The following is a 144,179-nucleotide window of genomic DNA, read 5'->3' on the forward strand; positions in this document are numbered from 1 at the left end:
AGATCATACTGTAGTTGGATGATCGGTCACCCTATTTTTGACCAAGAGATTGTATTAGCATTATCAGCTTTAGGTTTAAGAGTTGACATTGGAATTCAAAACTGGTAATAGCTAGAAGCCCTATAATGCTGTATTATTTCTGATAGAAAATGCCTCCAAACCCATCTGGGCAAATTAAAAACAAGTCCTTTCTCAACATTAGTCTGTTCATTCGTTGGCAAAGGTTCTCAACATTTTTGTTTTCACTCATTATCTGTTATCAATAATAAAAATTGAACAAAATGAGTTAAAATATATATTTTTATTTTCAGTCCACTGAAAGATACTAAGTAAAACAAGCAACAATCACTGGTTAGTACAGTCTGTGGGTTTGAAGGAGACTCTTTTCTTTTCTAGGTCATAGCCAACCAAAAGGTTTATCTGAGCCAAGTTCCCAAAGATGGCAAGTTTACTTGACATGAAAGCCAAGCACACTACCCTTTCTTCGATTTCAACAAACGTGTTGACAGCATTTAACTTCACATCTGCGCCTCTAAAATGTGCCACGATCACTGGTGCTTTCAGATCATGAAAACTGCTTTCAAAGCAAAGGCTCAACTGCTTAGATGGATCCTTAACACGTTTTAACTTAACTTCATGTACCACTGCTGATTCCAGCTTTGAGTAAACATCATCTGGCAAAAGAGTGAGTGGTGTACCTGAGTCAATTATTATATTTCTCCCTCCATCAGACTCAGACGAGGAGCTTCCAAACTTTATTCTCTTGTTTCCAACACTGAATGCTTCCAATGTTAGGTAGTAAAATACTGGTCCAAGTGAGAGCATTGGAGTTGATACGGTCCCTTTCCCAGAAACCACAGCAGCATCTCCAAAATTGAGTCTGCTAGAAGTATTAGACGTTGATGCCAAACAATAGGAAAATTTTCCACCAATTGAAGAACCCAATTGAGATATCAATGACACAGGTCCTCTTCCAAGGCCAACTACACCAGAACCCTTCCCGTCAAAGGACACAGTGTTGTTTCGTCCACATCCTATGACAGTTCTTGGAAATTGGATTGAAGAGCCATTGGTGGAGTCTAACGTGAGGATCTCCTCACTAAGATCTCCTTGTGACTGTGACCCATCACCATAGGAAATGGTATATTCACAATTGTCTCCATCTTTAGTGGTACCTTTCACTGATTTACATATTCTAGAAGAGTAAGAAAGGGTTCTATATGTGCTGGATTTTGAAGGGTCAAACATTGGAGTGGTTTGGTTGTAACATGTTTTACAAGGTTTACACTGCAACCAAGTTATGTCACTTCCTGTATCAGCAATACCATAAACTTGAAATGGTGGGGTTCCAACTGAATAGCTCAAAAGGTATTCAACATCATTTTGTGTTAAATTGGCCCTAGGTGTGTTTTGGTTGAAATGATTGGCACGATTAATGGAACGACGCACTGCATTAGAAACTCGTTGGAATTGAGTTTCTGTGGGACGATGCAACGGTGATTTTGATGAGTCACGGTGGATGATTTCTACACTGAACCCACCTTTGTGAGCCTCTAAAGAAGAGATGCTGTGAAGAGACAGCAGAATAAGAATTAGGATTGAGGAACGTGACATTGTTGTCATCAAAGTCTTCAAATTTGTAATATTAGCACATTCCTAGTCACAATTTATAAGGTCTTAGTGATACATTCACGTTTGTTGAAGCGTGTGTGAGAACAAATTTGACAACCACTGAAGACGCGGATTGAAAGGTCGTGTTTCATACTAACCTCATTGGTGTTTTAGTTCTGAAAAATGATTCACACCTACATTCTTTTAATTTTATTTGAGACCATTTTTGTTTATTTTTTACTTTCTTCTTTCTTAAAAAAAATACACACATAAATTTTTACATTCATTTGTCTTTATTCCTTTTTTATCTTTTTTTTCTTAAAAAAATATAAAAGTTTACACTTTTATAACTATTTTATCTTTGGATCGCGATATTCTAACAATGCAATTTTGACAAAAAATTGACAACGTTACGTGTCAAAAGGCTATTGGATTATTTAAAATATTTTTTTTTTCGTTAAAGTTGACAATGAATTTGGCTTCCGAAAATGTCCCTCTCATTTTTGTTTTCATTCTTCTCCACTGTTGCATTTTGGTTTTCATTTTGTGTGTGTTTTCTCTCCTTTCTCTTTTTCTCTCTCATGAAGGAAGCTTCATCTTCTCCGGCGAGACTCCGGTGAAGCAATGGAAAGCTCCGGTAACAAGGTATTTTCTTTTCCCTTTCCATTTTTCGTTTCCCATTTTCCATTTCCCCTTTTTTCCTTTTCACTTACTCCATTTTCATCCTCTCTTTAACCTCTGTCATCGTTCCCTCTCCTTTCTCTCTCCAAGCTTTCTCCTTTCTCTCTTCAAGCTTTCTCCTTTCTCTCTTAAAGCTCACTCCTTTCTCTCTTCAAGCCTTCTCCTTTCTCTCTTCAAGCTCTCTCCTTTCTCCCTTCAAGCTTTCTTTTTTCTCTTTCGTTTCTATTTATTTTAGCTTCATCTTCTTCGGCGAGGCAACCCAGCGAGAAACATGTTCTCCTTTATATTGATTTTGTTGTGGAAAATGGAAAACTCCGGTGACTTCGGTGATGAGAGCAAGATATCTCCACTATTCCTTTTCCCCTTTCGCGTTTTCCCTTTCCCCTTTTCCACTTCCTCTTTCCCATTTTCCATTTAGCCTTTCCCCTTTCCTCTTTGCCAATTTGTGTTTCTTGTTTTGTTAATTATTTTTTGGATTGTTCTAACATGAATTTTTTTTATGCAGTTGTGTGTGCAACATTCTTTCAAAACCAAGTTTGTTGATGTTTTGAATGGAAGATTGACTCATGAGGAGAGGAATGTCTACTTGATAAAATTATGGAATGTCCACTTTCCAATCATGCTGACGTTAATATTTTAAAAAATTATTATAATAGATTGTATTGAACATTTCCAATTCACAACATATTTTTTCAATGTTAATATTCATGGATTGAACCAAAATATGTTCTCATCATAGAATGTTAATGGATTTGATACACATGACTATTAAACTCACTCAACCATCTCAAAAATTTGAAAAAAGTCACCAAAAACACAGGCAAAACCATCATGGGGAGTCCAGTTGAACTACCTTGGTTTAAACACCTATAAAAGCCCCTGTCAATCAATTACAGTGACAAAAATAGAAAAAAATCACCCATAGGGACAGAAAAATGACCTTGGGGAGTGCTGTTCATCCAGGTGGGGAGTATAGTTGAAGTTTCTGTACAAATGACAATTTTTTCTCTGGTAATCGATTACAGGGGTCTTGTAATCGATTACCAGAGAAAAAATTGTCATTTGTACAGAAACTTCAACTGTACTCCCCACCTGGATGAACAATACTCCCCATGCTCTAAGAGGGAAAGATATACGTATAAGATAACATGCTGTCAACTTTGACCTTTGTTGACAATTTTAATCATAAATTTTTCCACAGACCTCCAAATGATGTGATTCTTTTTTTATTAGATAGTAGACTCAAAAAAATTTCCAATGACTACTAATTTATAACTTTTGGACATCTGAGTAGGTGTAGTTAATTCCTTAAAGTTAACGTTTTATATATTTCTACCACCTCTGACTTTTGCTGGTTGTTTTCCTCAAAACTTTCTCCACCGAACTCCAAATGAGTTGATTCTTGTTTTGTTGGAAAGCTCTTTGAGTCTAGATTCCAACAAAACAAGAATCAAGTCATTTGGAGTTCGGTGGAGAAATTTAAGAACAAAACAAGTAGCAAAGGTCAGAAAAACAGAGTTGGGGAGCAGTGTTCATCTAGCTCGGGAGTACAGTTGAAGTTTCTGTACAAATTACCCTTTTTCCTCTGGTAATCGATTACAAGACCCCTGTAATCGATTACCAAAGGAAAATGGGTATTTTGTACAGAAACTTCAACTGTACTCCCTAGCTATATGAACATTACTCCCCATTCTCTATTTTTGTTGAATTTTTCATTTTTTGAGATGGGTGAGTGAGTTAAATGTTATTGGGTGTGCTCCCTGCACCAATAATGAGGTTAGGTCATTGATTTCTTCACAAAAAGTGTCCATTTAGGTGGTTTTCTCCAACTGAGGTGAGGTGCATGATCATTGTTTGTTCGTCATCATTAACACAGGACTGATGTTGTGGTAATCGATTACAGGGAGCTGGTAATCAATTACCAGTGGAAAAATCCCCTTGTGTACCAAAAGTTGAGGAGTGCTACCCAAACATGGCCGAAGCACTCCCCAACAGTCATGACGACTGTGTTTTCAAGGTTTTGTGGATTGATCCCCCCTGTTGGTCATGGTGTAAGGCGTCCACAACAAGCAATTTCAACTTTGGTGAGTCCTATGTAGATGGAAGACCCACGAAGGGTGTTTATAGGTTGAGAGGTAAGGTTCTGCACCATTGACACAGGAATGATGCACTTGTAATCGATTACAGGGACCCTATAATCGATTACCAGTGGAAAAATCACCTTTTGTACCAAAAGTTAAGGAGTGCTACCCAGACATGGCTGAAGCACTCCCCAGCAGTCCTGACGACTGTGTTTTCAAGTTTTTATGGATTGATCCCCCCTGTTGGCCATGGTTTAAGGTGTCCATAACAAGAAATTTCAAGTTTGGTCAATCCTATGTGGATGGAAGACCAAGTAAAGGTGTTTCTAGGTCGAGAGGTGAGGTCATGTACCCTTCAAACAGGAATGATGCACTTGTAACCAAAGAGGAAGGAACAATGCACCTAAGCGACGAAGGAGCAACGATGCCAGCGGAAAAACGAGAGCTTTGGAGAAATGGCGCACAGAAAGCACTTCAATGGCGCAGAGAGAGAGAGACGACTTCCTCCAAAGACACTGGTGGACCCAAGCGACGGACGAACAACGGTGGACAGAGACACCACTTCAATGACGGAGAGAGTTTCAAAGGAAGGAACTTCAATGACGGAGATAGAGTTTTGAAGGATCTTTCGGTGAAGGGGGAGAGAAAGTTTCGAAAAGGGGGAGAGAGAGTTTCGAAAAGGGGGAAAGAGAGTTTCGAAAAGGAGGAAAGAGACTTTCGCAGGGTTAGGTTTCAGAAATTAAAAAGCGCCAAAAAGTTTCTAAAAATTATTCCAAAAATGTCCTCCAAAACAAAATGAATCTCTAAAGAAAATTTAATAAAAATAACCAATGACAGTGAGACACGTGTTGTTGTCAAATTGTTGTCAAAAATCTGTTGTTGAAGAAACGTTTTCCTTTATCTTTATACTGCCGGTCAAATGAATGTAAAATTATGTCATAGTACCATTACTTTTCTTGAAAAAATACAAAAGTTTACACTTTTATGTCCTTTCTATCATTTTACTTTGTGTCAAATGAATGTAAATTGTGTTATGATACCATTACTCTTTAGTTTTATGTATAAAATTTAAAAGTGACAATAAAATTATTAAATTTTAAAGTTTATTTTTATTTCTATATTATTATATAAAGATAATTATTCTTTTTTATATATATATATATATTAGTTTTATCCTTATTGTTTTTGTTTTTAAATTATAATTGCTTTATGAATTTGATTTTTTAGAATGGCTAGTTTTTACAGTTTTTTTATTTTATATTTTTAAAATTTAACCATATTTTAAAACAAAAATAATTATTTAAAATAAAAATATACCAACAAGATAAATAAAAATCACTTTTAATAAAATTTTAAACACTATCTGTATTTATTTTTATAATTAAAATAATAATAATTTCATTATTTATTTTTATCATCATAAAAGGAAAATAAAATTTGCTTAAAACTTTAATTTAAAATTTAAATTTTTTTATATTCGAAATTTCAATATATTTTGATTCTTAAATTTAAAAATAATGAATATGATTTTTTAATTAAATGAACTTAAATTTTTTTATAATTAAAACATATTAATATTTGAGTTATTTATATTATTTTAATAAAATTTTACTTTAATATTTACTGAAAAATACTTTTAACATATAAAAACAATTTAACGTAATTGACTTAAATATATATATTTATTATTTTTAAAATTTAGAAACTAAAATATGTTAAAATTTTAGAATCAAATTTTAATTTGTTATAACAATTTAAATAATAATAGCATACTTAACTCTTCTTTATATAAAGCACTTAGAACATAAGACAGTTGTGAGAATTATTCAACATATAATTTAATTTAAATAAACATATCTATTAATTAATACCATTTCTATTCATCTTCTCAATTGAAAACAGCTCATTTGCTTAGCTATATATAAATATATTACATTTATTGAAAATAATCTTGTTTAATTTGACTTTTTATTACGTTTAATAAAATTTTAAATAATAATTAAGAAAAGCAGTTGTTTTTTATAAAACTATAAAAAAATGTTAATAAAGTTTAACGAATAAAAAATTAATATTTAATTACGTAGTCAACTTAAGTATATATCATGTTTCATAAATACAATAAATAGTTGGTCCATTTAATATAGAATATATTTATTATTTTATTTAATAAATACATTACAAAAAAGAAATAAATTAGATGTATGCTGTAACATCCCAATTATATACGTCATGCATATATAATAAAGACGTCATCATGCATAATATAGGAAAGCAGTCAAGAGTTAATTAAGGATTACAGTCATCCTTAGAATAATGCGGAATTTCCGACTAGAGTATTAGAATTTCTCCCTAGAAATTTCGGAGAATTTAAAACTTTAAATACACAAAAGTTCTTCGAACATAATACGAAGTCAGGGAATAAGAACGAGCAATTCTAAGTTGCAGCACTGTCGTCTCCATCAAGAGCTGTTCCCAAAGTATCTTCCCCGCCATCTGCTCCCATCCAAGTGGATGATCATCGCCAAAGAAACATACACAAGCAATACAAATAAGCAAGGGTGAGCTAGATATAAAAAGCATGTTATACAACTTCACACGACATGCAAAATTCATCCAAACATGGTAACCTGACATCACAAGACTTGTTACTTTATACCCTGACTTGTTGCTTTATAGACCGACTCGTCCAGACTAGAATGATTACCGAGCTATGGCAGGTCTTGCACTCGTGGTGGCTTTATGAAACTTGGGCACTACCGCCCTGGCACTACCGCCTTGTGAAACTTGGGCACTACCGCCCGGTGGAACTTTGGGCACTACCGCCCGGCCACAGTCACGAGGTTAATCCGTTATCACTCACCTTGGATCATATGGAAGCACCCAAGACTAGGACCTCCTGCGACTCCTCACCACATGGTTCAATCCTCTCTACATGAGAAGAAAGACCATTGGAGTTTCAGGATGACCCCCAAAACTGAGCTACCATGTAATCATTCTATACAACCCCAAAACACCACCATGTATCCTCTCCTTGAGGATCATGGAATTACGTCCATGAATCATACTGTTACTTTGAACCTTAACCCAAGTCATGAATAACTAGATACCACCATATTATCACAGCAAATCCAACATATCTCATACATTCACATATTTTCACATAAATCACGTCACAGCATATATTCCAAACATTGGTACACATAATTCAACCCAAGAGCAAAGGAACTTAGAACCCATCACCATTTGCAGACCATTAGATGGACGAACACTATTCATCGAGCGTTATATGTCGAACGCCACTATGCCAATTGGACGGACGCTAAGATTTTTAACACAATCAGACCGAACGCTAAAACCGAACACCTGGATTGAACACAATTAGGCCGAACACTAAAACCGAACATCATATTGGATTCAACACTATTTGGCCGAACGCTAAAACCGAACACCATATTCAATTAAACACTATTGGGCCGAACGCTATGATCGAGTACTTAGGCCGAACACTAAACCATCGAACACCATATTGAATTAAACATTGTTTGAACGAGCGCTCCAATATTAAACTTCATCAAGACTGAACGCTGTGTAAGACGAGTAAACATCATCAAGAACGACCGTTCCATGTGAACGATCATTAACCAGAAAACATCACCAAGATCGAACGCTCACTATTGACGATCACTAACTGAAACTTTATCAAGACCGAACGTTCACTAACACATCCAACCCTTTAGATTGAAGCCTGAGACTAACTGGTCAAGATCTACACCAAAACCGAATGCTTACAATCTAAACCTCAGAATACCTGATCCAGGTCGAACGCTATAAATCACTAATAAGACCGAACGCTCAAGATTCCAAACTTAGAATATCAAATGAAGACCGAACGCTTGCTAATACGTCAAAACCGAGCGTTCAAGATTTGAACCTAAGAATTCAATTTAAGACCTAACGCTACAAGCTAAACCTGAGAATACCTTATCAAAACCGAACGCTTACAATTACTAATACAGAATCAATACCTAACGCTAAAGATCACTCTCTGCGAATACCACTTTAAAGACGAACGCCTACGGTCACTATTTCACAAGATCAAACGTTCAAGATTGAAACCTAAGTATATCAATTTAACAACGAACGCTCAAAATCAATAATACACCCAGACGAACGCTCTAGATTACCATTAGAGACTACCGAATTAAAACTGAACGCTATTATCACTAGTACATCAAAACCGACCGTTTAAGATCCAAACCTAAGAATATCAGATTGATACCAAACACCCATGATTGAAACCTAAGAATACCACATGAAAACCGATCGTTTAGGATTGAAACCACAGACTATCAATTTAAGAACGAACACTCAAGATTGAAACCTACAATACCAAATTGAGAACGAACGCTCATAATCATTAATCTACCAAGACCGAACGCTACAGATTTGCATCATGAGAATGCTAATTAAGGACGAACGCCTAACATTACTAATTCACTGGATACTGTTTGGACGAACGTCTAGTATATTACTAACTTTGCCTAAGGACGAACGCTCGTTACCTTAGAACACAAAACCGAACGCTCATGCTATTTTGGCCGACCACTAATTGGTCGAGCCATTTGGACAAACACGCGTTCTGCAGAATCGCACCAGATTTTCCAGAAACCCAGAAACTCCCAATTTTCATCCCCAAATTCCCAGATTTGCATTAATACAGTATGATTCAACAATCAAACAAAAGATCTAACTCCCCTTACCTCTTGAAGACTTCCTTAGCAACTATTGAATCTATCTCCCCCAAGACTTTCACTACCAAAGCCTCCTTGCAGCTCCAGAAGATCTCCACTTCACCTCTCCCAGATCTTGCAGCAAAGCTTTCCACTCCTCCAGAAATTCAGAACCCAGCACCCACTTGAATCCACGGGTCTTACCTTTAAGAGGAAAACTCTGCATTCTCAACCACTCCTTTCCATTCTTAGTTCCAAGCACACTAATTGATGGAGATGATGGTGTTTCTTGGTGGCTGGACACTTCAAAGTGGAAAGACCCACCACCCACGAGCTGCTGCTACCATTCATTTGCTGGACGTGGAGCCCTCTCCTCTTTCTGAACATGCAGCCGCCCCCTTCCCATCTCCTTTTCTTTTAAAAAGAATATAAGGAACGTGCGGTTCCATACAACTTACATAATCTCAAAATACTAATCGTGGTACCAAAGTTACGTTCGGTCATCTATTGGGCGTAGATAAAAATTTTCAACTACCTCAAACAAAATTATAACTCCATTCTACTATACTTTAAAAATATTTTCTCAACTCATGGCTACTACTAATCAAACATCACCAATTCCATTCTTAAGAAATAGAAATTGGACTGAAAATTTACTTAAGTACAAGATTAATCGATTACATAAGTTATCTAATTGATTAAATCAGTTTACTTTGTTTAATCACTACAAGAAAAAATCCATTTACATACGGATTAATCCAGTTCATTTAATAGCCTGATCTGTTATAATTGTCAATTGAATCAATATCTAGCTTATGTGATTAAATAATCGATTACATGCTCAGGATAATATGTAAAACAGAAGCAAAAGGTTAACAGACTACATAAATATCTTAATTGATTATAATGTGTCACTACATAAATATCTTAATTGATTATAATCTGTCACGATTCAAAAAATCCTATATATATGTCAACACCCAAATTCGTCCGGGTAAGTAAATAAATAAAAAAAATAAGAGAATAATAATTAATGGTGGGTAAAAAGAATAAAATAATAACTTTAATACCAGACACAATATTTTTGAAATGTTAGTTTAATATGGTAATAATTTGAATCAATATTATGCTAATAATTGTAAACAATAATTAAAATAGTATATTAATATAATTTGTTGTGTCAGTTGCTTTTTAAAGAGGAAAATATGATTTTTAAAAATCGACAGATTGTTAGACAATAATGATAATCAATGTTTTGAATATTATTTAATTTGTTTTCTGGCAACCAAGACCATTTCTTTTCCTAGTGTGTATATAAATACGCACTCTAGAAAAAAGGGGATGAAAAAAAGAGAGAAGCATAAACAGGCAGAAATAATAGAGAAAAATAGATTCTCACCTATAAGGGTTCTGTCAACGGCAATCACCAAAGAAGAAATAGAAAAGTACTCAAAGCTAAAAATGTATGTCACCTCTACACCATTCTTTTTCTCTCTTTATTGTACTTTGAAGTTTTTACTAAAGGTATTATTTTTCCTACACACAAATAATGTTTTTTTTTTTAAATCATAATTTTTTTTATAAGTATGTCGCCCTATGGCTGGTTTCTTTCTTTTTCCCACCATTCTTGAATAAAAAAAATACAAGATCTTTAAAACCAAAAAAAAATTTAATCTTGTTAAACCAAATCTTTGTCGGGTTCGCTTTTCAAAAATTTAAATCAATCTATAATAATTTTTAAAACAAACTCACAAACATTTTTCTACATAAAGCAACAAAAGAATATTTTTTGTTTTATGAACCCGACAAGGATTGACCTTGTTCCTACGTATATCCATTTATGAGGAACAATCAGGGATCGCGTAGTTCTTTATGTACTGAAGAGTCACCTTATTATTCTCTTATTCTTTTTACCCACCATTAATATACTATTTTATTTATTGTGTCTGAGTTTTGATTACAAGGGCGTTCAATAAGTGAACTTGGAGAATCAAGGCTTCATTGGGTTTTTATTCATCAAGTTTCTTTCAAGAAAAGTGTGCTAAAGCTGTTTTGATTTAATCTACACTAGAGCCCGAGAGTGCTTGCCCTTCTCCCCGACCGTCAGACCCTACTCTAGTGACGGTTGCTCCTCCAACATCCAATGTCAAGGGGAAGAGAAAATCTTCCAAAGAGAACTTTGTCTCCTCGCATAAGAGGAGTAAAGGAAGTTCACCCGAGGGGCCTCTTCTGATCGGTACGCTCGACCCGAACGTACAGGTGGCTAACTGCACTCAATTTAATCTTTCCCCAAAAGAGAAGACTTTCTTCAAGGGGATGACCGCAAAAGTGGCTACAGACATGGATTACGAGTTGAGAATCCGATCGAACATTTGCATGGCCTACACCATCGGGACTCCCAAGGGCATTGTCTCGACAGAGGAACTTCAGGTCGTCCAACAGGATTTAGAGGCAGCCTTGAAAGCAAACGAGGAGCTCGATCAGTACTTGGAGGAAACACAAAAAACTAATGAAGAGAATAGGAAGAAGGCCATGACCGCCCTCACTGAAGCCCGTTAAGCAAATCGTCAACTTCAACGGGCTATTGATGATCTAAAGTTAGATGTTTAGGAAACGGGCGACCTGTACAAAGACCTGTAGGGTAAACGAGATGGTCTTTTGGTTGAGTAGGCCAAATTGATTTAAGAAAATAAGTATTTTGGGGGTGAGGTGTTCAATGAGCACGTTAATGGCTTCTACAAAGGAATTGTGCAGTGCAGTTACTTCTTTAATGTGTTGATCGACCACGAGGGGTATGACGTTATGAAGATGGTGGTCGACGGTCAGCTCATTGATCTTCCTCTTCCCCCTGTCGAGGCCGACGAAGATCTACCAACCGTTCCGGAAGAACCTCAACGTATTGAGGTTGTTGTGGAAGATGTTGAGGAGGAAGGGGATGACGAAGATGAATGAGGGGCCTCCTGGGGTATTGGGGTTTTTCGATTTTAATTTTTACAACTAACATTGTAAATGAGCCGCTTAGTAAACATGGTTTTTAGTAATAGATCACCGTGTTTACCAATCAGCCTTTTTCTGTATGCCCTTATACATATCTAATGAAACTATTATTTTATCGCCTTCAATTCATGGTTTTAAATCTTCGTTTGGTTATAATAGTGATTATCGTTATCGAATCCTCGCTTTTTCTACTTTGCTCGATCGTTGGGCTCTAGGAGTTCACTTGGAACATTCCCTAGGCCGTATGAATGACGATGCAATGAGAGTTCACTTTGGAACGTTCCTCACCGATCGATGAGCTCTAGGAGTTTACTAGGAACGTTACCTAAGCTGCATAATGACGATGCAATGAGAGTTTGCTTTGGGACGTTCCTCACCGATCGATGAGATCTAGGAGTTCACTAGGAACATTCCCTAGGATGCATAACTGCTGATGCGATGAAAGTTCGCTTTGGAATGTTCCTCACCAATCGGTGACCTCTAGGAGTTCACTACGAACGTTCCCTAGGTTGTGCGTGTTCTTGTTGTCGAAATAGGTAAATTGCACGAATCTTTGGTTCTAAACCCTCTTGAATTTCAACTGAAGTAAAACTTAAGTAGTGATTCATTCAATGTGTTGGGTACCGCCTTCCCGTTCAGTTGTTTAAGTTAGTTTGCTCCATTCTTTAAATCTTCTACAACTCTGAACGAGCCTTCCCAATTTGATGCAAGTTTACCGTGGGCTTGGTTCCTTCGGGCCTCGCAAGTCTTTTGCCACACTAAGTCTCCCTCAAGGAAGTTCATCGGCTTCACCTTGGTGTTGTACCTCTAGGCTATCATTCTTTTTTGGGCTCCAACCCGTACAGCCACCGCCTCTCATCTTTTTAGCAAGGTATCCAATTCTATCCAAAGCTTTTCTTCATTAAGGTTCATATCGTTGAGTTGTCTCTAGATGGACGGTTCGCCCACCTTAAAAGGTAGCATGGCGTTAGTTCCATGTGTATAATTAAAGGGGCTTTCCTTAGTGGAACTGTGAGGTGAACATCAATATCCCCAAAGAACCTTTGACAGTTCATCCTCCCATTCGTCCCTTACGTCTCCCAATTGCCATCTAAGCTCGGCCACAATGGTCTTGTTCATGGCTTCCGCATGGTCGTTCGTTTGAGGGTGCTCCATGGAACTGGTGATGTGCTTGATGCCTAAGTTCTTGTAAAATTTGGTTAGTTTTTTATCAACGAACTGTCTCCCATTGTCCGTTACAACCGTGCGTAGTATGTCAAAATGACATATAATCTTCTAGACAAATTTTTGGATTTGTTGGGTTGTAATGATGGTAAGGAGCTCAGCTTCTACCCACTTAGTAAAATAATCAATGGCTACAAGAACAAACTTCTTTTGTGATTGTCTGATCGGGAATGGACCAACAATGTTCATCCCTCATTGTACGAATGGCCAGAAGGAGACAATATTGTGCAACTCGGTGGGAGGTTGGTTGATATTATTACCATGCTCTTGCCAACTCTTGTAGTTTTGGACGAATACAACATAGTTTTGCTCCATCGTTGGCTAAAAATATATCGCCCACAAGGTACGACCTTTAAGGGCTCGTCGTTCGGTATGCATATCGCATACTCCATCGCGTAACTCCCTTAAGACGTATTCCACCTCATCGTGGGAAAGACACTTTAGAAGAGGTGTGGAGAAACCTCGCCAATATAGCTCATTACATATGAAGACGTACCGAGCGATCCTTTTAGCATATGCCGAACTAACCACCTCACCATCCTCCTGCTTCTTCATCAAAGCTCGCACCTCCTTATGTTAATCGGTTTGTCTATAAGAAATGAACACCAATAAGAATTCGGTGGACGATTTGATTAACACTTGTTTTATCACTGAGGATAGTTGGCATTTTAATTTTTTGTTTGCTAGCTTTGATAAGGTGTTGGCCCGAGCGTTCTCCTCTCTAGGTATATGCTTTATATCAAGAGTTTTAAAGTTTTCTTATAATTCTTTGGCTTTTTGAAAGTATTGTAGCAAGTGATCATCCTTTATTTGGAAGCTACTGTTCATTTGCCTTACCCACAATTAATAATCCATTTGGCACTCCAAACAAGTAGCTCCCAGGTCTTTGGCGAGCGTGAGCCCGATGATTAAAGCTTCATATTCGACCATATTATTGTTGATTTTGAATCGAAAAACTAGAGACTGCCCTACTATCAAATCGTTCGGTCTTTCTAGGACCACTCCTGCTTCTCCTCCTCGCTTATTGGACAATATATCCACAAAAAAGTACCCATGATTAAGAGGTGTCTGAGGTTTCCGTTGGTAACTCTGCTGAAAAATCTGCCAAGTGTTGGCCGCGCACTAAGCCGTGCGATTCGGAAAGCCAAATTCAGACAACTCTAATGACCACCCCATTATCCTTCCTACCAGGTCTGGTTTCCTTAGGATTTTTGCCACGAGGTGATCAGTTCGAACAATGACCTGATTGCTTTGAAAATAAGGTCTTAGTAGCCGATCGACTGTTAATAATGACAAAGCCACTTTTCTATCTAATGGTCCGCCACATTTATCTGCACTATTCTTTTTCATGACCTTCAATATCGGCCTAATATGCTCGGCTAAGTTAGGAATGAATCAGGACAATAACGTTAGGCGTCCTATCAACTGTTATACCTCCTTCAAACATTGTAGGATTCTCATCTCTAGCACTGCCCTACACTTATCTGGGTTGGTCTCGATGCCCCAAGCAGTCAACATGAAACCTAAGAATTTTAACGCTGCCACTCCGAAAGTGCACTTGGTCGAGTTCAGGTGCATCATGTACTTGCGGACTTGCTAGAGTACTTCTGTCAAGTCCTTCACATGATCTTCAACCAAGTGGCTCTAGAAAACCATATCGTTAACATATACGTCCATGCATTTCCCAATTTGATGGTGGAATACTTTGTCCATCAACAGTTGGTACGTGATACCCGTGTTCTTAAGCTCAAGGGGCATGACCTCGTAGAAGTAGTTTGCACGTTCGATTATAAAGGTCGTTTTCACACAATTGGGCGGGAACATGGGGATTTGATTATAACCATAATATACATCCAAAAAACTAATCACTTTTTGGCTTGAGGCCCCATCAATTAGGCCGTCTATACTTGGGAGATGGTAAGCGTCTTTGGGACATGCCTTGTTTAGGTCATTGAAATATGTGCACATCCTACATTGGTCGTTTGCCTTTTTTACCATCACTATGTTAGCTAGACACATAGAATAAGTAACTTCTCGAAGGACAGCTTCTAAGAATTTTTTAACCTCCACATCCATCGTTCGCCTTTTCTCTTCACCTAACCTCCTCTTGTTTTGTGCTACCTGATGTGCCTCTTTAAACAAAGCGAGCTTATGCGACATCACATAGAGATGTATCCCAAGCATGACAACAACGGTCCATGCAAACAAATTAGCATTTTGTTTCAGAACTTTGCCCAAATCGCTCTCTTGTTCTCCCGTTAAGTCGCTTCCTACATACATGGTTTGTTCTTTCGTCTTCCCCAGGATGAATGACTTCACCTCTCCTGAAGGCTCCATTTAGCCTTCGGTATTAGTTGGAGGGTCTAGGTTTGTCATTGCTGCCTCTAAACGACTGCTCCACCACTAAGGGATGAAAGGCTCAACCTTCAGCCCTGTCATGTAACATTCTCGAGCTGTTTTCTGGTCAGCCCTGTACGGTAGATATTTTTCCCTGTTTATTAGTGTTGTTTATTCGTTTTCCTGTTTATTTGTTTGTTTTATCTGTTGTTTAAATTTATATTGTCACTTATCATCTTTACCTTTATACACAATATTGTTTTTCGAGTGTGTGTCCACTAACAGTATACAAATGATAAAAACAATAAAAGATGTAAAACACACAACGAACCAAATCACACAAGACTTAAAACTAAATGATGAGGTAAGAAAGATTATATCATTTAAATGTGTATTTGTTAAACATAAAAAAGGGGAAGAATCGTGTATACGCCTAAACGCTCTCATGTTTTGAAGTTTAATCAAATAACATTAAAATGGGATAATAATCAAAAAATAACTTAGGGTGAAAAAACAAGACTTAAAGCCTGAACCCCACACACATAAAACATAGAACCAAAATCCCCAACATAGAAAAACTTAGGAAAACACTTAGGTTCTTAAGAAATAGAAAAGCATCTAGGTCAAAACACCTAGACACATGGCTAAACATTATTGTGCCTAAAGCGTCTAAGGGAGTTGAAGCTAAACGCTTGATGCTTACCATACTTGAAAAAGGAATTCAACGTAGCTCTCGAAAACAAAACAGGTCGAGATAATGTCTTTGCCAAAACTTTTTAAAAGACATAAAATTCAAAATACAAGAGAAAGCTTAAAAAAGCTAAACATTATCTGTCTCAAAAGAGACAAAAACAAAAGAAGCGTTTACTTCACTAAACGATATCATGAGCTTAACAAGTACCTCGTCTAGCGATGAAGTATCTATCTACGCTTGGTATCTCCAGAAAAGAGCTTAATCGTAAAATGCTACCTAACAGTAGAAAATCGAAAAGAACTTTGTTGTTCTAAGCAAACATTAAATGACATTAAGTACTCAACGTTCAAAAAAAACAAAAGTGATAAGAAAAGACATATTTGCACAATTTACTCTATCCTTGCAGATAAACTATTTTATACGCATCCACATATCAAATATCAAAAAGTGTACGTTAGAGACAAAGGAGATATTCACAAAATCTTTATCACTTGAAGCAAAGCCTAAAAAAATCGTACAACCTACTTCAAGCAAAGTACTAAAAAAGCATGTATGCTTTGACAAGTTGACTTACCCACAACTATTGTCCGAAGAAGAAAGGGAAAGCACAAGTATCAAGGCTAAACTTAGTCTAACGGACAAATATCCATGAAGCTTTTAAATAAAAGAACTCTTGAAAATAAAATCAAGAGGATAACTTAAAAAGATAGTCAAGTGAAGCTTCTAATGAAATATTCATCCCGAGAGGCAAATAAGAAAGAGCTCAAGAAAAAGAATACATCTGAGCTGAAGAAAAGAGAAGAGAAGAAAAGAGAAGAGAAGAGAAAAAGATAAAGAAATACTCTCAAGTTTCATTGTCATATTGCTTACTGTGTAAGAGAAAAGAGAGAAACACCTACGAGTGTTTAGACTGCTTTGTATTGTATTCACATACTCTTAACGAGAGTTATAGTTTGAATAACTTGTAAGAAATCATTGATTGTAATTCTGAAGAGAATTAAAATACTTATAACTAAACTCTGTTTGAGTTGAGAAATCTTAGTAAGGTTGCTAAGTACCAGGAGTGGTTCAAATACTGAAAGGAAATCGCAGCTAAGGTTGTTAAGTACCAAGAGTGGTGCTAATACTCATTTGTAATCGTGTGAAGAATATAGTGAAACCCTCTGCGAAGGAGACTGGACATAACTCAGTTGGAGAGAACAAGTATAAAATCTTTTGTGCAATTATCTTTTCTCTTGTTGATCCTCTTGTTAAAACCTATAGTATATTTTCTGAACATAAGAATCTTCCAAGCTAAACGATCGTTTTTCATAAAGGAAGTTCTTATATTCTAAATAGCACGTCAAAAACTATTATCATACATATTTATCAAGTCAAGCGTCTAAGGATTTAGAATAAAATTTCAAGAGTTCGATACGTGCTATATCAAAAGGGTTGCGAAAAATTTTTCTATTCAACCTACTACCCTTTCTAGTGTTTTTAAGGTACTTTAGGAGAGACGATCGGGGCTTCTTCTTCGAAGGGGGCTTCTCTCCACCCGTTGGGTTTTCTCATACTTGCGGAGATGACCCGCTCGGATCAACTGTTCTATTTTGTCTCGAAGTCGTGCATACTCCTTAGTTGTGTGCCCAAGATTTTGATGGTACCGACAATGTTTCTTATCGTCGGCATTTCTCGGTGTTGGCTTCTTCTTCAGAGGAGGAAGGAGGTCGACACTTAACGCTTCCTCTAGAATTCTATCTCTTGTAGCATTTAAAGGTGTGTATTGGTTAAATTTGGACCCGGGAAGGTCCTTTGGTTTCAGGCCACCCCTTTTGTCTCCGCCACCGTCATTCCCCTCCTACCGATGAAGTTGTAGCCTTCTCCCACTGCCTTTTCCGAAATGCGTTATGCGCATAAATTCAGCTGCCTTCTCCTACAGCTCGTCCATGGTCCTCGGCGGCCTAGCACACATGTTATCCACAAATGTGCCGACCTTCAACGTCGTGGATAGGTTGTTGAGTATGAACTCCTGGCTCACATCATTCTCCTGTCGAGAGGTCTCGTTGTAACGATCCATAAAATTTTTCAATGTCTCATCCTTCCCTTGCTTAGTGCTCTAATTAGCGCCAGGTGGTTAAGACTTTGAGCCCGACTTGAGGCATATTGCCTACCAAACAAAGTACGGATGGTGGTGAAGCACATTACCGAGTTTGTGGGTAGAGTGTTGAACCATGTCAACGTTTCCCCTTTAAGTGACAAAGAAAATGCTCTTCATCACACCGGGTCACTTGAGGAGTAGAAAGCCATGGTGTTTACAAAGGAGCAAAGGTGCTCGTCCAGGTCAGTTGATTCGTCATATTTCTCGAACGTTAGGGTCATCTTCTTCTCTGGCATCGATGCCTTCATTACAACAGTAGTGAACAACAACAATCCCTTTGCCCGAACGGTTTGGACACAATGGGTTGTCCTAGTCGCTGCGGTACTTGCTTCCTACTCGGTCCTGCTCAGTTCTCCCGCCTCGTTGTTTTCCCTCGAATGAGTGGGAGTGAGCGATACCGATTGTTGGACAGATTGCTCCCTTCGCTTGGTAGAATGTTCGGCCATTAAATTCGTTATCTCAACATCATGTCTTCTCTGCATTTCTTGCATATGTCGCTGCATCTCTCGAATTAGCTCCATCGAATCTGATTGTTCTTCCATGTTCCTTGTGGTCACCACTCGGTTTCGTCTATCGTCCTCGGGCCCCACGATGGGCGGCAAAATGTTTTGGTTTAGGGGGTCGATGCTACCTCCTTGTATAAACGATCCTATGCTCCAAACTTCGATTTCCAAATAACCTTTGAATCCTCGTCGTTCGGTATGTCTAGGAGTTACAAGCAAGAAGTACTCTAACGCTTAAGTCGGTTACCCTGCTTAATAATGTTGGGATAAAATGAGTTGTGGAAAAAATATCCTACCTCAAAGTCAAACCTACATTTATAGACCTTGTGATGAGCCTCCAATCGGGTCTGACCCATTAATTACTAATAAATGATTTTTGTTATTTTCATTAATTACTCATTAATGACTTTAACTGCTATAATACCCATTAATGACTTTAATTGCTTTGATACCCATTAATCACTTAAATTACTCTGATTAATTATTGATTAATTAACACTCCTGACCGATTGGTCATACTATAGTTAGATGATCGGCCACCCGGTTTATGGCTGACCGGCGATTATACAGTACAAATATAATTCTAGTAATGGTACACTATCAAGCCTATCAGCCAAGATTTTGGAAATGATTTAAAAAATAATAATTAGCCAAGCTAATACATCTTAAACAAGAGATTGTATTCACTAGTAAAAACATCATATAATGTTGATGGATTGACAAGTGTACCAAATCGCACAAGTAATATAAAATGGTAAGACCAAGTATCGTATCCCAGAGGACTCTCGGCACTAAACAATTGTGTGATAACTCGATTAATTAAGACTTAAAAGAAACGAGATCATTGGTTAAATGTGAAGATCAAGAGCTTAGGACGACCAAGACTCACACCCTCATCCTTGAGAAATATTAATCTTTGGAGAATTCAACAAGAACCTGAATTGTAAGGAACCTCTCGACACTCATGCAATTCATAGATCATGCGATGAATGAGTTAAACAAGGCATGTAATAAGCATAGATGAATTACTCTAACAATTAATGAAAAAGCATATATGATTAAGAATCAATTCAAATACATGAGAGTTCACAAGGTTACATCATTCCCACACAACAAATAGAGTTTAGTTCCCCATAGACATGAAGAAACTAGATGAATAATGGAAAAGCATGAGATAGTGAAACCCTAAAAGTAGAGGAGGAAGTTCCTGCCTCCAGATCCGCCTTCAGAGAGTAGAAGAATGTGCTGTTGTGTTGCTCCAGCCAGAGATACAAAACCTAAACCGTTTGGGTCCTTTAAATAGAGTCGGAATAGAGTAGAAATAGGGCCTGGTCCAAAAAAGTCAAAACAGAGCAAAAACTAGGCCTAATCCACGACGCACAATGCTCAGGCACCCCATTTAGGGTGCCCGGGCGGTGGACGGTTGATAATGCTAAATTTTACCATTATTTAAGCATCATTTTAGTAGCAAAATCAACTCCTTTCTAACTTATAACTTGTTAAATCATCTTCTTTTGTCTTGTTTTCTAAATAATTGTGTTTTTGGCTACTTTGATGTACTTTTATCTATAATCCCTTCTTTTGTAGCTAATAATGAGCTTGGAAGAGTCTCCAACTATGTATAGAGCTGAACCAAAGGAAGCACATGCAGAAACGCTCGTCAGCAGCGCAAGAACGCTCGTCGTAGAATGGTCCGCGCCCGGGCGCGACAGAGAGGCGCCGGGCGCGATTTTCCAGAGAGTTTCACGCCCGGGCGTGAGAAATGGGGCGCCCGAGCATTACTTTCCAGAGAGTTTCACGCCCGGGCGCGACTGAGAGTGCGCCGGGCGCGACTTTTGCTGATGTGTCTGACAGAGCTTATTTAACCCTAAAACGCAAAGGGGTTTGGGTATTTGGTTCTTTGAAGGCGCGATTTCACTCAGAGGAGAGCTTGGAGGGCTGCTAGGGCTCGTGGGAACATTCCCTTCTTCCTCTTGGGTTCTTCATCTTCTTCCATGGCCATTTTGTAAGCTTAAAGGCTCTCCATGGAAATGGAGAGCCAAACCCATCCTGTTGGGATTAGTTGTAGCCTCTGAATTCTTGTGTAATTGTTGAATGATTTGATTATATATATGCCTGTTCTATCAATTGCTAGTATTCTTGTTTCCGATCTTAAAGCTTGCATGTAATGGGGACGTTCATGACTTGATTTTGGTGTTTCATGGATTATGGGGACGTAAGATGAAATCTTGAACTGAAATAAGAGTCCTTGTGGTCATTGATTCTAGGGATGGAAGATGATTCACATGTTGTCTTAAGATCCTAGCTCTTTAATGCGGGTTTGCTTGCTAGATTGTCCAAGGGATTGGAGTTTGATAAGGAAAACCTAGGCTCTTTCACCTAAGGGATTAGGGCTAGAGTGTTTTAGTGGATTGACTTTAGTAAATTGATAGAGAGGAGATAAAATTGGTTATACACAAGAGTGCATTGGTGAAAACTAACCTTAACAATGTCATTTCATACCATTTCTAGTCTTCTCCATTTCCAAGTGCCTTCAATACCAAAGTCCAACCTTGTAATTACTTGTGAATTTATGTTTCTGCACTTGTTTGTAAATTGTTGTTATGTTCTTGAGTCTATATGAGTTGTTAATCGCGCAATTCTCTAGTATTACGAGTCTCTTGGGAAAATGATACCTGGTCTTACCGGTTTATTACTTGAAACGATTCGGTACGCTTGCCGAAATCGCCCAACAACGGTCCTCATTTAGGGCTTGAGCCTTCAATTGGACGCCCGGGCTTCGGGGTCCAACGCCTAGGCGGCCTAGGAGGGCGCTCGGACGGTGGACATCGTTTTTCCGACGCTCAAGCCTCAAGATAGGGCGCCCAAGCTTCGTGCAGTCCCTCCTTTTGGTGCTTTTCCAGGCCTTTCTGAGCTCTAACTCCTTAGCACTTCATCTCTGCTTTCCGCATTCTCTCATTACCTATCAAAACAATGGAAATTAGTCATAAAATCATCAAATTCAACCTCAACTCTCTTATTCACACAATTTAATGAAAAAGCATGAGTCCAAGCAAGTTTCTAAGTAAAAAATGGGTATTTAGTATCAAAATTACATCACAAATAATGGTATTTTAAACCGTTATCATATAACATCGTTGTTTTTCGGCCTTTCACGTTGAATTCAAGATCGACATCATTTCGGGAGACGTTAAATTGACGTCGAAAATAGAACAATTTGACGTTAATCAAATTAACATCGAATTTTGTCAATATTCAACGTTAATCAATTTTTTTTGTTTTTTTAATTAATTGTGATCCTTTTTTACAACTCTACGAGATCTGAAAAGTAGGAAAACAACAAATTTCAGTTTTTGATATTTTATAAAACATGAACTATGAACGTGTAGTGTAATATCAACAACAAACAGTAATAACAAACAACAAATAAGTTCAATCAAACAACAACAACAAACATGTTCAACCAAACAAAAACAACAAACAAGTTAAAAAAAAACAAACAAGTTCAACAAATATGTTTTTCAAAACGAAAACAAAAACTAACTTTCAAAAGTGGGTTCGTCGAAATAAAGTATTGTCACTAGTGAGAGAGAAAGCGGAATGCGCCTGTAAAGGACAAGAACACGAAAATAATCGGTCAAAACAAATGAAAAATATAACCTTAAGTACTTAATTAACATGCATTTGTAACAAACAAAAGAAAGATTACATGTGATGGTTGTCAAACTTCGTTTCAGAAAAGTTTGAGTAGAGAAGAGGGTATCGCGCGCTAAAATAAAGTGAATGAATTTTCAATCTCCTGCTCAAATTTTTATTGAATTCACTAATCTTTTAACGTCTAACGCGGGGGCATTCGACGTTTTATATCATTTTGACGTCTAATTCTAGGGAATTCGACTCGCCATACGTAAATACATTTTCACCTTTGCGCCAAACATTTTCGCAAAATTTACCTAATATATATAATAAATTGACATCGAATTACAATTCTAAACAACGTATAATAAAATTACATTTATTTTCAAAAATGTCACCAATCATTTTTTAATGTTGATTATTCAGTGGTTGGATGTTGACCGCGTGATGTTATATGCTATTTTTGCACTAGTGATTAACATTATCAGTTTTAGGTTTAAGAGTATGACATTGGAATTCAAACCTGGTAATAGCTATACACATATAAGCCCCTATAATGCTGTATTATTTTTGATAGAAAATGCCTCTAAGCAAATTAAAAACAACTCCTTTAGTCTGTTCATACGTTGGCAAAGGTTCTCAACATTTTTGTTTTCTCTCATCTTCTGTTATCAATAATAAAATGGAACTAAAATAGTTAAAATATATATTTTTATTCCACTCACAGATACTAAGTAAAACAAGCAACAATCACAGGTTAGTACAGTCTGTGGGTTTGAAGGAGACTCTTTTCTTTTCTAGGTCATAGCCAACCAAAAGGTTTATCTGAGCCAAGTTCCCAAAGAAGGCAAGTTTACTTGACATGAAAGCCAAGCACACTACCCTTTCTTCCACTTCAACAAATGTGTTGACAGCATTTAACTTCACATCTGCACCTCTAAAATGTGCCACGATAACTGGTGCATTCAGATCATCAAAACTGCTTTCATAGCAAAGGCTCAACTGCTTAGATGGATCCTTAACACGTTTTAACTTAACTTCATGTGCCACTGCTGATTCCAGCTTTGAGTAAACATCATCTGGCAAAAGAGTGAGCGTTGAACCTGAGCCAATTATGATATTTCCGTCTACATCAGATTCAGACGAGGAGCTTCCAAACTTTATTCTCTTGTTTCCAACACTGAATGCTTCCAATGTTAGGAAGTAAACCACAGCAGCATCTCCAATTGAGAGAATTGGAGTTGATACAGTCCCTTCCCCAGAAACCACAGCAGCATCTCCAAAATTGAGTCTGCTAGAAGTATTAGACATCGGTGCCAAACAATAGGAAAATTTTCCACCAATTGAACCCAATTGCGATATTAAGGACGCAGGTCCTCTTCCAAGGCCAACTACACCAGAGCCCTTCTCTTCGGAGGACATAGTGTTGTTTCGTCCACATCCTATGACAGTTCTTGGAAATTTGATTGAAGAGCCATTGGTGGAGTCTAAAGTGAGGATGTCCACACTAAGATCTCCATGTGACTGTGACCCCTCACCATAGTAAGTGGTATATTCACAATTGTCTCCATCTTTAGAGGTATCTTCCACTGATTGACATGTTGTAGAAGTGGAAGAAAGGGTTCTGTATGTGCTGGATTTTGAAGGGTCAAACATTGGAGTGGTTTGGTTGTAACAGGATTCACAAGGTTTACACTGCAACCAAATTATGTCACTTCCTGTATCAGCAATACCATAAACATGAAATGGTGGGGTTCCAACTGAATAGCTCAAAAGGTATTCACCATCATCTCGTGTTATATTGGCCTTAGGTGTGTTTTGGTTGAAATGATTGGCACGATTAATGGAACGACGCACTGCATTAGCAACTCGTTGGTATTGAGTTTCTGTGGGACGATGCAACGGTGATTTTGATGAGTCACGGTGGATGATTTCCACACTGAACCCACCTTTGTGAGCATCTAAGGAAGAGATGCTGTGAAGAAACAGCAGAATAAGAACTAGGACTGAGGAACATGACATTGTTGTCATCAAAGTCTTCAAATTTGTAATATTAGCACATTCCTAGTCACAATTTATAAGATTCTAGTGATACATTCAAAGTTTGTTAAAGTGTGTGTGAGAACAAATTTGACAACCACCGAAATTCATGCACGCGAATTGAAATGTCGTGTTTCAGAGTAACCTCATTGGTGTTTTAGTTTTATGTATAAAAGTTAAAGTCACATTAATACTATTAAATTTTAAAGTTTATTTTTATTTCTACATTCTTTATATATATATATATATATATATATATATATATATATATATATATATATATATATATATATTACCCTTAAGTTTTTAAAATTATAATTACTTTATCAATTTTAACTTTTAAAATGATTATTTTATATAAGTTTTTTATTTTATATTTTTAAAATTTAACCATATTTTAATAAATTTAAAAAATATTTATATTTATTTTTATAATTAAAATAATAATAATTTTATTTTTTTTTATCACCATAAAAGGAAAATGAGCTTACGTTCACTAGTTTAGTATAAAAAAATATAAGTAAAATATCTTTCAAATAAATCATCAAACATGTAGACAAGTATTGTGTTATATGAGTTGGGTTATGAGTTTGAGGTGTATTGGGTTAAATATTTAGAGAAAGAATTTTGTGATAGGTTAGAGTATATTTTTAGTATTTGAAATAAGAACTTGAAATTCATTCATTGTGAAATTTTGATATATTTTAATTATTAAACATAAAAATTGAATGAATGTGAACTTTTTAATTTAATAAAATTAATTTTTTTTCTGAGATAAATGTTTTTCAGTATTTGAATTGTTTATATATTTAACAAGTTTTAGCTCCAATTGAATGAAAAATCACTTAACACATAAAAATAATTTAATATAATTGAATTAAAAAGACAATTTTTATTTATTTTTAAAATTTAAAGACTAAATTGTTTCAAAAAGTTTCAAAATTGAAATTTAATTTCGTATCAAAATTCAAATAATAAATGCATACTTAACCCTTATACTTATTTATATAATAAAGCCTTATACTTAATATAATAAAAGCACTTTGAACATAATTGTCTGATGTGGAAGATAGTTGTGGGAATTATTGAACATTTAAATAAATGAACATTTCTATTAATTAATATTATCTCTATTCATCTTCTCATTGATCACAGTTACATTTACTGAGCTATCTATAAATATATTACGTTTAATAAAATGATATTTTAAATAATAATTAAAAAAAACCAGTTTTTTTTAATAAAACTATAAAAAAATGTTAATAAAGATAGAATGTTTGACGAATAAAAAACTAATATTTAATTACGTAGTTAACTTAACTATATATCATCTTCCCACACAAGAAAAACAATATTCTACAAAAAGACTTCTTGTTGGAGAGGAAAAGAAATAAAAATAAAGAAAAAGAAGAGAACATAGATTGGAGAAGAAGAAAAAGTGGATGTTAATTTAATGAAACTGACCACATTTATTCATTTTAATAAATATTGAAATCACATTAAATCTAAAAAATTAGAGAAAAGGTTATAAATATTTAATATAATTTAAAAATAAATAAATAATTTTACTGCTAGTCATATTTTTTATAGACTACTGATTTTATGGTAAATCCTTTTTATATATTTATGGTTAAACAATTTTTAACTTTATTATATTTTTTTTTAATCAGAATTATTATATTTCACTCCTATATCTCACTTTTTTACCTATAAATACAACTTAATTGACATGAGAAAAATACACCACAAACACATCAATTTATAAAAAGTGTTTTCAATCTTTTTATCTATATTATTTTTTAAGACATTAAGGTTAATAAGGTTTAGAGATCCTTTGTTATACTCAATCAATTTAATAAGTTGTTTTATATGAAAAGAAAAGTGATAAAATTTTGTTTTGCCCGTAAAAATATTTTCCTCATTGCTATGCATGCTTTAACTCAAATTATTTCTACTTTTTTTCTTCATTTACTTTATTCTTAATTTACTATTTATTATAAGTTTGGTCTTATTTACTAGTTATTATTATTTATTTTAATTATTTTTATAATGGAAAATATTAAACAATTGCACAAATAAACTAAAAATATGAATGCAAATTCGAAAAATTTGACTAATTAAATGTTATACAAATGTCTTTCTAAAGTTATTCGTGTACTGTTACTTTGTTATTGCTTTTCTTTAGGTAGAGAGAATGATTTAAATTTTATTCATTTGCTCATTTTATAGACCTGCAAAGTAACTACATAAACTATGATATCTCATACTTTTATGCATGAATATTGGTAAATCATGACTAAAATCTCTAATATTGGCCAAACAACTGAAAAAAAAAATTAAATAAAAAATATGTATGTTGATAATTTTTAAAGCATATATATATATAGAGGTTGATAATTTTTGCTCTAAGAAAAAACTATTTAAAATATTTTGGAATTGTCAAATACTTCAAGGCCGACTTGAAGATTTTTATCAATAAACTAGATTTTTGAAAAATTATTAAATAAGTTGAAAATATATGACATCCATTTATCGACTGAGGAGATTGTTGAGGTGGATATATTTTTTAGTTAAATTACACGTTGGTATAGCAATGCAAAATGTTATACAATTAGAATTTTTTTAATTTTGTTTTGTTTTGCTGGAGAAAAATGATATAAAAATATAGTAAATATAAAAAAAAATGTATAAAAATATATGAATAGAAAATCACAGAATGGATTTCATTTTTCAATTTTAATTTTATCATAGAGAAGGGATTGACTTTGGAACTGGTTTAAGAAAAGGAATTGGCTTAACAATGGGAAATAGTTTTGGTTTAAGGGATTGGCTTAACAAGGGGAATTGGTTTATAGAAGTCAAAAGTGTTTAACACCGTTGTTGTTGCTGCTGTCATAATGCATGGATGCTTCCTCCATTAAATGAGCCTCCCAAATTAGTTGTTTCTTTTCTTTTTTATTGTTTCGAGAACAAAAATGCTGAATGGTAGAAAACTTTATAGCAAGAAAAATACTGTTTGTGTAAAAATGATAGAATTTCTAAACTCTTATATTTCATATTTATAAGCTGATAGCCTGCATCCATCATTAATTAACACACCAAAAACAAAGGTGTTAAAGACTATTGACCTCTCTAAACAAACATCAAAGCTGCAACCACCCACATTATCATCCTAATTAATATAATCTAAAATTTCAAACCATGTAATGACTACTCACAAATCAACTCAAAGCTTTTGTAGGTGCTGTTAAGAAAAATCCTGAAAGCTAGACATTATAAATAATGTGATTATGCATAAACTTGTGACTCAAGCCTTCAGACATTTCTCCTTTTAGCTTCCATTAGTTCTTTTAACAATGAGAAAACTCTTGTGCTTCTTCTTTCCCTTGTTGCTCCTTCTCAACTTAGCTTCTGTTCTTTCCACAACTCAAATTTCAGGTTTGTGCTTATTATTCTTTTTTAGTAAGTTTTCAAAATATATTAAACTAGAGACTAATCCATCATGAACTTCACTCGTTTTCTATATTGTGTTTGTTTTGTTATTTAATAACTGCATTTTTTTTATGCAGGGAATGAAGTGAGCAAGAATGGGATGATTGTGAATGAAGATTTAGAAAAGGTAAATGCAGAAAGACATGATGATGAAGAAGCAAAGTTCAAAGGATTGTTTCCTAAACCAATTCCATTTGCTAAACCTATTCCAAAGCCAGTTCCTCTCATTAAACCTATTCCAATTCCATTGTATAAGAAACCAACACCAAAACCGATTCCCAGTGAAGAAGCAAAATTCAAAGGTATTTTCCCAAAACCTATTCCCAAAGTTAAGCCAATACCAAAGATAATTCCTGTTGTTAAGCCTATTCCCATTCTTAAACCTATTCCAAAGCCATTTGTTAAGCCTATTCCTATTCTTAAACCCGTTCCTAAACCCTTTGTTAAGCCAATTCCTATTCTTAAACCTGTTCCAAAGCCATTTGTTAAGCCAATTCCTATCCTAAAACCCGTTCCAAAGCCATTTGTTAAGCCAATTCCTGTCCTTAAACCTGTTCCAGAACCATTTGTTAAGCCAATTCCTAAGCCTATCCCTAACATTGAGTCAGAGGAATTCTTAAAACCAAAGCCTTTCTTGAAGAAGTCTATTCCTAAACTACCATTTGATCCCAAATTCAAGAAACCATTTCTACCACCATTGTCTTTTAAGAAGCCAATTCCAGCTCCTTAAAATCATAACACTCTTCAAAATATAAGGATAATGGTTTTATATATGTGGCACCATCTTTAATTCAACCGCAATCATAATTTGGATAATCCTTTGGTACCCGGCTTGTGTACTCCATTCCAAATATATATGTACTTGATGTTTTTCATTAATGAAGTTCTGAATATTATGTTAATTAAAATAACAAATGTTACTGAGTTTGCATTTTTATTTAATTAGTATTTCCATTTGACATATTGAAGAGGTGGGCTATTTAAAATGTAATTTTGTGTGAAAGTGATATAACTATTTTTACACAAGACTTCAATTCTACAAATTGAATTTATAAACTTTATTTTTTATGACTTACTTTTTTAAAATGTATTTAAACAAAATTAAGAATGATATTTATACCGTACTTGTCTTACTTGAACCCATTAAAAATATATATTTAGTATAAATTTACCCACAGAATATATACATTACATCCGTGTATATAACTATATTGGTTAGCGTCTGCGCATAAGAATCTGATTGACCGACTAGCATATATATTTAAGAAATAAATATAAGTAAGACTTAATTGAAAAAAAAAAGTCATAGAAAAACTATTTAAAATTTAATCCAAAAATGCATTAATAGATGTAATTACTAAGTAACTTAAAAAGCAATTAAAGATAGTTAAAAACATATGACTTAAGTTAACAATGCATTTCCATTAGGTTTACAAAAGACAATAACGTTTTATTATGCTTAGAGTTCGGAATAAATTCAATGAATTGTTTAATTAAGTGATATATATATATATATATATATATATATATATATATATATTTAATTAATTTTTAAATTACTCAGTAAACACTTGTTGTATTTGACAACCTTCAATTAGATCGTTTAATAATTCTTTCAATTCTTTAACTTTATACTATTTTCTACTAACTTCTGCCCTTTGATCAATGTACAATCTCCATGGGACATCATTAATTTATGATCAACCGGTTGGGAAATAAACCAGAATTTTTTTTATGACTACCAGTGTTTATATTATTGCTGAGACACGGAATACTATAAGTGTGCAGTTTCTAACATCTATCAATGATCAAAACCAGTTTATATGGGAAGTTTGTGATGTATAACTGTGTAGAGGCAATGTATTGCTGGGATGATACAGTATCAATTATGTCAATATTTATATGGGAAGTTTGTGACACAATTGATAAGAACCTCGTATTGAAAACGAGTGAGAATAAATGTTCCAACCTCGAATAACCTGTCTTTATTTTTTTTATACATACTTATTTTATTTATTCCAAAAATTGACTTAATGTTTTTTTAATGTGAGTTTAATGTTTATACATACTTATTAAAAAGTCAATTATTTCCCAATACAACAATTTAATGAAAATATTATTAAAACTTTATGCTATCAGAATATTCCAATAAAAAGTCAATTATTTACACCAATACAACAATTTAATGAAAATATTATTAAAACTTTATGCTATCAGAATATTCCAATAAAATTGTTTTTTTTGAGACACAATTCAACAATATAATTGTCACAAGGAGTGTGGCAGTAATTATTTGGGAGATTGTTTAATCAATTTCTGTAGTTCTTAGTGATGACATCAATCTCACATTCCTCTCACACTCTTTTTTTACTATGTCTTTATTTCTTCTCTTTCATACAGGCTTGCAATGGTGGTTTCACTGTGGAGATCATCCACCGTGACTCACCAAAATCACCGTTCTATCGTCCCACAGAAACTCAACTCCGACGAGTTGCCAAAGCTGTTCATCGCTCCCTTCGTCGTGCTAACCATTTCAACCAAACTTTTGTCTCGAAAAACACAGCTGAGTCCACTGTGACACCAGGTATAGGTGACTACGTGATGAGCTATTCAGTTGGAACCCCAGAATTCCAAGTTTTTGGCATCGTTGACACAGGCAGTGATATTGTTTGGATGCAGTGTCAACCTTGTAAAACATGTTTCGACCAAACCACTCCAATCTTCAATCCTTCAAACTCCACCACCTACGAAACCCTTCCTTGTTCTTCTACTTCATGTAAATCAGTGTCAGATAACTCTTGCAATTCACACAAAAAGAAAAACTGTGAATACAGTATTTTCTATCAGGATGGCAGATACTCGCAGGGAGATCTTAGTTTGGAGACACTCACTTTAGGCTCCACCATTGGCTCTTCTGTCAAATTTCCTAGAACTGTGATAGGATGTGGACGTAACAATAGTTTTTTCTCTGAAGAGAAAAGTTCTGGCATAGTTGGTTTAGGTCAAGGATCTTTGTCGCTGATATCTCAGTTGAGTTCTTCAGTAGGTGGAAAGTTTTCTTATTGTCTTGCACCAATAGATAACATAGCTAGCAAACTCAGTTTTGGAGATGCTGCTGTGGTTTCTGGGAATGGCACTGTTTCCACCCCAATAACCTATCATGGTCATTACTACCTGACCCTGGAAGCACTCAGTGTTGGAGAAAACAGAATAAGGTTGGGAAAATCTAATAATGGAGAGGGAAATATCATAATTGACTCAGGCACAACACTCACTCTTTTGCCAGATGATGTTTACTCAAAGCTGGAATCAGCAGTGGCACATGAAGTTAAGTTAAAACGTGTTAAGGATCCATCTAACCAGTTGAGCCTTTGCTATAAAGGTGCATTTCATGAACTGCATGCACCAGTGATAACATTGCATTTCAGTGGCGATGCAGATGTGAAGTTAACTGTTGGCAACTCCTTCATTGATGGAGGTGATGGGGTAGTTTGCTTTGCTTTCATGGCTAGTAAAACCTTTTCCATCTTTGGAAACTTTGCTCAGAAAAACATCTTGGTTGGCTATGATCTGCAGAAGAAAACAGTCTCCTTTAAGCCCACGGATTGTGTTCAACAGTGATTTGTTTGTTTGATTTGGTCTATGATTGATGCTTGTAATAATAAAACCAATTAATCAACATTCCTTGAAAATGTTTTTCAAACTCAATACAATGTTATAATTTATGCGTGCATATAGTTGATTCAGTTGAGTAATCACTGCTCACTTGAAGTATAACAGGTGAACTTTATGTAACCATAGCCACCGACAAATTCAGATTAAGAATTACTCCACTTTCTTCGTAGTAAGGAATTATTTTATTTTATTTTATATTTTTTTTCCTCTAAAATTAATGCTTCTATTTTTTTTATATTTTTTTTTCTGTTTCTTTCCGAATTCTTAATCTCAATCTCCATATATGGCTCCGCTTTCTTCATTAACAATTAATCCAAAACCGCGTCTTTTTTACAAAGTAGCATAAAGTGACATTCCTTATTAATTGTGGGATTTGTAACCAATACAAATTAGCTGTTTCTTGTTGTTTTTGTTTGTTAAAGAATATTGTTTTGGGATTGGCGGCATGTAAAAATTGAGATGAGATTTAAGGAAAACAAATGGAAGCCCTATCATTAGCAATAACAAAGTATTAAATAAATATAATAGGACATTTGGGATGTCCTAATCCTTTTACAAATTAAAAAACACTACATAATTGGGTATTATTATGTTGTACCTAACGTAGAAGACTAAAATCATAAATAAGTAAGATTATTGGCAGAAGCATTATATCATAATACCACTTGAAGTTTAATTACAGTTTAGTAAATTACCTCACACATATTTAAAGAACTTATATATATGTAATTATTGGAAGTCCACATCGACAATAAAATAAAGTCAATTCATAGTTTATAACTGTGTGCAAACTTCATCTTACAAACTGATTTTGTGGGGTTGAGTTAAGTCAAAACTCAATTTTTAATAATAACGACCCAAAAAAATAGTTTTCAACATTTATTTTCATATTTGTTTTAACTTTTTAGATTTGCAGAATATTTTAAAGCAGTCAGGAGTTGTTGTAAAGGGACTTTGTGGACATTTTATTTAAGCTTCTTAATCCTGTTTGGCTTAATGTTTAATCTTAATCTTTTTGGCTTTTATTCTCTTGTCATACGTTCCCTCTGCTGTTACTTCTCAACGTATCCTTGCACAACACTTTATCTTTTTAGGAATAAGAGCAAGTATATTTTATGCATCTACTTTTAGCAGTCCACAAAATTCTATACTATATCATTTTCCTTACTCTCACCTTTCCCTTTGGGCTTGTATTGGACTCCTCTATCGAGAGAACTACTCAATTCCTCTTTGGTGACAATAAAATGTTCGTAGCACATGAATGTAAGGCATGTGATCGGAGGACTAAAACATCAATCTGAATATAGAAATGATGCTTTTGAATGCTTACTTAAAAGTATTAATTTAATACCCATCACAAATTTTACCTCGGAAATATATGTGGATACGAATTTTTTTTATTATCTTACTTGTCATATGGAAGAAAAAGTAATTTGAATTGTTAATTTATTATATCAATTACACCAATATTATTATATTAACATTATTAATATAAAAAACACTCACTAGTATAAAAACAGCGTAACGCATTCAACATCCAATAATTGAATAGCCAACATTAACAATGACAGGTGACATTGTTGTAAATAAATATAATATTGTAAATAAATACAATATGTTCAAAGTAGTTCCATCTGTCTAGGTCAATTTTTAAAGTAATGGTTTGTCAATACTTGTATGGTGAAACACAACTTCGATATCTGAGTTAGCCATCTCAATTAATTTAAAAATTCTTGTGAGACTACATTTACTTTACCCAAGTAACATAAAACTATTATTTTCACTATGGTTATAAAGTACACAAAATACTATGTTAATCTATGCTTAAATGTTATGTTAATCTATCTACAGTAACAAAATATAATCCCTAGTATTATGGGGGACCATAAACAGACCATAAATAACTAAAACAACTTTATATGGAACCATAAACATAACATAAATAAATAATTCCACACAACATAACGGGGACCACAACGAAAATGAGGCACTAAAAACAAAGGAACAACAGACATGATGAGGGACAATAAAGAAACAAACCAAACATAAATCAAACTTTATGGGGGACCACAACGAAAACAACTATACACAAAACGAAAGGTACCATAAACACACATTCGAACGGAACGAACTTTGCTTTTCGAAATACTCCACCAACACCAACACTACCAAATGTGTGTCGAAATCCCCAAATGTGGTTCTGTGAACGAAACCCCCAATTTTGTGCGATTCTATGTTCATAATGTAGATGAACAAATGTGTGCGATCACCAACTCAACAACGCTCTATCACAAATGCCCTAATTTCCTCTCCTTCGCAAAACCCCTAACTTCCTCTCCTTTAGAAAACCCCTAATTTTAGTAACATTTAATTTTTCCCCAATTCTATTATGTCATTATTTACTTTCCACGTCAACCTCTAATTCACTCACCCGTCACAACCTATATCCCCATAAAATAACATGTTAGCATTATGCTATATCATCAAACACTTAATTCCATTTGTTTCTATTTAACAAAAATGACTTGATTAAGGCAAAGTTTACCAAGTGTGGACGCAATTAAATTTTTTTTAAAAAGTAAGACCAACTTGACACACTGTAACAAAACTAAAGACAAAGAAAGAAAGCAATTAAACTTTTATTATATAACAAAACATAAATTTAGTTTTTATTATTAGCATAATTGACTCACCACTCTAAGATAACATAAAAGAATATTTAAAAAAAAAGTGTAAACGTATTTTTACTTTTCTTAGTAAATAAATATTTTTTAGTAATGTCTGAAATATGTTTAGACGATATTAATTTTCATAAAAAAGAATCAAAAAATAAAAGTTTTTTTATTAAATATAAATGTGTGTTATAGTTGACTTAATACACTTTAAATAAATTAATATTAAAAGTAAATAAGATTAGTAGACGTTAATTAAAAATAAATAAAATTAACATCGAATGCTAAAAAAATAAATATTAAAAATAAATAATATTGGAATAGACTTAACACACATAAACTAAAATAAATAAGACTAGTTTAAAATAAATCTTAAAAATAAAGAAGTTAGAGTTGTTTAAACAAACATTAACCAAAACAAGTATTAAAAATAAATAAGTTAATTATAACAATTACGATGACACAACCACCATCACAAGGGGGAGATAATTGCGTGAGGAAAAAAAGAACTTCAAAAACTTATTTGATTGACACATTCTAGATATGGTATTTGATAGTATTGGTCAATAAAACTAAATAAAATGTCAAAGTTCAACACACATTTTGTATACGGTAATTAAATGATTGTACTTGAACTTGTATTTAGTTTAATCTAAACAACCTTAACTACAATTTTATTAATTCTTGAAAAAAGTTTGATTACAAAAAGTTTCTACATAACTACACCAAAAATAAAACAAATTCCTCTTGAATTCTAATTTTTGTTAAAAATGAATTCTAAATTTTGAAAAAGGAATCAATTATGTCTTTTTCGTTAACCAAATGACGAAACAAGTAATTAATCCTAAATTTTACAATAAACAACCTATGACTTTGAACAATTCTCCCTTGATCCATCCATGTCTGGGTTCTATATATTTGTGTGAGATGTTAGGGTTCAAGAGAAGATGAAACCGGCGACCTCGTATGTGATGCCTTCTATTCATGGGTGAAGTTTTGTGTGTGTGACTCTTTTTTCTTTATCCATAAATCTGAAATTATTTAGAATACTAAATATATATAACATGACAAAATTAAATATTCATATATTAATGTATACATATAACAAAATTTGGGGGTCGAAACCCTATCATGTACAACCAACATTCTACATTCACATCACCATTTTACTACTTGTGATTATGAATATAAATAAACTTATAGCATCATGTCACTAGTTTTTTTTTCCTTAAAAGTGATAAATATAAATGTTCTATCAATCAAAATATTTGGATATTACACATGGATTGTGACTGGCACAGTTCAAGATAAATGTCTTCTTAACCCATTCTATAACTAACATGAAGATTTCAATTTATACAATAATAAGAAACGGATTCATATTTCTTGGATAAATATGGCAGCCATGCAACTTTAGTATTACAATTTATCAGTGTTTTCTAAACTTTCAAATTGAAAGTGTTAACGAACACTAATGAATTTGGTAGTTGCCATTTGTATTCAAGAAGGAAGAATCGATTTCTGTCATTATTGTATAACTTTTGAACCTTGCATGTTTGTTATAGGATGAACGAGGAGGACATTTATCTTGATCTGTTACCGTCACAATCAATATACAATATTCAAATATTTTGAATAATAAAACATTTATATTTTTAATTTTTAAAGAAAAAGAAAAAAAAAATGCCTAGTGACTTGCTATAAATTTGTTTATTTTCTTAATCACGTGTAGAATGGTGATGCGTTATATCGATTATTACAAGCAGCTGCAAATGTTGTGCATTTTCGATTTCAACTGAGTTCATCAGCTATTTCTAGCAGGTAAAACTGGTATGCACTGATGTACTGGTTTCGTCTCATATAGCAGAACCCCTTTCTGACTGTGTTTTGCTGTCAAGAAATAAAAATGAAATGATTTAATATACAGAAATTTATCTATCAACTATCAGATAATTGCATTATTAAATTCATTTCAACCTTAATTTATGATTCCATTTTTTTTTTACCAGCGAACCTTATCATTCCATTAAAATGATGTGAATGTGTATGCAAAACAAAACATTAGTTGAAAGATACATTACGATGGAATTGTATGCTGCATTTTCATTACGATGTTTTTTGTGTCCACCTAAAAAATGTTAATGAAGAATATTACACAAGTTTGGTTGCAGAACAATAGACATTTTAATTATATGTGGTTGATGGTTGGTTTAATTAGTAAAACAAAAATATTATTAATTAGGATATAACAAACATATCTTGAAATTGAAGAACAAACATACATTAGAAATTTTAAAAAAAAAAATCATAGACTTACTCGATATTTAATGAATCACCTAGCTGTTTTTCCAAGTGCTCCCAAATGACATCAGCAGATGTTTCGATGTATTCTCGGATGAATGCCATGACCTCAAGCTGTACGTGAGGTTCGTATTTTTTGGCATAACCAATCACGAATCTTACATCGTCGTCATCCTCAATCATCACAGTACGATAAGAAATCTTTAACTGATCATTTGCTTTCACGGGACAACGGTAACACAAATCAACGGTGTATGATTTTCCATTGGAAGCAATGAACAAATTAAGAATTGTTTGTTTGAGAGCCTTTACTGCCATGAAGTTATTCACTTCAAGATATCGTGAAACTTCGCTCACAAATCGTGATGACAGAAGCTCGTCATTGATGACGCGACCGTTGTAGTGCACCAGAGCTATTATGGTTTGAAAACACATTCTCTAACGAAAAGGATACAAAGAACAAAATGTGTATATGCAAGATGTGTTTTCTTGAGAGAAACTATGAATAACGATGAAAAATTCTAAGTGCTTTGATTGTGTTACGTAAAAGTTATATGTATTTATAGTGCATCCAGGCACCAAGTTGTCTAAGAGAGAAAGCTTTTCATCAGTATGCGACTTTTGTAGTAGTGTGACTTTTGCTGTCAGAAAATTCAATGGAAATTTTGCATTCCAAGGTCTGCGTTTTGGAGGCTGTCAGAGTAAATTTTCGGCCTTCTTGGCATTTGGGATTCCATCCACCGAGACATAATTGCATTAATCCAGTTAAAAAGCAAAACAAGAAATAATATTCCATGAAATTCAAATTATTTACAGCTGTAAAATGTTATTACAAGTTACTGTTAATAATAAAAATAAAAACTGTAACCTCAACAATGTCTGAATGTGATTGTAAGATTGTAATTCTCATTTAAAATAACTAAGCTCAGGATTGGAAGCTTAACATAATATCTGTGATTGAGGCTCTTCACTCTAATAATACATCTCAGCTGCATTTACTGTGTTGCACAACAGAAGCCTTGATGAATTTGAATCTCACCCTTTTGCATGGCTGCCATTTGTACATACACTCAGATCAAACTCAAATATTATATTTCCATGTGTATTCAAGCAGCATGAATCAGTTTCTGTCATTTCTTCATTCGTTTCAACCTTGCACCTCTGTCTTTATCTGTTCAGCCATTAATTCATTAAGTAATAATATTAAATATGACAGCTATTAAAGATAATATGCAGTAAAATTAACCTGTGTATAAGTTCGGAGATACCATAAGTCCCAAGAAGAACCTGTCAATATAATCACAAAATAAATAGTTTCTAGTTTTTCCTGTTATTTTTAAGCAAAATTTATTCATTTTATTTGTTACTTTAAAGTTTTCAAATAACAGACAAACAATATAAAATGATAAATGTAATTGTAGAATGATATTCTCTTTTTTCTCTGTGGTTGCTTGAGGATTTCCTTTGGTGCATCACAGCTGTAACTGGAATACTTTTCGAAACAATAATTCTTTGAAACCAGAAAATGACAAATTTTCTTTTTAATTATTTCCTGAAAAGGCAGAGAATGCATCTCAGACAGCCATGCATTGGTCTTTTGCATGCCAATTTTGTTTTGACAGATCAGAAGAAGACAAAGAACAGTGTTCAGAGGTTAAAATTCTCTTAAATGATGTTTAAGTAAAATTAGTGTGAAAATTTACATTCTAACATTAACTTATATATGAGGGCTCACATTGTTAGGTATGAATTGAATTAATTATTGGGTTATTAGTGTACTAAAAGTACATTCATATATTGGTTAAACTGAACCACATTATATCATAATTTCAAGTCTTATTGTTCATGGATGGTTATATGCATTGGTGAGATTCAATGTTCATTTTAATCTATACATCACATTTTTTTTATATTCAATAATGCACTATGTTGTTAACTATGTATACAGTCACATGTTTTAAATAAATATCATGATGGATTAACTCTAATTATGTAATATTTTTATAACTAATTGGGGCGAAACATGTTACTAATGGTTTGTAATTTCAATTTTGTAAATCATATAATGAAAGAATTATCTTTTAACCTTTTAGATTAAGATTTTATCCTTTCATAATATGGTTTCAAAACTACAACTACAATTCATTAGGACCCAATTGATTGTAAAAATTTACATTCAAATCAACAATGATATATAACCAAATGCATGTAACAATATATATGATCCTAAATCATAATTTGGCTAACAACAACACAATGCAGAAATCAATATGAAAAAAAAAATTGTTAAACTGATTAAAATGGATATAAAATCTCACCAATATTTATAGACATAACTCAGAATGGGTTCCAACAACAACTAAACATAAAATAAAGATATATATTCTCAAATTAACCAAAACATATGCATGTAAATTAATAAGCTAATTACACAAAGCAATTTTTTGGTTCACAATAAAGAACAAGATGAGTAGTAGTATAAGAGTCTATGCAAGAAAACAATTTTGAGGTGGATAATGCCATTAATGTTGCTATCTCCTCCACAATGATGTTTCTCTTCTTACTTGTCTGCAAAATGGCATGGTTTAGAAGATGGACTAATATGAAATATTATTTGTAAATAAAATATTTTTATCGCTTTAACAAAATTTTCTTGTTATATAAACATACTTTCATCTAGAATGTCTGATAATTTAGTGCTGAATTTCTGAGATAAATTAGCTATTTTAAATTTCTTTCTTTTATGATATATATAAAATAAACATTTTCTTAAAAGAAAGAAAAAACTTTAAGCTGCTATTATATATAAAATAGTTGTCCATAATATACAGGACAAGTACATAGAGCAGATATCATGTACTTTAAAAAGTATGTTTTTTAAACAGACATGGGTGTAACCTACAATGTTTTTTTTTTTATATTTATAAACTGAACAAAAAATAAATAAATAAGAATAATTAGCTATTAAGAAAAAAATTAAAAACTGAAACAAATTGATAACATTTAAAAAAAAATTGAAGTACACTCATTTTTTTTTCAATAATTTAACATAAAATATAAAAAGCTATTAGTGGAGAACTCACTCACCTCAGACAGTGGCTACCGGAGCAACAAAACTACGATGATGTGAAAGAAAAGAATCCCGAGAGACAAGAATTTCGAGAGACGCCGATGTTGTGAGTTTTGAGTGTTTTCGATTACATTTATATAGCACTTAGTCAGTCACGTGACGGTACAAGTTGCCTTATTATTTAATTATTTTTATTAAATAATACTATTAAGTGAATTGCTTGAAATATGAAAACAGAAATAATAATTTTTTAGAATATAGATATATTTATGAACAGCTTTATAAATTTAATATAAAATAAATAAAAATTACTCAGTAAAAAGAACTTATCAATTTTGTCAAATAATTTTTTTTTGTACTAAAGTGAATGTTCATTAATATAATAAGGTATATGCAATACAATGATAGTATTTTTTGTAAAATGATATATGATTTTAAAAATTTGGTAACAGAAGAGTTTATTATAATTATTGTTAGTTAAATTAATAAATACTAATATTATATTCTTGATTTATATTAAATAGGGATAAGCCTGTTATATTTTATAATCATTCAAACTAAATATATATTAAGCTTTTACATATGTATGTTTTTTTTATATTAACTTAATAATATTTTTGTTTTTGTTACAGGAAGTCATTCAAGATTATTATTATTTTTATTTAAGAGAAGTTCATAAGAATGTAAAAGTGTAAGTGAAGAAAATATTAACACTCTCATATCTGAACAAAATCAACAAAGAAAAGTATTTAAGTTGTCTGAGAAGATTCGGAATATTTTAGTGCTAAATAAATTGAGTCGTTAAAGCATTAAAAGTTAAATTATATATTTTTAATTTTGTGACAATAAAAAATCAAATCACAGTTTATAATATTTAGAGTTTTAGAAATATATGTTATAAAAATTGTGTGAATTGAAATAGAAAAGTTATAGTTAATTTAGACTTGACTTGCATCTTAAGGACAAGAAGATGTCTAACAGGTTATTTCAAATTCAACTTTTTGGTCTCTTAGAACGTTTATTGTTTTTTTTTTCTTTTTTATCTTGCATCTTTTTGGAAAAATAAGAAGATGTCTAATCGGCTATGTCAGATTCAATTTCTAGGTTCCCTAAAATGTTTATTGTTTCTTTTTTTTCTCTTGCATCTTTCTGGAAGGATAAGAAGATGTATAACCGGCTATACCAGATTCAACTTCTTGGTTCTCTAGAACGTGTATATTAAGGTTATTTTTTTATGGTAGGATAGAGAAATCTTAAAAACCAGAGTTGGTACATCCCTGATCATAGAGCAGCCCTCGTTTGATCTAACCAGTCGTATGTACTTGCGTTTATGGTGAGTTTGATTCGCCAAAATTTGATTCTTCTCTGGTGACCATTTATAGTGATATTTTTTATTATTGTTAATTTATTTTGTGATATATTCATTTTGTATTATTTTTGTGATGAATGTATTTTATGATGTTGGATATGAAATTATGCATTTGAATATAGTATGAGTCTCAGGGACAAACTCTATAATGGCATGGTATTAGTGTATGTGTTGATGTTGAGGGTCCTGTTGTTGGTGGTTATCCTAAAACTCTAATAGTGATCCAGTCTCAAATAGAGAAGGATGTGTTATGTGGTGAGAGTGGTAGGAGATCCTAGTCTATGTTCAATTATGGTTATAGATGTTAACGGACTAACCTTGTCGGTGATATGATAGATTGTATTTGGCCAAGATTATGTTGTGAGAGGAGTAGAGGTCACCACAAATGCATGACCATCCGAGACTTCCATCAACATTATATCCGAAAAATAGAGTCTAGTATAATAGTTGCATCTTACATGAATTTATGGTGAATGCATTATGCATTATAATAGTGTTATGCCTCCTTTTAGAATTTTGCATGGTAGCTCACCCTTACTTGTTTATTTGTGCCGAAAAAATCATATTTTGCGATGATCGTATAACGTATATGTTATAGGGAGCAGATGAAGGAACAACGTCTGAACCAATACAAGTGAAGCAGGAGGCAACAGATCAATAGAGAATAATTTTAGAAAAAACATTATGAGTGTTTTATGTGAGGTTTGGAAGAATAATGTATTTCAGTGTGAATTCTTTTATTATCCTTAATGGATGATTGTAAAATTGTATGATATTTATATTATTTATGAAATGCCTAGTGTGTGAGAATTTGAGGTGTTACAATTAAAGGTCAAATGAGGGCATAAATATGCATTCATAAGCCCTCCACGAGTTAGGGTTGCAAAAATCTGCAAAGAGTAGGACTTTGGTCGTGAGAAGCTTGTGATGCATAAGAGAAAGGGGGGGAGAAAGGGAATCTCCGCGAAATATGGTAGAATCCATAACTTGCGAGACTTACACATAACAAAATGCAGTTTCCTTATGGTGATTGAGGATCAAGAAGGGAGGGAGAGTAGTGGTATGAGAAAGGGAATTAGGGGAAAGGTTGTGAAGCAAACCCTTTTAGGATTTTAGGGTCACGAGGTTTGGTTTTGGTGAGTGGAACACACCAAGGGATTGAGGGGTTGGCAGTGAAAGAATGAATGCGGGAGTGGAGAGAGAGAGACATGAAGTTTTTTTTGTTTGGTGATTGTGTAATATGTGTCGATCTATTAATGTTGAAGTCTATGTTATTTCATTTGTTTCTTTGGATATTGAGTATTGAAGTTGTGAAGGAACATAAGCATATTGTAATGCATTTTGGATGAATGAACCTTATGGGTGTTGTGTTGTTGTGTACAGGGATAATGGTCAACATAAGTTACTAATATACTTTTGATAGCTTCGTCCAGATGCAGAAACCAACAAAGACCAACGTTCAATTGGATCAGTGGAACTAAAGTGGAAGTTGACAGCAGAAATGGTGTGATTTAGTGGCTGTTTGGAATGGATGAAGTGCTTAGGTGAGGAGGCTACAACTCAGACGACATTTCATTCAAGAAAAGAAGCTATAGGGGTGAGTGAAGAAGCAATTGAATGACTCTTGGTGTAGAGAAAGTGGCTGGAAAATTACATCAGCAGAATTTCTCTAATATATTCCAAAAGTAAGTTTTACAAGGAAAGCAAAGGTGACTTTATAATAGATTCACCCAGCTTTGTGCGGTGCAGATGTTTGCCACTAAATATGGATCTCAAGCCACATAGCAAGGCATGAGAAATGTGATGAAATTCTAGAAGCAGCACTTATACACGTGCTTTTTTTAAAAAAAAAAAGATGGCAAGCTCGTTGGCGCTGATCCTTATTCTTCACCACTTGGATTTCTTCTATCCTTCCCCTTGTGCTGGTTTGGACCATTCTAGATCATCTGGTTGGGCTCCTAGCTTCCACTCAAAGCATGCAAAGAGCACTTGACCTTTTATAGGGGAATCTTCATGATCTTGTTGAAGTTTCTTAGCCATTCCCCGAGTGATGGGTCCTTGTTGTGTCATGGTTCTTGATCCCCGTCTATCAACTTTAGTTGTTTAATTGTTCATAACAGAGGTTAAAACCTTAATTGTTAAAACCCCAAAATTTAACCTAAAACCTTCTAAAACCACCACACTAACTCATACCTATTTTCTTACAAATTTTTATCAACTTAAGTTGTTAACAAGTCTTAAATAACATATAACCAAACCTGAAATCCCGATTTCTTCAATCCAAATCCTATATTCCAAACTTGCCTATTAAAACCTTCATTTTTAACCACAAAAACCTATTTCTTTCACAACTCAATATTCCTTAAACCTTGCAGCCAATTTCAGACATCAAAACAACTTTATAACATGCAATTCATGACGTCAATGGCATCCAAATTACATTACATCAGAGATCAATCCTAAAATAACCAAACATACTCATTTAAATAAACTAACACTATCATAAATATTGAAATTATAACTCAACTAGTTTAACATGTATACAAGCAGAAAACTTACACGACAAAATAATTTAAGGTTAGACATCTAGCTTCCCTTACCTTATACCGAAGCTACAGAGCTCTAAAAACATTGACACTCTTGCTTCTAACTCAAAAAATCTTAAAAATGCCTAACAACCGCGAAATTGAAAACAAAGTGAATGTTTAGGACCGCTAATCAACAAAGAACAAGAAAGGAAAAGGGAAAAAGACATGTGTCACCCCTAACTAGAGAATTTAGAAATAGCCAGCGGAAGAAAAGGAGTAGAAACTTACTCGTTGTCATAGTCGTTTGGACATCTCTTGATCGTTAAAGAAATGACTCGAAAGTTTGAAAAGGTAGAGAGAAGTGAAAAAGAACTCAAAGACAAAATTTTAGGAAGATAGCGAGTGTTTTAAATAGTAAAACGAGTTTAAGAAATTCTATTTATTTTATTGAAATATTTTAAAATAAAATACTCAGTCACATTATTTTAAAACATCTATCAACTCTAATACTCTATTTTTTTTAGGTTCTTACATATATCATATTATCACATTCTTATCAATCTCTTAAATATTAGAGTTATATTATATATATATATATATATATAATTAACAATTAATTAAAGATAATATTTCTTCTCAGTAAAAATGATAATAATTAACTAACAAATAATATTATACTTAATATATATAGAGAGAAAAAGATTAAAAGTCTTGATAACTCAACTCACTAAAATGTGGAGTGAAAATTGTGAAATGTTATGTTTGTTTTGATTTGAACTACTTTTTAGTTCACTTTAGATTTAGAAAAATTATTTTTTTGGGTTAATAACAAGTTTTAACCCAGTTTAATTAATTTTGTCTACCTAACATGGGAGAGTTAATTAATAATATTAACTAACATTTAATATTTTGATAAGTGTTATATTCTATAAAAAATATTAATTAATTTATTAATATTGATAATAAAAGAATTCGAGTTAAAAGACTGTTTTTCCAGTAGAAAAGAATTAAAATATAAGAAATATATGGGATACTTCAGTCTATTTACAAAGTAAAAAGAATTAATTTGAATTAACTACACAGCTGATGTTTTTACCTAATACAGTGATGCATGGAAGAAAAAGTCACACATTTTTTTAAGGTGGTCCTCGTCTTAGCCGTGATGAATCATCGATGAATGCCTTCTACATTGTCAGATGAAAGACATGCATTGGTTTTCATTGATGAAAACATCGTAGACAGTGACGGTAACAGAATCTCAAGGCAGAGGGTATTAATGCAAACGAAAAGAAAAAAGTTGACGAAAAGTGTGCCCAGTGTAATTCTCTTCCATTTGACAGATACTGTTTGGCTTTTTATTTTCAGAAAATTTTTCAGAATTTAGCTTATTCTAACGATGTTTTCTGAATGACAATATTGAGAAGATTCGAGAATATATAAATATATATAGATATATATAAACATCAAGAACAAAAAATATTAAGTATATGTTTCTCTAAATTAAAACAGAATTATTCATACCTAAATTATTCAACAATTTTTTTACAAAATTTACTTCGGAAACAATAATTCCTATTATTACAAGTGATTAAGTTCATTTCTAGAGTTTAAAGTCTTATAACTTAATATGAAGTCTAAGACAAAATTAACTTCCTTGTTTTAAATTTACTTGAAATTACGCGTTATGTTTTTTTAGAAACTACCACCTTTTAATAAAAACAAAATTAACCCATAAAAGTTACACACGCGCCTTAAATACAAAATTCATTAAATTAAAGATTAATTGTAAATTAAATTTAATTATCATTTTTAATTTAGTTCACACATTTATTTAGTTATATAACATTCTATTAGAAATATGAACTGTGTTCAAGCGAGATGAATTGAAATTTAAAGAAAGTTTTTAAAAAATTCATACTAATGAGTTATTTGTTTTAATCAATTTACTCTTTTAAAACAAATTAACTTTAAGAAAAGTCGATATCATTTTTTACACTTTCATCATACAATTAAGGTACAATTCAAATTAAGATAAGATATTTATATTTAAATTGTCTAATAACTCTTATTAAATCAATCAACTATTTATAAGACTCAAAAATCAAATAAAACATTTATCATTTAAATTTATGTTTTCTATGGAATCTAAATACTATAATGGTCAAGATACCAGGAGAGTTTAAAGATAATTCGATTGTAGTTTATGTTATCTTAATATAAATAGTCCTTGATGAAAAAAAGTTAGGTGGTTTGGATGTTCATTAAAAGAACTCAAATATCTACCATGTACTCTTTTATTATATTGATTTAGATATATCATCTATGTTTCGATGTATTTATTTTAATGGCTAAATATATGATATACATTGATTGGATATACATATATGACTTTTGTTTGCAACATAACATGTATTTTTTTTCTGTATTTATATGAATAGCAAGAAAATTGTAAATGTAAATATTTGATCTCATACAATAATTAAAATAGTTATTTTTCATGAAATTTTTAATAGTTAATGTAATTAGTGAATCCAAATATTGTTACATTTTAACCTCTGAACACTGTTTTCTGTCTTCTGATCTGACAAAACAAAATTGGCATGCAAAGTACCAATGCATGGCTGTCTGATATGCACTCTCTGCCCTTTTCTGGAAATAATTAAAAAGAAAATTTGTCAGAGAATTCTTGTTTCGCAAATGATTCCAGTCACAACTATGATGTATCAAAGAAAATCTTCGAGGCAAAACAAAGAAAGCTTTTACAACGGAATTAAAAAAAATCATTTAAAAAATAAAATAAATAAATTTTCCTTACAAATAACAAAGAAGAATCTAAAAACTGTTTATTTTGTGATTATTATTGATAGGTTCTTCTTCAGCTTCACCTCTTCAAACTTACTGAAACTGTTTTCAAGAAGTTGACTAGCAAAATATAAATGGAGCATTGGTAATCTCAACAAAATTTATAAACCCATATAGCTAATGAGACAAATACATAGCTGTTTTCTGGTATCTCCCAACTTATACACAGACATGCAAGGTTCAAACAAATGCAGAAATGGCAGAAACTGTATTCATGCTGCTTCAATACACATGGAAATATAATATTTGAGCTTGATCTGAATGTGTGTACAAATGGCAGCCATGCAAAAGGGTATGAGTCTGTCACCTTTTAAATAGCTGGCTAGATGAAATTTCTTCAGAAATCGAAAAATTTTCTGAAATAAAAAGCCAAACAGTATCTGTCAGATGGAAGAGAATTACACTGGGCACACTTTTCGTCAACTTTTTTCTTTTCGTTTGCATTAATACCCTCTGCCTTGAGATTCTCTTACCGTCACTGTCTACGATGTTTTCATTAATCAAAACCAATGCATGTCTTTCATCTGACATGCATCACTGTATTAGGTAAAACGATCAGCTCTGTAATTAATTCTGTGATGCAAAACGATGAGGCTGCAGTAACACCACATATTGTTTTGCAGCAGTTGGGTTAATTAACCTAGTATGATATATATTTTCTTAACCTCGTATTATATATATTTTCAAAAAGATAATGGTAGACTATTTAATTGAAAGCACCCAATGATTAATGTATATTAAATTTATCATTAATAAAATACTGTAAGATAATTATAGAAATAATGATGAGAACCTTTCATTTAATTAATTGAGGATCATCCATTGTGCTTGTGCGGGCTTTAGTTGAAAGGATTTAGCCAATATGACATACTAATAACTAGTTTGTTTTATAATCAATTGAGCTCTAGATAAATACGTATTTTTTTTTTCTTTCACTTTTTATTTTCTTTTCTTCACATAACATTGATAGTTATAGTTTTTTACTCCATAAAGTGATAAAAGTAGACATGGAACTAGACAAACAATTGATAGACACACAAATGGGCTAGAAATAAGCTTGTGTCTAAAAAGTTGGTGGACAATGTAACTCTAATTTATTTTCTATGTTTTCTCTTCGATTACGTTATATTATTATTTCTACTATTTTGAAACAAACTGTGAGATCCCGGTAAACTAGAAACGTAATTAGGTGTCAAATCAGTATTAATTTAGCTGATGAATCACCTAGTTGCTTCCATAAATGAGCCGCGCCACACGTCCCAGGCATTAATTTCGCGCTGAACGCTGCCTGCATGAACGCCACTTGTCACGATGGAAGTTTTGGAAGTCTGAGTGGAGGTGCAGGTGTCCGAAAGTGAGACGCTCGTTCGTCTGGAATTGGAAGGAACCAAAAATGATTTTTCGAAAACCCTTCCGCTCACCTGCATCACTCGTCTTCTTCCTCAGAACCAAACCTTCCATTTTCTCTGATCTCTCTCTAAAACCAGTTGCCCTTCTCTCTTCTGTAACTCATCTTCTTCTTCTCCGATTCACTTTCCAGAACCATAGGAACGTTCGTCCAGCTGTGATCTTTCATTTGGACCGAACAGAACTTGGATCGGAACTGGTAAGTTTTCCTTTCTAAGCGTCGTCTCCTCTGGTTTCATGCGAACCCTAGTTTTGGTTGCATGCATGAGTTCTAGGTCTGAATTATGTTGATTTTTGGTGTCTTAGATTTACGTGGGAACTGTTGAGCGAAACCTGGGTGTAAGACGTGGTTAGAGGAAACCCTAAAATCTTGTTGTTGGAAGTACACTGCTATCCAGGTAAGGGAAGCTTACATATATTTAAATTTATACGTGTATGAGTGTATGAAAGCATGATGTGGGTTGTCTGTATGAAATTTCTGTATACGTGTTTTTCTGGATCTGCATGAACGAACCCTGTTGTGCTGTTATGGATGTTTGCTGATATGATTTCCGGGTTGTTGAACTGCATGCTGGTTGAAACGTATGAGTGATGGATGAATACTATAATGTATGAATTGTTAATATGTTGATTATTGAATATGAATTAATCTGGAAGTGAAAGTATAAAGTTCATCAATTTGAGATTCATTTGAAGTATAAAGTATAAGTTAAATTGTTGAAATCTGGAATTTGTTAAGGTTGAGAAATCTGCACTTAAATCATGCCTTTGATAAATGACACTCGTCACTGTACGGTCTTAAACCGTTCGGTTTCCTCTTAAAATAACTTAGAATGGGATTCCTTCATTTGGAAAGAATTCTGCTCGTGAACGAGCGTCCCTATTTAAATCTTTGAGAGCGTTCGACCTTATGTCGAGCGTTCGTCTGTGAGAACGTCCGACCTCATGTCGAGCGTTCGTCTGTGAGAGCGTTCGACCTCATGTCGAGCGTTCGTCTTTGAGAGCGTCCGACCTTATGTCGAGCGTTCGTCTGTAAGAGCGTTCGACCTCATGTCGAGCGTTCGTCTTTGATAACGTTCGACCTCATGTCAAGCGTTCGTCTATGATAGCGTTTGGCCTTATGTCGAGCGTTCGTTTTTTTTATATCGTTCGGCCTTATATCGAACGATCGTTCTAAAATCGCGCAAAGTCTTCTATCAAGCGCTCGTACAATTGAATAAGTAGTTGATTTTTAATAACGTTCGTCCATACAGTTAATTAACGTTCGTCCATACAGTTAATTAACGTTCGTCTTTTTATGAAAGTGGAACCTAGAATGAAAATGTGAATTAATGAAAGAGTTAAGGTGTGCGAACGATTTAAGAAATGAAGTTATGATATTGACATTTGAACGAGCGTTCCAAGGAGGAACGACTCTGACTTTTATATGGAATATTGAAATTTGGTAAAGTATGACTGTGGATAAGTTAAGACTCGCTGTCCATCCTGATGTTCCGTGATACGCCTCTTCAAGTAGAAGGGGGTATTCATGTGTGGGAACGGCAGAAGGTCCTTAGTCCATAAGTTAACATGGGCGACGTAAGAACGGACTTACCTCGAGTGGCAGCAGTTTGGTGTATCCCAGTTACTACATCACTCGGGTGCAAGGACGCTTGTAACTACACAGATTCATACAGTCCGGACGGTCGGTCTAGCATTAGTATATTTATGCTTGATTGATGTTATGCGTATATGAGTTGATTGTATGATGGTTTGAATAAAAATGTTGAAGTATGAATTTAAATTACGTAAGCTTACCCTTTCGTTTTTCCATTGTGTTGTCTGCTGTCCATGTACGTTCGTCCTGTCTTGCAATGATCATCCGTTGTGGATGTGAGCAGATGGTGGTGCATCCCTTGAAGAAATGCTGGAAGAAGAAAATTTGGACGATGCCAATCTGGTGGAAGTTGAAGTAAAGGCCGAGCCTTAGAAGCGCTCGTAGATGTTAGGTTGTAGACCTTAGCTCATTTTTGGACGTTCGGTTACTTCTTTTGTAAAACCGTTCGTTCTGATTTATTTTCCTGTTTCTCTGAAACGCTCGTTGTTTTGTACTGTAGCCGTTCGGCTTTGGCCCTTGAGCTCTGTTAAATCTTAAAGACTGTAGTTTAAGATTTATACTATATAAATAATATTTAGTGCTTAATAATTTATGTAAAATCAGAACGGACGGCTACAGTCTTTAAGATTTAACAGAGCTCAAGGGCCAAAGCCGAACGGCTACAGTACAAAACAACGAGCGTTTCAGAGAAACAGGAAAATAAATCAGAACGAACGGTTTTACAAAAGAAGTAACCGAACGTCCAAAAATGAGCTAAGGTCTACAACCTAACATCTACGAGCGCTTCTAAGGCTCGGCCTTTACTTCAACTTCCACCAGATTGGCATCGTCCAAATTTTCTTCTTCCAGCATTTCTTCAAGGGATGCACCACCATCTGCTCACATCCACAACGGATGATCATTGCAAGACAGGACGAACGTACATGGACAGCAGACAACACAATGGAAAAACGAAAGGGTAAGCTTACGTAATTTAAATTCATACTTCAACATTTTTATTCAAACCATCATACAATCAACTCATATACGCATAACATCAATCAAGCATAAATATACTAATGCTAGACCGACCGTCCGGACTGTATGAATCTGTGTAGTTACAAGCGTCCTTGCACCCGAGTGATGTAGCAACTGGGATACACCAAACAGCTGCCACTCGAGGTAAGTCCGTTCTTACGTCGCCCATGTTAACTTATGGACTAAGGACCTCCTGCCGTTCCCACACATGAATACCCCCTTCTACTTGAAGAGGCGTATCACGGAACATCAGGATGGACAGCGAGTCTTAACTTATCCACAGTCATACTTTACCAAATTTCAATATTCCATATAAAAGTCAGAGTCGTTCCTCCTTGGAACGCTCGTTCAAATGTCAATATCATAACTTCATTTCTTAAATCGTTCGCACACCTTAACTCTTTCATTAATTCACATTTTCATTCTAGGTTCCACTTTCATAAAAAGACGAACGTTAATTAACTGTATGGACGAACGTTAATTAACTGTATGGACGAACGTTATTAAAAATCAACTACTTATTCAATTGTACGAGCGCTTGATAGAAGACTTTGCGCGATTTTAGAACGATCGTTCGATATAAGGCCGAACGATATAAAAAAAACGAACGCTCGACATAAGGCCAAACGCTATCATAGACGAACGCTTGACATGAGGTCGAACGTTATCAAAGACGAACGCTCGACATGAGGTCGAACGCTCTTACAGACGAACGCTCGACATAAGGTCGGACGCTCTCAAAGACGAACGCTCGACATGAGGTCGAACGCTCTCACAGACGAACGCTCGACATGAGGTCGGACGTTCTCACAGACGAACGCTCGACATAAGGTCGAACGCTCTCAAAGATTTAAATAGGGACGCTCGTTCACGAGCAGAATTCTTTCCAAATGAAGGAATCCCATTCTAAGTTATTTTAAGAGGAAACCGAACGGTTTAAGACCGTACAGTGACAAGCGTCATTTATCAAAGGCATGATTTAAGTGCAGATTTCTCAACCTTAACAAATTCCAGATTTCAACAATTTAACTTATACTTTATACTTCAAATGAATCTCAAATTGATGAACTTTATACTTTCACTTCCAGATTAATTCATATTCAATAACCAACATATTAACAATTCATACATTATAGTATTCATCCATCACTCATACGTTTCAACCAGCATGCAGTTCAACAACCCAGAAATCATATCAGCAAACATCCATAACAGCACAACAGGGTTCGTTCATGCAGATCCAGAAAAACACGTATACAGAAATTTCATACAGACAACCCACATCATGCTTTCATACACTCATACACGTATAAATTTAAATATATGTAAGCTTCCCTTACCTGGATAGCAGTGTACTTCCAACAACAAGATTTTAGGGTTTCCTCTAACCACGTCTTACACCCAGGTTTCGCTCAACAGTTCCCACGTAAATCTAAGACACCAAAAATCAACATAATTCAGACCTAGAACTCATGCATGCAACCAAAACTAGGGTTCGCATGAAACCAGAGGAGACGACGCTTAGAAAGGAAAACTTACCAGTTCCGATCCAAGTTCTGTTCGGTCCAAATGAAAGATCACAGCTGGACGAACGTTCCTATGGTTCTGGAAAGTGAATCGGAGAAGAAGAAGATGAGTTACAGAAGAGAGAAGGGCAACTGGTTTTAGAGAGAGATCAGAGAAAATGGAAGGTTTGGTTCTGAGGAAGAAGACGAGTGATGCAGGTGAGCGGAAGGGTTTTCGAAAAATCATTTTTGGTTCCTTCCAATTCCAGACGAACGAGCGTCTCACTTTCGGACACCTGCACCTCCACTCAGACTTCCAAAACTTCCATCGTGACAAGTGGCGTTCATGCAGGCAGCGTTCAGCGCGCAATTAATGCCTGGGACGTGTGGCGCGGCTCATTTATGGAAGCAACTAGGTGATTCATCAGCTAAATTAATACTGATTTGACACCTAATTACGTTTCTAGTTTACCGGGATCTCACAATCCACCTATCTACAAAAATTTTTGACCTCGAAAATTAGAGACTCACCCAGAAACAGATTAGGATACAAGTCCTTCATTGCACTCTCCACTTCCCACGTTGAATCTCCAGTCTTGGCATCCCACACAACTTTCACTAATCGAACGTCTTTTCCTTTGTATAGCTTGGTGCGAACATCTTCAATGCGGACTGATTGTAACTCCAACGTTCGGTCTGGCAACAACTGGATGTCCTCCAATTCCAACACATGAGAAGGATTAGCAATGTACTTTCGGAGTTGAGATACGTGGAAAACAGGATGAAGATTTGAGAGTTGAGGAGGCAAGGCAAGTTCGTAGGCTACTGGTCCTATCTTCTTCAAAATCTGATACGGTCCTATGAACTTAGGAGATAACTTCTTTGGACGAACGACTCGTCCTACCCCAGTAATTGGATTGAGTCGAAGGAACACATGGTCTCCTGCAGCGAATTCCAACGGTCTTCTCCTCTTATCTGCATACGACTTCTGTCTGCTCAAGGACGTCTTCAACCTCTCTTGGATTTGCTTGACTTTCTCGGTTGTTTGCTGGATGAGTTCAGGTCCAGTTAGTACGTTCTCTCCCTCTTGGAACCAGCAAAGTGGCGTTCGACATTTCCTCCCATAGAGTGCTTCGAACGGTGCCATTCCAATGCTCGCCTGGAAACTGTTGTTGTACGTGAACTCCACCAGTGGCAAGACCTCATCCCATGCGCCTAAGTGGTCTAGGACGCACGTCCTCAATAAATCTTCTAGCGTCTGGATAGTACGTTCGGATTGGCCGTCCGTTTGCGGATGATATGCTGAACTCATCTGCAGTCTGCTCCCCAACTCGCCTTGTAATGATTGCCAAAACCGAGATGTGAATCTCGTGTCTCGGTCAGAAATGATGCTTGAAGGCACTCCATGAAGACGAACGATCTCCTTGATATATAACTTGGCTAGGTTGGTCATTGACATCTTCAAGTTCACGGGCAGGAAATGGGCGCTCTTCGTTAGTCTGTCAACGATCACCCAGATTGAGTCATGATTCCTAACCGTTCGTGGTAGATGAGTCACGAAATCCATGGAGATGCTATCCCACTTCCATTCTGGAATCTCCAATGGTTGAAGTAATCCACCTGGTCTTAGGTGTTCAGCCTTTGCACGCTGACAGGTCAAGCAAGATGTCACAAAACGAGCTATATCACTCTTCATTCCAGGCCACCAAAATGATTTCCGGAGGTCTTGATACATCTTAGTCATACCGGGGTGTATGCTAAGACGACTATGATGCGCTTCCTCCAGTATGATCCGCTTCAGCTCGCCATCATTAGGAATGCACGTCCGACCCATGTAACGTAACATGCCGTCCGTTCCAGCGTTGAAATGTTTGGCCTGATCCGTACCGAGCGCGCTTAAAATCTCCAATAGCTTTTCATCCTCCCGTTGTTTCATCCAGATTCGATCGAACACGTTGCTAGATATTCTAAGGTTACAGCACTTGATGCGGTTCGGTTCTAACTCAAACTGTAACCTCAGATCTCTGAAACTCTCCACCAAGCTCAGCTCGCGTACCATCATAGACGACATATACACCACTTTTCTGCTTAGAGCGTCCGCTACCACGTTTGCTTTTCCTGGATGATAGAGCAGCTTGAAATCATAATCCTTCAAGAACTCAAGCCACCTCCTTTGTCTCATATTCAACTCCTTCTGATCGAAGAGATACTTGAGACTCTTGTGATCACTGAAGACTTGGAACGTGGACCCATACAAGAAATGTCTCCAGATCTTCAGCGCAAAAACGACCGCTGCCAACTCCAGGTCGTGCGTTGGGTAATTCCTCTCGTGAATCCTCAACTGCCGAGACGCATACGCTACCGCTCGCCTCTCTTGCATCAAAACACAACCCCATCCTTGATGAGACGCGTCACAGTAGACTTCAAACGGTTTAGACGTGTCCGGAATAACTAGTACAGGGGCGCTCGTCAACTTCACTTTCAGTTCCTGGAAACGCTCTTCACACAGAGCAGTCCATGTGAACGGCTGATCCTTCCTAGTCAATTGGGTAAGCGGAGCCACTATCTTGGCGAATCCCTCTATGAAACGTCTATAGTAGCCCGCAAGACCAACGAAGCTTCTCACCTCCGTGACTGAACGCGGACGTTCCCAATCCCTAACCGCTCGTACCTTTGCTGGATCTACCGAGATCCCTCCAGCGGACACAATATGTCCCAGAAATTGCACCTCCTTCATCCAGAATTCACACTTGGACAGTTTGGCATACAATTCCTTTTCCCTCAACACGCTCAGCACTGCCCTCAAGTGCTCTTCATGTTCAGCTTGCGTCTTAGAGTAGATGAGAATATCATCTATAAAAACGACCACAAATTTGTCCAGGTATGGCCGGAAGATGCGATTCATATAATCCATGAATACTGCAGGAGCGTTCGTTACTCCAAATGGCATCACTACATACTCGTAGTGTCCATAACGCGACCTGAATGCGGTCTTCTGGATGTCGTCCTCCTTCACCCTAATTTGGTGATATCCCGAGCGCAAATCAATCTTAGAGAACACCGTTGCCCCATGCAGTTGATCCAACAAGTCGTCAATCCTTGGCAACGGGTATTTGTTCTTGATGGTTAGCTTGTTCAATTGCCTGTAGTCTATGCATAACCGAGAGCTGCCATCCTTCTTCTTTACTAAGAGCACAGGCGCTCCCCAAGGTGACACGCTTGGTCTTATGAATTGCTTCTCCATTAGTTCCTCAATCTGCTTTTTGAGTTCAACCAACTCTGCAGGCGCCATACGGTACGGTTGAACAGATATAGGGGCTGCTGTTGTCACCAGATCAATGGTGAATTCAACCTCACGCACAGGAGGTAGTCCAGGGATCTCTTCTGGAAAGACATCCTGGAATTCGTCCACAACCGTTCGTCCTTCAGTGCACTTATTGGACGAACGCTCAAAATTCTCATCCGCACTCTCTCGGTCTTCATGCGTCATGATCAAGAAGCAAGACGCGCCCTCCATAATATCTTCTTTTAGCTGACCGAGCGTTACTGAAAGTACTTCATCTTCTTCACCAGGAAAAATTAATTCCTTCGCTCCACAATCAATAAGAATGCGATTGGCAGCCAACCAATCCATTCCTAAGATCACCTCCAAACCTTGAAGAGGTAAGCAGATGAGGCTAACCTTAAACTTACGTCCCTCCACTTCTATAGGACACTTGACGCACATAGTGGACGTCCTAACCTCACCAGCTGCTGGGGTAGACACCACCAGATCACACAACATCTCACTCACTTTTAATCCCAGTTTTTCAACACACGCCTTCGAGATGAAGGAGTGCGTTGCCCCCGAATCAAACAAAGCAGAGCATGATCTACCATACAGCATGCATTCACCAATTACAAGGTTACCTGAGCTCGCTGCCTCCGCGCTCGTTATAGCATATACTCGCCCACTTGCTTGGGCTCGTCCTCCTCTCGCCTGATTCCTTCCAGCATTGGGTGGCCTCATCACCGCACGCCCACTTATATTGCACTCATGATCCGAGTGTCCGTTTCTCCCACAACTATTACAGTGCTTGACTCCCACCAACTGAGGGCATGAAGACCTATAATGTGGCCCTCCACACCGGAAACAAACAACACCTCCCTGCCCAGACTGTCCGACAGGAACTACTGCATGAGATCCGCTCGTCTGAGAAGACTGATTTGGACGAGCGTAAGGAGGTCTCCTCTGTACAGCACCTCCCCTGGACACGATTGGTCCTCTACTCACTTGTTGCGACCTCTTCTGACGTTCCGCTTCTGCCATGTTCCTCTCCAAAACCTTGGCTCTCTCAACCATAGCAGGGAACGTTCGGATACACAAACTGGATATCAACACTTTCAAGTCGCTCCGCAATCCGTTTTCAAACTTTCTACACTGCCATACTTCACTTGTGGCCATGGTATTGAATCTGACGAGATGCTTGAACTTATTGGTGTATTCGGAAACAGACATACCTCCTTGAACCAGTTGTAGAAATTCTACCTCCTTCGCAAACCGAACGCTGTCCGGAAAGTATTCTTCATAAAACTTAGCCCTAAACACTTCCCAAGTGACCGGCTGTCGTGCGTCTGCGAGAATGGCTCTCGCGCTCGTCCACCAATGACTTGCTTCTCCCGTCAACAGATACTCCGCGTACGCTAATCTATTCTCATCTGGGCATCTCTTGGCATTGAAAATTTTCTCTATATCCCTTAACCATTGATCTGCTTCATCTGGGAGACCCTTCCCACTGAACTTAGCCGGATGGTGTTGGAGAAAACTCTCCAAGCTCCATTCAGCATTTGGTTGGGCAGCGTTTGAAGAGGATGCTCCAGACGCACCTCTAGTTGCTGCAAGTATCTCCATCAACTGCCTCTGCGTGGTCTCAGAATTTGCACGAGAGGACTCCAAGCTCTGCATAGCAGCTTGGTTTTGCTGCATCAGAGTGGCGTTTTGCTCCATGAGGGTCGTATTTTGTTGCTGTAAGCGGTCTATCACCGTCTCCAACAACCTAGCGTTGTTGGACGCATCAGGTTCGTTAGGCTGCGGGGGAGGAGGGAGTCTAGGTGCCATTCGTTCTCTGGATACAGAGAAAAACGAGCGTTAGATATGTCCAAGAGTTAAATAACAATAACTCATTAAACATGCAATAAGCACACAGCAAAAACACAGTGCACTCATAACCCTACAACATCCTTAAGAGAACAAAACTGCTCTGATACCACTAATGTAACATCCCAAAATATCATAATTACCATAAATCAGGATTAATTACAATTAACAGTACAGTAAACAGTCTTTAAGATTTAACAGAGCTCAAGGGCCAAAGCCGAACGGCTACAGTACAAAACAACGAGCGTTTCAGAGAAACAGGAAAATAAATCAGAACGAACGGTTTTACAAAAGAAGTAACCGAACGTCCAAAAATGAGCTAAGGTCTACAACCTAACATCTACGAGCGCTTCTAAGGCTCGGCCTTTACTTCAACTTCCACCAGATTGGCATCGTCCAAATTTTCTTCTTCCAGCATTTCTTCAAGGGATGCACCACCATCTGCTCACATCCACAACGGATGATCATTGCAAGACAGGACGAACGTACATGGACAGCAGACAACACAATGGAAAAACGAAAGGGTAAGCTTACGTAATTTAAATTCATACTTCAACATTTTTATTCAAACCATCATACAATCAACTCATATACGCATAACATCAATCAAGCATAAATATACTAATGCTAGACCGACCGTCCGGACTGTATGAATCTGTGTAGTTACAAGCGTCCTTGCACCCGAGTGATGTAGCAACTGGGATACACCAAACAGCTGCCACTCGAGGTAAGTCCGTTCTTACGTCGCCCATGTTAACTTATGGACTAAGGACCTCCTGCCGTTCCCACACATGAATACCCCCTTCTACTTGAAGAGGCGTATCACGGAACATCAGGATGGACAGCGAGTCTTAACTTATCCACAGTCATACTTTACCAAATTTCAATATTCCATATAAAAGTCAGAGTCGTTCCTCCTTGGAACGCTCGTTCAAATGTCAATATCATAACTTCATTTCTTAAATCGTTCGCACACCTTAACTCTTTCATTAATTCACATTTTCATTCTAGGTTCCACTTTCATAAAAAGACGAACGTTAATTAACTGTATGGACGAACGTTAATTAACTGTATGGACGAACGTTATTAAAAATCAACTACTTATTCAATTGTACGAGCGCTTGATAGAAGACTTTGCGCGATTTTAGAACGATCGTTCGATATAAGGCCGAACGATATAAAAAAAACGAACGCTCGACATAAGGCCAAACGCTATCATAGACGAACGCTTGACATGAGGTCGAACGTTATCAAAGACGAACGCTCGACATGAGGTCGAACGCTCTTACAGACGAACGCTCGACATAAGGTCGGACGCTCTCAAAGACGAACGCTCGACATGAGGTCGAACGCTCTCACAGACGAACGCTCGACATGAGGTCGGACGTTCTCACAGACGAACGCTCGACATAAGGTCGAACGCTCTCAAAGATTTAAATAGGGACGCTCGTTCACGAGCAGAATTCTTTCCAAATGAAGGAATCCCATTCTAAGTTATTTTAAGAGGAAACCGAACGGTTTAAGACCGTACAGTGACAAGCGTCATTTATCAAAGGCATGATTTAAGTGCAGATTTCTCAACCTTAACAAATTCCAGATTTCAACAATTTAACTTATACTTTATACTTCAAATGAATCTCAAATTGATGAACTTTATACTTTCACTTCCAGATTAATTCATATTCAATAATCAACATATTAACAATTCATACATTATAGTATTCATCCATCACTCATACGTTTCAACCAGCATGCAGTTCAACAACCCAGAAATCATATCAGCAAACATCCATAACAGCACAACAGGGTTCGTTCATGCAGATCCAGAAAAACACGTATACAGAAATTTCATACAGACAACCCACATCATGCTTTCATACACTCATACACGTATAAATTTAAATATATGTAAGCTTCCCTTACCTGGATAGCAGTGTACTTCCAACAACAAGATTTTAGGGTTTCCTCTAACCACGTCTTACACCCAGGTTTCGCTCAACAGTTCCCACGTAAATCTAAGACACCAAAAATCAACATAATTCAGACCTAGAACTCATGCATGCAACCAAAACTAGGGTTCGCATGAAACCAGAGGAGACGACGCTTAGAAAGGAAAACTTACCAGTTCCGATCCAAGTTCTGTTCGGTCCAAATGAAAGATCACAGCTGGACGAACGTTCCTATGGTTCTGGAAAGTGAATCGGAGAAGAAGAAGATGAGTTACAGAAGAGAGAAGGGCAACTGGTTTTAGAGAGAGATCAGAGAAAATGGAAGGTTTGGTTCTGAGGAAGAAGACGAGTGATGCAGGTGAGCGGAAGGGTTTTCGAAAAATCATTTTTGGTTCCTTCCAATTCCAGACGAACGAGCGTCTCACTTTCGGACACCTGCACCTCCACTCAGACTTCCAAAACTTCCATCGTGACAAGTGGCGTTCATGCAGGCAGCGTTCAGCGCGCAATTAATGCCTGGGACGTGTGGCGCGGCTCATTTATGGAAGCAACTAGGTGATTCATCAGCTAAATTAATACTGATTTGACACCTAATTACGTTTCTAGTTTACCGGGATCTCACACATTTGGTTAAATATCATGGTTGTTTTGAGTTTTTTCATGTAAATTTTTATAGTCAATTGAATCCAGATAATTGAATCTAGATATGTAACTAATGAATTGTAGTTGTAGTTTCAAAACCATATTATGAAAGGATAAAATCTTAATCTAAAATGTTAAAATATAATTCTTTCATAATATGATTTATAAAATTGAAATTACAAACCATTAGTCACATGGATTCAATTGATTTTAAAAATATTACGGAATTAGAATTAATCTATCATGATATTTATTTAAAACATGTGACTTTAAGAGTCTTACAAGGGGTAGAAAAATAGATCTCTTCGTCTTTAAGAGACTGAGATTCAAGTGACGCCTTTTTCTCTTCCGAGGGGTAGAAAGGGATGAATTTCTCGCCTGTTAGGTTCTAGGTCATGCTAAGTTTAGAGTTAGTGTGAGTAGCTTGAGAAGCAGGGGACATAGGTCCAAAGCTGTGGTGGAGGACCACTCGAATTGTCCTGGTTGTTAAACAAGAATGGTGCGGTGAAATTTTCAAGAAAACATATGTTTATAGAGATGGTTGGTACTGGCCGAGGTGCCTTAGAGGACAAGTTGTGTAAAGCTAATGAGTTGATCATGATTCCTTATAAAGGGGATGCATGGATTGTCATTGTATTGCTTGTTATATTTTTATTATGTATTGGCGTTGTATGATATGATATGAATGTGGTAAAGACTTAACATCTGAGATATAAGTGTTGTATTGGTGATTGAGGTTTCTTATGTTAGCTCACCTATACATTTGTTTGTTTTGTTTATGTATGTGACAATGATCGTATAATGTATAATGTGTGTTATACGGGAGTTCAGATAAGTATGCAAATGTTGTTGGAGCAATGTGATTGACAAGAGAGGGGTTTACAATAGGAGTTTATCTAAAGTTTTAAGTTTAATCATTTCGGAGGTCCCTATTCATGCAGAATCATCTCAAATAGGTACTTGCATTTTTTTTAGCTCAATTAAGTCCCTGTTTCTGTAAAATTGAATCAATTGGAACCTTGCCGTTAATTTCAGTGGATGATGTTAAATTTATTGTGTCACGGCATGTTGACCAAGTAATTAATTCTGATGTGGCACACTCATATATTAATGACGAGGGGTTTGTAATTTTTAAATGAAAGAAATTTGGGGTCGCGTGGTGCTACGTCGTTCTCCGCTTCCTCTCTTCCCTCCAGCAAGCCTTCCATTCTCTCTCTGTCATCCACACACTCGCAGCCCTCAATTTCCATAGGGACAAGGATAATTATGAGTTTCTCCGAGAATCGTTTGTAGCCATGGAACTTAGGAATTCTGATTACTACCATGGGAAAGATGAATTTGGTAAAGCAAGAGGTCCAAATGAAAGGAACTTAGACTCTTTGAACAAATATGATTTAGGGCATTCTGTTGAATATGGTTTAGCAGCTGATATTGATCGGGAAAGATTTTGTGTGCCTCAAGGTTATGAGTCATATGATCACATGTAGGAACCATATCTCTAGGAGTAGCACAGGAAGGCTTCGACCCATTTAGACAGAAGGACTCGTCGCAGATCTGGTAGTCTTGAAAATGTTGAGGTCTCAGATCTTCGACATCACTTATCCAAGCGCAAAAAGGTCAATGGTTTGAAATCTGTTGTTAGTCATGATTATGCCCTTGAGGGTCATGGTGAAGAACAAAGTCATCGATCGTTCTCTCGAAAGGACTCACTTCAGTTACCTCTGAATGAGAGCTCCCTCGGTAATCGCTTCCGTGGTAGAATAAAACTTCCAGCAAATGCCAGAGCTGGAGGCAGAGCTGATATAGACTCGGGCAATGGCAAATCATCTAATATTAAAAATGAAGAAGTTACCAATGGCTCAGATCCTACCCAGATCACGAAGACACAAAACGATGTGTTGTCTGAGATCAAGGAATATGTCAAAAATCAAAATAATGAAGAATCCAAGGTTAAGGTCACTGATGCAATTGGAGGAGAGAATATGCCTTCGAAGTTCCCACCGAATTGAACGCCTTCCTCTATGTCTTCTTCCCATCCACCGCCACTGCCCTCTCCCTCTTCTTCCACCTCCCAATCCTCGAGGTAAACATAAAGGTCTCACCTTTGGGAAGCACAACTGCAATGGGAAATCAACTCTTTTGGGCTTTGACTCATGGTTTAAACATCATTGGTTGTTGTCAGTAAACAAATAAATGGTCTTTATGTTTGTGTCATTCTGAAGCGGTGGGACCCTCTCCACTGCTCAGATGAAAGTTTGCACCATGCTCAAAATCACTGCAATTTCAAAAACCCTAACCGGAAGAGGACACCTAAGGAAGAAGACAATGCTTTATTGCGTCTTTTATAATTAAATTTCACCTAATGCATAATTAAATTCCACCTAATGTGATCTTAGTGTGCCACATCAGAATTAATTGCTTGGTCAGCATGCCACGACACAATAAATTTAACACCGTCCACTGAAATTAACGACAAGGTTCCAATTGACTCAATTTTACATAAATAAGGACCTAATTGAGATAAAAAGAAATACAATCACCTATTTGAGACAATTCTACACAAATAGAGACCTCTGAAATGATTAAACCAAAGTTTTATTTACTTTATCCAAAAGATTAAGGATCTGTATTAAACTATATATTTTCGCGTGGGATTTAGATAATTAATATTTAAAATTGTAATATTTATATTGAAAATAAAACTTTAATTACGGACTTAATAAATTTCTTTAATATTTATTACTTTAAGTGATTACGAAACTTGGAGCGTTATACGCCTCACCAAATAGTTTATTAAAATAATATTTATCTTTTTCGATATAGAAATTAATAATTTGTAAATTTTATACTTAATTTGTTGCGTAATACTATTTTATTTATTTTCTATTTTTTATTACATTATATTGTTATTTCTATTATTTTAAAACAAATGAAAAGTTTGGAAAACTTTTAAATAAATATTCTCACAATGATTATTATAACATCCCAAAATATAGTATAAAACTATAAAAGAGTCATTACATATATGATATGATAAAACAGTTATGGACCAAAAGATAAAAGATAATCTTACAGTCATCCAAAAACAACTATAATTTTAAACTTTATATACAAGTGGTTAGCAAAACTATGTACAAGGATAATCTAAAACTAACTAAACTGCGTTCACCACCAAAAGTCTGCTCCACTAACCGCTCATCCCCTCTGCTCACACCCAAAGATGATCATAGCCAACCAAAGAAAAAAATAGCCACACATACAAGCACAAGTACAAAAACAAAAGGGTAAGCTAGATTTCAAAACAAGTTATAGATTATTTTAAGTAAATCATACAAGAATTGATTATATTGATCTCAATCCAACCATCTTAATATACAAATACCTAACCGACCGTCCGGACATAGAATGAATACCAAACTATGGCGGGTTGTGCACTTGTGGTAGCCTCTACTTCTTTGCAAAGCCATTGCCAATGGGTTTCACCCTACCACACACACAAGGTTAGTCCGTTACCGCGCAATAGGCCTCCAGGTGGCGCCTACACTAGGACCTCCTACTACTATCACCACATGTATCAATCTTCTCTATGTGAGAATGAAAGATCATTAGAGTGTTAGGATAACCCCCAATACTAAGCTCCTGTATTCATTCTAAAACACTTAAAACGTATCGACGGAATTCTCCCTTGGAACCCATATTACCAACCGTGAAATCATTTGGAACCAACTTAATCATGCATACATTTATAATCAAATTACTACATTTCTCAAACCAATCACAAACAAATAAGAAAAGAGTACATCACAATTGGACCAATCACTCAACGAACCCCCTCGTTAAGTGACCCCAAAGTCAGCGACCTTGCTCGCTATGCGAATCCTCCAAATAGTACCCCCAGACTCCAAACCACTCACTCAATGGACCCCTTGCTGAGCGAATAAAACTTCCAATGCTCCCAAACCTTGACCTCTCGCTCAACGACTCAACTCGCTAGGAGAATCCTCTAGACAGTGGTCTAGAACCTTAAACTTACTCGCTCAGTGACCCCATTCGTTGGTCGAGACCTGAGACAGTGGTCCAAGCCCTCCAAACACTCGCTCAGCAACCCATCTCGCTAAGCGAATAAAACTCACAGTGCTTCCAAACCTCACCCTCTCACTCATCGACTCCGCTCACTATGCGAATACCAGGACAGTGTGCCAGACTCTACCATCACTCGTTGAACGATTACTCTCACTCAACGAGTCTGCATAATTCTGTAGCACCAAACTGCAGAATTACCCAACTCATACTAAAATTTACCAATTCTAGTTTTTTTGCCCAACTTCTAATCCTCCTAGATTATGTTATATACTTAATTAAACTTAACTAAGTGTGTCTAAACCTTTCTAACCTCATTCTAAAGTGTTTACTAACCAAATCACTCTTCAAAACCTATCAATCATCAACTTATGAATCCAAATCACATTCTACCACTTTTGGCATAGTTTTAAGCAACTTATGAACCCAAATCAGTCCTATTTGACTTACCAAAACTATCACAACATACCAAATGAGTATCTAACCCCAAATTCTCATTTTCACTACACTTCATCAAAACTAACCTTAAACCATGACAATATGATTCTGTTCAAAACCTATCAACATTATAACAAATTTCTCACATTTCATATAACTAATAACATATCAAACATCATGCAATTCAGTTCACCATCACAATTCATCAATTTCACACTCAATAGTCAATTTGCATATTTTCATATATCCTAACATAATGAATTCAGCTCAATCAATTCAAAAGTCCTAAACTACCAAACATAAACAAGTATTCACTAACTAAACAAATACTAGCTTCCCTTACCTTAGTGAAATTTTGCACAGCTCTAGAAAACTCTGGCCGATGCATGCACCGCAAGGAGACTTTAGAAAAATTACAAATCACCGGTTGGTGATAGAAAACCAACCTTAGAACCTAAATGAAGTCAAGAATTGGAGGAAAAGACTACTTGATACATGCAAACAAAAATTACTTACATGATCAAGAGTCAAGAAGTCACTAAGAAAAGGGGAACGAAATTTATCGAATCAAATCACAAAATTGATCGGTTGGAATGGTAGGCCTCTATGCCATGATCGCCTAGACACTTCTTGATCATCGAACAGATGATCCAAGAGTGAGAAAGGTTAGAGAGAAGTAAGAGAAAACAAAGAAATAGTGTTTTAGAGAGATGGAAGTATTTTAGATAATGAATCGAGTTTTAAAAAATTCTATTTATATTATAAGATTATTTTATAATAAAATACTCGGTCTCATTATCTTAATACATCTATCTACTCTAATACTCTATTTTCTAGTTCTTACAATTATTTTTTTATAAAAATATTATATGTTTTAACTAATATATATATATATATATATATATATATATATATATATATATATATATAACTTATCTATTTCAATTCATACTAAATTTATAACATATATTTTTAAAACTCTATAGATCTTGAAATAATTTAGAATGTTATGCCAAGAAATTAAACCATCCAAATAGACTGTAGTACTTTTATTATGGGAAGAAAATAAAGTAAACTTCCAAATTTTATTATTCAAAATTCAATTGTTATAATTCACATAAAAAATGTAATTAATATCAGTATATAAAAGGTGCCAGATTGAAAAAATAAAAATAAAAGATATTTATTTTCAGAAAACATTTTTATTCAGTTGTGGAATGAAATTTTATTTAGTTATATGAGATGAACAAAATTGAACAATATCAATAATTAAAATAAAAAATCTTTGAAAATTAATTATAAAATGTGATTTGATTTTTTGTTGTGTCAAAATAAAAGATATATAATTTAACTTTTAATGGTCTAACTACTCAATTCATTTAACACTAAAATATTCTAAATCTCCTGCTCAAACAACTGAAATACTTTTCTTTGTTGATTTTGTTAAGCTATGGGCGTGTTAATATTTTGTTCACTTACACTTTTACATTCTTACGAACTTCTCTTAAATGAAGAATAATAATAATTTTGAATGACAACAAAAACAAAAATATTATCAAGTTAATATAAAAAACATACATATATAAAAGCTTTATATATATATATATATATATATATATATATATATATATATATATATATATAAATTTAATTGTAAAATTCATACTTTTATATTTAGTTTGAATGATTATAAAATATAACAGGCTTATCCCTGTTTAATAGAAATTAATATATAATAAATTAATTATTCATTTTCTATCATTATATTCAATATTATATTAATGAACATTCACTTTAGTATAAAAAATTTATTTGACTAAATTGATAAGTTTTTCTACTGAGTAATTTTTATTTATTTTATACTAAATTTATAAAACTGTTCATAAATATATCTATATTCTAAAGAATTATTATTTCTGTTTTTATATTTCAAGTAATTCACTTAATAGTATTATTTAATAAAAATAATTAAATAATAAGGCAACTTGTACCGTCACGTGACTGACTAAGTGCTATATAAATGTAATCTAAAACGCTCAAAACTTACAACATCAGCCTCTCGGGATTCTTTTCTTTCGCAGCATCGTAGTTTTGTTGCTCCGGTAGCCACTGTCTGAGGTTAGTAAGTTCTCCACTAATAGCTTTTTATATTTTATGTTAAATTATTGGGAATTTTTTTTTTAAACGAGTGTATTTCATTTTTTTTTAAATAATATCAATCTGTTTAAGTTTTAATTTTTTTCTTAATAATTAATTATTCTTATTTATTTTAAGATAATCAAAGAAACGGGTATAAACTATTTTGTTCAGTTTATAAACATAAAAAGAGACATTAATTCATATGTATTCATTGTAGGTTAGACCCATGTCTGTTTAAAAAACATGCTTTAAAGTATATGATATCTGCTCTATGTAGTGGACAACTATTTTATACATAATAGCAGCTTAAAGTTTTTGCTTTCTTTTAATATTAAACATTCTGTTTATTTTTAACAACTTTTTAGGTGTATAGGTAACTTCTTTAAGAAAATGTTTATTTTATACATATCATAAAAGAAAGAAAGTAAAATAGCTAATCTATCTCAGAAATTTAGCACTAAATTATCAGACATTCTAGATGAGAGTATGTTTATATAACAAGAAAATTTTGTTAAAGCGATAAAAATATTTTATTTAGAAATAATATTTCATATTAGTCCATCTTCTAAACCATGTCATTTTGCAGACAAGTAAGAAGAGAAACATCATTATGGAGGAGATAGCAACATTAATGGCATTATCCAGATAGTATTCCTCAAAGTTTTCTTGCATAGGCTCTTATACTACTACTCATCTTGTTCTTTGTGAACGAAAAAATTGCTTTGTGTAATTAGCATATTAATTTACATGCGTATGTTTTGGTTAATTTGAAAATATATATCTTTATTTTGTGTTTAGTTGTTGTTGGAACCCATTCTGAGTTATGTCTATAAATATTGGTGAGATTTGATATCCATTTTAATCAGTTTAACAATTTTTTTTTCATATTGATTTCTGCATTGTGTTGTTGTTAGCCAAATTATGATTTAGGATCATATATATTGTTACATGCATTTGGTTAAATATCATTGTTGATTTGAATGTAAATTTTTACAATCAATTGGGTCCAAGCATGTAACTAATGAATTGTAGTTATAGTTTTGAAACCATATTATGAAAGGATAAAATCTTAATCTAAAAGGTTAAAAAATAATTCTTTCATGATGATTTACAAAATTGAAATTACAAACCATTAGTAACATGTTTTGCCCCAATTGGTTATAAAAATATTACATAATTAGAGTTAATTCATCATGATATTTATTTAAAACATGTGACTGTATACATAGTTAACAACATAGTGCATTATTGAATATAAAAAAAAATGTGATGTATAGATTAAAATGAACATTAAATCTCAATAATGCATATAACCATAAATTAGAATAGGTTCCAAGAACAATAAGACTTGAAATTATGATATAATGTGATTCAGTTTAACCAATATATTTAGTACACTAATAATCCAATAATTAATTCAATTCATACCTAACCATGTGAGCCCTCATATATAAGTTAATGTTAGAATGTAAATTTTCACACTAATTTTACTTACACATCATTTAAGAGAATTTTAACCTCTGAATACTGTTCTCTGTCTTCTTCTGATCTGTCCAAACAAAATTGGCATGCAAAAGACCAATGCATGGCTATCTGAGATGCATTCTCTGCCTTTTTCAGGAAATAATTAAAAAGAAAATTTGTCATTTTCTGGTTTCAAAGAATTATTGTTTCGAAAACTATTCCAGTTACAGCTGTGATGCACCAAAGGAAATCCTCAAGCAACCACAGACAAAAAAGAGAATATCATTCTACAATTACATTTATCACTTTATATTGTTTGTCTGTTATTTGAAAACTTTAAAATAACAAATAAAATGAATAAATTTTGCTTAAAAATAACAAAGGAAAAACTAGAAACTATTTATTTTGTGATTATTATTGACAGGTTCTTCTTGGGAGACTTATGGTATCTCCGAACTTATACACAGGTTAATTTTACTGCATATTATCTTTAATAGCTATCATATTTAATATTATTACTTAATGAATTAATGGCTGAACGGATAAAGACAGACGTGCAAGGTTGAAACGAATGAAGAAATGACAGAAACTGATTCATGCTGCTTGAATACACATGGAAATATAATATTTGAGTTTGATCTGAGTGTATGTACAAATGGCAGCCATGCAAAAGGGTGAGATTCAAATTCATCAAGGCTTCTGTTATGCAACACAGTAAATGCTGTTGAGATGTATTAGAGTGAAGAGCCTCAATCACAGATATTATGTTAAGCTTCCAATCCTGAGCTTAGTTATTTTAAATGAGAATTACAATCATACAATCACATTCAGACATTGTTGAGGTTACAGTTTTTATTTTTACTATTAGCAGTAACTTGTAATAACATTTTACAGCTGTAAATAATTTGAATTTCATGGAATATTATTTCTTGTTTTGCTTTTTAACTGGATTAATGCAATTATGTCTCGATGGATGGAATCCCAAATGCCAAGAAGGCAGAAAATTTAGTCTGACAGCCTCCAAAACGCAGACCTTGGAATGCAAAATTTCCATTGAATTTTCTGACAGCAAAAGTCACACTACTACAAAAGTCGCATACTGATGAAAAGCTTTCTCTCTTAGACAACTTGGTGCCTGGATGCACTATAAATACATGGAACTTTTACGTAACACAATCAAAACACTTAGAATTTTTCATCGTTATTCATAGTTTCTCTCAAGAAAACACATCTTCCATATACACATTTTGTTCTTTGTATCTTTTTCGTTAGAGAATGTGTTTTCAAACCATAATAGCTCTGGTGCACTACAACGGTCGCGTCATCAATGACGAGCTTCTGTCATCACGATTTGTGAGCGAAGTTTCACGATATCTTGAAGTGAATAACTTCATGGCAGTAAAGGCTCTCAAACAAACAATTCTTAATTTGTTCATTGCTTCCAATGGAAAATCATACACCGTTGATTTGTGTTACCGTTGTCCGGTGAAAGCAAATGATCAGTTAAAGATTTCTTATCGTACTGTGATGATTGAGGATGACGACGATGTAAGATTCGTGATTGGTTATGCCAAAAAATACGAACCTCACGTACAGCTTGAGGTCATGGCATTCATCCGAGAATACATCGAAACATCTGCTGATGTCATTTGGGAGCACTTGGAAAAACAGCTAGGTGATTCATTAAATATCGAGTAAGTCTATGATTTTTTTTTTAAAATTTCTAATGTATGTTTGTTCTTCAATTTCAAGATATGTTTGTTATATCCTAATTAATAATATTTTTGTTTTACTAATTAAACCAACCATCAACCACATATAATTAAAATGTCTATTGTTCTGCAACCAAACTTGTGTAATATTCTTCATTAACATTTTTTAGGTGGACACAAAAAACATCGTAATGAAAATGCAGCATACAATTCCATCGTAATGTATCTTTCAACTAATGTTTTGTTTTGCATACACATTCACATCATTTTAATGGAATGATAAGGTTCGCTGGTAAAAAAAAATGGAATCATAAATTAAGGTTGAAATGAATTTAATAATGCAATTATCTGATAGTTGATAGATAAATTTCTGTATATTAAATCATTTCATTTTTATTTCTTGACAGCAAAACACAGTCAGAAAGGGGTTCTGCTATATGAGACGAAACCAGTACATCAGTGCATACCAGTTTTACCTGCTAGAAATAGCTGGTGAACTCAATTGAAATCGAAAATGTACAACATTTGCAACTGCTTGGAATTAAGAAAATAAACAAATTTATAGCAAGTCACTAGGCCTTTTTTTTTGTTTTTCTTTAAAAATTAAATACATAAATATTTTATTATTCAAAATATTTGAATATTGTATATTGATTGTGACGGTAACAGATCAAGATAAATGTCCTCCTCGTTCATCCTATAACAAACATGATAGGTTCAAAAGTTATATAATAATGACAGAAATCGATTCTTCCTTCTTGAATACAAATGGCAACTACTAAATTCATTAGTGTTCGTTAACACTTTCAATTTGAAAGTTTAGAAAACACTGATAAATTGTAATACTAAAGTTGCATGGCTGCCATATTTATCCAAGAAATATGAAACCGTTTCTTATTATTGTATAAATTGAACTCTTCATGTTAGTTATAGAATGGGTTAAGAAGACATTTATCTTGAACTGTGCCAGTCACAATCCATGTGTAGTATCCAAATATTTTGATTGATAGAACATTTATATTTATCACTTTTAAGAAAAAAAAAACTAGTGACTTGATGCTATAAGTTTATTTATATTCATAATCACAACTAGTAAAATGGTGATGTGGGATGTAGAATCTTGGTTGTACATGATAGGGTTTCAACCCCCAAATTATTAGTAACAAGAAATATTATCTTTAATTAATTAATTATATATATTTTATGGAGAACAAAATTGTTTATATATCTATAAATAGTATAATTCTAATATTTTATATATGAAAATTATCCAGCGTTATTACAAGCGCAATCAAACAATATCGGACAGTGTTATAATTCTCAACTTTCTAAAAACCAAGACAAAAGTGAAAGATAAAAAATAAAGATATTAATGGAATTTAGTAAGGATCAATAAAATTGTAAAAAAATATCACCAACTCACAGTGCGATGGAACCTTAAAGTTCACCCCCCAACTGCAATAATTAAAGGAAATGTCTTTTTTAACAACTCTTTTTTAACAATTTTTTGACAACACTGACGTGGTGACTTATGATAGGTTGGTTTCAAATATTTTTCTGAAAACAAATTCAAACAGACCAATAAAACAATGACATGTGACCCATTGTCAAAAAATTATTAAAATTTGTTGTTAAAATATCAGGATCCTCAAAAATACCCTACGTTCATTTAACTTTAGGGTATTTTTGTTTCAAAAATACCCTACGGAGAGATGGTCACATCCGTTTAAAAATTATAAGTTTATTTTCTAATTTTTTTATTAGTTTATTTCTTATATTAATTTTAAAAATATTTTAATAATGTAACTTATATGTTTTGATGTATTATTTTTGAGAAGACGGATGTGGTGGAGTTGAGGGGTGGGAATCTAAAAGAAAGAGAAGGAGAGTCGGTGGTGAGGCTGAGTGAAAAGTGAGTGGGTAGAAAAATAGGATTTGAATTCAAAGTAAATAAATATGATTAAAAATAAAATAAAGGTTATTTTTGTAATTAAAAAAGGTTATTTTTGTAATTAAAATTTTTTTTAGAGAAGGTTGGGGAGGTAGAGGGAGAAGTGGTAGTGGTGGAGGGAGTAACACCCTTAACTTTATTTATCTTTTTTAAAATCCTAAATCTCCCTACACCACCTCACTTGCCAGATCAATTTTCCCTTCTACACATAAACCCTAATTCCATTACCATCGTCGCTGCTGCCACCTACCTTATCGGAGAAAGAGGTGAGAGTTACTTCCTCCACCAACATCAGAGAAAACTTCAATGGTCGCTCCTCTTTCTCTGGCGACCCTCTTAATTTCAACAACTTTTCGGCATCAGGGACACTCCACAACGGCGAAAACGACGTCCCGACTCGACCTTCCTCTTCTCAATCCTGACCGTCACAAAGCAATTGGGTTTTGGGTTTGCTCTGGTTTCTTCTTGGTCTCGCGAGTCGCAACGGCGACATTGGGTTTTTAGGGTTTTTGTTCTAGGTTTATTTTGGGGTTCTTGGGTTGGTTTTTCTGAGTCCAGATTTGAAAAGGAAGATGCGAGGGGGGGAGATGATGGAGAAGAAGACGCTCGCGCAGTAGAGTGATTTAGGTTGGTGAAGATTTCGCAATAGAGGTTTTTGGTGAAGAAGATGATCTCGCCGCTGGTGCGACGGCGACGCAAAGTGGTTCTCGTGGTGCGGCCTGGTGTGAGTAGCTCATGGAGAGACGCTGGTGCGTTAATGGCGGAGGCGACTCGCTGAGGATTGGTGGTGAGGATGGTGGCGATGCTAGGGTTTGGCGGCGTCAATAGAGGATTCACGGTGATGGTTGAAGATGACGGCAATTTGCAGTTCTGATGGTGGTGGCCATGGAGGCTTACGGCTGACGACGAGGTTGATGGTGGTGGAGATAGGGTTGGCGGCGACAAGGTTGGTAACAGCAGGGACAAGGTTAATGGTGATTGAATTAGGGTTTCTGTGTAGAAGGGAAAGCTGACATGGCAGGTGAGGGGTGTAGGGAGATTTAGAATTTTAAAAATGATAAATAAAATTAAAGTATTTTTGAAATAAAAAAAATAGTGTGGAAGTGTAGGGAGCACTTGGGGTGGTGAGCAACTCCCCAAATTAAAAAAGATAGGGTTTGACAGATACGTTTGTTACCATGTTATCAGTTGAGTATCTCACAAAAAATATTATAGTATATATTTTTATATCACTTGATATCCATATATATATATATATATATATTTTATATTTTTTAATTTAAAAAAAATAAAATATAAACTTAGATTAGATTAAATAAACTTAAGTACAGTTCAAGTTAAATTATATGAAATATTAGTGCAAATAAATTTAAATTAAATTTAAATGAATTGCAACAAAATATAAATTCTAAAAATTTAATCTCTTACAAAATAAATTCAATTTTATAAGTCTAAATAAAAACAAATAGAAATATGTGAACACAAATTTCAAATTATTCTTAAATGAAAAATAGGTTTTCATTATCAATTTTATTTTCATCGTTCAAATTTAAAAGATTAATTAACTAAATTCAATAATAATTATTAGGTATAATCGAATACATAATAGTTTTATATACTTCATCAACAAAAGATAATTAGATATTTATATCTGATGTAGATACAACTAGGTAGAAGAAGATTTAGTTAATATAGGAGTGCAGCTACTATGTTAAGAGAATATGAATAAAGTAAAATTAAAGTTTGAAAAATAAAATAAAAATTTGTGATAAAAATAAAATTTTAACTTAGGAATAGTTTTAAAAATAAAAAAAATTTAAGAATAGTTTTAAAAATAAAAGAATTAGAAAGTATTGTGATGGAGGAAACAACACTCCACAACTAAAAGGGACAAACTAATCGAAATACCACCCAAAATAAACTACATAAACACCCTTTTTACATTTAAAATGTTTAAAACACAATAATTTTGTCAAACAATTATTATATATATATATATATATATATATATATATATATATATATATATATTTTGAATGATTTAAATTTATTCAGACTCTTTAGTAAAAAATTTAAGTTGTTCTCAGGATGGGATAATATTTTTTTATTATAAAATAATTTGGAACTGAATTGAAATAAAAAACCATATATAAAAACTAAATTAATAGTAACATTTGAGATTGAGATTTGACATTTCTTTAATTCAGGGTCTTAATCGTGTTACGTGTCACTAATATTTGTCACATGTTTATTTAATTTATTTTATTTGTTAAATTTTAAAACATAAAAACGTTAAACGATATAATTTTATAGACATTTTTATCTTAATTGTGGAGATATTTTATAACTCTTACTAAATATATATATATATATATATATATATATATATATATATATATATATATATATATATATATATATATATATATATTATTTTTTTAGTGAAAGAGAAATAATATTGCAAGTTTCATAATACTTATTGTCATATGACTATAATTGTGTGGATTTCAAGAATACAATTCTAGATGAAATTGAGTAGGATAGGCTCAAGTTTGAAGAAAAACCAATGAAAGCGGATACTAACCCTTAGCCACTCCTCAGCACTACTGATAGTGTTAGCAAGACTTGGAATCACCAAAATATTAGGTAACACATTTATAAGCAATATGTTTTCATTATCCAACGTAAATAGGTTTGTTTACTCCATTTATTTTTTCACTCTTTAATTAAAGTCCAAAAATTTTATAAAATATTCATTTAATTATTTCTTATTATTTATTATATTATTATACTTAATATATATTTTTGAGAGTCTTAGAATATTTTGTACATAGATCTTTCATCCACCTACAAGGATCCATTCATCAATTATCGCAATTATCAAATCAGCTCCTGAAATTCTTATTTGGAATGATCGTGTTCTAGTTAAACTTAATTAATTTTATGTCTAAAATTTTGAAATACAATAAAAAAAATTTAAGGTTATAGTTAAAAGAAAATTAATAGACAAAATATTAACCAAAGTTTTGCAACTTATTTCAAAACTAAATTAAAAGAAAAAAATATAACAATAATATTAATCTTCTGTTGAAAAAAAAAGAATATTATAAAAGTAGTTTATTCGAAATCATGATGTTTTTTCTTAAATTCATTCAAAATGTAATTGAAAAGCAAATTAATTGCCATAATTATCACCGAGTCCTCCAAACAAGAGAACTTAACCATAGTCGGGTTCTTGATCTCCATAGTATCTAACATCATAACATTTAGGATTGTCAGTGAAAGAATGAGTTTCATGTACTTTAGCTCCATGAGTTTTTCTTTCATTATCTTGAATCAAAACTTCTTTAAAGTAACAAACATGTAGAGAATTATCATCATAATAAGTAAAATGTTCATACCCACCCCATTTGAGGATTTTGAGTACCAGAATGAGTTCTTATTCTTCCACTCCAACTTACTTCATTAGCTGAACTCATGTGCAATTTTGTTGGAAAATATCCAACAAATTTATTGTCTATACCTATCCACCAATTTTTGGTCACGAAATCCTGAAAACATACATACTTTTATGAAAAATAAAATAAAATAATGCCTAGTGTTAATTATGTCCGTCATACAATATTAATTTTTTTTTTCACTATATGAATTCAGTTTAAAAACTGTATTCAAAAAATAAAAATACATTAATACCATGTGATTTAAATCTAATTCTACATTTTTATAATAGTGAAAGATATATACAATTATTATCACCTGAGAAATAGAAAAGGCATGCTCATAAAGTGGTCCTCCATAACGAGAGAGCTTAAGTATGGTTACTCCAAGGTCATTCTATTATTCATGCATGATGTTTATTTTAATTGCACTTAAATCTTACTTAAGTATCACACGAGTCTCTTGGAAAACGATATTTGGTCTTACCATTTTATATTACTTGAATGATTCGGTACGCTTGTTGAGGTCTTAACAATACCCCTTGAGCCGAGACATATAACTACGAAAATGCCATAGCGTTTTGATAAGCTTCAGTTTCTTCTAAACCGAAGCCTATTATGCGAGTTAAAATGCAGTTTCTACAATAGTGGTCCATCAAATCATGTATGGATGTATGACATGTGTCATAGAGGAAGATGTGCTTTGAAAGAGTTTTTTATATTAGGAGTTGAAGAGTTTATAACCAAAGCTTGTGAACAAGACCATTATTACAATGAGGGAGGAGTTTGATGTCCATGTCTGAAGTGCGATTGTACAAAGATTTTAGAAGAAACAGTTGTGAAGGTTCACCTTTACAGAAATGGTTTCAAGCCTAATTATTTCATTTGGACGGATCATGGTTTAAGAATGCTAGAAGATTATGTACATAATGATGTAACTTGGACCGAAGGTGAGCCAAATAACCAATTTATGATAATGGAAGACATTGTGCATGATGCTCATATTCAACACGAGCCGTGCAAAGCATGTAATTCAGATAACATAGAAGAGGTTCTAAATGAAGAAACTCAAATATATTATAATCTTTTGTTGGATTCAAATAAGTCGTAGTATGAAGGAGCATCAGACTCAAAATTATCAATGTGTGTCAGACTATTAAGTTGCAAGTCCAACTGGAATATTTCTAACCAATGAATAAACTTTATTGCAAAAATGCTTATGGATGTAATACCCATCAAATCACGTTTGTCCAAAACTTACTATGACGAAAAAAGTGTATCAAAGTTAGGATTACAGTCCTAAAGGATTGATTGTTGCGTGGATGGTAGCACGCTCTTCTATGATAATGAATATGCTAAGAATGAGGGCGCGTTGCTTGAGTGCAAATTTTGTGAAAAGCCAATATATCAACCATGTAACACCGGAGCAAGTTCCTGTAAAATCGATGTTCTGTTTGCCATTACTTTCGAAACTGTAACACCCCTAAAATATAAAACATCTCACACCCAATTTATTTCATTAATAAAGAAAACATCATACAATATTACAATCCTCCATTTAGGAGTAACATAGTTCACACTGGAAAATACATTATATTTTCACACATAATTAAAACACTCTTAATCTTTTTTTTCTCTCTTAAAACATTCTTCAATTTTCTGCTGCTTCCTTCTTCACTTGAATTGGTTCAGACGTCGTTCCCTCATCTGCTCCCGTATAACAAAAATATTATACGATCATCGCAAAAATAAGATTTTTCCGGCACAAACAAACAAGTAAGGGTGAGCTACCATGCAAAGTTCAAAGAAAAGCATGACACTATTATTATACGTAATACATTCACCATAAATTCTAGCAAGATGCAATTATCATACTAGACTCTATTATCCAGATATAATGTTGATGGAAGTCTCGGGTGGTCATGCACTTGTGGTGATTTCAACAACAAAAATTTTGGCCAAATATAATATATCACATCACCCACAAGGTTAATCCATTAATGTCTATAAACATAGACTAGGACCTCCTACTACTCTCACAACATAACACATCCTTCTCTAATTGAGTCTGGAAGATTATTAGAGTTTTAGGATCACCACCAACAACAGGACCCTCAACATCAACATATACACTAATACCATGCCAATTTAGAGTCTCTCCCCGAGACTCATACTATATTTCAAATGAATAATTTCATATCAAACGTCACAATAAACACTCATAATAGAATTCATACAAGATAATTATAAACAATTAACAATAATAAAGTATTACTATAAATGATCATATAAGAATACAATATTTGACAATCATAAAAATAATCTTAATATAAAAATTCATGGGGAAACAAGAAGTTGAATCTGGCAGAGCCGGTTAGACAACCTCTAATCCATCCAAAAGTACAATATAATTAAATAACAAGAATAATAACATATATGGGGAAATAAGAAGTTGAATCTGGCAGAGCCGGTTAGACAACTTCTAATCCTTCCAAAAATGCAATAAAATAAATAAGTAAAGCAATAAATAGTTTGGGGAAACAAGAAATTGAATCTGGCAGAGCCGGTTAGACAATTTCTAATCCTTCCAAAATACAATAAAATAAATAAAGAAAAACAATAAAATGTTTGGGAAACAAGAAATTGAATCTGGCAGAGCCGGTTAGACAATTTCTAATCCTTCCAAAATACAATAAAAACAAATAAGGAAAACAATAAAATGTTTGGGGAAACAAGAAATTGAATCTGGCAGAGCCGGTTAGACAATTTCTAATCCTTCCAAAATATAAAAATAAACAATTTAATAGCATACATATGGCATAACATAATCAACATCACATTTTACAACTATCACACTTGGATCTAAACACAGAAGCATATTCTCATCCAAAATTCAAAATCATACAGAAACAAAATACTTCACATTCAAGATTTAAGATCAACAAAAGTAACATATACAAGACTCAAAATAATACCAAACAAAATGTAACTCCCCTTACCTCTATTCCAGGCTTAGTTTTCCTCTTCTCAAATCAGTCTCCGGAAACTTCCAGAACTTCCCCTCTTCAACTAGAATTTCTTCAAACTCTCTTCTCTCACAATTTCTCTAGAATTTTGGTGCAAATTTTCAGCCTCCCCCCCTTGGCTATTTATAGCCAAAAAATTTTACTATTCATTTTTACTATTCATTTTTACTATTCACTTTTACTATTCATTTTTACTATTCAAAAATTATTTTTTATTCACCATTCTTATCTCTGAATAATTGAGTTTTACGTGGAATGTTCTCTTCCACAATTTATTTTAATATTATTTTTTTTTTACTATTCACTATTCACTATTCACTATTTACTATTTACTATTCATTTTTTTTTTAACTCTTAAAATAAATTCTCAAATTTTTAACTCCTTCCTTTGAAATTATTATTATTGGTACCTATCATAAATTTTAAAATTTTTTTTTTTACCATACTATTATTAAAATAAAAAAAAAACAACTATTTATTAAATTTAAATATTTTACATGGGTCTTACAGAAACTACAAAGAATGTATGCCTCGACACAAACTATAGGGCAAATGACATGACACTATCAGAACAGGTCGACGAATGGTGTTTTGAGTCCTCCATGCCATGGAGAGGCTTGAAAGCACTTTGATAGAGTATATCCTGACTTTGCCATAGAGCCACACAATATACGGCTCAGTTTATGCTCTAACGGTTTTAACCCATATGTACACGCATCAAATATACCATATTCATGTTGGTCAGTAATTGTCACCCTATACAATCTTCCTTCAAAAATTTGCATGTCTAAATGTTTTTGACTTGTCTCATTCTACGGTCATTCAATCTAAAGGTAGCCATATATGTGTACTTAGAACCCTTGATAGACGAATTGAAAAAGTTGTGGACTAGTGTCATAACATATGATATTTCAAGGAGACAAAACTTTATGATGAGGGTCATGCTTATGTGGACAATTAATGACTTTTCTACTTATGGTATTTTGTCTGGTTGAAGTACTTAAGGTAAACTGGCATGTCCACACTGTGTGGAGCATACAAAGGCCTTTAGATTATATCATGACCGAAAAAATTCATGTTTTGACTCTCATGAAAGTTTTGTACCAAATGAACATTCGTTTAGGAGGAATAAGAATGCTTTCAAGAAGGGGAAGTGGACATGGAAGAGACACCACCTAGACCTTCGCCACTATTATAATTAATTCTTAGATAAAATACATCATAGACCGTCTAATTTGAATATTTTATTATTTGTTATTGTCTACCAATATTTACAATTTCATAATTCAATAGAATCCATTTTTAATAGATAGTTTAACTTTTAAACCTAAACAATGGTAGTATAAAAAAATGAACTAAAAGTTTGATCTTTGATTATTCAACCATTTTAAAGTGTTCATGAGTTCAAATATCCAAACATAAAAAAAAACACAATATTAAAAGTCATTGTCAAAACATAAACCAGGGGAAGTGGATAGGGAAGAACACCACCTAAACCTTCGCCACTATTATAATTAATTCTTACATAAAATACGTGTCTAATTTGAATATTTTATTATTTGTTATTATCTACCTATATTTATAATTTTATAATTCAATATAATCCATTTTTAATAGATAATTTAACTTTTTAACCTAATAAATGGTAGTATAAAAAAAAGTGAACTAAAAGTTTGTTCTTTTGATTATTCAACAATTTCAAAGTGCTCAAGAGTTCAAATATCCAAACATAAAAAAAAAACACAATATTAAAAGTCATTGTCAAATCATAATACAATCTACAATTAATTATAATCCTAAACTTTATTTCTTCTACTGATCGTCCTACATTATTTGGAAATTAAATATCCAGGTATTATGGATTAAGTTTTATGTCTCCTAGAGTATCTAGGTCGTGTTACAACAATGAGATTTGGAGTGACCACAATAAAAATTTTATATTTTTCTTTTATAAGGTACTTATATCAAAATTTTATTAAGTCAAATCATAAAGCGTTATTTTTTTATCAACTCTATTAGGTAATTGATGAGGAGGTTCACTAAGGAGATACAATACCAATGAAATATGAGCTTAACCATATAAGGAATTGACACCACTCTCTACCCAAAACCTTAATACAATGGGTTAATGGGTCTTCACTTTTATATGCTACTCCACTTTATCATTTCTACCTAATTTGGGACTTGCTCACAATTAGATTCTTAATAATTCTCCCCTTCAAGGATGAGTCACTTCCACATTGGTACACTCCCCCTCAGTAAAAGCATTTGAGTACCCTTTTCGTATCGTCATTCATCTTAAAAGAACACACTTACCTAAAAGTCTTTGCTAGTATCACTTTTGATACAGGGACCAGTGTACTTTTGATACCACTTGTTAGACTTGTAAGAATATACTTGTGAATCATATATATATGTATACTTTTAGCGGTATTGTTTTTACTTATACATGCTTTAATTTTATTTATTAACTAGAGTTATACAAACCTACCAAGCTCCAACAAGATACATGGTTTCAAATTTTAAGGACCTATGGCAGCGATTCTTTTTGCTACCATATCCTATAAAATTAAATATTTATTTAAATATGGCACACTCTGTGGCAGCGGTTATATGTATAATCTCTGCCAAAAAGCTAGCTTATTTTTTGTTTGCTGTTTTAGGTATTGATGAACTGAGGTAGAAATTTATCATTTTTTTACCTTGGTTCCTAATCGAGGCCAAAAACCCACCCATTTTTATCTCATCTGGATATACCTCAGTTCGAAAACAAGTGTCAATTGTAAAAAATAATCATTGTTGTTTCTCTTCATTGCATTAGTGTTACTTTATTATTCATTTAATAAAGAAATTGACTTGACTTTTAATATATATTTTAATAAATAAATAAATTATATATATATATATATATATATATATATATATATATATATATATATATATATATATATATATATATATATATATAAGTAGAAATAACATATATTTATTAAGAGTTATTGAGATATGTAATAAACGCTTATAAATACCATATAATAAATAATAAATAATAAATACTAAATATTAAGTGTTATGCATTAATAACTATATAATAAGTAATATAAAATAGTAATTATATAATTAAATATTTTTCTCAAATTTATTAAAAAATATTTAAAATCATAAATGAAAAGAAACCACACACACACATATATATATATATATATATATATATATATATATATATATATATATATAATTATAATTGATATATAATTATTAAAAGTTAATAAAAACGAAAAATGAATGTTAATAAAGGCCATATAATAAATAATAAGTGTTAAATATTAAATCTTTTGTATGACTTACTATATAATTAAAAATATAGATATGAAGAAGCAGAACGTTAATAAACGATAATAAATTCCATATAATAAATAATAAATAGCAAATATTAAATTTTATATTAATTGATATATAATAAATAACAATAGTTAATAAATTTTAATATGTTGTTCAAATTTTATAGAAAAAACTTAAAATAATGAGAAGAAACGCAATGAGTATTATACATTTTCTTTATGACACTCATGACTATATATATACATCACATGTTTGACTTTATTATTCATCTAACTTATTGTAGTGGTGAAAAGGATGATTCATATCTTGTTATTTGTTCTATATTTCTTGAGTAGTCATGTTTGCTATAAAGTTGACGGAATTCCATATATACTAAAGGAAGATTTGAAGTTAGAGAGAAAAGTTGATAAGCCTTCTATTAAGAGTATTCATGTATGTTTCAATTTTTTTGATATTTCATTATATGCTTCCTTTAGTTAATATCATATTACATGGTTTAATAATTTTATTTTGGATTTGATAGATGGAAAACGGACAAATTGTTGATTGCATTGACATTTACAAACAACCATCCTTTGACCATCCTTTACTAAAGGATCATAAGTTGCAGGTGTATAATTAAAACCTTTAATTAGAAAGAAATTTGACTTTCATTTTCTTTCTTATATTTGTGGTTAACTTTCAACCCTTCTTCCACCATGTTTCTCACTCTCTGAAAATTGTTTCTTTATTTTTTCTAGAGAAAACCCAACTTCCAAATTGCAAGCGGAAAGACAAGACAAAAAACTTTAGGAACAAAACCCATGTTTGGATTGGATAAAGATGAATGTCCGATGGGAACTGTTCCTATATTGAGAACAACAAAAGATGATCTTATTAGAGAAAAATCATTACTCAACGATCATATATTGGTTCAAGATATTCCTGGTGTTCATGTAAGATTTTTTATAAAAGTAGTTTAAAATGTTGGTATTTTATTTTTTTAAATTGTATTCCATTTATTTTTTTAATTTGGCTATTTATTTAAATATATTGAATTTTTCAGATTGCAGAAGTTGCCCTTAAACCAAATTATGGCCCTTATTACGGAGTCGGAGGTATAAATAGTATTTTTAATCCACGAGTTGATACCAAGTTTCAAATCTCTATGTCTCATTTGTGGGTTCAAAATGGTCCCATAGAATCCACTAACAAGATCTCATTGGGATGGCATGTGAGTTGAAATTTTCACAATTAGTATTTTTGATGTTGTGCATGTATGCATGTGTTTGTGAGTGTGGGGGCATGTGTTTGTGAGTGTGGGGGCATGTGTGTGTGTTCTTGTGCATGTCAGAATGGGTGTGTGTTTGTGTGTATGACCTTGTGTGTATGTGTGTACATGCATGCACATGTGTGTTTTTGTGTGTCTCTATGTGCTTGTGTTTTTGTGTGAATAAAAATGTGTGTGCACGTGTATTATAATTAATATATTTTTAATAAACTAAAAAAAAAACTAAACTACTTAATATAATATTTAAATTGTTTAAGAGTTCAGTTTTTAAAATTAAACTTATATCAATTAATTAATAACTGAACTAGAAGATTTTGTATTGAAAAGTTAAGCATAATATCAACTACATAAAATGGTAAATAAAATATATAACTATAAGCACTTGAACGGTGAAATCATAAAAGATTTTGAAGATAACAATGTTTTGGTATATATTAATAATAATTTATTACAAAGTTACGAACTTAAATAATTATTTACAATATTAAAAATATTAATAAAGATCAATACACTACAGTTTCAATTTGGATTTGAATTATGCTAATTCACTTACAAGTTCAGGTGCTTAAATTCAAATGATAAAAGTTCACTGTGCTCATATTATTTCTTTTTATAATCTTAATTATTCACCAAAAACAATGAATAAATTTTACAAATAAAATAGATATTCTTCTTCAAATACTATTTATTTTATTATTTTAAATATAAAATAATATCTTTAAATATATTATTTTTTTATTTTAAATATAAAATAATATCTTTAAATATAAAATTTTATTATTTTTAATATAAAATAAATAGTATTTTAAATAATATTTTCTTTAATTCCACAGTTCAAAGTTTGTAATTATATATATTTTACTTACCGTTTTTTAAAACTGACAGTAAACTTATTTCTGAATGCAAAATTTAGATATTAATTAATTGATATAAGTTTAAAATTGAGCTAAAAAACAATACAATTTGGATATTATATTAACTAGTTTAATTTTTTAGTTTATTATATTACAGTTAACTAAAATTTAGTATAATTTAGTTAATTTTATTTAGTCCTATGTATGTCTACTTGATGATTTAATTGGTATTAATTTGAAAAAGAAAAATATATTCTAAGTAATCTAATATTTCAGGTGATTCCAGAGCTGTATGGTGACTATTTAACCCATATTTATATATCATGGACGGTAAGATATATCATTTCATTTTTTTCTATACTTAGTTTATAGAAGTATAACATATATTTACTCCTATAATAAGTCTTTCTTACTTAACGAAGGATATCTTTCTCTTTTCGATTTCGTTTATAAGATATAATTAAATTGTTACTGTATATCTAAATAAATTTGAATCAATTAATATATCATCTTAATATTATTATTCAAATTTTGATATATATTAAAATTTACAGTCAGACAACTTTAAGAAGACAGGATGCTACAATCTTCAATGTGCAGGTTATATTCAAACTAGCAGAAGACTTTATCTTGGTGCAAAAATAAATCCCGTCTCTCATTATGGAGGACCAATTTACCTTATTGCGTGGTCCATTTCTCAGGTCATATTCATTGTATATATCTTTCACTATAATAAATAGATAGAACTAGATTTAACTCATACATATTAATATATTTTGATTTCTTGAATACACATTTTTTACTGAATTCATATAGAAAAAAATAGTAATTTATATTCTATGTTGGACACAGTTATATATTTCTTTAATAAAAGTGTGTATGTTTGCAGGATCCTTTAACCAAAAATTGGTGGATAAGTATAGATAATAAGTCTATCGGATATTTTCCGGCAAAATTGTTTTCAAACATGAGTTCAGCTGATGAAGTAGGTTGGGGTGGAAGAACAAGAACTCGTCCTGGTACTCAAAGTCCTCAAATGGGGTCTGGCCAGTTTCCTCATGATAATAATATTACGCACGCTTGTTTCTTTAAAGAAGCTTCAATTCAAGATAATGAAAGAAAAACTCATGGAGCTAAAGTATATGAAACTCGTTCTTTCAGTGACAACCCCAAATGTTACGATGTTAGATATTATGGAGATCAAAAACCTTTTGGTTACATCCTCCTGTTTGGAGGACCCGGTGGTAATTGTGGCAATTAGTTTGCTTTTTAATTAAACTTTAGATGAAACTAAGAAAAAGTAGCATGATTTTCAATAAACTACTTTGTTAATATTCTTTTTTTGCAGTGGAAGATTAATATTATTGTTTTTCTTCTCATATTTTAATTTAGTTTTGAAATAAGTTGCAAAACTTTTGTTTATAGATAAATAGTTGTTTATTCATAATCGACGAATTTTACTAACGTTAGTTACTCACAAATATTAAATTTATCTCCCACCGGTGGAATTTTATGGATGTAACATTACTTCAGAATAAAATTCTAATTTATATGTTATATATTATTTGGGTTTCACATTTCTAATTAATGAAATATTTTGGCGATTATTTACTTTTAACTATAACCTTAAATTTATTTATTGTATTTCAAAATTTTAGACATAAAATTAATTAAGTTTTTTCTTCTATCGAAAAAATTGTTCATGATCTTCCCAGAGATGAACACGATGATTTCAAAATAAGAATTTCAGGAGCTGAGTTGATAATTACAGCAATTGACGATTGGATCTTTAAACGAGGTCGACGAGAGATCTATATGTATACAATATTCTCAGACTTTGAAATAAGTAATATATTAAGTACAATAATATAATAAATAGTAAAAAGGAATTAAGTGAATACTTCATAAAATACTAAACAAATAATATTTATAAAGTCTACAGACCTTGAATTGAAGGCTGAAAAAAATAAATGGGGTAAAGAACCTGTTTATGTTCGGATAATGAAAACATGATGCTTATAAACATGTTTCGGAATATTTTGTTGATTCCAAGTCTCATGAATTAGTCATGTAGGTATAGAAATCCCTCCCCAAAATTTGAAAGCCAATAAGAAGTACAGTGGGATTGAGTTAGAGTGAATTAGCCTAAACTTTGTCTTCAATAATGAAATAATGAAATATGAGATTGAATTTTGACAATTTTTAATTTGGAGGTCGAAATTTCAAGGTCATTTCTTCAAAACCCTTTTCCAAAAGTAAAAAAAAAAAGTGTCATGTCTATTGATGGATGGATTCTCAATGCACATTAATGATGTTTTTTCTTGATTTTTGAGTATGTTACATCAGTTGGTCGCTACCTTTCCATCTACCTATTCCATGCTAATTATGGTAAATTTACCATACCACTCTTGATAATATTATCGATAGTGCTAAGAAGTGGCTCGATTTATCCAACCTAATTCTTGAAAGGGTTAGTATCCAATTTCATTGGTTTCCTACTCAATTTCATCTAGAATGGTATTCCCAAAATGCACACAATTATTTATTTCCCTTTTCTCTATTCTATAGAAGGAAATTGTTAAAATAGACAACAAAATTGTTAGGATTTTGAATAACAAAACACTAACAGATGATAAAGTTTCAGGTCAAAGGTAAAAAGTGTGGTTAGGCAACTAAAAAAAGTATCTAATGAATAGTGATAACAAGAAATTCGTCCATTTTGATATCAAAATATATGATGAGTAGTATTGCTTGCAATTCCTTAATTTATTTATATTCATTAGAAAATGCAAAGACTAAATCTAAAGCATTAGAAAAGTCTAAAGATTAGATGAGTCAAGGTGTTAGAGGATTTTAATTGTAGAAATCTTAGGTAAATGGATTAGATAACCTAAATGTCTAGACAACCTAAGTTATTGTGTTATACGATTAAGGTGTTAGATGAGTATGGTGTTAGACGAGTCAAGAAAATTGAAGTCATCAGACGACTAATGCATTAGACGACCCTAGACAACTAAAGTCATTAAACGATTGAGTGTCAGACGATTATGGCATTAGACGAGGCAAAACGGCTTAAGTTATTAGATAACCTATGAGCTGACCTTTGTAACACCCATTTTAGGATGTCAATTATATTTGTAAAACTTCCATTAACTTAAAGAAAATACAACCTCTAATACCATCATTAAATAGTGAACTTAGAAACTGATCAAGAAAAACATCATTTATTCAACACAAGCAATGTTAAAACTGACAAAAAAATCCCAAAAGATTTCCCAGTACGTCTCTACAGTTTAAGGGTCTCCGGTATCATCTATAACAACATCTGCTCTCGTATAACAACACGAGTTATACGATCATTGTACAAACATAAATAAGCTAACGAGAAAAAAGACACAAGATGAATATACAAAAAAGTTTGACTGATCCACACCACTCACACCCATTATACCAATCCATGAAAAGTAAAACCAAATCCATCAAAAGTCACCAAGTTGTATCACCACTAAGTAATACCCAAACAATATGTCTTTTCCCATAACATATTGTCACTCTGCCTACTTCCATAAGTCTTATGAGTAAAAAATCTACTTAATTCCAAAGCCTTACGGTTAGAATTATCCTACCTACTTGCATAAGCCTTACGAGTAAAATTCTTCTTAAGTCCAATGCCTTACAATCAAAACTTGTTTCCCCTACTTTCCAAAAGTCTTAAAATCTGCCAGCTTACCAAAGTCTCACAAATAGAGCACTATACCCAGCTCAAACCAAAGTCTTATGGGCGAAATAAACCTCCTTTTTCCCCGGATTTACAATTATGGTGTAGAAGACATAACAAACAAACTTGTCTCCCAACACCAACTGAACCGATGAGCCATCACCAATCTCGTATTCCAGCAACAACTGAACTGCCAAGATAACAAACATACTCGTCTCCCAGAACCAACTGAACCGATAAGCGATAACATAGTTACATCTTCCAACACCAACTGAATCGACAAGACTTACCACATTAAACAACTCAATCAACAACAGAGTAAAACTCTTATTTTGGAAAGACCATACTTGATGATAGCCAAGACTATTTTAAATGTACCAAGGGACTTTCACTATGAAATTTGGTGATACCCAAGTTAAACTTAATATTTTTTATGCTTTGAAGCATGTTAATGAAAGAAGAATTGGAAAATGGTAAGTTGGATTTGTTAAAAAATAATGAGGTTATTGCATTGATGGAAAGAAATGTGAACCTTTTTGTGGTGTAGCAACCTTGATCCGTCAAAGCAACCCTTTTGCCTTCTTTCCTCTAGACCGTTCTATGTTGACTCTTAAGAAATTTGGTTTAGTAACGATGAAAACGAAGACATCTTAGATTACCATGCACACTTCAACTCCAAGGTACACCAATCACTCCTCTATGAAGCTCCAACCGTCGCTCGAACAATTGTTCTGGGTATGGCCTCAATCGCAACAATCAGGATTTGGTGGACATGATCAACGATGTAGCTCCCGCTTAAATGGTTCATTTTGTCCGTCTAGCTCCCTAGCTTCAGTTCCTTCTCCATGATGGAAACCATCTCACTATGCCCCTTGGAATCCTTAGGGCTAGACTCCCCCCTCCTTGAAGCATGCCTCCTTGTCCTTTTCCCACATCTTAGTGGGCTCACCTTCGAAGCAAGTTGGCATTCTCGGTTAATGTCAGAAATAGGAAGCTTTATATCTCAATCCAAGAGGGCGGGAGGGGTGTTTGAATTGGATTTAAACCTTTTTCGAATTTTTTTTTGCAAATCTTTAAAGAGTTCTTAAAACTTGAAATCAATACCCAAAGATTAAATGAATCAACTAAGTAAAGAAAATATAAAAGAAAGATCAAAGAACACCTAGATTTATACTTCTTCAGCTTATCAAAAGTCTATATCCAATCTTCTCCGAACAACTTGAGTTGAGAGGCTTTCCACTAAATCAAATTTGAGTTAAGAATACAATGAAACTCTCAATTGCAATCCTCACCACCCTCAAATCAGATTACAACACAAATAAGAGAGGAAAACACTCACTCTCACCCAATACAAGAGATGAAAACCTTTAATCTCTAACCTGGCTTACTCGCACAAGTGCTACATAATGTAGAAACAATGATACACTGATCAGAACACACTCTTCTAGTGCAGAATTATCAGTAACAATGAAGTCCACTTGATCTTGAATGAATCTTTGAATGTATCATCACCAATGAAGCGTGAAATCCTCCAAGAAACCGGTCTTGAGTATTTGAAAGTATATCAATATTCTTGAGAGACCCTGTACACAAAACTCAGAAAGAGTATCAATATTTAAAAATTAAAATGGTAATGAAACAAGTCTCGAGTCAGGTTTATATAGAAAATTCAAATCCTAATGCAGTTTAATCGATTATATTATCACCATAATCTATTATGCTTTTGTCTCTATTTTAACAGATTATTACACATGTATAATCAATTATTTGAACACTTATGCCTATAATTGCATCTTCTAACAGACTTAACAGATTAGGCTATCTGTATAATGGATTAGACCTTGCTTTTAGTTTTAATTGATTATTGAACTTATATAATCGATTATATTGTCACTTAGCCTAGTTAGTCATCCATTTTTCTTTCTTAACAGATTATGTTATTTATATAACAAATTATGCCTATCTCTTTATTTTAATCGATTATATAACTTATGTAATCGATTATGACAAAGTGATTTGCTCCTCTTTAGCTTTCTAAGTGTTCTAACTTGTTCTAATGAATTATACCACTTATGTAATCGATTATAATTACCAGAAACTAGATTCTCAATCTGTTTTAGGCTTATTTCACTAATCATGAATGGATTAAAACATTTAACACTAACATGTTAATGATTTAAACATTTGTTATGTCATTTCGTTGTACAAGAATGATTAAAACCATTTCTAATCATTTAGACCTATTCATCATCAAAAACCAAAATGTATAGAAGCTAGGTTCCCTCAACAATCTTCCCATTTTTTGATGATGAGCAAGATTTTCTACAATTTCCATTAACTCTCCTCCTTTGGGCATTAACAAAAAATGACAGAACAATGTAGTATAATGCAATTCATATGTGCAAAACAACAAGAAAACATACAAAATATGTTAAATATGTGATGCTCCCCTTACAAAAAAAAGTAGATGCACTATATAATGTTGCGAGCAATATAAGAATTTTTCCCAGATAAGATTAACTCAAAATAACTATAGTAGAGTAAATATAAAACAGATATGTAAGGACAATTTTGTTCAATGCTAGCCACAAATGTATATTTCACGTAAACAATAGAGATAATGTGTGATAGAATTAGAGATACCCCATATAATGAAATAAGTAAGAAAAGAATTAAGATGAGGTTAGGAGACCCCATTCACATTAAATAAAAAATAAAGAAAATTGTATGCCCTCTCCCCTTTGTAATAAATGTAAACAGTTGACTATTCTTTATTTTCCCTCTTTGATTTACCTCACAACTTTACGTGACCTTCTCTTTGTTAACCTTGCCTTTTTACTTTCAGTGATTTTCTCCAATTCATAGTCATTGCTCCTGATTCAACCTGAATTTAATTCCCTTTAGTTTGACATAGATTATTCCTTGAGAGATTATTTTTATCTTTTCACAGTGTGTTAAGAAGTGGACTTTAAGCCTAACTAAACCCCACAAAACCGGCTTATAAGGTGAGGTTTGTACCTATTTATATATTATAAATTGGCCTTATCTCTAGTCGATGTGAAACTTCCAACACAGTGAAAGGATAAAATGCACATGCTTATGTCATTAAGTCATTAAATGTTGCATTATCTTATAATTTCTTTATCTTTTATTTTTAGTTTGTATTAATTATAATAATAGTTTTCATAGATAAAAGTATTCTGCCGCTATTTACTGTTATATATTTGTCATTTGGTCTAATGCTTATATGTATCCACTTGTTTATGAACTTTCATATATATATATATATATATATATATATATATATATATATATATATATATATATATATATATATATATATATGTTTTGGAAAACGTTATAATCGATTATCCTTAGTGATAATTGATTATTGTCGAACCCTGGACAATATTAAAACTTGCGAAGATAATCGATTATCCTTAGTGATAATCGATTATTGCCGAGACGAGGTTTTTTCTAATTTTGCTTGTGATAATCGATTATCCCCTATGATAGTCGATTATTGCCACAAGAAATAAATAACAAAGAATAAGCTATAAGACTTCTAAGTGTTTACAATTGAAAGATAACTCTTATACAAATGATTTCTACAAAGAATGCTTTTAAGAATTAATGTATTTGTTTCTTCAAGTCTTCAAGTGCATCATCATCAAAATCTCTTCAAAGAATCAATGCTTCTTATTGGTAACACAATGCCAAACGGAGTATCCCTCCCTTTTCAACAACCAGTGCCAAAGGAAGCACCTATCCACAGATAGAACCAGGATTTACGAGGTACAACTAGTAGACCTATCCACCACTATCATGCTCATCAATTACATACTCACCCAACACTTACACATGCTCCAATCTTAACCACAAGTCAAAACTGACCCTAAACAACTAGTAATCTTATTCTTTAATTATCATCACATTCTACAGCTCCTCAAGCTTGGTCCACGTTCTTTCTTCATCAAAATGCACTGTTTCCAGTAAAAATATTCTAGGATAATTGATTATTATAAGTGATAATCGATTATTCCCGAAACATACACATATTTACAAATTACCCTGTGATAATCGATTATCACTTAAGATGTTCAATTATCTCAGTTGTTCCACACAGCAAATCACCAGAATTCATCATGCATGAAGGGATAATCAATTATCATCCTAGATAATAGATTATTCCCACGAATAATCACGTTCCTAGACCAAAACTCAAGGTCCAACCCCCATGCATCAATCCCAAATCATACCCTTGTAACCATACTCAAACAAATACATCACAACACTTAAATCATCCAAACCCAATCATTAAATCTTCCAAAACAACTTGAGTTTTGAAAGAATTTCACTATAAAGATGTATAGATTACAAAAATACAAGTTCACCTATGCAAACTTAACTTCTAACAATAAAAAATGACTCTTTAAGGTGATACTACATCCAATCACCCTTAACCTCTGCCTTCACAGGAAGTATACACAGTAATGATCAAGTTTACAACAAGTGTAAAGAAAAGAAAACCCCTCAAATGTGAATGTCACATAAAAAAACCAGAATAAATCACCATTCAACTACGTCCAACTTGAAGGCTTATTGCCTTAGATTTCCACGTATCAATGTCCTTTATTCTTCAAGAATACTTTCTCGCATTTCTTGCTTCACAAATCAATGTTTTGGATTGCACTCTTACATTACATAATGAAAACAAGAACCATTTATATATAAAAACATGTTATTAGTATTTTTAATCGATTGAAATTTAACATTATTGATTAAAAGCATAGCATAAAAAAAACTATTCAAATACTTTTGCAACATCATAAGAAACCTATTACTAATCATGCTCCCCTTTCAAAATAACTTTATACAGTACATATATATTTTTACGTATTATAATATATTCATAAACAATAAAACTTAGAGATAATGTGTGATAGAATTAGGGATACCCCACATAGTGAAATAAGTAAGAAAAGAATTAAGACGAGGTTAGGACACCCCACTCACATTAAATAAAAAATAAACAATGTAATAAATGTAAACAGATGACTATTCTTTCTTTTCCCCCTTTGATTTACCTCACAGCTTTACGTGACCTTCTCTCTGTTAACCTCGCCTTTTTGCTTTCACTGATTTTCTCCAGTTCACAGTCATTGCTCCTGATTCAACCTGAACTTAATTTCCTTTAGTTTGCTATTTTTGTTTGATATAGATTATTCGTTGAGAGATTTTTTTTTCTTTTCACAGTGAAAGGATAAAATGCACATGCTTATGTCATTAAGTCATTAAATGTTACATTATCTTATAATTTCTTTATCTTTTATTTTTAATTTGAATTAATTATAATAATAGTTTTCATAGATAAAGTATTCTGCAGCTATTTACTGTTATATATTTGTCATTTGGTCTAATGCTTATATGTATCCACTTGTTTATGAACTTATATATATACGTAAATGCTTGTACAATAGTTCAATTAATTTAAACTTTTGCATTTATTCATTCCTGCTTTCAGAATTCAGTGTTTTTTTTTTCTATTATATACACACATACATTTATATATAACTAAATGTGTATATAATTTTGTAGTATAACATTATTATATTGTTATTAGTTAATTAGTTTTGATTTCCTGTATATTTATAATTGTTATATTTATATGTTCATAATTTATTATAATAGATTCATTATTATTTCTAATAATAATTTCTTTTATATTTATAAATCTTCTCCACTTATAGAAATTATTTCTAATCATTATAATATTGAAATTTATATGAAAGTTTGATTTCTTGGATGGTTGCATTAACTCATATTTTCTAATTATTGAAAAGCTGTCGAATATTCTTTTAATTATAAAAGATGTCATGTTTATTATTACTATGCGAATAATTAACTATTATTGTAATATATTATTAGTCTACTTAAATTACTATTTTTTTAAACAAATTAGATGATTAAATATATAATTAAATTTTAAAAGTACTCATTTTTAAAATTATGTGATTAAATTTATAATTAATTTTTTATAAAGATTAAGGTTGTATAATAACAGTAGAAAAGGAATCTAAGCTCATCATGATTAATAAGTATTAGAGAGTTAAATTCACTTTGGCCTTGGCTTAATTTGTGCATTTGTTCATCAAGTGTTGACATGGGGTTGTTGTGTTTTTATTAGGCCCTTTGAGATAGTATTTCTATGGAATTAAACTAAAACTACTAAAAGACTCAAAATGTTTTTAATCATTACCTATATTACATCTACACTAAATCACCACAAGCTATCAACATATACTTCATTTGATTTATTCCATCACCTTCTTTTGAGATAAGAAACACTTGTTCTATTAAATCATTGTACAAATATTTTTATAAAAAATCCTAATTTTTTTAATCTATAGTGGTGTGGGTGAGAACCTGGTAATGTGTTTTGCAGCACTATATACAATTTCCAACTTCTTTGATTTGAGACTATAAATACATCCCAACACTCTTCACATGAATGCATAGAAAATTAAGCATTATTTGTCACCCGTGAAGGTCATTGTTTTCATGCTATGTGCATCTCTTTTCTTTCTTGGTACAATGGCTCTAGACTGTTAGTCAGTTACAGCAAAATAGCAATGTGTGTGAGAACTGAGTTATGGTAGAGTGAATGAGCATATGAGTTTGAAAAATGAAGAAACTGTATTGCATTAAAACTAAAAAAATGAGAATGGTACAAACAGGTATATATGTAAAGGTAAAATGGACTTGGTCAAGACTGCATGACCGTTATTACAGTTGCAATTTTAAACTACTCAACACACCCCTCCTAAAGTGAAACTGTTGAAGGATCTAATTCCAAGGTGTTCTCTCAATTTCTCAAATCTGTTTTGGCGAAGTGCTTTGGTAAAAATATCAGCAGTTTGATCCTCAGTTGGACAATGTAGAAGATCAAGTTTCTTCTTATCAACTTGCTCTCTCAAGTAGTGATACCGTGTTTCTATGTGTTTGCTGCGTCCATGTGCCACAGGATTTCTGGCAAGGCTGATTGAAGATTTGTTATCTACCATGAGCTTCACTGGTTTGCAGTAGTTGATCACCAGTTCATCAAGCATCGCTTCAATCCAAGCACACTGACATGCAGTTTCTGAAGCAGCCACATATTCGGCCTCGCATGAAGACAGTGCAACAATGTTCTGCTTCTTGGAGCACCAACTAAATGTAGCCTCCATGAACTTGAACACATATCCGAAAGTGCTTTTTCTGTCAAGCTGATCTCCAGACCAATCAGAGTCACTCCACGCTTCCAGAACTTCATTCATTTCACTGTGTTTCTTTGGATAAAATAGACCATAATCTGCTGTTCCTTTTAGGTATCTTAATATGTGTTTGGCAGCACTCAGATGTGATTGTCTCGGATCTCCCATATACCTGCTAATCAATCCAACACTGTAAGAAATATCAGGTCTACTGTTGCATACATACCTGAGTGAGCCCACGATCTGCTTATACAAGGTTGCGTCAACTCTTTCATCCTCTGCTTGCAGTGATAGTTTTGTGTTGGCCATTATGGGTGTACATGTGCTGTTGCAATTCTCCATGCCAAACCGCTTCAAAATGTCACTTACATACTTCTTCTGATGCACCAGGATTCCACCATCTACACGTGAGAATTCCAGCCCAAGAAAATAACCTAGACTTCCGAGATCAGTCATCTCAAAGTCTTCTTTCATCCTTGCTTTGAACTCATTGATTTCTTCTTCATTATTACCTGTTATTAATAGATCATCTACATACAAACAGATTAATACAATGCCATTGTTACTAACCTGTTTTGAGTAGACTCCAAACTCAACCCTGCATTTCTTGAAACCATTCTTTATCAGCCAGGAATTAATGTGTGTGTTCCAGGCTCGTGGTGCTTGTCTTAGCTCGTACAATGCCTTGTTGAGTTTGAACACTTTAACTTCTTCACCCTTTTTTACAAATCCAGGAGGCTGTGTCACATATACTTCTTCTTCCAAAGGGCCATTCAAGAAGGCTGACTTCACGTCCATCTGACTGATTTCCCAGCCTTTTGCATTTGCTATGGCAACCACAAGCCTTACGGTCTCTAACCTTGCTAATGGTGCAAATACGTCTGTAAAATCCACTCCAGGCTTTTGGAGAAATCCTTTTGCAACTAATCTCGCTTTTAGCTTGGATATACTTCCATCTGGTTTTAGTTTAGTTTTGAATACCCATTTGACTTCTATCGGATGCTTGTGTCTAGGCAGTTCTGTCATCGTCCATGTGTCATTCTTCTCAATTGCCTTTAATTCTTCTACCATAGCTTCCTTCCATTTCTCTTCTCTGATAGCTTGTTCCCAAGAAAGTATCTCTGTATCAACAAGAAAGGCATCATGATAAATCTCACCTGTTTCTGTAATCTCTCTATCAGTATAGACCTCATGATTCATCAGTTTTGTGGAAGGAAATCTGGTACGTTGTGATTTCCTAATGTTGTCAACTCCTTCATTTGTATCCATCTGATCACCAGCCTCAGGTCTCCTATCTTCTAACCAACTGGGAACTATTCTGTTAGTACTTTGAGTTGATTCCAATTCCTGCCAATCATAGATTGCTGATTCGTCAACAATAACATCTCTACTGATTACAATCACCTTCTTTCTCGGGTTGTACATCCTGTAGGCACCTGTGCTGTGATATCCAACCAGTATTAAAGCTTCACTCTTGTCTTCTAATTTTCTTCTCTTCTCATCTGGAATGTGCTTATGACAGATTGATCCAAATATCCTCAGATGTTTAATTGATGGCTTGACTCCAGTCCATGCCTCTTCAGGAGTAGAGTCTATCAAAGCCGTGGTTGGGCATCTATTCAGCAAGTAGGCTGCTGTAACAACAGCTTCTCCCCAGAGATTGTGTGGTAGATTCTTTCCTTTCAGCAAGCATCTTGTCATCTCAACTAGAGTTTTGTTTCTCCTTTCGGCTAAACCATTGTGCTGTGGGGTGTAAGGTGCTGTGACTTCATGATTAATTCCCTTTTCTTCACAAAACCTGTTCATCTCGCCTGAGTTGAATTCTCCACCGCCATCAGTCCGAAGTATCTTGACTTGTAGGGCAGATTGTCGCTCAACAAATGCACAGAATTTAACAAAATATGAGTAAACTTCCTTTTTTTCCTTTAACAAATATACCCATAATTTTCTTGTCCATTCATCAACAAAAAGGAGAAAATATTTATTACCTCCATATGTAGTTGTCTCGAATGGACCACAAACATCTGCATGCACGATTTCAAGCGGCTGTTTGGCACGTTTTGGAGCAGATTTCCCGAACCTTGACCTGGTTTGTTTGCCCAGAATGCACTCTTCACACAGTTTCTCTGGAACAGTAATCAGAGGAATTCCTTTTACTAAATCTTTGCTGTTTAACAGGCTTAAACTTCGGAAGTTTAAGTGCCCTAGTCTGTAATGCCATTTCCAACTTTCATCTTCAATACTCATAGATGATAAGCATTATATGGTAGAAGCATTTAGATTGACCTTAAAGGTTCTGTTTTTAGCAATTGGAGCCTTGATTATTAGGCGATGCTTCTTATCAAACACTTCTATAGAATTGTCACGCATGATCATGGAGTAACCTTTCTCAAGAAGTTGTCCAAGGCTCAATAAGTTGCTCTTCATACTGGGAACAAATAGCACTTCATCCATATAGGCAGTCTCTCCATTCTTGCATGTGAGCAAGACTTTTCCCACTCCTTCTGCCATCACCATGCTGTCATCTGCAAACCTTATCTTGCTTTTCCTACTTGAATCTAATTCAACCAGCCACTCTCTTCTTCCAGTCATATGGTTAGAGCATCCCGTGTCAAGATACCAACTCTGATCATTCTCCACATGTTCTTGGTTGTAGTTTGTCAACATAACGCATCTTTCTTTTATTTTTGCATCTGCATGTTGTCTCTCACCTGATTGACAACAGCTGCTCTTTATTTCTCCACTGTCTATCAAACGTGTCATGTTGTCCATAGGTAACGTGTAATCCACATTCTTCCAGCACATGTCCTTTGACATCAAATCTTTGTCCATTTTTCTAATTTCACTTGCAACACCCATTAATACCACTAATTCTGATTCACAGTCATGTGCATCTTGTGCCAGATTTGCAGTATCATCACTTTTGCCCTTCGTAGCAGATTCGTTGTGCCAGCAATCATAGGAATAGTGACCATACTTCTTGCAAATGTAACACTGTATGTTCCGTTTATCTGTGCCTTTCCTGCCTCTGCCTCTCGGACATCTACCACCTCTGCTACCTTCATCTTCTCCGTTTTCTTCATCATTCTGATCTGAGTAGGTCGTATTTCTCCCTCCACTTCGTCCACCTCTACCTCTCGATCTTCCCCGGCCTCTGCCTCGGTTCTTGTAGTTTTGCTTCGTTCTTGCTTGAAGAGCTTGCTCCGTTGCTTGTATCTCAGCTGCTTTCTCAGCATTCTTTCTTTCAAGCAGTCTCTGTTCATGTGCGACAAGCGAATTCTGTAATTCTTCTATTTTCAACGAGTCGAGGTCTTTACACTCTTCAATGGTGATTACAATGTGATCATACTGCGGGGTTAGAGTACGCAAGACTTTTTCAATTAATTTTCTATCCTTAACAATTTTTCCGCAGGCCCTCATATCATTGATGAGATTCTGGATTCTGCCCATGTATTCAATCACAGTTTCTTTCGTCCCCATGCCCAGAAGTTCATATTGACGTTGTAACGCTTGTAGTCGCACCTTTTTTACTTTTCCCGTATTCCCATAACCTTCTTGGAGAATATCCCAGGCTTCCTTGGCACTAGACGCTTTAGAGATCTTTTGAAAAATGGTTGGAGAAACGCATTGATGAAGAAGCATTCTGGCTTTGCAATCCAGACGACGTTCTTCCTTCTGAAGTTTCTTCGCTGCTGCTGTATCATCTTCTTTCAATTCTTTAACTCCCTGTTTCACGATTTCATCAACCTCTTGATACCCTAGAATCGCCTCCATCTTAACGCACCAGTCATCATAGTCTTTTCCATCGAAGACTGGAAGATTGCTGTGAACCATGTTTGCCATCGCACCACTCTTTGATCGTCACCAAAGATTCTGCGAATGTCCCGAATCAAAAACAAATGCTCTGAATACCACTGTTAGTCAGTTACAGCAAAATAGCAATGTGTGTGAGAACTGAGTTATGGTAGAGTGAATGAGCGTATGAGTTTGAAAAATGAAGAAACTGTATTGCATTAAAACTAAAAAATGAGAATGGTACAAACAGGTATATATGTAAAGGTAAAATGGACTTGGTCAAGACTGCATGACCGTTATTACAGTTGCAATTTAAACTACTCAACATAGACAACTCAGAGGTATTTTCCAATTCTTATAATATATACATTTATATTATTATATATTTTCTATTTTCATGATAATGATATTCCACTAATAAAAATTCTTCTTTCATTGTGTAGATTACGGGAAATTCGGAACCCTCTCCAAATTCTCCCACATCCTATCAAAATTCATTGAACATAGCACTTATGTGTTTAGTGCTTTTTATTGTATGCTTATTGGTATTTATAATATGGTACATATATCGAGTAGGTGAAGCTGTTCATCCTGCTGGAGATATAAAAATGAATAATATCTAGAGTATAAAAAACTCTACGATGTAACCATTAATGTGGAGATATATGTCCACAAGGAAATAAATTTTATATTATGTTTTAATATTTTTCAGGTTTTTGTTATAATACTTTATAGTGTTAATATAAAATTATATTAAATATTACAGTATTAACATAAAATTATAAAAGTGAATTCGATTTTTTATTAATTTATATTACTAAGCCATTACATATTTACAATTTTATGTACAAAAATTTGAAATGTGAAAGTTAAAAACATTTTTAACATAAGATATAGTGGACTAACGCGAAGCCCTTAAAAAATAGCGCAAACTTCCAAGACCAATATCCATTAAACGGCTAGCACTAGGTGCTCAAAAGGTGTTGTTAAGCGGCGCATAAAACAACAGCTCCATAAACAGGGTCACACAACATCCAACAGCTATACACAAAACAAAGTGAGATAAAAATCGAAAGCTAAAGATGACACGAACAAAAATAGAAGATATTCAAACTTATTTAAAAACACAAACAAACAAAAAGTAGAGTGCCAAGGTTCAAGAAATGTTTCTACAAATAAAATTGACGTTATGTTCTTTTATAGGAACTTAAACCATGTTTTACTCTTCCTTTTCAATGTTTACTACGAGGTTGTGTTTAAATGCTTCTTAACATATTGTATTTCTGCATTGTCTACAATTAAATATTATACATGTTATTTTAAATTGACACCAAATACTACCTTTCTCTACTATTGTCCAATTGTGTGTCACTAAGACTATTGCCCTGTTGCGACTCAATTATTTTCCATACTGACATGTTCGTGTATGTTGTTCATTAATGTTATTATGTTGGAATTCTAGAAATCATATGAGAAACTCTGTTTTGTAACCTGAAATGTAAAAAGGGGTAATATAGTTTCACGTTTGAAAAGAATTATGATGTTTACACTAGTAAAAAAATGTTTTTTTAACTCGTCATATATGCCGCGGTTTCGTAAAAATCGAAATATTTAAGACGCGGTGGCAGTTTTGAAATTAAGATAAAATTATATGCTTCGGGTGTACAAAGAATCGAGACATAAAAAATAAAAATTTGATACTGCTTCGGTTGATACAGAACCGAGGCATAAGGACCTGCACCTTTTCCAGTGCACGAGGCACCTTTTCCAATGCACGAGACACCTTTTAAGCTAGGGACTCGGTTAATAGCAGAACCGAGGCATAAGGGGCTGCCTCTCCTGCTACCACCAAACCCTTCCATTATTACTACTCTTCTTCCTCCTTTCATTCTTTAAACAGCCCTTCATCGTCCGTACTGTCGCTCCTAGTGTTGCCGCTCCCCGTGCTGCCGCTCCCTGTGCTGCCGCTCCCCGTGTTGTCGCTCCCCGTGCTATCGCTCCTGCTGCTTTTCCCCGTGTTGCCGCTCCCCGTCCTGGACCCTAGCAACACGGCGCTAGCGCCGGCCGTGGTGCCTCCGCCAGTCGTGGATTCTCTTGCCCCCGTGGGTCTCTTTCCCAACCACCGTCGCCTTCCGTTATCAAACCCAAATGGCCAGCTTTTCCAGAAATCGATGTCGCGCTTCGCAGCTTCGCACGACGGCGCCTGAAGTGGTTGTGGTGGTGGAGCTAGCGGCTTGAGGGAGCAGGTGGGGAGTACGAATCGGTTGCGGGCAGTCTTGGATCCAAGGCGGTGGGGGCGGTAGTCGGGGTTGGAGTCAGGTTCAGAGGCGAGATCAGAGGGGTGTTTTGATTTTAGGGTTTCTTTTGTTCTCTGGTTTTCCTTGATTGGGATTAGGGTTCTGTTTGAGAAAGTTAGGGTTTTTAATTGGGAAAATTCTTTTAGGGAAATTGTTGTTTGTGTTCTGCTTCAGTTTTACTCTGGTGTATATGATACTTGTTATGAAGAGGAATTGAGGTTGAGTGAGAATGAGCAAGAACGTGCTGTTAGGCTGCGGCCAAGCTGCTGTTGGACTTCACCGGAGGCTGAATAGAATAGAGGATGATGATAGCTAAAAAACTGAGAATAGAACAGAGGATGATGATAGCTAAAAAAAAATACCGAGAACAAAGAACGATGCTAAAAAAATTAAAAAAAAACATGTTATTGCCTCGGTTATCTAAGAACCGAGGCATAATCTTGTTTCATTTTACCCCAGTTCTGAATCGAGGTATAAAGCTTACGCCTTTTTACCTCGTCCATATATGCCTCGGTTGTAAAACCGATGCCTATAAATGAAAATAACCGATGTCATATCCCTTTATTGTACTAGTGTTAACATTGTTATAGCTCTTTGTTCTGCGTATTGTGCTGGAAGTATATTGTATTGGATGCATTGTGTGACTAAAATGGGAGATAACATAACATATCATAAACTTGGACGTGTTTAGTTTCTAGAGTGGAATGTAAGGTTATAGGAGATTAAAGAGTACATATTACCTTCTATTTTATGTGAATATACATTTTTATAAATGTAGTTAGTAGCTATTTGAATGAGATTGTGGTTTGTATGAGCAATTATTCCCTTTGTGAGTCTAGTATGTTTGTTATTAATGTTGTAAATGTAACGTCCTAAATTCTCGGATGCTATGAGTTTATAAAAAACTGATAAATTACAAAACTTTATCACAGTATTAATGTATTTTTCAAAAACCATAATAGTTAAAAATGCATAATTTATTCAAAATATAATAGTTCTAAAAGCCTTGTTCAATTACATTATTTCAAAAGTAATTAAAATGACTAAGGAAATAAAACAACTACAATTACATTGTTTCAAAGGTCTATATCAAAAGAAACTTTTTAAAGAAACCCAAATCTTTCTCCCATCATCTCACAAATCTATCATGCTTCTGGAACATCTGCAATATCATCTGCTCAAGTATAACACATTATACGATCATCGTCGATAACATCCTTCACAAACGTACAACACAAACAAGTATGGGGTAAAAAGCTACCGATAAAACTATCATAATAACAAGAAATAAACATACGAATTATATCTACAATAATCAAACACCCCATACATAGAAGTATTATCAATAAAATTCCTGTTCATCTAACATAATTGATGGAAGAACATCCAGGCATCATGCTAGGACAACTTCTCTTAAAGCAAAGCAGCAACAGAATGAATATAATGTCATGGAGGTTTGGTGCATTGAAGGTGTTTGATGAAAGTGTTAATGAAGAAATGGTGAGTATATGAAGCCTCTAAGCTCATAACGCATTCCTACCATGGAAGGAAGCTAGAGGAGAGTGAGAGAATAGTGACACAAGGTCTGACCCAAGAGTATATAATAAGCCATAAATAAATTTTGCAGCATTTCATTATACTTCAAAGGTGAATTTTACAATGGAGAGGCCCTCTTATTTATAGGTAAAGAGGAGCCTTCAATTTGACCTAATTACCTCCAAAAATTCAAATATAATTCGAGCTTGGGAGCCAAGCTAGGTGGGTCACGCTTCCCACTCCAAGCACACATGGAAAACATGTAAAATTTGAAATCTGATATGCAGTGGCTTAACGCGCAGTGGTTTTTGCTGAGCCAAATCTGAATCCGGAAGGTAAATTTCTTCATGAGTCCAATTCGAAAGCCAAGCTTCAAAATCTGGAAAGCCCTCATTTTCTTCCTTATTTTGGCTTCTTTGCTTCCCTTAGCTTTCCAAGCTTCTTTGGTGGTTTAACCATGATCTCCTACCTTTATTGGACCCTACAAAACACATATAAGCATATTAAAAAGAATCCTTCTAAGACTTAAAGTAAGCAAATCAAGAAAGAGCTTCTGAAGGTCCTTCTCCAACTTCCCTTTCTTAGCCTTAGCTTAAGTTGATACTCCTTTGAATGGGATTCCCTAAAGCGGTTTCTATCATATCCTCCCTCTTGAAAAACAATTTGTCCTCAAATCGGGAAGATATAAAGAAGCACAACTTTGGTTTATTGCTTTCTTCCTCGATCAAAAATATATCTACAAAAAGCATCAAATATATCTCTAACTAGTATTAATCCAAGAAGGAATTTTTATGGAGGTAACTATAGAATAAGGACTTTCTATATTTTGTTTTATAGTTTTAAGAGAATTTGAAAGTCCTAATTCACAAGTCACTTTTCTTTTATCTTGATTTTCTTGTATCCTTAAGGGTAACAATAACTCAAGACTTAAATTGCCATATTTTGAAAAGGGTAGTATAATAGGAAATGTAGCAATTTGTTTAAGGAAGAAGTTAACATTTAAAGACTTAAAACTGAATAGGAAAGAATTAAGGAATTGGGAACCTTCCCTTTTGGGTTCCATATTGTTTGGAGAAGTTGAATTTGACATTAGTAGTAATTTCTCCTTTTCTTTCTCTCTCTTCGTCTTCTCTTTTCATCTCTTTCTGTCTTCTCTCTTTTCTCTTCTTTCTTCTTCTTTTCTTCTCTCTTCCTCTTCTCTTTTCCTTTTTCTTCTCTCTCTCTCTTCTCTTCGTCTTCTTTTCTCTCAATCTCTCTTTCTCTTTTCTTATCCATAAGCTCCTTAAGTCTGGCCCCAAACTCAATTTCTCTACGAAAAAAACCATGATCATTTAAACTCTTAAGAAATATTTTTCCCTCTTCAATACTTTCTCTTATTAGTTCTAGGTTTTTCTTAATGGTTGAAGGCACAAACTTCCTTCTCGTGCAAGATTTTAATTCATACCAATCATGAATGGAGGATTTTCTACCTTTATTAACTCTATATTTCCTTTCATCCCACCACTCTCTTGCATGTTCTTCTAATCTAGAAGTGTATAAATTAAGAACATAAGATTCACTCTCTCTAGAATGGAAAATGCACTACAAGAAATGCGCGTATTACCAGCGGATAATTACCGAAGGCCAAGTGTCCTTCAGTAATTTGCGATGCCGTAATTTACTAGTAGATTTGAGCATTCAGTATTGTGCACGATGACTTAACCCAAATTTAGGGGTATTCCCTCGCTCATTTGCAATTTCAGCAGTTCCCTTTCTCCCAAATCTCTCTCTTCTCTTCCATCAAAATTGAAATCTGAGGGCATGTGAGGGTAGCCCCAAATTTCTCCTCCCTCGTTTGGTTCCCTTTTGTTTGCGCATCATCGGTCCCTTCCTTACAGCTTTCCCCCAATTCTTCCTCTCTCACTTTAGAACCGCCCAAACATCGCATCTTCCTCACTCGATCAGAACCCCGAAGCCGAACCCTTTTTTTCTGCAATCGTTGTGTTGATGCGAACTAGCAATGATGGCTTCAAGGTTATGTACTATTTTGGGTTTCCCTGCAGGTGCATCCATGGATGCTTGAAGGTGGTGGCGACTTGGTGGTTGGTGGCCATGGATGTTGGCTTGCGAACTAAGGTTTATGACGACGCATTGTTATCTTCTGATTTTGTGGTTTGATTTGCATATTTGGAATTAGGTTTTTGGTAGTGTTTTGGGTTTCTGTACTGTTCTGGGTTTCCCTGCAGGTGCATCCATGGATGCTTGAAGATGGTGGCGACTTGGAGGCCGTTGGTGTAAAACCCGAGAAAATGTACAATTTATAAGGTTTAATAGGTTCGGAGGTCCCTATATTTGTGGGTTCGTTTCAATTGGGTCCTCCAATTTTGGAAGTGATCAATTGGGTCCCTAATTTAACAAAATTGAGTCAATAATATCTTTTCCATTAAATGTAATGCACGGCGTTAAATTTTTAAACAGGTGATATGCGGAGCATCTTTTTATTTTCAGGTGGCATAGTTTAAACTTAATACGTGGCAGAACCAATTTCTGTAATTTTTAATTTACATTCAGATTCCCTTTTCCTTTCTAATCCTAAACCCTAATTTTCTTTTTTCACCCTCCAGCGTTGTCGAAATCCCAAACCGCCGAATTGTTTGATCCTGAAGCTTCCTGGGACAAGGTTTGTTCTTTCAGTACATCCTTCATAGATCCATTCCTGGACGAGAGGGAGAAGGCGTGGCGGTTGAGGAGGTCGATGTAGAAGGCGTAGGCGGCGGGATGGCGGTGGCGGTGGGGGAGGACGCGAGTGGAGAGGAGGGAGATATAAAATACAGATTTTAGGTTTCAGGTTTCAGGGGTTTTCAGTGTCAGCATCAACAACCTTAGTTACGTTCTCCACAGACTTGGCATAGGTTGGAACAACTTCAATTACTTTCTCCTCAGGAAGAACTGCTTCCGTGTTTATGCTCTCTTTTAAAGGGGTCTCGGGCTTTTCAGCTTCTGAAGCATTCTTCTTTGATTTCCCACTTGGCTTTTCTGTTTCCGATGGTTCGATGATAAGCTTCTCGTTGTGTTTGATGGGTTGAAGATGTCTCTTTAGTCTCTATATGTTCTCCCTTCACTAGCTCGCTGCTTTGATTCTTTTCCTCCGAATCTTTCTCGGCTTTTGGTTCTGGTTGCACTGTTTCCTTAGCAGGTTCATTGGGAAGAGTTTCCCCTGAACGTTTCTCAGCTTCTGATTCCAGTTTCACTGTTTCCTTGGTTGCTTCACTAACACTAGTTACCTCTAAAGGTTTCTCAGATTCTGATTTTAGTCTAACTGTTTCCTTGGCTGGTTCACTTATACCAGTTACCTCTGAAGGTTTCTCAGCTTCTTACTTACAATTTAAAATGATATAAAATACACGTATTAAGTTTAAACTATGCCACCTGAAAATAAAAAGATGCTCCGCATATCACCTGTTTAAAAATTTAACGCCGTGCATTACATTTAACGGAAAAGATATTATTGACTCAATTTTGTTAAATTAGGGACCCAATTGATCATTTCCAAAATTGGAGGACCCAATTGAAACGAACCCACAAATATAGGGACCTCCGAACCTATTAAACCAATTTATAAATAAGATTTGAGTATGTTTTATTAAAATCTGCATGAGTTCACGAAATGTTGTGTAGCTTAGTTGGTGTGCAAGTCTTGAATAAAATATAAAATTCTATGTTGTTTATTTATTTTGTGGATATAAGTGTAACCCATGTTATGGTATGGTTGTTAAATTTATGGTTTTCTATATTTTCAACGTGATGAATTGGCTTATTGGTAGAGATGTGTGTTTAAGATTGAATGGATATGAGTTCAAATATTAGGGGATAAGTTTATGAAAAACCTTTATTTTATTTTAGTTATATTTTGTCTAAGGACAATTAAAGCTTTTGTGCTATAAATTTTAGAAAGAATGTAATAGGGTTTGCTTTACTTCGTCTTGATTTTATTAATTTCGGTATTATATAAGTTGATTTCCGCAATGGTATTATGATTTTAAAATTTTAAATTTTTTCCTCGTAACCGAGACATCTAAAAAATCGGGATGTTACAGGTGGCCATGGATGTTGGCTTGCGAACTATGGTTTATGACGGTGCTTGTTATCTTCTGATTTTGTGGTTTGATTTGCAGATCTGGAATTAGGTTTTTGGATTTCCCTCTTTGTAGGTTTGCTGTCGACGCATGAAGGTGGTTGCATGAGAACGTGTTTGAGTGGCGCAGAGTGTCTGAGGCAACGTCGACAAGGTAACGCGACATCATTCATGGCGACATAGGGTTTGGTTGCACAGTTTTCAACGGAAGGAAGGCAGTGGCAACAAGCTCCCCGGTGGCTGCCATGGAGGAAGTAGTGGCGGCGCATGGGTTGATGGTTGCGGCGCGACATGGCTGACGACATAGTATGATTAGGGTTTCTGATGAAGATGGTGATGACATTTCTAGAGTGGTGATTTGGCAGCCCGTTATTGGTTGATGTGGTGTGTGAACACTACAGGAAATGCGCTCATTACCGAAGGCCTTTGAGCCGTCAGTATTGGCTTTGGTGAATTAACTTACCGAAGGATATATGACCCTCGATAAGGTGTTGGTCTAATTAACCCCAACAGACTTGGGTTTCCCTGTACCAACTTTAATTTTTCGATCCAAAGTTCCCCTTTCTTTCTTCGAACTCTCACCAGCATTCCCCCTTTCTTCGAGCCATCGAACCCTAACCAACATTCCCCAAATCTGCGAGGTTTCATTCACGGACGTCGTCTCCCTCCTTTGCACAGGCATTCGCACTTCATTCGTGCAAGCATTCTTTGGTGGCGGTTCGTTCCGTGGTTGCACGGGCTGCATGACAAAGTGGTTGTCGCTGCGTCAGGAGGGCTTCGTGGAGGAGGCGACAACGGTGACGAAGGGCTTCCTGGTGCGTTGAGAGCGGTGTGGGGTTCGTGGAGGAGGCAACAATCGAAGACAACACACCTGCTCGACTTCTCTCGCGTCGATATGTAAGTCTCTTAACTCCTCATTTTCCCTATTTTTCATCTTCTTTTCACTGTTTTGCTTTAATTTTTAGCTTTTATAATTTGTTCTGAACTTGTTCTAAACCATTTTACCATGGAAAATATTAGTGGAGCATTTTGTGTAATGCTCCTTGATTAGTTGATTGTGTGGCCTACCCAAAATGACAAACTATCTTGACCTTAGTGATTGATATATTATTCATTTTGTTTGTTGCTTATTTTCGGTGTTTTAAAACATGCAACAACCGTGGAAGTTGCATTTAGTCCCGAAGTTTCATCAACCTCCCTCACGACATATGGCAAAACCAAAGCTATAGAAAATGGCACAAACAATGGCTCGCTATCTACATATTTTGCTAAAGAGAAAATTCATATCCTAGTGGTTTAGTTTAGGATCATTGGTTTTGTTTAAAGGTTTTGAATTCACAAAACCTCTTCCAATTAATTAGGTTTGGAAGTGAAGCAGGGCTTACTTGTATTTCATAGAGACTTCTCTCCCTCTGCTGGTATTCAAGAAAGCCGGACTCCCATTGCTTTTCATAACTCTTCACTGACCCTGCTAATCCTCACTATCACTTTTTTATTACTGAATACAAAAATTGAACTCTAATTCTTATTAACCTTATATTACTCCTGACCTGGGCCTCTTGGCGAAGGTTGTTTTTTTTCATTGACTACAACATCAGCATCTTTATTGTCTGCACCAGCCATAGCAGTTGATTCTTTCATGCTTTCCATAGAAGCTGCCAGAGCTCTTTGAATGTCCTTGTCCTCCTTTTTATAAACCTTGATTTATGTAGTTACTTTGGGTTTTATCTATTCCCATTTGATCAGATCAACATATCAAAATTCTTTGTCAACCATCAATTAGCACCCGTCTAATGTTACAGGATTAGAGTAAATTGGTAGGTAAATATTTGACCAGTTTTGTTAAGAAAAGGCTGAGGCATGTTTTCAGAAATTTTGACTTTCGGTTTGGAGGCTTTTACTTGGATTGCACAGGTTCTAAATGCCTTTTAGCACTTGTATAACGTTTCTTTTGCACATGTTTCAATTCAAATCACACAACCTAGCTTTTGTTACAACTCAACCAATTACAAATGCACAAATTCAAAAATCAGAGTTGGATTCAACTTTGCACTAGAAAAAATGAACTCTAGATTGAGGTTTTGAGTAGTGAAATTGCATAACAGTGGTTATAAGTCAAATTAGAATTTTACAACAACTTTAAATCATCAAAAAAAAGTTTTTTGAGCTATTATTTGGCATATAAATAGTAGATTCCAAAATTTGACCTTATAACAGCTAATAATGTAGCAAATTAAACAATTACACACCTCATTCTAAGTTTTAATGATTCAAACGGCTAGTTATCAATGCAAATGACTGAAGAAAGTGTAAATACACTAAACTAAGCTTGAAAACAAGAACTAAGCATGATCAAACTCGAAGTGGACATTGCAAGGACATTTAGAAAGGTGAAAAGCTAGAAATTTGACCAAAATAGAAAAAATATGCTACTAGTTTTAGGTAACCAAGCTATGATTTTTCATTTCATTACTCATTTGGTTTACCTAGCATTGTGCAGGGATTTAATATAAAGTCTTCATGTCAATGGCATGCTGATGCTAATGCCTTATATGAAGATTTTCTTTCTAAACCATCACTTTTTGAGTTAAAATGGAAGTGGAGTAGTGATTTTGAGTTGGAGGCTGTTTATAACTCATTTTAGAGTTTAAAGACAATTAACATCATCAAACTAAGTTGCTTGAACATTCAGTTGTGTGTTTAAATCACTTCCATATGTTTTTGAGCATCAAACCACCAAACTAGGGACTTTCTCTAGTGCAACGGATATATCAAATATTCATAGTGTATCTGTTCTTAGTTCTCATTATATATATGTTGAACTGTTTTTCTTAGTCATTGTAAGGGGAATGACTGTTTAAGCTTTATTTTGGGTAAGAACTGAGTGAGAGTAACTTTGTTCTGCTTCAACTTGAAGCCAGGGGATTCATTTTTGGTTCCTCAATTGCGTTAGGCATTGGTGCCAAGTTTGTTCCTTTAAGCAAACCTGGAAAGCTGCCAGGTATATCTGTGTTGTGTTGAATGTAATTGAGCACTACTATTAACCTCGAAAGGCCTTGTCATAGTCATATATAGTTTGATCATTCATTATTACTTTGGGTGCTGCTTTACTGTTAATGTTTGTGGATTACTAGTTCATGACAACTCATTTGGCTCCACCTTTAGCATTTTTTGTTCTTAGAGGAATATTGTTCCAATTAGCAGAAGAATAATAGAAGCTTAAACCATGTGAAGAACCAACATGATGAAGACTACTACTGCTACTACTATTTGGCATTTCATTGCAAGTGTTGTAGCGGATTCAAAAAACCATATTCAACCTTCTGATGAAGACTATAATTTATAAGGCAAAGTTTCCAAATAAAAGTAGGAAGAAGCTATAGCTAGCTAACTACAAGTAGGTTTGATTGAAGAAATTAAGAGAAAGATAAATATAATATGTAATTTGGATTATTATTACTTTAAATGTGGTAGGAGGCTTTGGATGATTATCACATTAAGATTTAATCACAATTTTTTTTAATTTAAAAAGAGAAATATATATATATATATATATATATATATATATATATATATATATATATATATATATATATATATATATATATATATATATATATATATATATTCATAATCCAAATCATAAGACATACCTAATTTATATATAAAATCATGATATAGTTATACACTATATAGATTAAAGAAGTCAGTAACGAAAAAAGAGTTCTCTTTATGTTTACACACAACCAAAATTATTATCTAAAAATAAAAGAATCAACCATGTTGACATAACACAATTCATTCTGGTTAGGAAAACAAGATACTAAATTAAACATGTTGCTCACTTTGAAACAATTCATTTTCTTGTAAGTTGAAAGTAATACTCACATGAACAAGATTCTTAGAATCTTTCAGCTGTGTCTGTCAATTTAAACTGGTACTTGTTCCAGTGCATTGATTTGGTCTGTAAAGTGATGCCTAATCTTTGACTTGGTTCATGTTTAGGGGAAGTAATTTCTGAAAAATATGTTCTAGAAATGAAATGATTGTTTGGAGTTGCATGTTGGTGCTATTCAGTCCAGCGAACGTGTCATAATTATTGATGATTTGGTGGCCACAAGTGGAACTCTATCAGCAGCAATTAGACTTCTAGGTGATTTGTTGTTGCAGCCTTTTATGATTGAAATAACTCTTTTGTTCTATATTCTCTTTTGCAAGAAAAAATGTCTTATAAAGTGAATGTATTTCTGTGGTGAGTAAATAAAGATGCATTCAGCTTTGATTTCTCATGATTGTAGACCATGATTCACTTCAAATTAAGGGTTCATACATGTAACTGTCTTGTCACACTCCTAGGTAACTACAAGAAATAAAAAGCATGTTTAAATATATATAAAAAAAAGCTTTATGAATTAACCCCCATTTTTTGTTGTTGTTCCTAAAATGGTTAAGTTTGCTTTCAATTGTAGAACTTACTGGTGCTAAAGTAGTGGAGTGTGCTTGTGTGATTGGTCTCTCTGATCTCAAGGTAATGGCTAAACTGAATCAATGTTTTTGTAAGTTGTGTTGTAGTAGCTAGTCTTAGAAAATTTCATCTTGTTCTTGACATGCTAAAGTAAGTTCTTTACCAAATTCATTACCTTTTTGTCATACTATGAGTGATCCCATAATGGTTAGAAATAAGTGTTGGAAATCCCATGTAAGAACAAATTACAGTGTATGAGTGTGAGTGAAATCTCACATTACTCAACTTAGGATTGATTTAGCGTTAATCTTACTACTTTAATATCATTTTAAGATATCTATAGTTTGAAATGATTAGCAAAGTGTCAGATTAAGTAATAAATTAGCACCACTATTTCACACATAAATTAGCACCAAAGCAGATCAAAAACTGCACCAGAAATTGTTAGGTTTCTGGGTATGAAACCTAACTGTCTCACAGCACACACTCACAGAATAGAACCCCCTTCTACCAAACCCCCCTTGCCTTCTTATAAAGGCAACCCACTTCTAACTACCTAACAACAATTAATTCATAAACTGAACAATTAATTCTTCAACTGTTTTCTCTCTCCTGCACACCTATTATCCATTATAACCTATCATATTATATTCTATCATTACACCCTGCTGCAAAACAACCTTGTCCTCAAGGTTGGTACAGTAGTACTTGTTTCCATGGCTAATCATCATAGGAAGGGAACCCACTGGCTGCTGCCTCCAATTCAGGTCTGGAGGCTTGGGTGGTGGTCTATATGAAAAAATTGTTGACTCCTTTAAGAGTTGCTTTTTTTCCAGAATTCCCATGGACCCTATTAATGAGAGAGGTAAGTAAGGGTTTGGGGTTTCTTTCTTTTTTTTAGTTTTGAGAATGAAAATTATTAAAATACCCTTAACCTTAAAATTTAGAATCCATGATATATAAGGATATTTTTGTCTACTAAAACCCGGTATACATTGCTAAAAAATGTACCAATTGAAAAACAGACTTACGCGCGTTAGCAAACCCATATATATATATATATATATATATATATATATATATATATATATATATATATATATATATATATATATATATATATATATATATATATATAAATGACATATATTTATTACAAGTTAATAAAAATATGAATGTTAATAAATGCCATATAATAAGTAATAAGTGTTAAATATTAAATGTTTTGCATGACTTACAATATAATAAGTAACGTACAATAGTTATTATTGTAAATATTTTTTTTTCTAATTTCATAAAAAAGAATTAAAAACATAAATGTGAAGAAGCAGAACGTTGTACATTATTATTTTTTATGAAATTCGTTATCATATACAGAAAATATTTGACTTTATCATTCATCTAAAAATGTTATTAGGATTACTTGAATATTTTAATCAGTTTATTATATATATATATATATAATTATAAATAACATATCTATTAAAAGTTAATAAAGATATATAATAAACGATAATAAATGGCATATAATAAATAATAAATAGAAAATATTAAATGTTATATTAATTGATATATAATAAATAACAATAGTTATTATATTTTAAATACGTTGTTCAAATTATATAGAAAAAACTTAAAATCATGATAAGAAACCCAATGAGTATTATAAATTTTCTTTATGACATTCATTACTATATACAGCACATGTTTGACCTTAAATATTTCAATCAATTTATTATTATTATTATTATTATATATATATATATATATATATATATATATATATATATATATATATATATATATATCAACCTATTGTAGTGGTGAAAAAGATGATTCATATATTGTTATTTGTTCTACATTTGTTGAGTAGTCATGTTTGCTATAAAGTTGAAGGAATTCCATTTATACTAAAGGAGGATTTGAAGTTAGAGAGAGAAGTTGAGATTATTAATAAGCCTTCTATTAAGAATATTCATGTATGTTTCAACATTTTGATATTTTATTATATGTTTCCTTTAGTTGATATCACATTACATGATTTAATAATTTTGTTTTGGATTTGATAGATGGAAAGTGGACAAATTGTGGATTGTATTGACATTTACAAACAACCATCATTTGACCATCCTTTATTAAAGGACCATAAGTTGCAGGTATATAACTAAAATCTTTAATTACACATAAATTTGACTTTCAATTTTTTTCCCATATTTGTCATTAAGTTTCAACCCTTCTTCCACCATGTGTTCCAAACTCTGAAAATTGTTTCTTTATTTTTTTTTTAGAGAAAACCCAACATTCGAAAGGCAACTAGAGAGACAAGACAAAAAACTTTAGGAACAAGACCCATGTTTGGATTGGATAAGGATGAATGTCCGATGGGAACTGTTCCTATATTGAGAACAATAAAAGATGACCTTATCAGAGAAAATTCATTATTCAACAATCATATATTGGTTCAAGATATTCCTGGTGTTCATGTAAGATCTTTTTATAAAAGTAGTTTAAAATGTTGGTACTTTATTTTTTTTAAATTGTATTCCATCTAATTTTTTCAATTTGGCTATATATTTAAATATATTGAATTTTTCAGATTGCAGAAGTTGCCCTTAAACCAAATTATGGTCCTTATTACGGAGTCGGAGGTATAAATAGTATTTTTAATCCACGAGTTGATAACAAGTTTCAAATCTCTATGTCTCATATATGGGTTCAAAATGCTCCCAAAGAATCCACTAACAAGATCTCATTGGGATGGCATGTGAGTTGAAATTTTCAAAAATAGCATTTTTTATGTATGTGTGTGTATGCATGTGTTTGTGAGTGTGGGTGTGGGTGTGGGTGTGGGTGTGGGTGTGGGTGTGGGTGTGGGTGTGTGTGCACGCGCACACGCACACACGTGTGTGAATGCATGTGAGTGTGGATGTGTTTGTGTGTGTGACCTTGTGTGTATGTGTCCACATGTGTGTGCTTGTATCTCTGTATGCTGGTGTTTTTGTGTGGATAAAGATGTGTGTGTGCACGTGTATGTTTATGTGTATGTTCTAATGTACTATGTGTATGTATAATGCATACATGTGTATGAGCATGTGTATATGTATGTTTATGTGGGTGACTTAATTGCTATTAATTTGAAAAAGAAAAAAATATTCTAATAAATCCAATGCACTGTCACCAGGTGGCTCCAGAGCTGTATGGTGATCATGCAACTCATGTTTATATGTCATGGACGGTAAGAAGATATCATTTCATTTTTTTTATACTTATTTTATATAAATATAACATATATTTACTCTTATAATAAACAAAGGATATTTATTTCTCTTTTCGATTTCGTTTACAAGGATATAATTAAATCCTTACTATATATCTAAATAAATTTGAATTAAATAATATATCATATTAATATTATTATTCAAAATTTGATATGGTATTAAAATTTTACAGTCAGACAACTACAAAAAGACCGGATGCTACAATATTCGATGTGTAGGTTTTGTTCAAACTGACAAAAAAATTTACCTTGGTGCAAAAATAACTACCATCTCTCATTATGGAGGACCAATTTACTCACTTCCCTGGTCCATTTCTCAGGTCATAATCATTGTATATATCTTTCACTATAATAAATAGATAAAACTAGATTTAACTCATATGGATTAATATATTTTGATTTCTTGAATACACTTTTTTAACTGAATTCATATAGTGAAAAAAATAATAATTAATATTGTGTGGTAGACACAATTAACACTAAGTGTGTATGTTTTCAGGATGCCGTGACAAAAAATTGGTGGATAAGTATAAATAATAAGTTTATTGGATATCTTCCAGCAAAATTGTTCTCAAACATGAGTTCAGCTTAAGAAGTAGGTTGGGGTGGAAGAACAAGAACTAATCCTGGTACTCAAAGTCCTCAAATGGGGTCTGGCTATTTTGCTCGTGATAATAATGTTTCGCACGCTTGTTTCTTTAAAGAAGTTTCGATTCAAGATAATGAAAGAAAAACTCATGGAGCTAAAGTATATGAAACTCATTCTTTCAGTGACAATCCTAATTGTTACGATGTTAGATACTATGGGAATCAAGACCCCTACTATGGTTACCTTCTCCTGTTTGGAGGACCCGGTGGTAATTGTGGCAATTAATTTACTTTTTAATTAAACTTTAGATGAAGCTAAGAAAAACTAGCATGATTTCCAATAAACTAATTTTATAATATTCTTTTTTTTGCAGTGGAAGATTAATATTATTGTTCTTTTTCGTATTTTAATTTAGTTTAGAAATAAGTTGCAAAACTTTTGTTTATAGGTAGACAACTATACCAATATTTCTTTATTCATAAGCTACGAATTTTACTAACGTCAGTTACTCACAAATATTAAACATATCTCCCACCAATGGAATTTTATGTATATTAACATTACTTCAGAATATAATTCTAATTTATATGTTATATATTATTTGGTTTTCACATTTTTCTAATTTATTTATTGTATTTCAAAATTTTAGACATAAAATTAATTAAGTCTTTTCTTGTATCGAAAAAATTGTTCATGATCTTACCATGAACACGATCATTTCAAAGATAAGAATTTCAGGAGCTGAGTTGATAATTTCAGCAATTGATGATTGGATCTTTAAACGAGGTCGATGAGAGATCTATATGTACAAAATATTCTCAGACTTTGAAATAAGTAATATTAAGTATAATAATATAATAAATAGTAAAAAGGAATTAAGTGAATACTTCATAAAATACTAAAACAAATAATATTTATAAAGTCTACAGACCTTGAATTTGAAGGCTGAAAAAATAAATCGGGTAAGAACCTGTTTATGTTCGGATAATGAAAACATGATGCTTATAAACATGTTTCCGAATATTTTGTTGATTCCAAGTCTCATTAATTAGCCATGTAGGTATAGAAATCCCTCCCCAAAATTTGAAAGCCATTAAGAAGTACAGTGGGATTGAGTTAGAGTGAATTAGCCTAAACTTTGTCTTCAATAATGAAATATGAGATTGAATTTTGACCATTTTCATTTTGAAGGTCCACATTCCAAGGTCATTTCTTCAAAAAACTTTTATAAAAGTAAAAAAAATGTCATGTCTACTGGTGGTTGGATTCTCGATGCACATTAATAATGTTTTTTCTTGATTTTTGAGTATGTTACATCAGTTGGTCACTACCTTTCCATCTACCTATTCCATGCTAACCATGGTAAATTTACCACACCAGTCTTGCCAACATTATCGATAGTGCTAAGAAGTGACTTGATTTATCCAATCTAATTCTTGAAAGGGTTACAGTATCCAATTTCATTGGTTTCCTACTCAATTTCATCTAGAATGGTATTCCCAAAATGAACATAATTATTTAGTTCTCTTTTCTCTATTATAGAAGGAAATTGTTAAAATAGACAACAAAATTGTTAAGATTTTGAATAACAAAACACTACCAGATGATAAAGTTTATGGTCAAAGGTAAAAAGTGTGGTTAGACAACTAAAAAAAGTATCTAATGAATAGTGATAATGAGAAATTCGTGAATTTGTTTGAATATCAAAATATATGATGTATTGCTTGCAATTACTTAATTGATTTATACTCATTAGAAAATGCAAAGGCCAAATCTAAAGCATTAGAAAAGTTTAAACATTAGACGAGTCGAGGTGTTAGATGATTTTAATTGTAGAAATCATTAGGTAAATGCATTAGACAACCTAAATGTCTAGACAACCTAAGTTATTGTGTTATACGATTAAGGTGTTAAATGAGTACGGTGTTAGACGAGTCAATAAAATTCAAGTCATCAGACGACTAATGCATTAGACGACTCCAGACAACTAAAGTCATAAGACGAGTTCTGTGTCAGACGACTATGGCATTATACGAGCCAAAACAACTTAAGTTATTAGATCACTTATGAGATGACCTTTGTAACACTCATTTTAGGATGTCACTTATATTTGTAAAACAACCTCTGATACCATTATTAAATAGTGAACTTAGAAAACAACCAAGAAAGACATTATTTATTCAACACAAGAAATGTTAAAACTGACAAAAAAAACTTTATTTCAATTCAAACATAAATGTCATTCAGAAATTACAATGTAAAACAACATTGTTTAATGTTAAAACTGACCAAAAAAAACTTTATTTCAATTCAAACATAAATGTTGTTCAAAAATTACAATGTAAAACAACATTGTTCCAAATACATTTAGAAAAATCCCAAAAGATTTCACAGTACGCTCTACACTTTAAGAGTCTCCAGTATCATGAGTAACAATATCTGTTCTCGTATAACAACACAAGTTATACAATCATTGTATAAAAATAAATAAGCTAACCAGAAAAAAGACACAAGATGAATATAAAAAAAGTTTGACTGACCCACACCACTCACACCCATCATACCAATCCATGAAAAGTAAAATCAAATCCATCAAAGTCACCATATTGTATCACCACTAAGTAATACCCAAATAATATGTCTTTTCCTGTAACATTGTTACTCTTCTTGCTTCCATAAGTCTTATGAGTAAAAAATCTACTTAATTCCATAAGCCTTATGAGTAAAATTCTGCTTAAGCCCAATGCCTTACGGTCAAGACCTATTTCCCTTGCTTCCCAAAACTCTTAAAATCTGTCAGCTTACCAAAGCCTCACAAATAGAGCACTATACCCAGCTCAAACCAAAGCCTTATGGGCAAAATAAACCTCTTTTTTCCCCGAATTTATAGTTACGGTAGAAGACATAACAAACAAACTCGTCTTCCAACACCAATTGAACTAATGAGCCATCACCAATCTCGTATTCCAACAACAATTGAACTGCCAAGATAGCAAACATACTCGTCTCCCAAAACCAACTGAACCAATGAGCCATAACATAATCACGTCTTTTAACACCATTTGAATCGACAAGACTTACCACATTAAACAACTCAATCAACAATAGAGTAATACTCTTATTTTGGAAAGACCATACTTGATGATAGCCAAGACAATATTAAATGTACCAAGGGACTCTCACTATGAAATTTGGTGATACCTAAGTTAAACTTAATATTTTTTATGCTTTGACGCATCTTAATGAAAGAATAATTGAAAAATGGTAAGCTAGATTTGTTAAAAAATGAAGAGGTTATTGCATTGATGGAAAAAATGTGAACCTTTTTGTGGTGTAGTAACCTTGATCTATCAAAGCAACCATTTGCCTTCTTTCCTATAGGATCGTTCTATGTTGACTCTTAAGAAATCTAGTCTAGTAACAATGAAAACGAAGACATCTTAGATTACCATGCACACTTAAACTCCAAGGTACACTAATCACTCCTCTATGAAGCTTCAACCGTAGCTCGAACAATCGTTCTGGGTATGGCCTCAATCGCAACAATTAGGATATGGTGGACATGATCAACAATGTGGCTTCTGCTCAAATGGTTCATCGCTTAGCTCCTTGGCTTCAGTTCCTTCTCCATAATGGCAGCCATCTCAGTATGCCCCTTGGAATCCCTAGGGCTAGACTCCCCCTCCTTGAGGCATGCCTCCTTGTCCTTTTCCCACATCATAGTGGGCTCGCCTTCGAAGCAAGTTGGCATTCTAGGTTAATGTTAGAAATAGGAAGCTTTATATCTCAATCCAAGAGGGGGGTGAATTGGATTTAAACCTTTTTTGAAAATCTTTTTCAAATCTTTAAAGAGTTCTTAAAACTTGAAATCAATATCCAAAGATTAAATGAATCAACTAAGTAAAGAAAAAATAAAAGAAAGATCAAAGAACACCAAGATTTATACTGGTTCAGCTTATCAAAAGCCTATATTTAGTCTTCTCCCAACAACCTGAGTTGAGAGGCTTTCCACTAAATCAATTTTGAGTTGAGAATAGAATGAAACACTCAATTTCAATTCTCACCACGCTCAAATCAGATTACAACACAAATAAGAGAGGCAAACACTCAGTCTCACTCAATACAAGAGATGAAAACCTTCAATCTCTAACCTGGCTTACTCGCACAGGTGTTACACAATGTAGAAACAATGATACACTGATCAGAAAACACTCTTCTAATGTAGAATTATTAGCAACAATGAAGTCCACCTGATCTTGAATGAATCTTTGAATGTATCATCACCAATGTAGCGTGAAATCCTCTAAGAAACAGGCCTCGAGTATTTGAAAGTATATTAGTATTCTTGAGAGACCCTGTACACAAAACTCAAAAAGTATATTAGTATTTGAACATTAAAACGTTAATGAAACAAGTCTCGAGTCAGGTTTATATAGAAAATTCAAATCCTAACACAATTTAATCGACTATATATTATCATAAATCTATTATGTATTTGCCTATATTTTAACAGATTATTACACATGTATAATTGATTATTTCAACACTTATTTCTATAATTGTTTCTTCTAACAGACTTAACAAATTAGACTATTTGCATAATGGATTATACCTTGCTTTCAGTTTTAATCGATTATTGAACTTATATAATCGATTATATTGTCACTTAGCCTAGTTAGTGATCCATTTTCCTTTTTAACAGATTATATTACTTATATAACATATTATGCCTATTTCTTTGTTTTAATCGGTTATATAACTTATGTAATCGATTATAATAGAGTGATTTGCTCGTGTTTAACTTTCTAAGTGTTCTGACTTGTTCTAATGGATTATACCACTTATGTAATCGATTATAATTACATGAAACTAGATTCTCAATTTGTTTTAGGCTTATTTCACTAATCATGAATGAACTAAGACATCTAACAGTAACATGTCAATGATTTAAACATTTGATTAAAACCATTTGGCTTAATAGCCTATTTTGTCCCCAGTTTTGGAGAATTTTCAACTAGGTCCCTCCTTTTAAAAAATGTCAATTGCATTCCCACTTGGTAAAATTTTCCTCAATCAAATTCCTTCTGTTAAATACTCACAAACGGCATTAACTTTTTATTCTCTTTCCTCTGTTTCTCTACAACACAGCATACCTACACACTTGATAGGTAAACATTTTTATGAATCCAAATGAACCTCTTATTCTTCTCATTCAAACCTATAAAACCCATTCTTCTTCCACTAATGAAGCGAATTTGCCAACCCAAACCTGCAAATTGAAACCTAATCGCGAGAACCCAATCACGGCAACAGCTAAACCTCCACTTTGTGCCTCCATTGAACCAAATCACACTGCCACTGATACGCAAAACCATCGTGAGGCATCGTCCTCTTTGCACCCTTGTGAAGCTATAATGCTGAAATAAAACGCGCCACTAAAGGGATCCCGTAAAACAATCCAAATCGCTTTCCTCGTTGTTGGAAAGCGCCGCGAGCCATCACCACGACACGAGTTCGCAATCCATGTTGGCTTCACCTCCACGAGTTCGATACCCTAGGGCCTAACACCGTATTTAGCTACCCAAGTGGTCCGTTTGAGTAATGAAGATGTAGTGGCATGAGGTTTGCAGTGGTAGAAAGAAGAAGATCTAGCATAAAGGTGACATGTTGTCAAGGACAGCGACGACGATGACAACCCTGGTGGGGACGGTGTATTGAGATAGAGGAGAACGCAATGATTTTTTGATCAGATGTGATAGAAACCCTAGGGATCGTGGTTGTTTGAGAAGATGAAAAATAAAAGGTCTGGGCTTGGCCCAATCTGCATTCCACTGTCCAGAAATTATTCATTCCTTGTGTTCTTTTCATATACGTGTGGGTTTTCTTCTCCATCCATTTTTGCTATGTACAAACACCGTTAGGGCAAAACTGCCTCTTTCTCTGGTAAACACTAATGTCGTTTATAATCGGCGATGTCGTTGACTTCGTGGCTCTTGTAGACCCTAGCACTACCATTCAATCGTCTTTCTCCCAATCAATTTCTTATTCCCATTTTTTTTTTGCTCTCTAATTTGTGTGTATTGTGTTAATTGATGACAACGATGTTGAGAATAAAAGATATGATGGATTAATTGATTGTTGACAATGAAGGTGGAGAATGAGTGGGAGAGAATAAAAGAGTGTTTAGGGTTGGATAATCAAGGAATGGGTTATCTAAATCAGAGTAATGGAGGTGGGAAAATGGAGATTGTGCATTTGGCTTAGCACTGACAAAAAGGTCTATTGTGTTACATAGAAACAAGCATAAAGAATAAAAAGTTAACGCCATTTGTGAGTATTTAATGGAAGGGACTTGATTGAGGCAAATTTATCTGAAACAACAATTGGTATGTTAACAAGTTCAATTTGAAATGTTGAATAAAGAATGTTAGAATGCACAGGCATGACAACAACAATATTCATGGCACGTTCTATAGGTTTAGTATTCAACAGATTAAAAGCCTTAACGTCTACGTGAACCTCAAAGGAATCAATAGGAATGTTAAGTTCAGAGTATACTTTCATTATTTGCTCACTAGATACCTCATCAGGATCATTTTCCAGCCATTTTACTCAGCAACTTCCTTGCCCTATTGGAGTCTTGTCCAGAAGAGAGCCTCCAGCAACTGCATCAACCAAAAACCTTTCCTTGTACAGGAGTCCTTCATAGAAGTAGACCAAGAAAAAGGGTTCTGAAATTTGGTGGTTTGGACAGGCTATGCAAAGCCTGTTGAACCTCTCCTAATACTTTGTCAGGCTTTCTTCTTGAAACTGCACAATGACAGTGATCTCCCTCCTAATGTTTGCTACTTTGGTTGCTGGAAAATACTTGTTCAAAAACCTTTGTTGCATCTCTTGGCAATTCCCAAAAGGTTAGTGCTGATAGATGAACCAGTCTCTTGCTGCACCTTGCAGGGACATTGGAAATGATCTCATCATAACTGCTTCATTTGGAACTCTGGCAGGTATCAAGGAGGAGCACACCAAGCTAAAGTCCTTTATGTGCTTATGTGGGTCTTCATGCTCTCATCCATGGAAAATGGGCAACTGCTTTATAAAGCCAGCCTTCAACTCAAACTTGGGTGAATTCTGCTCGAGAGGTAGGTGGGTGCATGTCAGGTCGTGACCCATTGCTTGGTTGGCCAATTGTTTCATGGATTTCTCCGCAAGACCATCCATATTGAACAAATCAGCTATATTCCCTTAACAGTTATAGCACTCTCAGACCACTAAAACTACCCCAAGTTAATCCCATTAATTCCTTAAATATGGCAGAACCTACTCTCAGCCAAAACGTCTTCAAACAAATGTTCAATCAAGCACACAGGAAACAATTGAAAAGCAACACTAATCACAGATTTCAGAATTAAGATCTAAACATACAAAACAAAAATCAATATTTACAAATGCTACAACTTCAAAATCAAATCCTAAATTCACTAAAGAAATAAATCTAAACACACAACAGAAATGCAAAGACTAACTAAACAACCTAAAACTCAATTCGTCGAGTCCCTGAATTCCCTACTAATGTAGTATAGGGGCAGTCTAGGGAATCAATCCGAGGACCTAATACTTATTAAGTTTAGAATTGTAGAATTGTAGTCTAATTATTTATTTACTAAAATTTAAAACTAGGTGGGGAAAAATTTAATGAATTATAGAAAGAAAATAAACTAAATGCTTATGAAAATGCATGATTCTAATGGATGCATGTAACACTATGAATTTGTTTTAAAAAAATAATTACAAAGCAATAATGCAAATATGAAACCTAAACTAGAATGGAAGAATAATATGTGCCAAATGCAATACTAATGAAGAAATGACTACGCTGAACAGAATTAAGATGTTATCTACACTACTATGTAATTGCAAAAGTCTAAACTAATGAACATTACTAAAAGAAAAACTGAACTTAAATCTATGAATTCTTTAACTAAAATAAGCAAAAGAAATTAAAATGGAATACTGGGAATGAATGCAATGCATGAAACATGTAATCAACAATGCAGAATATCTATATAGGTCTAGAAAACAAAAGCTCAATGTAGTGAATCTGGATCTTCTTATAACAAAACAATTTGAAAAGGAAACAATGGATTTCAATTTCCAAAATAAATTGACCTAAAATTTAACCAAATAAAATACCATAAACCCAAATGACAAACTAAGAACATAAGATGAAAACAAAATTCAGGAGCAAATTTGCATTAGACTGGACAAAAGAATCTCAATTACTCTCAGAAAGACATTCTGAAAAGTGAATCCCCCAATTTTGTGCACATAGCTTTAACCAAAGACATCAGGACCTATCTACAATGTATCACATATCTCAGAAGACAAAGAACAATGGAATAAAACAGAATAAAATGACTAAAACGAAAGTCTAAATTGCAAGAAAAGTAAATTGCACACTACAAAATTTATGTTTTGTTTACTTGAGATGATTTGGGAGAGATGATTTAGGAGAGAGTGATTGAATGGATTTGAGAGTAAATTTTTTGTTATTTATTTGAGTGAATTTTGAGATAATTGAGAGTGGATTTAGAAGTAAAATTAGTGAGAATTAGTGTAGGATTTGATTGATGTGACAAATTTAAATTTTTTTTTAATTGATAGAAATTAAAAATTATCAAAATGTCCTTAGTTATTAAAGTAATATAAAATGATATTTGTTAATGTTATATTTAATTGTAAAAATATTTATAAAGAATAAAAAATTAAAAATAATTATTAAAAATAATTTTTAAAAAGTAAAAAAATTATAATTTAATAAAATAAATTTATTTTTAAATTATAACCAAAGTTACACTCAATTATTAACTTCTCAAGAACTTAATATCACCAAAGAGACTAAACAGAAGGAACAATTTATAAATTATAACCTTTTATACAAGATATAAACCAATCAATTCCATACCCTGTATAAAAATCAAGTCACGATCACATTATATTTCCAACTCTCAAGCACCTTAATTTAGGAAATCAAAATTTAATCTCAACGACCACTTAAGAATCCCCAAGTTACAATCTAGCTCCAGTGTCACCTATATACTAATTCGGCGACTAACACAAACAAATTAAGAACTCACTAACTAATTAAGCCTTTGAATTGAGCAATCTCTAGTTCTCCACAAATTAACAACTCCACCACATAACCCACTCTAACAAGTCAACAGCCAAGAAAATAATAAAAAATCTAAAATAAAAAACTAAATTAGGGAAGCACGGACAAGAGTCTTGACCACGTCTGCTTCGGGGTCGAGGCTGCGGCAGTGGTCAGGGGCGAAGCGGTGGTAGTCTCCGACGGCGGCCAAGGGCGGTTTCATGGAAGAGAAGGAGAGTTGGCGTTTCATGGAGTGCATGATCTGATCGGGCGGGTTGGAGGAGGCAGTGGTGGTGGCGGCAGCAGAAGGAACGCGTGGTGCTCACATTTGCCGCAGGAAGGGGTATCGGTGGGGTTTGGGAGTTAGAATTAGGGGAATCGAAAGGGATGGGAGAGGAGAGGAAACAAAGATTTGAGCGTTTGTTGAGTGGGAAAATAAAAAGGGGTTAATGGGAACCGAATATATGGGAACCAAATACGGGTTATTTATAAATTCTTCACATCTTTGAAACCGAATCCGGATAGAAGGAACCGAGTACGCCTACACTGTTGTTTCTCTTTTTTAGCTTTGAACTCGTCTTCATCTTCAACAATCATCTTTATATGGCCAACAACGTCATCTACCATAGACAACACAACTTCGTCTTCTTCATCTACAACTTGCAATGTCAAAAACAACGCCAAATTTGTCAAACAATCTTACTTAAAAACTAACGTCAAACTTGTTCTTCAATGCACTGACCACACAGAGATTACACTTTCAAAACGAGTTAGAATTTTATAATGGACAAAGAGTAAATAAGATATTAGATAGTAAATCCCTCCAAATCTCTACATTCTCGCGGGTGATGAAAAATTGCCAAATCCCGCAAATCCGCGTCTTTTCTCACTTGCATATCGTTTAAAGTGAACATGCCATATATCGCATTTCCTCGTTCTCAAACCTGTGTGAACAGTTCTTTCTGTTCAAGAGAATACAATAAAGAGAAGCATACAATTTTGCAAAGAATAGATAATACTTTCTGTACAAGAGAACACAGTGTTAAAGATGATGGATGATTGCTTTGAAGATGCTCCTTCAACATAAGATAACCAGTGTCAATTATAAAAGATAATCGTTGTCGTTTCTTTTCGCTGCACTAACGTTACTTTACAATTCATCTAAAATTTTTTTGACTTGACTTTGATATTTCAATCAATTTATTATTTATATATATATATATATATATATATATATATAATTATAGATGACATATATTTATTAAAAGTTAATAAAAACGTAAAATGAATGTTAATAAATGCCATATAATGAATAAGAAGTGTTAAATATTACATGTTTTATATTAATTACTATATAATAAGTAACGTACAATAGTTATTATGTTAAATATATTTTTTCAAATTTATGAAAACGAATTAAAATCATAAATGTGAAGAAGCAGAACGTTAACTACATTATTTTTTTATGAAATTCGTTATCATATACAGAAAATATTTTACTTTATCATTCGTCTAAATATGTTATTAGCTTTACTTTGAATAATTTAATCAGTTTATTATAAATATATATATATATATATAATTACAAATGGCATATTTATTAAAGGTTAATAAAGATATACAATAAATGATAATAAATGCTATATAATAAATAATAAATACCTATTAAATGTTATACTAATTGATATATAATAAATAATAATAGTTATATATTTTAAATACGTTCAAATTTGATAGAAAAAAACTTAAAATCATGAGAAGAAACTTGAGATTATCAACCAACCTATTGAAGTGGTGAAAGAGATGATTCATATATTGTTATTTGTGCTATATATGTTGAGTAGTTATGTTAGTTATAAAGTTGACGGAATTCTATCTGTACCAAAGGAAGATTTGATGTTAGAGAGAAAACTTGAAATTATTAATAAGCCTTTGATTAAGAGTATTCATGTATGTCACAATTTTTTTGATATTTCATTATATGCTTCCTTCCTTTAGTTGATATCACTTTACATGTTTTAATAATTTTATTTTGGATTTGATAGATGGAAAGTGGACAAATTGTTGATTGCATTGACATTTATAAACAACCATCATTTGACAATCCTTTACTAAAGGATCATAAGTTGCAGGTATATAATTAAAATCTTTAATTAGAAAGAAATTTTACTTTAATTTTTTTTTCTATATTTGTGGTTAACTTTCAACCCTTCTTCCACCATGTTTTTCATATTCTAAAAATTGTTTATTTATTTATTTTCTTTTTTTTAGAGAAAACCCAACTTTCAAAATGCAAGTGGAGAGACAAGACAGAAAACTTTAGGAACAATACCCATGTTTGGATTGGGTAAGGATGAATGTCCGATGGGAACTGTTCCTATATTGAGAACAATTAAAGATGACCTTATTAAAGAAAAATCGTTACTCAACGATCATATATTGGTTCAAGATATTTCTGGTGTTCATGTAAGATGTTTTTATAAAAGTGTGGTTTAAAATATTGATACTTTATTTTTTTAAATTGTATTCCATCTATTTTTTAAATTTGGCTATTTATTTAAATATATTGAATTTTTTCAGATTGCAGAAGTTGCCCTTAAACCACATTATGGTCCTTATTACGGAGTCGGAGGTATAAATAGTATTTTTAATCCACGAGTTGATACCAAGTGTCAAATCTCTATGTCTCATTTATGGGTTCAAAATGGTGCCAAAGAATCCACTAACAAGATCTCATTGGGATGGCATGTGAGTTGAAATTTTCACAATTAGTATTTTTTTTATGTATGTATGTGTATGCAGGTGTTTGTGATTGTGAGGTGTGTCTGGATGTGGGTGTGTGTGAGCACACATGTGTATACATGTACATGTGTGTGTTTGTCAGTATCGATGTGTTTATATATATGTGTACATGTGTGCACACATGTATTTTGGTATGTGCACATGTGTTTGTGTTTGTGTTTGTGTGTGGATAGAGATATGTGTGTATGTTCTAACTTACTATATGTATGTGTAATGCATGTTTGTGTCTGAACATGTATATATACTTATGTGTCTATGTCTATGTGAGTGACTTAATTGCTATTAATTTGAAAAAAAAAATTCTAAATAATTCAATACATTATCACCAGGTGAGTCCCCAGCTGTATGGTGATCATGCAACCCATTTTTATATGTCATGGACGGTAAGAACATATAGTTTCATTTTGTTTATACTTACTTTATAGAAATGTAACATATATTTTGCTCCTATAATAAGTCTTTCTTACTTAATTAAGGACATTTTGTTTTTCTCTTTTCGATTTTGTATATAAGGATATAATCCTTATTATAGATCTAAATAAATTTTATTTAATTAATATATCATATTAATATCATTATTCAAAATTTGATATGGTGTTAAAATTTTATAGTCAGACAACTACAGACGGACAGGATGCTACAATCTTTTATGTGCAGGTTTTGTTCAAACTAACAGAAAAATTTACTTTGGTGAACCAATATCTCTCACCTCTCAGGATGGAGGACCAATTTACGACGTTGCCTTCTCCATTTCTCAGGTCATAATCATTGTGTATACCTTTCACTATAATAAATAGATAGAACTAGATTTAACTCATATGAATTGATATATGTTGATTTTCTAAATACACATTTTTAACTTAAATGATAGTGAAAAAATAATAATTAATATTGTACGGTAGACACAATTAACACTAGGCAAATATATATATTTTTTCATAAAAGTGTGTATGTCTTCAGGATTCCGTGACAAAAAATTGGTGGATAAGTATAAACGAAAATTCTATTGGATATCTTCCAGCAAAATTGTTCTCAAACATGAGCTCAGCTAATGAAGTAGGTTGGGGTGGAAGAACAGGAACTCATCCTAATACTCAAAGTCCTCAAATGGGGTCTGGTCATTTTCCTCATGATAATCCTCTGCACGCTTGTTACTTTAGAAAAGTTTCGATTCAAGATAATAAAAGAAAAACTCGTGCAGCTAAAGTATATCAAACTCATTCTTTCACTGATAATCTCAAATGTTATGATGTTAGATACTTTGGAGATCAAGACCCTTACTATTATTACGTTGTACTGTTTGGAGGACCCGGTGGTAATTGTGGCAATTAATTTGCTTTTTAATTAAACTTTAGATGAAGTTAACAAAAACTAGCCAGATTTCTAATAAACTACTTCTATAATATTCTTATTTGCAGTGGAAGATTAATATTATTGTTCTTTTTCATATTTTAATTTAGTTTTGAAATAAGTTGCAAAACTTTTGTTTATAGGTGGACAACCATGCCAATATTTCTTTGTTCATAATCGGCGAATTTTACTAACGTCAGCTTCTCACAAATATTAAATATATCTCCCACCAATGGAATTTTATGTCTGTAACTTTACTTTAGGATAAAATTCTAATTTATGTGTATATTATTTGGGTTTCACATTTTTCTAATTAATGAAATATGTTGACGATTAATTTACTTTTAACCATAACCTTAAATTTATTTATTGTATTTCAAAATTTTAGACATAAAATTTATTCAGTTTTTTCTTGTATCCAAAATATTGTTCATGATCTTAACAGAGATGAACACGATCATTTCAAAATAAGAATTTCAGTAGCTGAGTTGATAATTTCAGCAATTGATGATTGGATCTTTAAACGAGGTCGATGAGAGATCTATGTAAAAAATATTCTCATATTGAAATAAGTAATATTAAGTATAATAATATAATCAATAGCAAAAAGGAATGGTGAATACTTCATAAAATACTAAATGTACTGGATGGACCACTCGCCCGTATGTGTTGGGAAACAACGGTATTTGTTCCCTCTTCTATGAACTCCAAAACGAACACTGTGCGGAAACGTAGAAATAGAAGTGTATGCATAAGAAAAATAACACCGGAAAATTTTATCGTGGAAAACCCTCTCGGAAAAAACCACGGGACCTAGTTCAGAAAAATATCTCCACTATGAAAGTAGGATTACAGTGTTTCTCTCACTCTCTGAGGATCTCTCAATAAATCTCACCCTCTCGGATGGTATACAATACTCTATGTATCACACTCACTCACAATTTCTACTACACTCTGTCTTCACCTCTCGGCGGTATCTCTCTCTTTCTTTCCTCACCGTGGCTCTCCTTTCCTTCACGGGGATTTTCTTTCTTCGTTGGTTTTTGCCTTACAACCACTTCTCCTTTTATAATTGAGTTTGTACACAAAAAAACAAGAGGCTGGAAACATGGAACCATGTTTTCATGAAGTGGGAAAACATTGACCCTTAATTTAGGGTGTGAGTCCCATTCTTTGTTTTATTCCAACAATATGATCGTCTTGATACACCACTCATGGTTCGTCCTTACCAATCCTTGATTGGTAGACCGGACAGTCGAGAAAACACCTTGGTCTGTAGATCACACGGTCAATAGATTGTCTTGAAAGGCTTGACTGGACAAACCGGACGGTATTAGATGAGTCGGCCAATCATAATCTGTAATTGAAGAAGAAATTAAGGTAAGGTGTGATTAAAGTTATTGGGCTGGGATTAGGCCGTGATTAAGATTCTTCTAGTCCAGACTCATGGCAAAAACTATAAATACAGGTCAAAGGCGTGAGATAGGTTGGTTCTGCTATTAACTGTGCATTTATTATTGTTCCGAATTGATTGTACGGATAATATTCTGACTTGAGCGTCGAAACACCTGTAGCATGTCCCCACCCGCTTGGCTTGAAGGAAGGAGGTTTTAAGCGTCACCAGGTGGCGAAATTAGAGTGTCAGAGGTCTTGGAGTCAAACCAGACGATCTAGGACAAATTGTAAAGGTGTTTGACAGTGACTCGACCTCGCAACCGAAACACTAAACAAAAAATATTCATAAAGTCTTTAGACCTTTAATTGAAGGCTGAAAAAATAAATGGGGTCGGGATCCTCTTTACGTTCGGATAATAAAAACATGTTGCTTATAAACGTGTTTCCGAATATTTTATTGATTCCAAACCTCTTGAATTAGTCATGTAGATATAGAAGTCCCCAAAATTCGAAAGCCATTAAGAAGTACGTGGGATTTAGTTAGAGTGAATGAGCCTAAACTTTGTCTTCATTAATGAAATATGAGATTGAATTTTAACAATTGTCATTTTCGAGGTCATCACTCCAAGGTCATTTCTTCAAATCCTTCTCTAAACGAAAACGTTTCTTTTGACAATCAAATGATGCTAATTTTTTTACAACTTCACGTGACGGATGTCAATTAGACTATTTTAAATGAAACTTTTCTAATATGTAATGTAACGTTAAGGGTATTTTGAAAAGGTAGAGAGAATCACCCAATTACTTTTCACGGTTTCCCTTCTCCTTTTTCATCGCAGTTTCTATTGTCTTCTTTCCTTCTCCTCTTCCTCTCTCTCGCGAAGCACCGCCCTCTCCACCATTGCTCTTCGTCTCTAGCGCTCACACTCTTTCCAGTGAACCGCATCCACCATTACTCTTCCTCTATCGTGCGAACAATCGCCCTCTCCACCATTGGTTTTCCTCTCTCGCGCAAATCTCTCACACTCTCTCCACTAAAGCGCACAATGCACATTGTCTGTGTGTGTCACTCTTCCTCTGTCTTCGGATTTGTCCTTATCTTGTGTTCTGTGTTTTGGTTCCATTTTGCCTCTTTCCCAGTTTCCATCAACGATTGAAGGTTTCTCCTTTGTCCAAGCTTGGGGTTTTTCGTAGTGATGAGATTGATAGGATCATATTTTGAAGGTTTATGTTTTTGTCAGTGATAATGTTGTTGGTATGGGTTAAAATGTTATACCCTGTAGAAATCATGAAATGAATATTGTATTGTAATTTTTTATTGTATTTTTGTATCTTTTGTTTCAGAGGATTAGTAGGAAAGTTGAGTGCTTAATGTGTATTGGAGATTTATTAATTTTTGTATGTTTATTAATTGTTGCTAGGTGATATGTTATTGTAGACTAATTTGATCGCATTGGTGAAAGTTTTGTTTTGAGTTTTTAATGGTTGAAAATATTGTATCAATTTAAGCATCATTTTTCACTTGGAAACTTATTTGAAATCATGTTTTTTTATTTAGTTGTGTGAATAAGAAAGTTAAAATTGAATTTAATAATTTTGTGACTAATTTTCTTTGTTTTGACAGGTAACGAGAGAATACAGAAAGCAGAGATAAAGAACCAAGAAGACAGAGCTCATAAAGGTCTGAAAAAACATATGGGAATTTGACGTCTCCTGTCCAGGCGCCCCTCTTGGGCGCCTAAGCCTTGAGCCTCAAAGCCTGGGCGCCCAACTGGAAGCTCAAGCCTTACATGAGGTCTGCTCACCGTCCAGTTTCTGCTCTCGTTGTTGGCATGTCGGGTGAGTTGTTTCGAGTGCGGGTTTGCATTTTTGGCTCCGATCGATTGATTCGTGTACACACAAGAATCGGCCAGGGAAGTTGAGAAGGGAAAGAAAAATGAAAACCTAAGAAGTGGAGAAAAAAAGAAATGTGAAGTTGCGGTAGTTGAGAAAACGAAAAGAGGAGCGACAACGAGAAAAATTAGGGATTACTAACAAAAATAAAGGCGTGGAAAATGGAAAAATTTGGATACACTTGAGGGTTTGCTAAAAAAGTGCCAGAAAGTAATTTAGAAAAAATAAAATAAATCTTAACTGCAGTTTCTTTGTTAAGCCGCCGGGCAACTAGGAGAGGTTGTGCATCCACCGAAAAAAGAACCCCTATTATATTATATTATTTTTGTAGTAAGCTTTACATCTATTCATTTACAGAGTTGAATCAGGATTGTGTGGAAGAATTTAAAAGAACTTAAACTGAATAAGAACACTTCATTATAGTTTTAGACTTTAATCTCTGATTCAGCTTTGCATCCTTGAATAGGCGGGCTATCATGCATTAATTTCCATTTGCTGCTATATTTAGTTTCAACTAGTAATTTATAGAATATAGTCTAGTTTCAACTCTACATTGTATTTTCAGTTCCATTTTAGCATTATAGACTTGTCTCAATCATCTTATTAGGTTTCTAAACTCTTTAAAAAAGTCTGTCTTTTTCTTAATCATATAACTCACACCATTAACATTCATCAAGACATATTAGCTATAATTTAGCTTCCATTGGCCAATTCTCAATTCTTCATCTATTTCACTTGTTCAGTTCTATTACCTATTCATAAACACCATTTTAAGCTTCTTCAAATCATCACTTGCACATTTGAATTCAGGTTTTAAGAAGTTTTCAAGCCAGAAAATATGCAGTAAAAAACTATCATTTTGGGCTTCCACATAGAAATTTCAATTATGCATTCATTTTCCAGCATTACGTATTCATACATAATAGTCATTTTAGATTTATTAGGCATTTATAGGTATACTTTTACATTGCATCCACATTCTGCACCAAAAATTCCAATTAAGGAACTGTTAAAAGGGCTAGTTGTAGGTTCATACACAAAAATTTTGTTTTACACTCTTTTTTTGCATTGTAACTGCACACCTCTCATTCATGAGGTCAATTAAACTAGTTGCATGCATTCTTGCATCTTCCATAGCATGTTTCTTTATTTCCATACAATACATCTAGAGCAGTTCATTTTTTTTTTCATTCTATATTTTTATTTTTCCCTCATTGCATTTTCATTTTTCATACAATATATGAATTCAAATTTATTTGAGTAAACAAAAACTCCATTTGAGGTTGGTGAGTGCTGTCACATCATTCTCTGAATTGAAATGATAGAATGAAATGGAGTGAGGTCAGGTGTAGTGGAGGTGATGAGGTAATTACATTTAATTTAATCACTAATAAGAGTTTGTTTCTCCCTTAAATAATTGATTCAAAAAATGTGCCACAAATGGTAATGAGGTAGTTACATTTAATTTAATCACTAATAATATTATTCATTATTAAATTCAAAAATTAATCCATGAACAAGCATTATATTATATGTTAGATTAACGTAACTCTTGTGTAATAAGAACATGTTTGCTGTAATACCACACACTAAATTCAAATTTTCATCCAACTTTTTTTTTTGTTAATGATTAATAATCAAAATCATTACTATTTTGATTTAAACTACATAGGTTGACTTTGGACTTAAATGTGAATTTATTGTGAAACAGTTTTATGCATTACATAAAGGTCAAAATATAAAAAAAACTACTGAATTCTATAATAAATATTCTAAAAATCATACAAGTAATGGCTTGTAACTGAAAAAAAGAACACATACGTACACACACATATATATATATATATATATATATATATATATATATATATATATATATATATATATATATATATATATATATAGTTTTTTATAATATTTTAGTTCTTTAAAATATGTTTTTGAATAATTTGAACTTTTAGTTAGCTACATTTACAATGTCTAATAACTCATAAAAAATCAATTTCTGAGATAAATTATTTATTTTACTTTATTTATTAAATAAATAAATAAAGTGTTTGGTTAATGTGGATAAGTATATATACAAATGGTTCAGAATAAACATAAGAATTAAATGAAAATTTAAGAAGCTATAATATACAAAATAATTTTAATTTTCCATAATATACAAAAACCAGATCTATAAATTTTATAATAAATTAACATCAAGGCATCAATATAGAATGGAAATGATGGACTAAGTTAACACAAAACTATTGCAAAACAACAAGAGTTGTATTGTATTGCAGTAGTTTGATCTTAATATATAAATAATTCACCGATGGTGCTGACATAAGAACATTATTTTGTCTCCATCCTAAGTTTTTCACACCTTAAAATAGTGTCACAATTGTTTTCATATCAAATTTAACAACTATTAAATTGACATGAATTTAACATTTATTTGTAAAATGATAAACGTTCTTAAAATTGATGATGTGCAGGTTTGCAATATGCACAAAGACTTAGTACAAAGTTAATCTTTTGTATTTTTTTAGTCTGAATGTTTCCATAATACTTCCATCTTAAATTGTTTAAAAATATATTATTAATTAATTTGTAAGATCATTTATTATTAGCATTTAATAATTAAAACTATAATTGTATTGCGAGTAACAAAAACAAAAGAAAAGTTACTAGTTAATATTTCTTTAAAGTTTTGAATTAATAGAATTTATTTTTCTCACTTATATTTTTTATGTTATATTGTTACATAATTAAAATATTTTACAAGCTAAAATATTTAAGCAAAAAAAATAATACGAAAAAAAAAATCAATCAAAATTATCAAACACTTATACCACTGTGTTTGTAATTCCTAGATAAAACTACTTTATCTTTCACACATAACAAATTTAACCTCAAAAAACATTTTAATTTTTTAATATAAAAATATTACAACAACCACAAAACATGCCTCTGTTTCAAGTAATGTTTTAGGTTCTGTACAATTTTTGTTGTCCTCTCTTTCATCTTTAACGCTATCTAATCTCGTGGCTCCATCCCCTACTAGATCTACTCTCTAACAGGTACCAATTTTACATTCCTGCTTTCTTCGATTCATTGCAACGAATTCCAATGTGTCTCCATTGTTTATTCATCTTGTTTCTCCCCCATTTCACGATCTATGCTCAATGTCTCTGCTATGTTCGATTTCAATTGAACTCACTGTTGGAAATGCCGTTAGTGCTTCTGGTTTTCTACCTGCATCAATTACCCATCTGGGTCATTTCTAATACCCTAATAAATTGAATGTTTAAAGTTGTATACTTTCATGACTGTGTATGCTCATCTGCATGGATTTTTCAATTGGGTTTTGATTTAGCTCTCTTTATGTGTTTGTGCATCATGTCACTTAGGGCGCTGTAGTTATATAACTGTGTTTTTGGATAAACTTATATATATAGAAGGAAACACTACACTAAACCAAACATACCCCATATAAAGGAGCTTTGAGGCTGTTTAGCTGAGATTTCTATTCTATCGCACTGTGGTAATTACGATTTTATGGGTAATTGAGCATTCAGCAAGGACAGGTGTGTGTAGTCTCAATTTTTCTTCTTTCTTCACAGACTGTAGTAAGCTGCGGTTAGTCATAGATGGCACTCTCGGCTTCACGAGCAATGTCAAAGGGTGTGGTGGTATCGGTTCCTGTTTTGGTTCTGTCTGCATTAGTGGCTACGGTTTTCCTGTTCTTCCTTTTGTCCTCCCTTTCATCCTGCTCCTGCCCTACTACAGACATCTCTCCTTCCATTGCTAGGAGTGTTGGTATTGGTGCTTCCCAGTCTGGCAGTGGTGATGTTCCATCATTACCAATGAAGGAGTCTGGCAGTAGTATTGCTCCGTTGTCAACAAGGAAAGAGGATGTTGAGTGGGTGAAGGATCAAATCCAAGCAAATGGGCTTCATATGCATGACAATGTGCTTCGCAAGGGTATTAACCCTCGCACCAGGGCTCAGCAACTTGAGGATCTGAGACAGTAAGACCCTTCCAAACTATCAAACTTTTTAATCCAAATGTGTGTGTGTATGAGCATATCTTTGTTTTGGGATTACCATTAAACTTTATTATTAGTCATCATAATGGTGATTTAGGAGAAGCCTGCAATTTGTAGTTTGCCATGGAAGTTGTATTTTGGAAGGGGGAGAGCACATTGAGGGGGTGTGGGATTGATTAAAAGTTCTAACAATTCAGACCCTAAATATTAGCCAATATTAGGAAAATAAATTAACTAGCTGACAAGTAGGCTAGCCCTGAAATTATGCAGGAGTCATAAAAGGTGAGAGAAGATGCAAGAGAATGAGAACAGATTGATGTTCTTGGAAAACTCAGTGCTACTGCCTTTCTTTTTGTCTCTACAATAGTTTTTGCATGATGCTATGCTTCAGACTGAAGTTTGTTATACTTTCTGTGAAAATGTGTTTTAAATACTGACTTCACTTGACATTTTTTTTCAATTTTGAATTCTCAATTTATAATTGTTGACGGTTCCCCTCTTTCTGATAATGTAGTACTTATCCATTTGATTGTGAATAATATAGTAGGGATTTGCATATTCAAACACTATATATAATATAGTTCAAGCTAAGTTTTTTTTTTTGTTAGACAGCTATGTTTCTGGGAGTGTTTAGTTACGGTTAGGAATGAGAAGAGTTGGAAGGTTTATCAGAGAAGGAGAAGAATGAGTCAGTTGAGCAACCCAACTGCTTATTACAGTTGGGTAGGGTGGGAATAGCTGGTTATAAATTGTAGAGGGGTTAGTGTTGGGGGGACTTTTTGATAGTTGTTAGTTAAACAGGATTAAGCCTGTTGAAGGGGTTAAGCCCTTGCTATTGTGAGTGTACAGACTTGACTTGTGAATAATACACCACTCCGTTTGCTTTCTTTCTGTTTTCTTGGCGCCTAAGTGTTGTTTCTAGAGGATCTTGAATAGGTTTCTTTATCAGAAACCTATCAATTGGTCCGACCTGCCGGATCCCAATTGGAGGAGTTGAGTGTGCGCGGAATGGAGGGAAGAGTAGTGGCTGTTGAAGGACAGTTAGAGGCGGTGGAGATCGCCGTGGCAGAGACGAAGGCCAATACAGGGGCTCTGAGGCAGAATTACGAGGCGATGAAGCAAGATATCCAGGCGATGCAAATGGAAATCGCCAAAGGGCCAGTGAGTCGTCAGTGAACGACAACGGTGGCGGAATCGAAGGAGATCGAGAACGGAGACGAGAGGGAAATCAAGAATGCCCTCCCAATTGGAGGAAATGGGTTGAATTACCGGGGTTTGAAGGGGGCGACCCATTGATCTGGATAAGTAGAGCGGAGAAATTTTTTCAAGTGCAAAGGGTGGCCGAGGACGAGAAAGTGCAGTTGGCATTCATCAGTATGGAAGGATATGCAGCGTACTGGTTTCGGTTTTGGAGAGAAAAAACCCGGAACAGATCATGGGAGGGTTTGAAAAGAGCGTTGGTGATCAGATTTGGAGAAGGTGGTCAAGGTTCCGTCTATGAGAGACTGGCCACCATTAAACAAGTAGGTGCGGTGAACGAGTATATTAGGGATTTCGAAGTTTTGGTGGGGTAGACGACGGGAATTCCAGAGGAACAGCTTTTGGGATACTTTATGGCGGGGCTGCAAGAGGAGATAAGCGATTGTGTGAGACCCCATGACCCGCAAGATCTAATGACGACAATGCGAATCGCCCGGGACGTACAAAAGTTGTGTTCCCAATCGAAGATCAGTGGGTGACAGTCGGCCAAGAGTACAAACATGTGGGGAGGAACAACGAGGGTAGCCACCAGAAGCGAATTCAGTCGCGAGGTACCAGGACACGAGGGGGGGGGGGGGGGGGGGGGTTTGCCAGGCTTAATGGAGAGGGAAGAGGAAGAAGTGTCCGAAACTTACCCTATTCGGAATTCATAAAAAGAAGAGAGGAGGGAAAGTGTTTCCGATGTGGGGGACCTTTTAGCCAAGGGCATAGATGTCCAGAAAGAGGATTGAGAATGCTAATTCTGGCAGAAGAAGAGGAGGAAGAGGAGAACAAAGCTATGGATGAAATGGATCAGTCCTAGATGGAGTTATCCGTTGTTTCAGCAGCGGGGTTAACATCTCCAAAAACTATGAAACTAAAAGGCAGCATAGGGGGTCGAGGAGTGTTGGTTCTCATTGATAGTGGAGCTAGCCACAACTTCATACGCCAGGGGTTAGTGGAGGAAATGGGAATGACAATGGTGGAGACCCCACCTTACAGGGTTAGCTTGGGAGATGGTTATCAGAAAAAGACAAAGGGCTGCTGTGAGGAGGTGAGAATTGTGTTGGATGAAGTGGAAGTGGTAGAGAGGTTCCACTTGTTTGAGCTAGGAGGGGTGGATGTGATATTAGGAGTGGAGTGGTTGGAGAAATTAGGAGAAGTCACCCTGGACTGGAGTAAACTGACCATGGCATATCATCATTTAGGGAGGAAGGTGAGAATTCAAGGAGATCCTACTTTAGAAAGGAAGATGGTGTGGAATCGGGGGCTTTGCTAAAAATGGCTGAGACAGAGATGTGGTTGTTGGTTTGGGAGTGTGGATACTTAGATGCAAAGGAAGGAGGAAAAAATGTCAGAATTTGACAGAAAGCCAAGGAAAGGAGATGGAGGTGTTGTTGAACCAGTATGAAAAGGTGTTTGCGGATCCAGTGGGGCTACCTCCTGATCGTGGCATGGTGCATCACATACCTCTCAAAGAGGGCATAGATCCGGTTAATGTTAGGCCTTACCGGTACCCACATGTGATGAAGGGGGAGATCGAGCAGCAAGTCCAGGAAATGCTCTGAACAGGGGTGATTAGACCCAGCCACAGTCCCTATTCGAGTTCGGTTATTTTGGTGAAGAAGAAAGACGGTAGTTGGAGGTTTTGTGTCGATTACAAAGCATTGAATCGTGCCACAGTGCCGGATAAATTCCCAATACCGGTGATTGAGGAACTACTGGATGAGTTGAGGGGGGCCTGTTACTTTTCGAAGATCGACTTGAAAGCGGGTTATCATCAAATTCGGATGGGAGAGCAAGATGTTGAGAAGACGACCTTTAGGACGCACCAAGAGCATTATGAATTTATGGTAATGCCCTTCGGTCTTACAAACGCCCCAGCTACTTTCCAAAATGCCATGAACAACCTTTTTCAGCCTTATCTAAGGAAGTACGTTTTGGTGTTCTTCGATGATATATTGGTTTACAGCACCACTTAGAGAGAACACCTTGAACATGTTACTACGGTGTTGGCTACTCTAGAGAAGAACCACTGGGTGGCAAACCGAAAGAAGTGTGAATTTGGGAGAACAATGATTAGATACTTAGGGCATGCTATATCAAGCCAGGGGGTAGAAATGGACCCTGAGAAGGTGAGAGTCGTGACTGAATGGAGCAAGCCGAAAACAGTAAAAGGAGTAAGGGGGTTTTTGGGTTTGACTGGGATTATAGGAGGTTTGTGAAAGACTATGGGAAGATTGCCAAACCCCTGACTGAATTAATGAAAAAAGGGAAATTCGGATGGAATGAAAAGGCTGAAGAAGCCATGCAACAGTTGAAGAAGGCTATCACGACAGCCCCGGTGCTAGCCTTAACAGATTTCCAACAACCCTTTCATATAGAATGTGATGCCTCGGGCATGGGTGTGGGGGCAGTTTTGAGTCAGGAGGGAAGACCCATTTCCTATTTTAGTAAGGCACTATCAGCAGGGACATTGAGCAAATCAATTTATGAGAAAGAGCTGATGGCTTTGGTATTGGCCATACAACATTGGAGGCCTTACCTTCTGGGGCAAAGATTTGTGGTGCACACAGACCAGAGAAGCCTTCGCCACTTGTTAGAACAGTGAATAACTACTCAAAACCAACAGTATTGGATTGCTAAATTGTTGGGATATGAATTTGAGATAGTATACAAAGCAGGAGCTACCAACCGAGCGGCAAATTCCCTATCAAGGAGGGAGGAGGGAGACAAGGAAGATGTCACAGAGTTCGGAGTGATGGTCAGGCCATATTGGCAGGACTTTGGCGAAATTTTAAGAGAGGTGGAGGAAGATGACAAGTTGAAGAAGATAGTGGACGATTTGAGGAGGGATCCAAATACCCATCCAGCTTATACCCTGGAGTAGGATAGGTTACACTATAAAGGAAGGTTAGTTTTGTCAGCCAATTCCACATGGATTCCTAGATTAATGGCAGAGTTTCACGTTACACAAACAGGGGGACACTCGGGTGTTTATAGGACATATCAGAGGCTGGCCCAATCTTTATATTGGATTGATATGAAGAAGAAGGTAACGAAGTATGTGGCTGGGTGCTTGGTGTGTCAGCAGCACAAGTATTTGTCCTCTTCTGCTCAAGGGCTTCTACAACCTTTACCTATTCCGAATGCCATTTGGGAAGAGTTAAGCATGGATTTTATAGTGAGGCTTCCAAGATCTCAGGGATATGATGCTATACTAGTGGTAGTAGATCGCTTAAGTAAATACGGTCATTTTCTACCACTCAAGCATCCGTATTCAGCTAAGATGGTAGCGGAGTTATTCATCAAGGAGATAGTTAAGTTGCATGGCATTCCAAAATCAATAGTGAGTGATCGGGACCCCCTCTTTCTCAGTAATTTTTGGCAGGAGCTATTTAAAGGGCAGGGCACACAATTGAAGATGAGTATCGCTTATCACCCAGAGACCGATGGCCAAACGGAGGTTCTGAACTGTGTTTTGGAGGGATACCTTAGATGCTTCTGTTCAGAGCAGCCGAAAGGATGGATAACAGTCTTACCTTGGGCTGAGTACTGGTATAATACCAGTTATCAGGGAGCAATCCGGTGCACACCATTTGAAACGGTCTATGGAAGGCCACCTCTATCCCTGCAACGATTTATACCGGGAGAGTCTTTGGTGGAGGCAGTGAATCAGGAATTACAAACAAGGGATGAAGCCTTAAAGCAGATGAAGTTCCACCTGGAGAGGGCACAAGAACTGATGGTAAAACAGGCCAACAAGAGGAAGAGACCTTCAAATATTGAAGTGGGGGACTGGGTATACTTGAAGATCAGGCCCCATTGACAATCTTCGATGCCAACCAGACTTCACCCGAAATTAGCAGCCAGATTTTTTGGTCCTTTTCAGGTGATCAAAGGAGTGGGAGCAGTGGCCTATAAAATCCAGCTACCGGAGACAGCACGCATACACCTTGTATTCCATGTGTCCCAATTAAAAAAAGCAATAGGGGAACACAAGGCAGAGAAGGAGTTGCCTCCAGAATTGCAGGCCGATGGCCCATCTTGGTGGCCCATCAATGTGCGAGGGAGACGAGTCACACAATGAGGGGAGGAGAATGTGCCACAATTATTAATTGAATGGTAGGATGGCGGACAGGAAGGAGCAACATGGGAGGATGAAGTGGCTATCAAAGAACAGTACCTAGATTTCAACCTTGGGGACAAGGTTGACCTTCAGGCAGAGGGCAATGTTAGGAATGAGAAGAGTTGGAAGGTTTATCAGAGATGGAGAAGAATGAGTTAGTTGAGCAACCCAACTGCTTATTACAGTTGGGTAGGGCGGGAATAGCTGGTTATAAATTGTAGAGGGGTTAGTGTTGGGGGGACTTTTTGACAGTTAGTTAAACAGGATTAAGCCTGTTGAAGGGGTTAAGCCCTTGCTATTGTGAGTGTACAAACTTGACTTGTGAATAATACACCACTCCGTTTGCTTTCTTTCTGTTTTCTTGGCGCCTAAGTGTTGTTTCTAGAGGATCTTGAATAGGTTTCTTTAATCAGAAACCTATCAGTTACCCTCTTGGAACCCATTTTTGAGGCATCGGTTGCAATTTCTAATTTCATTTTATTGAACATGGATATTTGAATAACCTTTTTGGTTTTCTGATCTCAACTTGTTCTTCCAAGCGCAGATTTAAGGGCATATCTCACTATGAGAAGCCTGAATCAGATAATCACACTGCCTTCCCATGCCCTGGGGAACTGCTAGTGGAAGAGCACCATAGCAACTATGGGGAACCTTGGGCTGGGGGAAGAGATGTATTTGAGTTCCTTGCACAAGCCACTCAACTCAGACCAGACTCATCGGTGCTAGAGATAGGCTGTGGCACTCTTCGAGTTGGTTTGCATTTCATTCGATACTTAAATCCTGAACACTTCCATTGTCTTGAAAGAGACGAGCTGTCTCTGATGGCAGCATTTATGTATGAGCTTCCTGCCCATGGCCTTCTACACAAACGGCCTTTGATAGTTAAGGGGGAAGACATGGATTTCAGCAAGTTTGGTTCTGGCACAGTTTATGATTTGATTTATGCTAGTGCTGTATTCCTTCATATGCCTGATAAACTTGTGTGGACTGGACTGGAAAGATTAGCATCTAAATTGAAACCATATGATGGAAGAATTTTTGTATCGCATAATATAAAGTTCTGCTCACGGTTGGGAGGAGAGGAATGCACGAAGAGGCTAGCAAGTTTGGGGCTCGAGTATCTTGGGAAGCAAACTCATGATAGTTTGTTATTCAACCATTATGAGATATGGTTTGAGTTTAGACGGTCAAAGGCATAATGTATGTGTTTCTGTTATATAGAAGCGTGAGAAACATCTCTAAATGGCTTCATGACACTAAATGTGTGTTGCTCATCTGACAAATCTTCAGCAACAAAATGATATCCTTGCTTTGAATCTTAAGAGGTGGCATTTTTTCAACTCGGTTCATCTCGTGCAGAAATCTGTGATACACTTTTGACTCTTCAAAACAGATGAACCCTATGTAATTTGATCGAGGACTCTACAAAGGCAGGAAGATTTGTATTATTTTTTGGGGTCCTTTTGTAGTAGGGCACCTTGAACTTTACATTTTCTCATTGTTTCTATATAGGTTCTGATATGATGGTTGTATTTAGCAGTCTTGTTATCTGGCAACTGATTGCTGTTTTGACAATAATTACACTAGATGGTCTCGAACACCTCTAATGATGATGTGACTGTGGAATACATGTACTTTTAGAATTATGTGCTATAACAGGAGTGTTTTTCAGAAGGTTCCAAAATACTCTCCGTTAAAGGGAAAAAACACTATGATGGAGGGACCCAAAGACTGTTTAAAGTGTTTTTCCTTTTTGAGCCTTATATGTAATGTTAAAATTGCAAGTATACTTGGACACTTGTGAAATCTTGTAAAGGGTCTTCAACCCTCCTTTCTTCTTTCTTTCACTTTTATTTGCTTTGCTTTGAGTCTGTAAAATTGAATATTTTTTTCTCAGTAAGTAAATTTTGTTCACTCTCCTACACAATGTTATACCAGTTTCTGTGTGAAAAACTTTTTTTAAATATTTGGATGTATTATATATATATATATATATATATATATATATATATGTTCTCAATTTCTATTCTATTTCCTATGATGAGGGGCTTCAAAAATGTATAATAATTTCTTTTGAAGTAAGTAAACGTTTTCACATTCTTTCATTCACCATGTTGAACAGTTGTGCACAGAAAGATAGAATCTTATACTGTATGAAAATATTCTGCAAATTCTTGGTTTAATAAGCAACTATTCTTTCTTATTTATTTTAAGACAAATAAAGGATTAGTATATAATTTTGTTCAAGGGAATAAATTTATACAAGACATAAAAAAACTTAATTTATAGATCTGGTTTTTGTATATTATGGAAAATTAAAATTATTTTGTATATTATAGCTTCTTAAATTTTCATTTAATTCTTATGTTTATTCTGAACCATTTGTATATATACTTATCCACATTAACCAAACACTTTATTTATTTATTTAATAAATAAAGTAAAATAAATAATTTATCTCAGAAATTGATTTTTTATGAGTTATTAGACATTGTAAATGTAGCTAACTAAAAGTTCAAATTATTCAAAAACATATTTTAAAGAACTAAAATATTATAAAAAACTATATATATATATATATATATATATATATATATATATATATGTGTGTGTGTGTACGTATGTGTTCTTTTTTTCAGTTACAAGCCATTACTTGTATGATTTTTAGAATATTTATTATAGAATTCAGTAGTTTTTTTTATATTTTGACCTTTATGTAATGCATAAAACTGTTTCACAATAAATTCACATTTAAGTCCAAAGTCAACCTATGTAGTTTAAATCAAAATAGTAATGATTTTGATTATTAATCATTAACAAAAAAAAAAGTTGGATGAAAATTTGAATTTAGTGTGTGGTATTACAGCAAACATGTTCTTATTACACAAGAGTTACGTTAATCTAACATATAATATAATGCTTGTTCATGGATTAATTTTTGAATTTAATAATGAATAATATTATTAGTGATTAAATTAAATGTAACTACCTCATTACCATTTGTGGCACATTTTTTGAATCAATTATTTAAGGGAGAAACAAACTCTTATTAGTGATTAAATTAAATGTAATTACCTCATCACCTCCACTACACCTGACCTCATCACCTCCACTACACCTGACCTCATCACCTCCACTACACCTTGAACTTTACATTTTCTCATTGTTTCTATATAGGTTCTGATATGATGGTTGTATTTAGCAGTCTTGTTATCTGGCAACTGATTGCTGTTTTGACAATAATTACACTAGATGGTCTCTAACACCTCTAATGATGATGTGACTGTGAATACATGTACTTTTAGAATTATGTGCTATAACAGGAGTGTTTTTCAGAAGGTTCCAAAATACTCTCCGTTAAAGGGAAAAAACACCGTGATGGAGGACCCTGTTTAAAGTGTTTTTCCTTTTTTAGCCTTATATGTAATGTTAAAATTGCAAGTATACTTGGACACTTGTGAAATCTTGTAAAGGGGTATACAACGAGTGACACTTGTGACAAATCGGGAGAAATATTAATTGTTTAGATTAAT

General features: G+C 33.9%; 11 protein-coding genes and 2 long non-coding RNA genes across 14 annotated transcripts; 7 read left to right on the forward strand and 6 right to left on the reverse strand.

Annotated features, from left to right (window-relative positions):
• Window positions 1-282: 282 nt before the first annotated feature.
• Window positions 283-1,634, reverse strand: LOC108339697 (aspartic proteinase CDR1). Its single transcript, XM_017576886.2, has one exon. The coding sequence runs from the start codon at window positions 1,621-1,623 to the stop codon at window positions 346-348; it is 1,278 nt and encodes a 425-aa protein (XP_017432375.1). The 5' UTR covers window positions 1,624-1,634; the 3' UTR covers window positions 283-345.
• Window positions 1,635-23,206: 21,572 nt separating this feature from the next.
• On the reverse strand, window positions 23,207-24,666 carry LOC108339696 (aspartic proteinase CDR1). Its single transcript, XM_017576885.2, has one exon. The coding sequence runs from the start codon at window positions 24,663-24,665 to the stop codon at window positions 23,385-23,387; it is 1,281 nt and encodes a 426-aa protein (XP_017432374.1). The 5' UTR covers window position 24,666; the 3' UTR covers window positions 23,207-23,384.
• Window positions 24,667-27,967: 3,301 nt separating this feature from the next.
• Window positions 27,968-29,127, forward strand: LOC108340110 (proline-rich protein 4). The gene is made up of 2 exons (XM_017577336.2): window positions 27,968-28,112; window positions 28,244-29,127. The coding sequence occupies exons 1-2, from the start codon at window positions 28,031-28,033 to the stop codon at window positions 28,894-28,896; spliced, it is 735 nt and encodes a 244-aa protein (XP_017432825.1). The 5' UTR covers window positions 27,968-28,030; the 3' UTR covers window positions 28,897-29,127.
• An 843-nt stretch (window positions 29,128-29,970) lies between these two features.
• On the forward strand, window positions 29,971-31,787 carry LOC108339078 (aspartic proteinase CDR1). The gene is made up of 3 exons (XM_017576228.1): window positions 29,971-30,102; window positions 30,567-30,950; window positions 31,014-31,787. The coding sequence occupies exons 1-3, from the start codon at window positions 29,971-29,973 to the stop codon at window positions 31,785-31,787; spliced, it is 1,290 nt and encodes a 429-aa protein (XP_017431717.1).
• Window positions 31,788-35,571: 3,784 nt separating this feature from the next.
• LOC108339977 (uncharacterized) lies at window positions 35,572-37,330 on the reverse strand. Its single transcript, XM_017577210.2, has 2 exons — window positions 36,831-37,330; window positions 35,572-36,403 (listed from the first exon to the last, which is right to left on the reverse strand). Exons 1-2 carry the CDS (start codon window positions 37,247-37,249, stop codon window positions 36,370-36,372), a joined length of 453 nt encoding a protein of 150 aa, XP_017432699.1. The 5' UTR covers window positions 37,250-37,330; the 3' UTR covers window positions 35,572-36,369.
• Window positions 37,331-37,604: 274 nt separating this feature from the next.
• On the reverse strand, window positions 37,605-39,992 carry LOC108339812 (uncharacterized). Its single transcript, XR_001833117.2, has 3 exons — window positions 39,902-39,992; window positions 38,061-39,382; window positions 37,605-37,985 (listed from the first exon to the last, which is right to left on the reverse strand). It is a non-coding gene; the product is annotated as an uncharacterized LOC108339812 (long non-coding RNA).
• Window positions 39,993-55,912: 15,920 nt separating this feature from the next.
• Window positions 55,913-57,267, reverse strand: LOC128196500 (uncharacterized). The gene is made up of 2 exons (XM_052877580.1): window positions 56,051-57,267; window positions 55,913-55,919 (listed from the first exon to the last, which is right to left on the reverse strand). The coding sequence occupies exons 1-2, from the start codon at window positions 57,265-57,267 to the stop codon at window positions 55,913-55,915; spliced, it is 1,224 nt and encodes a 407-aa protein (XP_052733540.1).
• A 9,202-nt stretch (window positions 57,268-66,469) lies between these two features.
• On the forward strand, window positions 66,470-67,410 carry LOC108339922 (uncharacterized). The gene is made up of 2 exons (XR_001833123.2): window positions 66,470-66,533; window positions 67,141-67,410. It is a non-coding gene; the product is annotated as an uncharacterized LOC108339922 (long non-coding RNA).
• Window positions 67,411-69,212: 1,802 nt separating this feature from the next.
• On the forward strand, window positions 69,213-70,916 carry LOC108340008 (uncharacterized). The gene is made up of 2 exons (XM_017577238.2): window positions 69,213-69,712; window positions 70,138-70,916. The coding sequence occupies exons 1-2, from the start codon at window positions 69,294-69,296 to the stop codon at window positions 70,169-70,171; spliced, it is 453 nt and encodes a 150-aa protein (XP_017432727.1). The 5' UTR covers window positions 69,213-69,293; the 3' UTR covers window positions 70,172-70,916.
• Window positions 70,917-72,532: 1,616 nt separating this feature from the next.
• On the forward strand, window positions 72,533-84,871 carry LOC108339077 (uncharacterized). Its single transcript, XM_052877581.1, has 7 exons — window positions 72,533-72,627; window positions 81,822-81,918; window positions 82,010-82,096; window positions 82,227-82,421; window positions 82,532-82,583; window positions 84,211-84,311; window positions 84,500-84,871. The coding sequence occupies exons 1-7, from the start codon at window positions 72,533-72,535 to the stop codon at window positions 84,869-84,871; spliced, it is 999 nt and encodes a 332-aa protein (XP_052733541.1).
• Window positions 84,872-96,840: 11,969 nt separating this feature from the next.
• On the reverse strand, window positions 96,841-98,424 carry LOC108339076 (uncharacterized). Its single transcript, XM_017576225.2, has one exon. The coding sequence runs from the start codon at window positions 98,422-98,424 to the stop codon at window positions 96,841-96,843; it is 1,584 nt and encodes a 527-aa protein (XP_017431714.1).
• A 27,113-nt stretch (window positions 98,425-125,537) lies between these two features.
• LOC108339916 (uncharacterized) lies at window positions 125,538-128,021 on the forward strand. The gene is made up of 7 exons (XM_017577146.1): window positions 125,538-125,752; window positions 125,848-125,934; window positions 126,074-126,268; window positions 126,383-126,550; window positions 126,934-126,987; window positions 127,216-127,362; window positions 127,565-128,021. The coding sequence occupies exons 1-7, from the start codon at window positions 125,606-125,608 to the stop codon at window positions 127,934-127,936; spliced, it is 1,170 nt and encodes a 389-aa protein (XP_017432635.1). The 5' UTR covers window positions 125,538-125,605; the 3' UTR covers window positions 127,937-128,021.
• Window positions 128,022-134,196: 6,175 nt separating this feature from the next.
• Window positions 134,197-142,317, forward strand: LOC108340541 (uncharacterized). 2 transcript variants are annotated; one of them, XM_017577998.2, is made up of 3 exons: window positions 134,197-134,310; window positions 134,854-135,260; window positions 141,191-142,317. In XM_017577998.2, exons 2-3 carry the CDS (start codon window positions 134,881-134,883, stop codon window positions 141,843-141,845), a joined length of 1,035 nt encoding a protein of 344 aa, XP_017433487.1. In that variant the 5' UTR covers window positions 134,197-134,310; window positions 134,854-134,880; the 3' UTR covers window positions 141,846-142,317. The 2 variants fall into 2 exon arrangements, with proteins under 2 accessions (XP_017433487.1, XP_017433488.1); XM_017577999.2 differs by lacking the exon at window positions 134,197-134,310 and adding an exon at window positions 134,330-134,463.
• The last annotated feature ends 1,862 nt before the right edge of the window (window positions 142,318-144,179 follow it).

The sequence above is a fragment of the Vigna angularis genome, chromosome 5 (genome assembly GCF_016808095.1).
Source record: "Vigna angularis cultivar LongXiaoDou No.4 chromosome 5, ASM1680809v1, whole genome shotgun sequence".
In the NCBI taxonomy this organism is placed as follows: domain Eukaryota; kingdom Viridiplantae; phylum Streptophyta; class Magnoliopsida; order Fabales; family Fabaceae; genus Vigna; species Vigna angularis.

What these genes read in the sequence shown, in the direction of transcription:
- LOC108340541 (XM_017577998.2), top strand. Translation starts at nt 134,881, where the DNA reads ATGGCACTCTCGGCTTCACGAGCAATGTCAAAGGGTGTGGTGGTATCG. An exon ending in CAACTTGAGGATCTGAGACA is followed by an intron (nt 135,261 to 141,190) that starts GTAAGACCCTTC and finishes TTCCAAGCGCAG; the next exon opens with ATTTAAGGGCATATCTCACT.
- LOC108340008 (XM_017577238.2), top strand. Translation starts at nt 69,294, where the DNA reads ATGTGTTTTCAAACCATAATAGCTCTGGTGCACTACAACGGTCGCGTC. An exon ending in GGTGATTCATTAAATATCGA is followed by an intron (nt 69,713 to 70,137) that starts GTAAGTCTATGA and finishes ATTTCTTGACAG; the next exon opens with CAAAACACAGTCAGAAAGGG.
- LOC108339916 (XM_017577146.1), top strand. Translation starts at nt 125,606, where the DNA reads ATGATTCATATATTGTTATTTGTGCTATATATGTTGAGTAGTTATGTT. An exon ending in CTTTGATTAAGAGTATTCAT is followed by an intron (nt 125,753 to 125,847) that starts GTATGTCACAAT and finishes TGGATTTGATAG; the next exon opens with ATGGAAAGTGGACAAATTGT. An exon ending in AGATCTCATTGGGATGGCAT is followed by an intron (nt 126,551 to 126,933) that starts GTGAGTTGAAAT and finishes CATTATCACCAG; the next exon opens with GTGAGTCCCCAGCTGTATGG.
- LOC108339977 (XM_017577210.2), bottom strand. Translation starts at nt 37,249, where the DNA reads ATGTGTTTTCAAACCATAATAGCTCTGGTGCACTACAACGGTCGCGTC. An exon ending in GGTGATTCATTAAATATCGA is followed by an intron (nt 36,404 to 36,830) that starts GTAAGTCTATGA and finishes ATTTCTTGACAG; the next exon opens with CAAAACACAGTCAGAAAGGG.
- LOC108339077 (XM_052877581.1), top strand. Translation starts at nt 72,533, where the DNA reads ATGACGGCAATTTGCAGTTCTGATGGTGGTGGCCATGGAGGCTTACGG. An exon ending in TAAAGGATCATAAGTTGCAG is followed by an intron (nt 82,097 to 82,226) that starts GTGTATAATTAA and finishes TATTTTTTCTAG; the next exon opens with AGAAAACCCAACTTCCAAAT. An exon ending in AAGATATTCCTGGTGTTCAT is followed by an intron (nt 82,422 to 82,531) that starts GTAAGATTTTTT and finishes TGAATTTTTCAG; the next exon opens with ATTGCAGAAGTTGCCCTTAA.
- LOC108339696 (XM_017576885.2), bottom strand. Translation starts at nt 24,665, where the DNA reads ATGACAACAATGTCATGTTCCTCAGTCCTAGTTCTTATTCTGCTGTTT.
- LOC108339078 (XM_017576228.1), top strand. Translation starts at nt 29,971, where the DNA reads ATGATCAAAACCAGTTTATATGGGAAGTTTGTGATGTATAACTGTGTA. An exon ending in ACACAATTGATAAGAACCTC is followed by an intron (nt 30,103 to 30,566) that starts GTATTGAAAACG and finishes TCTTTCATACAG; the next exon opens with GCTTGCAATGGTGGTTTCAC. An exon ending in CTTCTACTTCATGTAAATCA is followed by an intron (nt 30,951 to 31,013) that starts GTGTCAGATAAC and finishes ATTTTCTATCAG; the next exon opens with GATGGCAGATACTCGCAGGG.
- LOC108339076 (XM_017576225.2), bottom strand. Translation starts at nt 98,424, where the DNA reads ATGGCAAACATGGTTCACAGCAATCTTCCAGTCTTCGATGGAAAAGAC.
- LOC108339697 (XM_017576886.2), bottom strand. Translation starts at nt 1,623, where the DNA reads ATGACAACAATGTCACGTTCCTCAATCCTAATTCTTATTCTGCTGTCT.
- LOC128196500 (XM_052877580.1), bottom strand. Translation starts at nt 57,267, where the DNA reads ATGGCACCTAGACTCCCTCCTCCCCCGCAGCCTAACGAACCTGATGCG.
- LOC108340110 (XM_017577336.2), top strand. Translation starts at nt 28,031, where the DNA reads ATGAGAAAACTCTTGTGCTTCTTCTTTCCCTTGTTGCTCCTTCTCAAC. An exon ending in TTCCACAACTCAAATTTCAG is followed by an intron (nt 28,113 to 28,243) that starts GTTTGTGCTTAT and finishes TTTTTTATGCAG; the next exon opens with GGAATGAAGTGAGCAAGAAT.